At 37.0% G+C, this 102,684-nt stretch overlaps 1 protein-coding gene across 1 annotated transcript; it reads right to left on the reverse strand.

The window, feature by feature from the left end:
* Window positions 1–4,673: 4,673 nt before the first annotated feature.
* On the reverse strand, window positions 4,674–80,633 carry LOC150097305 (heparan sulfate glucosamine 3-O-sulfotransferase 6-like). Its single transcript, XM_090407520.1, has 2 exons — window positions 79,317–80,633; window positions 4,674–5,662 (listed from the first exon to the last, which is right to left on the reverse strand). The coding sequence occupies exons 1-2, from the start codon at window positions 79,895–79,897 to the stop codon at window positions 5,044–5,046; spliced, it is 1,200 nt and encodes a 399-aa protein (XP_090263646.1). The 5' UTR covers window positions 79,898–80,633; the 3' UTR covers window positions 4,674–5,043.
* Window positions 80,634–102,684: the final 22,051 nt, after the last annotated feature.

Below are 102,684 nucleotides of genomic sequence, written 5' to 3' on the forward strand. Positions count from 1 at the left end.
TCACGCGCGTATCCTGTTTATTTAGACATAACTTCGGCGCCCTCTTTTGCAAAGCAACAAACAAAAGGCAGGCAGGGAAGTGCACGAGCTGTTTACGGGCACAACAACGTGAGCGACATATTGATTCTTATCCTGTGGGTCAATGGCTTGGCGAACAGATAACATCTCATCTGTTAGCGATTTGTGTGTATGCATATCGGTGACGGTTGAGTGCTTTATAGCCTCACAGACGAAGGTTGGACGACGGAATGTCCGCGCACACGCCAAGGCACTAGTGGACTTAAAACCGCCTTCGACACTCCCTAAAGATTAAATAGAAAACGAAATCTGGGCAGTCTACCTTCGAGAAAAAAGTTGGAAATTCTCAGAGGAACTTACCGTGAAGGGTTTAAAATGGGGCGTGATAAGGTGCAAATAAAAACGCAGAAACACGATCTGTTTTATGTCTCAGTTATACAGTTTTTTTTTTTTTTTTTTTTTAATATATAGATATCCATATACGTAAGACAGCTGAACCTTTCAAGTTGGCCATCTTCAACTGTACTCGCAATAAGAGTCAGCTGATGTTCCCTTGGTTTAATAAAAGAATCTAAAAAAAAATTCTTGGCCTACTCACAATACTAATGTACTCAAGCTTACGAGGGGAGGGGGGGGAAAGAATTTTTTTCCTCAGGATTGAAAATGATGCAGCTGCGTGGTAACAAGTGTATAACACTTCGTGGGGAATAAGTATAATAAAGGTGTCAGCTACATCGTTCCACCTCAATTCCTTCATGGTGATTATCACAACTTCTCAGCACACCCTCCTACAACCTTCTGTGAGCGAGAATCACTTAAAAAATTAACAGAGGCAAATACACCGGTCCTGTAGAATTAGTCACTTCGGCAGACATTGAATTCAACATCTGTGGGTTTGAATTTCGATATTCGGATTTCGTAGACTTTATCCAATCAAGTCAATTTTGGTTTTCGTTGGATCATATTTTCGCTGCGGATGGATATAATTGAATAAAATGTAATGTTTTTGATCTCTACTAAAACTTCCCAAACATTTCAATTTTTGTATTCCATCTGATCAAAACACAATATTTTATTTCTACAGAACATAAGCTACCATTTGGTAATTTCTCAAATTTATCGATGAAACGGTCCGAATTAAATAAAATTCAAATAGCCTGGAAATTAGAGTCAAGATCTCGAATATTTAATTTAAATAAAATCGGTGGAAGAATAATAATGAATGATATATAATAATGAATGAATAAATAATAATAATACAAGAATGCAATTAGGAAACACAATTTTATGGAATCATTTGTATACTTTTTTTTTCGCCGCCCACTACCAGATCCAGACTTTTTTCCCACTTAGGAATAGGGGAAACAAGCTGGTGATTTTAGACAGATGATTGGGAAAGATTTATTTAGTGTTTTTAGACATTTTCAAAACTGCGTAGCGCTTTGAAAGAAAAACTTTGGCATGGGAATGAGAAGCTTAAAAACAAAGAATGGTCATTTTTAAATTGGTAGTGTGCTCACTAGAGAAAAAAGTGCCGAGTTTTGATTATGCGTATTGGTTGCCATGACAACCAAATTACAAATTACAGAAGTTAGGATTCCCTAATATGAAACGGTTTACAACAGTGGTTTTCAAACGCCTTTATTGTAAGCTGTGATCGAAAATAAACAACAATACTAACCATTGCTTTACGCCACCCTAGAAGTCGCTCCCCCCCCCTAGGGAAAGACGCATCCCCAAAGTTTGGAAACTGTTTTACATGAACTTGAAAGTGGACTGTAGGAGTCTTCACGTTACCACAGAGTTTTGCTACTAAATCTTGTATCATCACGTTTATGTTATTCTTCATAAATTCTGTAATTCAGAAACTAGTGAGTTTAGTAATTGTAATAGTAATCTATTACAATTACTAAACTTACAATATAAATTCTTCTTTTGGGACATTTATAGCTTTGAGATGCATCGTGCTGGTCTACAGAATTAAACGAAATGACACTCTGCAGATTGAAATTCTCAGATAGAAAAACAAGCCAATCAAAATTCGTTCTATTCCAATACTTAAACGCCACCTTTTTCTCAACTGATTTTTATTGTCCTTATAAGGACTTGAAGGGGCGAAGCAAGAATGCTTTTCATCTTCCCCGTTATCTGTAGAGGACAGTGTAGGGATAAGGTGTTATTGAGCTATTAAAGCTCTGATCATGGCAGGAGAGCACCAGCAATTGCCGAGCCTCAGTTAGAACTTCATTGGCTACAGCATTGCCATCCATTACCCCCCAAGGGCATCTCATGGTCGATTAACTCTTATTGTTTCAATCCGATTTTTATTTTATATATTTTTTTATATATTTTATATATAAAAATGTATACATTTCACCACTTATTTATAATAACTCTTTAGAAAAATAAAAGGTGTTTTATTATTTTCTTTTAAATAAACCTATATTTCATTTAAATTTTTGCATTTATTTCAATAGAAACAAAATATTTAATTTTAATTTTTTATATATTAAAAAATATAATTTAAATTATATTTTATTATATTAAAAAATATAATAAAATATAATTTAAAATATAAAAAATACGTTTTCATATATTTAAGTATATTATTAAATTAATAAGAATTTGACAAGCACGTTACTCTTTGCAATTTAAATTTCTCAGAAATACCATTATTAAAAAAAAATTCCACTACTACATGAGACATCTGTGTTATGTCGATGTTATTAAAAAAAAAAAAAAGGGCAAAAGTTATATGTAAAAAAGTTAGCTATACATTGAGGAATCAGGAATCAATATAATATCAGATAAGCAGATGTTTTGAAACCTAACTTAATCTTTCAAGTACTGAAAAAACAAGTGAACCAAGTACTACTCCGTCGTAGTGCTTAGCTCTCTTACTTCTTCAGTACTTGGCTTACTTTTTTTTTACATAGTTTTTAATGTTTATCACTTATATTTCAGACGAAGTATGCTTAATAGTTATAGTTGAGCAATAAAGGGTCAAAATGGATTTTAGAATAATACAACTCTTATAGAGGCTGCATTTTACTGTCTTTCATTAACTGGATTTAAACTTCAAATTTGTCATTTATAATATTCAAATCAGAACAGGAATTGTAGGATGTTGAATTGCAGTTCTTGTAATAAGAGTAGAACAGCCAGGGGATTTTTATTTTATTTTTTTAATCAAACCGAGTCAGTTAAAACAGGGGGAAAAAAAAGAAAAAAATCTTTCAGGTTAGTTACTTTTTTTTAAAAAAGAAATTGCATTTTTCAATGGAATTACCAAATTTATAAATTCATCAGCACTTATACATTTCAGAGATTATTTAAAGCAATGAGCTATGCATTTTAGATAATAAACTATTGAATCCTCGGGTTATTTGGAGTTTCTGTCTTATTCAAATGCCACTTTGCTTGAAGTGTCAACCGAAGCCGTGGTAAAAAAAGAAAAAAAAGAAAAAAAAGAAAATGAAACCTTACAAACGACCCTTATAAAAAGGGGCACGTTGAAATGTGTGGGAAAAGGGTGCAGCAATGTCTCTAACAAATCTTTTTTTTTTTTAAATGCAAGCCATCGGAGAAACTTTCTCATTGCAAGCGAAACGCGAAAGACATCCCATGTGGTGCTTCTATTGCTTAGTTAAATATACTCTCATCGCAGAGAGGACACGGTTTATCCACGCTTCAGCTGTCTTTGTTCCTTACGACATTTGGTAGACACTAATGGATTCTGAATGTTAAAGATCCTTTTTTAAATCTCTTAATCAAATTTAGATTTAAATAATAATAATGCGCAATTTGAGTGATCACATTATACAGAGGTCTATCGCACAAAACAACATATCAAACCGAACAAACAATTGCTTTTTTATAATAAAAAAATTCCATTGTCGGTTTACCATGTTTGTTACTATATGACTAGCTGTCACGCACTGATATGAAAAAAGATGGTCACTGTGGCATCGTGGGATTTGCGTTAAAGATCTTGGTTAATAGTTGAGTAAAGGTTTTTGCCTGCTTCTCTATTCCATGTCTCGTATTGGGGATATCCCATTTTCATAGAGCCATTTAAACTGCACGAGTGTCAGTTAATGACATGAGTGATCAATATGAACAACTTACGAACTTTAATTTAAGTGCCTTTTAAATCTGAGTGAGTTTGAATGACAGATTAAGTGAAAGAAACCCTTTCCATTGGCAATTCAATTCTAAGTGAGCAAGGCACTAGTTGTAATAAGGTCTGAATTTTTTTTCTAAATGAAATTTACGATATAAATTCGAAAGATCTTTTGGACTTCCACTGAAATTTCTTAAGTGTCGATGGAGTATTTCTATGGTGTACTGGGAGGAACCCATTTCGACATCCAACTCATTTTACTGAGCTGGTTGTCGTTATTGAGTATAAAACATAAAAACCCACTTTTTGGTTGTTCCCCAAGTGCCACTCGTATTGTCTGTGATACCCCAGTAATTATTTAATTCCAGTGATCATCCAATAAAAGATCAAACTTGAGTATTTTGTGTAATAAGATTTGTGTGTGTGTGTGTGTGTGTGTGTGTGTGTGTGTGTGTGTGTGTGTGTGTGTGTGTGTGTGTGTGTGTGTGTGTGTGTGTGTGTAATAATATAAACAGACAAAAACACAAACATCCCAACTGTTAAGCATCATTACATTTGAATCCAAAATCGATCTGTAACATATTATACAAGGAGATGAAACAAACTAAAAGGATCACCCAATGAGTTATCCATGAATATGAATGAATAAAATTACCAAGTTTAAAACGTCAAAAGCATTTAACGATAGGATAAAAGTAACAGAAAGGAATTATTTGCTATTTTTCATGTTCAGGTAAAACTCTTTGAGTGACCCTGGTATAAAAGTTTTACAGACTTTAACACTAAATAACCGTGTACCAACTTGGCAGGACTCATTATCTATTGCAACATTCACCCGTTCATTCCGTGGAAGCACTCCAAACAGTAAAAACAATTAAGTTTGTAGAAATTCAAACAGTTCTTCAAGGCCACCCAAAGTCTTGTCTTACAATCCAGTAGAATTTACGATTGAAAGGCCTGTAAAAGTCTCTTAGCCTTTCTATTGCAGATGGATGGATATGGGGGTGAGAACGACCCTTGGTTTTGCCAAGGCAGTGTGGAATCGAATACTCCTCCGACTTCCGTAGACAGGGGAATCCTTTAGTCTCGTTCAGGAAGAAATGTCTTTCGCTGATGACCCGTCTCAGTCCAAGAAATTCCTGTACTTTATCCACCTCGCCGACGGGGTCAGAGATCAACCTTTCTCCGCTGATGAAGTGGAATTGTTTGAGTGGAAAGTACCTCAGCCATCGTTCTAGATGCTTGGAATACACGCCAATCCTGATGGCACTCCACGATGTGTCTACTAATTCGGTTGAAGAATTGAGAAACGCCATTTCTTCAAACGATTGAGTGTCTTGGCGTTTGCTAGCAGCTTGGGTGTAGTCGGAAATGGCTCGAGTCACCGGGTCACGAACTACTACGAGAAGTTTGATATCTCGAGACATGTTGTATACTCTAGCGGGGACATCCGGAGTCACAAAGTAGCTGGGTGTTTTTTCCATGGTCAGTTGATTCCAAAGACTTGGAGGCATTTGTCTCCTGAAATGTAAAACAGAAGAAGAATGTACAGGTCATCTTTATCATGTAAAGGATATGTCATTTTTATTTATTTATTAAGAAAAACACTTTATTAGATATATTCAAATGTGAAATGAAAATTATAGCATACAAATAAAAGACACCACCAAAGTTCTGCACACTACAACTTCCGTTGAGTTTCATAATGAGAAACATCCGGGTTCTGGTCATACCATGTAAATGAAGCTTTTAAACTGAAAAACTAACCTATCAGAGATTGCAGAAACTAACACGTACGTCTCTTTTCAACAATAGCAAAAGAACAGCAACCGTGTTCCCAGTATTTGTATCCTACAGTGCTGACATCTTGCGGAGATAGAGAAACTTGAGTGATAAATTTCGTATAGACCAGAGACTAAGGTTCAGTGGAGAGCCGGTTTCGTCTTACTGTCAGTGGCGTAGCTAGGGGGTGCGGAGGGGGGGGGGGAGGTCCGCCCTGGGCAGCATTTTGAACCTGTTTGAACTTTTGCAGTTAGTTAATTCTAAAATACAGTCTCGAGAACTCAGTTCCAAATATTGTAATACTACTGCGAATTTTTCTCACAGTTACTGTAAGTGTTGTTAGTTGTAAGAGGAGTTTTTCTAAATAAAATTGATTAAGAATTACCTACATTACCATGAAATAGAATTCGCCAGTGTCATCGACGATTTTGCTAACAGAAAAGCAAGAAAAATAACGTTTTAAAATGTTGAACTTAAAGTTTTACTTCAAAAATAAACGTAGTGTTTTAATTTATTTCCCTATACATCGTTTTGACTTTTTGTAGTATTTTTGGTATGTATTGAGAGGGGCGGCAAAATCAGGGATCGCCCCGGGAGGCAAAAGCTCTAGCTACACCACTGTTTACTGTCGCTGGTAATAATACAATCAGTATTATTACCAGCGTGTCAACATTAAGAAATAAGTACAACTGGCGCCTGAATTAAAAAAAAAAAAAATCAAGAAAATAATTTATTGTGCTATAAATTTATTTTTTGTACACGCTTGGTACCTCTTCCTGAGGGTCCTGAGCATGTACAGAGTATCCATCTTTATATCAACAATAGTTAGGCCTAATCTCAGATCTCTTTGCATGCTTTGTGGAAGGAAATAACCTTGCTTGTGCCTCACTGTTATTGTTGAACGTGGTAGTTAGCGAAATATAATCATGTGAATTTCAATCATAATCTTTCCATTGTTACGTCATCACCCATTACATGACGCACACTTTGTTAGAATTATACGCAATAATTAAAAATAAACTTAGAAAGTTTTTTTTTTTTTTCAGCATTTTAATTGCATTTTAGTGGTTTCAACGTATATCAGTCATCAAGGCTCTTGTTTTCGTTATTTTTTTTTTCCTTTTTCACCTTTGACCCATCGGTGGCATCCGACCGTTTAATGACAGAGATGTTCATCAGAGTACGCCCTTAACAGTGGTCACCATCCATGCAGACTTCAGGGAGGTCGAGGGATACGGTTTCCCGTATGTAGGGAGGGCAAATTACAGACCGATCACTCAACAACATCTGGGAGTCGTTCTGATACTAAGGAAGCTTGGGAAAGGCGTCGTCAAGAGAACAGCGGGTACGGAGCTTACGTCATAGCACTTTCTCTCGTGGTCAGACAATATTTTATTCCTCTGCAGAATTTGGCACATCGTAGCGCTCGGGTCGCTGCGCCACCTGTCAAGAACAATGTACTTGATGGTGTTAACATTGATTTTCCATCTAAGTCTGGCAACACGTTTGAAGGGTAACTTTTGCAAGATCCATAAATCATTTGGCCAAGGGACATACGAAACGCTGATAGGAAAGGCAAATACACTAAACAACATTGAAAAATTGAGTTCTAGAACCGAAGTGCTCACAATATTTCCATATATTTCAGCACATGTCATGTAATACGGTCTTTTTTTTCCCTGAGCATTGTAACCATGGTGACAGCAAAAGAATTATCATGTGAATTTCTGTTCGAACCTCAGCATTGTGACGTCATGTTTGTTACTGTGGCGTATTGTTAGCAATTTAAATATGCTGATAGGGTAGTTCATCATGTGATTTTTAATTTAAGTTTCTCTAGTACTGGTAATAAGAGACCGTAGGGTGGATTATATTTCTCCTAAGTTTAACTCTTAATTTTTTTTTTTTTTTTTTTTTGAAGAGAAAGCTGTCTGAATGCATTCAACAGGATCACACGGACATGCCTGTCCCGTTTTTTTTTTCTTTTTTTTTCTCTCTCTCTCTCTCTGATGAATAGCGCGAGCGTATCGCCAGTCGGCAGAACACGTTTTTATAGGTAATGTTCCGCAACGAAGAGACGGAGTATTATCCATTTAAAGATCTAACAGCGTATAAATAACTTTCACAGCGACACCCTCCTCGTTGCTGGGGAAGGAATTCGTGATTGGACGAACACGCTCACTTGCTCCAAACTTTACGAATTGTTCTGATGGGAGGGAGGAGAAGGGATTAAATTCCACGAGGTTCTCACATATGTTTACATCGCCCAATGAAATATTTACATTGTAAAAACAGAATGTTTATACTGCAGAACAATATTGACGCCATAGAACACTCTGGTGCGTTTATTCTGCTCTGTTCAATACCCGCGAATGGAATTTTTACACTCAAGGCTAATTTTTGCAGTGGGGGGGGGGGGGGGCACATGCTATAGGAAAAAGTTTACCCGACATGGTTACAGATATTTACAAATGTTTAGCCTGAATGTTTACGAAACTTTAGCCTGATTGTTTACGAAATGTTTACAAAACAGAAATGCTTACACATATAGAAACAGAAGGTTAAACTGAAGAAAAATTCTTGAAAGAGAATTAACTTCGATCCAGTTTATTTTATAGGACAAAATATTAACTGCAGAACATCTTGCTATTCATCGCATAGGAGAGAATGTTTACATTATAGGATGGAAAAAGTGTTTACGCTACTTGATAAGTGTTTACAATTATGCTGTGTTGAAATAAATCCATTGTGTTTCAGACAACGCTAAATTGCATATACCTTAATAGCGTGTGGGGCTCTTCGAGCTCTGATAACACTTTTTCACCCTACCAGGCAGCGATAATAACATGTCAAGTATTCCGTACTACTCTTCCTTTAACATAACCACCAATGCATTCACACTGTTAGAAGCACTGGTCATTGGGGTGGCATCGGAAATCTGCGTAGTCAATCAAGTCCATGCACATCATTTTCCTTGAAACATGTGCGCAGTACTATAGCATAGTATGCAATGTTGTTTCGAAAGCTGTCTTGTTTTGTTGCACAAACCTGCGACAATACACGAAACATTGCTTTATCCAGAGTTGCATATCTATCGGCATTTATCCTTCCACACACTAAAACCAAAGGTCCGAGTTCTTACCAGTAGAAACAGCTCCGTTACCCCCACGGTGAACTTCGCAGTTAGGAGTTCGGGCCAAAGCGGTTCCTCGGGCATCTGCCACAACTATATTTGCCTATCTGACATGTAAAGGATGAACTGATTCATGATTCTCATCATGGACTTCCAGAGAGAGAGAGAGAGAGAGAGAGAAAGAGAGAGAGAGAATGTAACATGTTACTACAGTTGTGCTATAAGACGTTAATTTAGTTTGGGGACAAACAAAACCAAGAGTAATTAAACAGAAGTATTTAAAGATTTAAATTTTGCACATAAGACTAGACCCTAGGATACAAAGAATTTGCTATAAACCATTGCCTAAATCTAATAATTTATTATTATTATTTCACACCTCCAAGGAGGGCACCTGCTCTACAACTCCGTCTCCACCATTCAATCACCAACTGACCCCAACTACACTAACGCCATCTACCGCCGACCACTGCTCGTATTTCCACAGACAATCACAACCATCCATGCCCACGGTGGATTCGAACCAGCAGCCTTCTGGCTGGAGAGCGGATCCGCTAACCACTCAGTCAACCAAGCCGGCGGTAATTTATAAAATTACTTTGAACAGACTCCTCATTTCTGTGGACTTCATTTCTTAAATGATGAAAAGGCAGTATATTAAATATTCTGGGGGTTAAAGTAATCTTTTGTCCCTTGATGGTTTTTTTTTTTTTTTTTTTTTTTTTTTTCCAGTCTACGTGTGCATTCTTGGCTGATGTAGCTGTCTCTTGCATTTTCATTGGCTTCTAATATCTGCAGTTGATTTCGTGTGACGTAATCTCTTTTCAATATCAGAAACACATAAGTCACCGATTTGTCATCCTATGAGAATATGTTTTCAGAATTTGTGAGTTTCCCACGTGCTGGTGAATGCTGTTGAATGAAGAATATAAATGTAGGTGAATAAAATGTCGACGATGATGTTTTGCATCAAATAGATTAAGAATGTCTACAATACAAACAATGGTATTCCCAATATGCGGCAATTTGCTAAGCCTAAAAATACAAATACATGTTTATACTAAAACTGGCAGTTATTTAAAGCTTTTCGTAATAAATTTGGCATAAGACAAATTTATCGTTTGGAATAACTTTTAATGAACTCTATGTCAAAGGCAACGGACCTTCATTACATGACAGGGAGTTGTAATAGCAAGTGAATGAGGGGCCTCACTTGGCTCAGGTCATGTCTCGGGAATGTTATCGTGCATTGAGTGTCGGGAGTAGTTGGTGAATTAAGATCCGCCAATCTCTGATAGCCAGGGACCATTACTCGAGGGAAGATAAGGATGTGCCAAGAATGGGACTTTATTTTAATGTTGGTAGACCCACGTATGCACGCCATACATACACGTGTGGCGCAATAAGACGTGGGTTGCTGTGGGGGAGGAGATGATTCCATCATGAATCAAGGGAAGAAAGATACGGCTAGGGTTGTTCTTCTAACTCGGAAAAAAATAAGCATTAACGAGATGAAATTTGACTGTCAACAGCGAGATATCTTCAAGCTTTTATTTTTATTTCAATACAGCTGACAGGGTTTTCTTATGCCGCGCATTAATTTAAGTTGAAACAGCAAGAATAATGTCCTTATTTATTTCCATGGTGACTGCGTTCATTCTTGAAAAATGAAAGCGTTTCCTTAGTTGGAGTTTAATTGCCACAGAAAAATACGGAACTCATTGCCATCACTAGGATGGTGGGGGTGGAGAATTTAAAGCAATGTCTCATCTGTTTGTCGTTCTGTATCTCTTTGATACATTTTGATGTTATCAGCTTCTTCTGTAAAAATGGTCGACTTAGAATTTCTAATTAGCCGATCTTGGTGAAGTCATGGCTAAAACTTCACTATACCGCAGGCCGAGAAACTTGATTTCGAAAGTTGTTAGGAATGATTGAAGGAAACCATATGCTTTATATAAACGAGATTTTCCTCGGTGGAGTTTTATTATCAGAAGTAATGTCACTGCTGTTAAGAGCAACGTGCCAAAGCAGAGAGTACAGTGTTTTAAATCTTCAAGGCAAGAAGAACATACAGCTGCTGTGGTTCTAAACTATCAAATACAAATATATCAATCACAATCTTCGGCTGTGATTCCAAATATCCACATAAGAGAGCAACGTGCAAATATCATCAGAACTGTATTATATAATAAAGTCAGTCTAATGAGACTAGGGAAGATTTGCGGTGTGTGTTTGCGGTGTGTATATGTGTGATTTCTCATGTGTTTATTGATTGTAAAAGAGGCCTTGTTTCGAAATCTATTTATGCATTTTGTTTCTTTACAACGCCTTGGTACGACCGCACCTGGACTACTATGCTCATATTTGGTCTCATGGGTTCGGAGGGAATAGAGAAGTTGTGGAAAGGGTGAAAAGAAAAGCAACGTAGATGATTTATGAGGATAGATTGAGAGATAGATTGCTGTCACCAATAAACAGGAGAAAGAGCAGTAATATGACAGGTCTAATAAACTTCTGAATGGGTGTTATAAAATGTCGTCTGATGAATATTTTCGTTATAAGGAAGGTGTGGAGAAGACAGTCGTGGAAGTTAAGTTATGTACTATTAAGAAAGGAGAACTAGGTTTTTCGCTCACAGAACATAAATAAATGAGTGGAACAGTTTGCTTATTGAAGTGGCGAGGTCATCTAGTTTGAATGAGTTTAAGAAACGGTATGACAGCTAGTGTGGGTGATGTATGCCTCCCTCGATGAGTCGTTCACTCTCTGGAGGTCTCCGATTAATAACCATAAAAATAAGAGGAATTTTTAGGCCTTTTGAATGAATAGTAGGTTAGTTACTCTTGGACGGATGGTCTAAAATATTTAGAAGTATTAGACGTAGAATAAATTAAGATTATGAAAGCAAATTTTGTGAGGAAAAAATGAAGAGGAAATCCTCACTTTCATCTGAAACAAACTCGCCCAATTTCAACAGTCACATTGGCCTTTGACTTGATTTTAACTCAAGTCTTTCAAATGTGGTTCTTTCATCTGCATCATGAAGGTGTCACAGCTAATGACAGGAAAACCCTGGATCTGCTCATTATCATTTCTCCAAGACGCTCCTGTCAGTGGCAACTATCGATCACTAGAGTAGCTTGACGATAGGGACATTTGAAAACGACACTTCCAGTTACTGAAACTGCACAAGAAGGCGAAAGACAAAATAAGGTGTAAATAAGGACAGAATCCTTAAGTAGTTTTAATTTGTTTAATACAAAAAGTGTTTAAACAGTATCAAGCAGTCAATTGTCCTAATTCCTGATATGTGTACAGATATAAATAAATCACATCTTTATTGATAACGTGTTGTCCCATGTTTCTGTAATAATAGCTGGACAACTTTCTTAATATTGCTGCTGTGTTCCGATGTGTTATTCTTTTGTTTGGTAATCGTTGCTTTGTTTCATGGGGAGTTCTCATTGGAAAGTATTGTCCCATAGGGCATGCGCAGTATCATGAAAAGTAACTGCACATCGTTACTCGGTCAAAACACTCAGACAAATAAACTGTTCATCGAGCATTCTTCATATCCAAACACATCTGTTAGTTGGAGACGAGCGTGTAACATCCCATTGGCCAAAAAAACTTTTTGGCAAATGTGACTGTTGCGCAGGATGAAAAACTCATCTTCTTCGCTTCTTATACGTTTATGTCATAAAGTCTTTTTCTTTTCTTTTTTCATCCTGCACAACAGTCACATTGGCCAAAAAGTTTTTTTTTTCCATGTGTACAATATTCCTTCCCTCTTAATTGATAACCCTTTATGGCCATGATTTACCAACTGATTGTGTTCAGTGCATTATCTACAGTACTATCTGGACACAGTGTAGAAGCCGTATTGTTCTGTGAGGAAGTAATAATAGAAATTGTATATTTGTCTTGAAATGCGTGCTGAAAGTATTGGAATTATGCATTCCAATAACACTACTGGTTGGCTGAGTGGTTAGCGTATCCGAGTCTCCCTCCAAGAGGTTTCGGGTTCGAATCTGATAAGGGACATAGATGTGATTGTCTTATTAACTCTGTGGAAAGGGATATTGGAAGTCTCCCTCATAATTCTGTTTAACGGAAAATTATCTTAAATGAATTTTTTTCCCTGTTTTTCTATAGCTGGGTCGGTTTGGAGTTTCAAAACGATAATAAAAATGATAAAATTTATCATATAGAATCAGTATCAATTTTTTGTTCATCTTATTTGGATCATTTTGGACAAAATGACGTCTTCAAGTATAATTCTCAAAAACTGTTCTAGCTTTAACTGTTGAGATGATGAAAAGTGTCCCTAATATAAGAATGCTAATATGCAATGAATCTTTACTTTATACGATTGTCTGCAGTCATTTTCTTACTTGTTTATTTTCTCATCTGTATTCAGGTCGACATAGGTGATTCTGTAAGGAACCACATAATTAAAAGTAACTTAAAGCAATATCCGGATTAATGTCCAACCGAACTTGAAAGTTATATTAACCTTCTGGTGAATGGTATACAGTGTTAGCATTAGATTGATATAAGTTTATGCCGCATAAAGTCTTTTTTTTTTCTTTATAAGTTTTGTTTTTTGCTCAACGTCTTTCATTTCGTATGCTTGATGATGATGATGATTGTAGATAATTTTTTTTTTTAAATATATCTGTCCAAATAATTCCTTCATTATTTAAAGATGATTGTTAAGAGTTCCGCATCTCACTGGTTTTCTTGGTATGAGCAATGATCTACTCTTCTGTTCTCAGGAATGGCACTTAGAGATTGGTCTTTCATTGTGACGATAGATTCAAGTTTCAGCACCGGAAACAAGACGTTTGACAAATGAAGAGGACTTATATGCTGCATGTGGACAACATTTGGATATATAGTTAAAAACCGGCAACAAAAAAGATGTCTACAGGAAAAAAAAAAAAAAAAAACTCACGGTACTAAGTACAACAATTAGCATTTTATACGGAAGACATATTTTTCAGTCTACTGTCATAAATCAACACTTTCATGATTTCGCTTTAGCAAGATTTCATAAGATAGGTAACGTCAAGCATTTCTGACTTAACTACTTCAACACTTCAAGAATAAAGTGTACCAGAGAAGTCATAATTGAAGCGTGTCAAATATTTGCGATTTGACGAGTTAAAAAAAAGTCCCATTTTAATTACAAAGCTGAGCAGTTTATCAACACACAACAGTTAACTTGCTAGAGTCAGATTTTATGACTGAAAATTTTATAAAGACTTCGTGAAACAGTATATCAAGACTTCCTAACAGACCTCATGACTCAACTGTCTTTATGAATCATCTGAAAGTTTTAGGCTAACAATATGAAAATAAAAGCACTGGAAAAAGGTATTTAGGTGTAATTCAAGTCCCATATTTTCAAAGTTATATGCGCTATAGGAACCGATTCATCTGAAGAGAGAGACAAACAGAAAGACGCGCGCGCACATACACCCAAATACTTGGAACAGAACATATCTATTTGTCTAACAGACTGATAGATATAAGGTCAATTAATTAGAAGGGGTGGAAAGAGAGAAAGAACGAGAGAGAGAGAGCAAGGACATTTTTCTCGCAAGTGATTCCAGCCATCGGCACGTCAGATGTTGCTGTCAGGACGGCATGCGCCTCTTTAGCCCGAATCCCCCCCCCCCTCCTTGCCATCGTTCCGCCATCTGTACCCCATACATCACGTGTGCCTTCCTGCATCGTTTCTGTCAGAACCACGTTTAGTGCAGCGGCGAGTCAAATCTTAAGAAATTCCGACACTTACGGGCGACACAAACCACAAACACGGTCCTCCTCCAGGAACGCGCTCACGTGATGAAGACGTTGGAATAGTAGACAGCCGCCGTTCGACTCATAGCCGAGGGCCTGACGGGTGGGAGGGGTAATTAGGGTCGACACTACACGGTTTTACTCTTGCCAGGACATACGGCAGTCTCGCGCGGAAACAGGCTGTAAACTTGTACATGGTTTGGTGACAAGGAACAGCCGACCAAAGCCGTCCGCGAGGAGTAATTTATACGGCCTTACGATCCCGTCAGGGCATACATATGCTGTGTGTATGTCCCTTAAAACTGTCACTCCCTCGGAGTGCTGTTTGTCTTCTGTTACTCCCGATGCTGTTGGCGATAAACAACTCGATAGGGAGTGCTGTGAACATTGTTCAGGCCCGCTGTTTCCATACCTGGGCATGCGGGGAGAAGACAAGATTGTGCTTAATCTGATTGGCCTAGAGAGGGTCGGTTTCAGTTCTTGTTTTTATTAGTCGAAAAGAAATAATCATGTGCGAAGATTGGAGCCGATAAGAAGTTCAAAGAATTGAAAGAAAGATGGAGAGAAAGAGAGTGACGACACATTCAGAGACTTAAATATTATCATCCGTTTTTTTTCCTCCGTGGATGATTTCTGTACGACCATTGAATCAAAAGTATTCAATCTAACCAGGATGAAAATATGACAAAATATACTTCGCCATGTTCTACATCCAAGAAACGTTTGAAGTTATATATTTTCGAAAGAAAAAAAATCCACTAAATTACTAGCACACTTTACTTAGCAATATTTTGAAGCAATACGTCAGTTATTATACGTATATCTGTAGAGACATAGCAACCAGTGACAGCTAACTCAGATACGTAACCACATTAAATTAAGTTACGTCACCAAAGGTTTTCACATTCTCGACAACTTGAGTTTAGTGTCAAAACTAAGTGGGAGGAAAGTCCAAAGACTGCTTAGATCGCGCCACTTAAATTATTATCAGTAAATTAATGACAACAATTTGGGAAAAAAAAATGCATATAAAAATTCTTGAGAACTATCAACTTCTTGGGGGAAAAATTTATTACTAGAGTAATCATATTGAAAGTGTATGTCATTAATAACGTGAATTTCTGGATTGTTGCAGTTTCCCGATTATTCACTATGAAATCGTTTATTCAGTCAATGTGAGTGATTTTCGAAATACTGCCAGAATCGGCACTTTTCCACGGAAGGACGACATGTCAACTTATAGTGCAATACCGGAAACTCATTGTGAAGTGAAGCCTATGTAGTATAGGTTAGCGATGCACAATGGTTGAATTTAAAAAAAAAAAAAAAAAGAAAGAAAACCGTATCTCCACACGCATGTAAATCACCAAAGCCATCAATCAGAACTGCGTATAGAGTATAGATGGCAGCACTTGTACGATTTGTATTGTCATATTGTACAACGAGGCCCCATACAACTTCAACCTAAAAGCAAGGTATACGTCATGAATATAATCCATGGAAGCAAAGCTGTTGTCAGTCTGATGGTTACAGACGACATTACTGTCATTAGACTAGCTCTCATATGGCTGATAATAAGTCCTCTGAGTTGATTACGTTTATGTCTGAAGCAAGTTGAAACCGAAATTGGTCTACAGATTGAAAAAGGCTATAAGAATTTCGGTCTTTGCAAAGCATGTTCGTATTCTGGATATCGCAAAAGCTTCAATAAATAATTGGCAAGTGTAACTCAATTTAAATATTCCAGCCAGACTCGAATCCGTGACAAGAAATTCAACGTGGTATCCAATACGCTTAACGACAACCTTGTCACAAACATGAACACCCCTTTAGTCCCCACTCCCATTTTCCTGGCGCCCTATCCTTCACACAACGCAATATTTGATATTTAAAAAAATAAAATAAAATAAAAAAGGCTACCTGTTTGGCTTCTTGCCAGATTCTGCTAATTAAGGGAAACGAAGTGACATCACATGCATAATAATGGACAGCGATCTACTGGGGGAAAAAAAAAAGAAAAAAAAAAAAGACAAGACGTTCGTTCTCGTGTCGCTAATTAGAAAGAACGCCGGATGAGTGATGTTAAAATTATTAGCACCGTCCTTTTCATTATCTGCAATTACATGGCTGTAATTACCGGAGTCGACTACGGAAGTTTCGACGGAATACGGAGCTTGGATAGCGATGTTCTTCGCATCCGATGGAAGGAATGACTCTTCTCTCGCAGAACCTCCCTCTAGGAAATAATTAGCAGTTGCTAGCAGGGCGTATTTGGTAGCTTCACGGCCGATTTCAATTACTCTCTCTCGGATAATCTCAGATGATCTGCGGAAACGTGAACCCAGGGGGGGGGGGAGAGGATGGGAAAGCAACCCTTAGGGAATCTTAACTGAATTAAAAAAAAAAAAAAGAAGTTCGGTTCCACAAATCGTAAAAAGTTGTCAGTATATACCAAAGATGTCCTGCCTAAACACACTGACATACTCCATTTAAGACAATTTTATACACAGCGATAGCTTCTTGGCATCTCGTGGAGGTGACGCACCCATACGGAGTACAAGACAGGCTGCTCCACCCCGTGTTAAAATATATTGGCAAGGAAGCAGCAAGAATCGAACCGAGCAAGCTATGAGAAGAGTTCCATGGGTGGATGTTTTCATAATCAAAAGTCCTTGGTTGTCCCGATTTTCGACATGGGAGCCAGACGAAGGCATTGACCTACTTTTCATTATCTAGATCGGTGCCCACTGTCTCCAATATTCTCGTAGCTTCTTTTCTAGGAGGCAAAGAAGTTATATTACGTCCTACTTAATGACTCAGAGGTTCCTTAAAGGAGATGCGTTGGATTCATTACGATTATTCATGCTTGGATATTATTTAAGGTCACAGATGGTAGCACCAGCTGTGAAGTTGATTACGTTTTTTTTTTGCCAACATAATTAGTAATTACGGTAAGCATAGATAATAGGCAACTAAAATAAAACGATGGTTTGCGTCTGAACTCCATTGTATCCAAGATGAAGGGTGTCTTTCAGTAGGACTAATTAATACACGAATATCTCAATTAAAATTAAGAATTAATAAATTTAAATTTACTATGAATAATTTAAAATGAAAAATATTAAGGTGTCCGAATTCTAATTAATTAAAACGAAATGTTAAAGAAAGATAAAATATACTTGCGTAAATTAAAATAATAAAATAAAATAAAAAACAGATTGAAGAAAACCATCTGCAGGGTGTGATCGATCAAACTGTCAGGCAAGATTCAGTTCTGACCGTGACTGCTGATTTATTTACTTGCATTCTGTCTATTGAAAGCTTGTCAGGAAATCTGATGACTTGCTGGCCTTTTTTTTCTATCAGTAAGACGCCATTTTTTGTCCTTATCTGAATATTTGGCAGAGCCGAAGGGGAAAAAATATCAATCATTGGAAGTCTTTTATTGCCCTTTTTATATGCAATATCTCGTGGGCGTCATCTCCATGGCGCTTATTTACGTATGAATGAAAGTTTTTCTATTAAACCTGGGAAGGTATGAATAGCAGAAATTAGAACTCCAGAATTATCTATCCATAGCACTCATGGTATTAATGTGATAGGTTTACAACCTTTGGCGACAGTTGACTTATAAAATGGAAAATTGTTACAAGTTAAATAACTTGCAGCTAATAAAATATTATGAATACTTTTTTTTTTATTCATAATAAGTTTTGCAAGTCCACTAAAACTTAAAAAGTACAATTATGGGTCTAGGATGAGAATTACAGGTTGAGTTGCCATATTGTGATATCACGTGATAGAAATGTATCACCGCAGTGAATCATGGGTAAATAATTGAATGATTTTGAAAAGCGCATGTTGTGATGTAGAATGTCAATAACAGTTAAAAATTCTTTCCAATCAGTTCCCCCTCCCGGTATAATGTGACCATGACGTCACGCCAGAAGTGTATCATAGCAACGAATCACGAAGAAATCATTTCAGCAAAGTTTGGAAAAGTACGTGTGTCATGGAAAATGTCAATTGCAGTTGAAAGTTACTTTGCAGGCCTTCGTTTCTTATATTTTATTTTTTATTGCTAAGGTATGATAAGCTAATGACATTAAACGGAATAGCAAAAGTAAAAGCTGATCTGGTGAAGTTAGAGAGAAGGATCAATGAATGGGAGCTAAACAGTTTGCATTATTTAATGATGACGGATTGTATTAAATAGGAGAGAGAGAGAGAGATAATATGGAATGTAGTTATGTTTAACAGAACAAGTTTGAAGTTGAGTCATCTCCATTAAGATCAACATAATAAATGTCAAAGGATGGGATATTCACTCTGAATACAAGGAGACTAAGAATTTTTTTTTTTTTTTTCAATTCTATCCAAGTATTTGACGGTATATAGAATATTATATGAAGATAGAAAATTCAAGATGAACGCGCAATACGGCTGCATGCTAATATTGAACTTGGATGTAACAATGGCGAATGCCTTTATTTACATGATATTTACAAACCTTTATATCACGGTGGGATTCGCACCCTTAGTTTGTAGTATTTTTGTACGCAAAGAAATCTAAGGATTTAAGTGCTTTTTTATTGATCAAGAATCTATATGGAGGCTAGAGGTGGTGTTGGACAATTATTTGCAAATGACTGTACTTTCCTACGGAAAATATTAAGGAAATAAAGGATGTAAATATGACTGAAAAAAAGTCGATGACTGAAAGACAAATGCAGCGTCAAAAAAAAAGATTAAGAGCAAAGAAGAAAGAAAGAGCGCAAATAAATGGATTTAGTATGCATTTAAACAATAGTTTGGATTGGGTATGTCAGGGCAGAAGTAACTTTCTACGTATTGACCGAAAACCTTTCTCCAAGTCATACTCAGGAATTTTATTCTGAATATATAAGAAAATATAGACAGGAAAGCTTCTAAGAAACAAGTGCCTTAATGGAGAAAGAATTAAGGAAGTCAACAAGTTGGAGTTCGGTCAGAGACTTGTCTAACATCTAGAAAGATGGATTTTTCTCCAGGGAGCAAAGTTGAGGATTCTGGATGCAGCTGTTTTTTCAACAGCGACTTATGAATGTGAAACAAGGAACATAAAGAAGTCTGATAGAAAAAGGATAACTGCTTTTGAGATGGCTGTTGAGGATATCATTTACTGAAAGGGTCAAATGGATGGAGGCTAGAAACGATCGGCTGAGCTCTAAGGCACTTTAGCGATATTGACAGAAGAAAGTTGAAATACTTTGGACACAGTGAAAGAATGGACGGGGGACTTCTCAAAGCAGTAATAGAATATCCCATAATGCAAAGCACATCCCCTTTCAGGCGTGTATAATGCAATGCATAATGGGAAGAGCCACTACCCAGACCGGTTTCGACCTTTATTGAGGTCTCTTCAGTGGGAACCAGACCCGGGAGAGATACCAAGGTGGAAGTAACGTAGAAGTCATATATATCTCATATACAAGTAGACAAAAGGTGCTTGACCTTCTAAATAAAAATCTCCGGATGAGAGAAAGATGTAGAAAGTAAAAAGGTAAAAACTTTCTACATCTTTCTCTCATCCAGAGATTTTTTATTAAGAAGTTCAAGCGCCTTTTGTCTACTTGTATATGAGATATATATGACTTCTACGTTACTTCCACCTTGGTATCTCTCTCTCCCGGGTCTGGCTCCCACTGAAGAGACCTCAATAAAGGTCGAAACCGGTCTGGGTAATGGCTCTTCCCATTATGCATTGCATTATACACGCCTGAAAGGGGGTGTGCATTGCATTATGGGATACATACTTGCCTTTAATACAAAACATCATACATCCCCTTCTTGGAGATGTGTTTTGGCATTAAAGGTAAATATTAAGATTAGTGATCGGAGCTTGTTCCACCTTTACCACGAGTTTCCCTGGTCTTGCACTACCTGTGTGATCAGTTAGACTTGCATCAATTGCAGGCGCAAACTTGACTTTTAGTCTGTTTGCTTACTTGGGAAATGGAGTAAAACCAGGTTTAAAATTGCTTGGTATCTTTAACATATATATATATATATATATACATATATATATATATATATATATATATATATATATATATATATATATATATACTGTATATATTCCAAATGGGTCTGCTTTTAAGAAAAAATAAGCAAGCACGAATTAAGTGACTTCTCACTTTCTTTTTTTTTTTTTCGTTGTTGTTGGATTACAAGGTTCATAATAACATCGTATTAATGCACAAAGTAAGTATAAGCGAATTTTGAATTCTTGTTAACGTTCAAATCAAAAATAGAATTTTTTTTTTTTTTAGAATAGCCATAGAAAGTCCTTTAGTGTTTCATCCCCCCCATCAGACTGCATATGTGGTGTAGTAAAATCTTTGCCTATCCCACACGTATCGCTATATTACGTTTTCTTGTAATATATGTGATAATTCTTGTAATAGTCATATACAGCTGTAAAAATTTTAATTAATTTTTTTTTCCATCTCAGTACAAAACGTTTATTACGCAGTTCAATACTCTCTCTCTCTCTCTCTCTCTCTCTCTCTCCAGTTGAAGAATGCCTTTATTTTAAAGAAATCATGTGTAAATAAAAGCAGTTTTTATTTATTCACTTATTTTTAATTTTATATATACACTGTATATATAAATTGTCCATCCCCATACACTGCTGAATCAGGAGCACTTGCATTCTGTGTTCCGATTACAACACCACATATCGTTCATATCGTAATATTTTGTTAAAAATCTATTTTTTATAAAAAAGCAAATAGAAATAAAATTTATATTCAAAAAAATTAAAAAATATTGCCATTATTTTAAATAAAATGAATTAAATTTAAATTTTACTAATACACCTTTTATATTTTATCATAATTTTATAAGACATTAAACTTCTTGGAAATTGATGCTTAATGCCTGGTAGGTATTAGATTGATTTCAATCCAATACCCTTGGAGGGTAATGGATGGCAATGCTGTAGCTAATGAAGTTCAAACTGAGGCTCGGCTATTGCTGTTACCCTCCTGCCACGATCAGAGCTTTAATTGCTCAATTAATTGCTCAATAACACCTTATCCATACATTGTCCTCTACAGATAACGGGGAAGATGAAAAGCATTCTTGCTTCGCCCTTTAAGCCAGTCCTTATAAGGATAAGGCTTAATGCCCAAATGGGAACATTTTTTCCCATTTATCATGATTGTGATTTTTGCGTTCTGGGTGAGTGGTGGCGTTTACGATGTCGAAATATTTTATGCATGATTATGATGTTTTAAGAGACCGAATATGTAATAAAAGACCAGAGAGCGTATTATTGTTTATCATGGAAAATTTGGACTAACAAATCTGTGATACACTGAATTCGTATTCAGCACAAGATTTCGAAAGAGAGAGTGTGGTGCATAATAAGTATGTGATTATGATTATCCGAAGCATCTAAAGCTTATGAAGCTAGTGTATGCTGTCTGTTAATTGTGTGCGTGTTCGTTTTTTTTCGGAAAATTAAAAAGTTCTGGGAGGAAAAGCTCTTCTACCTCCGTATGAAACGGCTAATTCTCCACTTATATGTATTGTACATAACTTATTAGAGGTGATAAGATCTTCGATTTGACAATAACATCAGAGGAATTAACGATAGACCATAGTCGTTACTTGGACCTTCTCTATGCAAACTGGCCAGTACTAAGGAACGCCTTGCATAATCTAAGGTTTCTATTTATCCCTAGCAATAAATTTCTTAACCTGGATCAGCTGAAAGATATATATGTGTATAGACGTGTAAAATGAGCTAAGAATAAGAAAAACTAAATCATCAACGTAACCAGTTCATCTGCAATAGTTTTGCAATTCTGAATGTGCAGAAGAATTTAACAAGTATTTTGCATGTGCATATGAGCATCTTCAATGAAACTCGGAGCATGGGAATAGTTCCTTCTGACTGGATTTGCAAGAATTATTTCAATTCAAAAGATTGTTCATCACATTAAATGGATAATTACAGACCAGAGAATCTTTATTAATGTTATTGATAAAGTAATGAAAAAAAAGTAATATTAAGTCATCGTATTCAAGATTTGTTGAGCACGGTACACATTAGGACTTGCTTAATATAATTCATAAATGATTTAGATTCACATATTGATAGTAATTTTTTTCTCTTTGTTGATGTAAAGTTGAGTAATTGTTCTAATGACCTCATTTTATACAGGATGATCAAAGGCTATTGAAAAGAACGGACTCGAAAGTGAGATTTAAAATTCGATATGAACAAATGAAAACAGTTGATTCGGTAAGAACATAACAAATTGATATAAACTGACTAGATAAACCTCAGAAAAACTTGATAAATATGAATAAATGAATGTTTTGGCTGAAGAATTTGAATTAAGGAATAATATTTATAAGAAAACTAGTAAAGCTCAGTAGATTGAGCGATTAATTAAAAGAAGTTTCACTTGTATGAGAAAGTTTGTAATGATACCGTTATGAAAATTTTTACTCGGGACACTTCGGGAGTAGTGAGACCGTACCATGAAAATTATGAGAATCCGACGGCTTATTACAATCTGATGAATTCTTCTAACAGGTATGCTCTGTACTAGACAGAGCATACATAAAAAGATAGTGAAGAAAAGAATTAAAACAAATATACAAAGTTCATTTTTCGCTACTAGGTATAAACTGTATGGAGTGGCCTTCAGTAGTGGGCGAGTTTATGTAAGTTTAAAGCATTAGGTGTTCGTTGCACATAGATTTGAATTAGACTGATTTCGTGGTATTTAACATGTTAGCTAATTTTTAACATTAACCAATATTTAGATAAAATAAAACAAAATGAAGAAATAGAAATAGAATAGCTTAATATAAAAACGATACTAAATGAAAGCTTAGGAAAGACCAACAAATTCAATAATAATAATAATAAAATGAAGATATGGAATGATACAATCAAAGAAATAATCGAAATGAAAAAAGAAGCTTATCATAAATGGTTAAGCAGTAAACGATTAGATGATGAAATCTACCATATATATATATATAAAATGATAAGCCTTTTTTGTGTTACGTTTTTTGTCAAGTTATTTGAAACGTTTTGAAACTCAGGGGCTGCCCTGAGTGTCGAGTCTTCGAAAATTGAGTCATCAAAATTCAAGGAGAACCGGCCTACCAATCCGGAACACGGGGGGGGGGGCTTAGGCGCCAGGGGGAGGAGCCCCTAGTAGAATATAAAAGAATAAGAGCCATACTAAAAGAGAAGTGAGAAAAAGACAGAGAATCATGGAACAAATTTGTTTCTAATTTAGAATATTATTTATATAAAATGAGACCCAATGTATATAAGATTTTAAAACACTTAAATACAGATACTAAAGAAAGCATAAAATTAACACCGGATTAAAATTAGAAAAAATTTCTAAATTTCTATACAGAATTGTGGACAGATAAATATTTTAACAAAGATAATTGACAAACATTTAATGAAAATGAAAAGTAAATAACTAAAGAAGAATTAGAAATCAGCCTGAAAGAAATAAGAAACGGAAAATCACCTGGAGAAGATAAGCTAGGTTCAGAACTATATAAATATGCAGGAACAAGATTCAAAGAAAGACTCCTATTATTTTTAAATAAAATCTATTCAGCAGGTAACCCCCCAGTAGAATGGAAAAAAGCAATTGTGATTCCTATTTTTAAAAAAGGTAATAGAGGTGACCCTAAAAACTATAGAAGTATCAGTATACTAAATTCCTGTTATAAAATATATAGCAGAATTTTAAATAACAAACAAATAAAATATTCTGAAAACTTTATTTTAGAACTACAGAATGGATTTAGAAAGGGCCGATCATGTATGTAGACCCAGCCTTTTGCCTAAAATTAATCATAGAGGAAAGAAGAGAATACAATTTATAAAGACATATTACATTTATTGACTTTGAAAAAGCATTTGACAAAGTTAAAAGAAACATATTATTTAACATATTAAAAGAAAGACAAATACCAAATAATATCCTAAACGCTATCACAAGTATATATGAAAATAATGAAATACAAATAAGATTAAATCATGAGCTAAAATGGAATAAACATTTCCATCAAGGTATTAAACTTTCTTCTACTGTGAACTTAAGCACTCTCCTTTTTGCCGATGACCAAAGAATAATTACAAATTCTGAAGATAACTTACTGAAAGTTACTTTAAATCTAAATGAGATAGCCAAAGATTATAGAATGATAATATAAACAGGAAAATCAAAAATGATGACCTTTAAAGGACACGATCCAGTAAGAACTAAATAATAATAGATAACAAGATTTTAGAACAGGTTAATTCATTTAACTACCTAGGATGTATGATTACATATGAAAATGAAAAAGATATAAACCTAAAAAGTGCAAACAGGTGTAATTTTCTCTATATTTAAACCAAACCTAGTTCAAAAACAAACAGGACTAAAAGTATACAATGCATTAGCCCTACCAGTCTTAATGTATGGAAATGAAATCTGGAAAATTAAACAAATATACAAACAAAGATTAACAGCAGAAATGAAGTTTATGAGAAAAACTGCAAAGTATACTCTATTTGATCACAAAAGAAACGAAGAAAGTATGAAAGAATTAAACCAGGAATCAGTAATAGAAAAAAATAAATAAACATAAATGGATGGAAAACATTGAAAGAATGAAAACAGAAAGATTACCAAAATAGCCTTAAATTTCAAACCATTAGGAAAAAGAAAACCAGGACGTCCTGTTAAGAGATTCAACGATGACATCTAAGGCCGGAAAAGGCCACTCTAGGCCTAAATCCTTAATAGGCTTATTATTATATAATAAGCCTATTAAGGACAAAAATAAAGATAATAAAAAAGTGAGGATGAACGACAGAAAAAGACAAGCCGAGTGCATATATACAAGCCAACCCATATATTCGCTGTTGGTGAATTTCTTATCATCCATATCAGTGACTTACCCTGCTATTCTTGTTTTTAATTCCAGAATTGAGCTGGTTGGTCTCAGACTGTGGACGTGGAATTTTTATCCCACCTTCCCTCTCAAACATAAAATTTACCTTGAACACACTTCGTAGTAGTTACATTTAAACTTCCTCTGCGTGTTTATCCCGCTTCTAATGCAGGGTCCAGTATTACAATCGATGCGACTTTTGTTAGTACAACCCTCAAACGGCCTGCCGCTAGGGGAGGGGGGAGTATTTTTTTTACTGTCGCAGCATGTGTTCAAGGGGCCAGTTTGCCTGTTTTGAGGGAGAAAAAACCCTCTAATTCCGTATGGGACCGGTTAACTCACTTTTACTCGAAAAAAATCCTATAAAGGTTCCTTACGTCATGGACGGGAATCGAACCCAGGTCTTTCCTGGCCAAAGGACTTCCGTCTATACTGACTGCGCTACGGAGGCTCTAATAGTTACATTTATACGAATTCAAATATTTAGTACAGTTCGTGCCGCTGCTTCCCTCCCAGATTTTTTTAAGGTAGAAAAAATTCATTATAATGCCAGCCGAGTGGTTAGCGTATCCGCTCTTCAGCCAAAAGGCTGCGGGTTCGAATCCTACCGTGGGCATGGATGCTTGTGAATGTCTGTGGAAATACTAGTGGTGGTGGTCGGCAGTACATGACATTTGGTGTAGTTGCAGTTAGTTGGTGGATTGAGTGGTGGAGACAGAGAGCTGTAGAGCAGGTGTCCTCCCTCGATGAGTCTTTGGACTTCCTGGAGGTGTCAATAATAATAATTTCTTCGATCCATCGGTTGGTTCTACTTTGTATTCAACTACCGTTTGCCACTGATGACGGCCTGTAATTTTCGGACCGCAATATATGGCTTTTGAATAAATATTATTCACTTATTTCTTTGTATTTTCATGTGAACTGAAGAAACCATATAGCACAAGTATCTCTAAAAGAACTATTATCATGCAGCATATATATTTATCTATATATTCATATTTTCTGTTCAGTTAAAAGTGCCTTGAGTACATTCATGATCAATGCACTCAGCACTTTATGAAGTTGTTTCTTTACTTTCATTATTCATCATTTTGATAAATATACATATTAATTTTATAGTTTTCTTAATGCAATATTTATAACATAGTATAATCAAAAATATTATTATGAAATTATGAAGTTAATATAGTTAAATTATTTAGATAATAAAAAAAATCCATTTTGCTTAACGGTACACCTTTTAGTTTTTAACATAATATTATGTTACGTACTTATACAGACAGATTGGAGAATGGATCAATCGACCGTGAGATGCGGTGATTGATTGATTCAATCCAATATCCGTGGCGGGTAATGGATGGCAATGCTGTAGCCAATAAGTATTAACTGAGGCTCGGCTATTGCTGTTATCCTCCTGCCATGATCAGAGCTTTAAATGCTCAATAACACCTTATCCATACACTGTCCTCTACAGATAACGGGGAAGATGAAAAGCATTCTTGCTTAGCCCCTTTAAGCCAGTCCTTATAAGGACTAGTTAAGCCATTCTTTTTTAAGGACTAGAACTTAAAGAAAAGTTGGATAGAATGGCTCTTGGCTTTCTGTCTTGAGTACTGAGTCGTGCGCGATAGTGATGATCACCGCTCGGTCAGCTTTGGAATTGTGGTGTTTTTATTATATTATATCTTATGTGTCTTAAATTAAATATCATGTAATTTATGATTCAGTGCTCTTGCCAAAACAGTACAGAGTCCTGTAGTTAGCGTTTTTTTGTTTGTTTGTTTGTTTGTTTGTTGTAGATAAATACTTCACATTGATAGTCATGGAAAAACAGCTAAATGAGACAATATTCGAGGAGGTATATAAAGAATTTATAAGACTAGGTGAACTACAGACTTTGTAGGTAGAAGTGCGAGCACGCAAAAACCGAAGAACAACAGAGGAACCACACAATGACAACAGTGAAATGGAACAGGATTCTCAGGGTTCGGACACTGCTATTTCTCCCAAAGAAAAGGTGCCTCCGATCATCCTTAGAGAAAAGCAGAAGTGGGCAGCTTTAAGATCCACAATGTCCAATCTGCACATTGTTTTCATTAAGGCCAAAAACATGGATGAAGGCATAAAGATCCAGCCACCAATAGTGACAGATTATAGAAGGTTGAACCAAAGAACTGGACGACAGAGGCATCCAGTATCATACCTTTGCGCTCAGTTCCGAAAAAAAACTTAAAAGTGGTCCTTCGTGGTGTCTGTGAAGACATTGACACAGCAGAAATAGCTGCTGACCTGAATTATCAGGATCTGCCTCCAGTCAAGGTCAGCAGAATGTACAAAGCAGACAAGACTCCCATGCCATTAGTCCTAGTTGAGATTCATAAAATATACAAGGATATCTACAACTTAAAAACAGTTTGTGGTCTTCGTCACACCAGAACTACTCCGGAAAATATAATTTTCAGGGCAGTGCCACAGGTGCCAGAAGTTTGGCCATGCCCAGAATCTATGTAGAGCAAAACCAATACCTGCACAAAGCCGAGGACCACCTCGGCCAAATGTGCCAACTGCGGTGGCCCTCATCCTGCGAACTACAAAGGATGTACTCAGCATCCAAAGAACAGACGGATGGAGGCAGTCAATCAGCCCTCCTCCTACAGTATCAGAACAACAGAGCCCAGGTATTAAAACAGGAGACTCAGCGACCACAGTCGGAGACCTCCAAAAATAGAGACACCCAAAAGCAAACAAGAAGTTATGCCGATGTGACCCGTACAAATAGATCAATACTAGAACAAAATCAACCAACAGCACCTAAAAACCTAACAGCTGTTATTACGGCCTCACTAGCAAACATGCTACAAATTTCAGCCTATCAAACCCTACTGAAACCTCCACTAAAAGATTTCTTCGTGAAACTCAGGTCATCCTAACAGCTCTCATAAATGAATAGTAACAAACTCATTCCAGCATCTCTTCAGATAGTTGCTTGGAACGCAAATGGCCTCAAAAACAAAATTCTGGAACTCCGAGATTTCACATCTAGGTATCAACCAGATGTTATTTTAATCAGTGAAACTCATTTAGGACCATCATGCAATCCTACAATAAAGGGCTATCACCTATACAGAAATGACAGACTACTCTACAGAGTCGGCGGCACTGCCATCTTCATTAAAAACTACATTAAGCACCACTCTGTGAGCAATCCTTCAACCACTAACCTTGAGATCACAGGCGTGGAAGTAGTCACCAGCTCCACTGGCAAACTGAAAATCTACTCAGCTTACAACCCTCCCAAAAAATATCTACTTCACTCTGACCTAAATGCCATCTTATGCATCAGAGAGCCGACCATTATTGCCGGGGATCTGAATTCCAAGCATCCTGTGTGGAATTGTACAACCATAAACAAGAATGGTTGCATCCTTTACAATTACTTAGGATTAAGCAACGCTGTTGTGGCAGGCCCCACCGAAACAACTCATCTCAGTACTTTCGGCACAGCTGACATCCTGGATATAACTATCCTGCAGGATATCAAACTTCAGTACAGCATCATATCTATGGATGAACTATCATCCGATCATAATCCAATTCTACTACAGCTGGGAAATCAATAATACCTGTGTCCTCCTCCTCCTCACGCCTACATTGCATGGGAAAGACTGTCAGCAGTACTCAAGTAGAAACTGCAGTTACAAATCTCACACAACAAATTAATTCTGCTATAAAGGTAACTACCTCCTACAAATCTGCTCGCAACCCAGATCGTTTGCCTGAAGATATCATGAACTTGATCAGAGACAAAAACAGAGATAGGAAAAGATTCCATAACACGCGTGCACCACAAGATAAAACAGCTCTAAACAGGATAAATGGGGCAGTTAGAGATGCACTTAAAACTCATAGAAACCAAGTTTGGGATAAAAAGTTATCCTCTATCTCTCTTATTGATCACTCTCTCTGGGGGTTACTGAGAAACATCAGAAATAAAAACAGTTCCCTCCCCCCATAATCTCAAACCAGGGCTTAATTCACACAGATGTAGATAACGCAGAAGCCATGCTAAAGTCTCTTCTTGAAGAGCAGTGTAAACCCTCTTATAACAACTTAGATTTCAATCACATGTACAAAATCCACAGACAGGTCAGACACGCTTTAAATCTTCCATATACCAGCGCTGACCACATTGCACCCACATCACATGTTGAATAATATAATATTATCAAAAAACTTAAGAACAATAAAGCTCCTGGACCAGATGGCATCTCAAACAGGGTGATTAAGCTGCTGCCTCGGAAAGCTGTAGTGCACGTGACCAGTATAATAAATGCAATCTTAAGATTTCACTATTTTCCTTCCACCTGGAAACTGGCTAATGTAATTCCTATTCATAAGCCAGGCAAAGACCCACACTTACCGCAAAATTATCGTCCAGTCAGTCTTATCTCTAATCTGGGTAAGGTTGCGGAGAAGATCATTCTCTCACCATTTTCAGATCTATCCGCTCCAAACCTCAGTAAATGACCTAAACAGCCTCCCTAAAGAACAGTTTGGTTTTCGGCAACACCATAGCACTACTCAGGAAATCCACAGAATTGTGGAATACATCACCACCAGCTACAACTGGCGCCAGTGCACAGGAGCTGTTTCCCTAGACCTATCCAAAGCATTTGACAAAATCTGGCATTTTGGTCTCCTGCACAAACTTATCTCAGCCAGTACATCACTAAAAATGGTTCATCTAATCCCTTCATATCTTCAGAATAGATCAATGCAAGTGAAAATCAACAATTCTACATCGTCCCAGCGCCATATCTTTTGCTGGAGTGCCGCAGGAATCTCTACTGGCTCCATTGCTGTTTTCTGTATACATGTCAGACATCCCGCACAATCCGATGTCTTCCATTTTGGCCCTGTATGCGGACGATACGGTAATACTAACCAGATCTCTCAGACCCCATTTCATTACCAGAAATCTTCAAGAAAACTTTCTAAAACTGGAGGGCTGGTTCTCCAAGTGGAGACTGGAAGTCAAACCCCTGAAAAGCTCAGCCGTTCTTTTCTCGAAAAGGCCAATGTCTCCTGCAGGAGATATGCTACTATTCAATACTAAAATTCCCTGGCAGGCAGAAACAAATTACCTGGGTGTAATTCTCGACAAAAAGCTATCTTTCAACCAACACATCAAGTCTACGTGTGCAAAGGCATTTAAAGCCATAACTCAGATCTATCCGCTAATTAATAGAAATAGCAAGCTCAGCAACAGAATCAAATTGCAACTATACCAGATGACGATTCGTCCTATAATCACCTATGCACCTCTCCGGCCTGGGGTCACACCTTTAATGCTAACATTATCAAAATACAGCGAGTGCAGAACAAGTGCTTGAGAATGATTCTGAACACCCCGTGGTATGTTAAAAACAATCAACTCCACAGAGACACAAATATTCCCTATATTTTCTTTTTTCTACAATCCTTAGCATCCAAGTTTTTTTCCTCAAGACGTCCACACATCCCAACGATTTGGTTCAGGAAGCTGCAGCATACGATCCAACGGACATATTCAAATATAGAAAACCAAAAGCTATATTAGCCTCCTATATTGGCCCTATATGCGGACCATAATCTCCATGCCCATTCAGAGCGAGCAAATTGCTCATAAATTTTACTCTCACTGTTACCACAATAGATAGCGGGGGAATATGAAAAGCCTCTTGCTTCGTTCCTAAAGACATAAATATCAATTGTCAATAAGGAAACGTTTACACGCAGATCCACAGAGAAACAGGAACTCCAGACATCCATTCTCTCCTTCATGATCATGCGGAAAAGTTCTTCAGCAAGGCAGACTTTCATCCCAACCCATTAATTAGACAAGCTTCCATTTATAGGGAACATGACTATCACAAACATTAAGGACCCAAGGCAACCTGCTCTCAGCAGAACAGAGCTAACTCCATAGTTCACAAAGTGCGAGCATAAGGCTCACAATCCCGCCTACCCCATCAAGCTTCTCGACACAGACAAAGGGGAAAACCAAAAGCATTTTATGCTTCACCCAGCAAGCCAGTAACGTTGTTATTGTTAAGGAAAAGTTTGATTTTGTGTTTGTTGATTAATACCCTTGGAGGGTAATGGATGGCAATGCTGTACCAATGAAGTTTAACTGAGGCTCGGCTGTTGCTGTTACCCCCTGGGACGCAGAGATTCGAGAGATTGAGTACGCTCTCTTAAGGTTTTTGCATTAAGGGAGCAATTTGAGTCTCCGGGGAAAGTGTTCTCCAGCACGGCCCGCTCAGGAGCTCTGTCGGTGAATGCTTTTCTTCGGAATAAGAGCGGTTCTGCTCGATGGTGGAAGGCCATCACTGAGTGGAGCTAACGCTGAGATGGACGGTCTTTTGCCCACGATTGAGTGGCCTACGGATCGTCCGAATTTTTAGAGACGGCTTTACCTTAACATATATGGCAATGCTGTAGCCAATGAAGTTCTAACTGAGGCTGTGCTATTGCTGTTACCCTTCTGCCATGATCAGAGTTTTAATAGCTCAGTAACACCTTATCCTTACACCGTCCTCTACAGATAACGGGGAAGATGAAAAGCATTCTTGCTTCGACCCTTTAAGCCAGTCCTTATAAGGACTATAAGGATAAGAAAAAGTTATTTGTTGTGCTACCTGTAAGCAATATTTACAGTTTGTGTTCAATGCTATAAGTCGATGGGTCATTTAATCTTTCTTAATTTTGTGCTTACGAAAAGATTGTGCTTCAGATTACTTGTCATAGTTTGAAATAAAGGAAATGTTTGAGTTTAAAAAATAGTTTTTTAATATAAAATATATGAAAACCTATATACTTCCAATCAGTGCTTTTTTTCTGGCGGTACGCAGTACCGGCACCTTTTTTCTTAAGTTTTTAAAAATTTGGGATTTATTGACTGCAAAATGTATTATAAATATTTCGGTTGATGGTACTGTGTTAACGAATTGAATTTTCAGTTTTGATTACTCATAAGTTGGTACCCTGCTTTCCTGTTTCATAGGTTGGTATGCAACCGGAAACAGAAAGTTGTGTTCACTTCCGATTGCTCCCAATATCAGTTTATCAGTTCTATAATCACTCTGCAACAGACAGGTGTTCACGTGAGTTTTGAATTAATCTAAGTTAAATCAGTGCAATCATTGTTCAAAATGAGTAAAATAAGTAGTTACTTTATGCCAATGTGTAAACAAAGGAAGGCTGAAGAAGCAGAAATTGTTGAATCTACTTGTGATCCTGTAAAACAGAAAACTAGCACCGAAAATACACTTGGTGAAGAGGATCACGAAACCAAGACCGAAGATCTACGTGGTCAAAAGGAATCAGATTTTGATAATGATTGGCCCGAATGTTGGACACTTTTGCAGAAAAATGACTTAATGGCCTAGACATGGGATATATTCTTCATTCTGCAAATGCTTGCATTAACATTGTGAGCCACATCGCAAATGAAATGAGAAAAACATTAATAGACAATATAGTGAACTACAAGATAAAATATCGTTATTTATTGATGAATCGACAACTCTGTGTGTAACACATCAACATTGATTGTTATTGTTCGTGTAGTTCATGCTGAACTTTCGGCTCCTGTAAGTCTTTTCCTAGATTTGATCGAATTATCAGATGTATCTGCTAGAGGAATTCTAAACTCTTTAATTAGTCATCTTGAGTGTTTAGGATTATCAGAAGATTTCTTAAAGGCGTATTTACTGTCTGTAACTTGTGATGGTGCAGCTATGTTGTTTGGTGTGCGTAATGGTGTAAGGAGGCTAATGCAAGAGAAGTTTCCTAGTGTTATTTTCTGGCACTGTGCTAGCCATCGCCTTGAATTGTCTGTTAGTGTCACAGTGAACAATGTGGCAGGAGTGAATCGCTTTAAGAATATCATGGACAAACTTTATGTGACTTATCATGCTTCACCTAAGAATGCAAGGGAACAGGAATGTGTAGCGACTCTCAGAGCTTCAACTTCTTAAAATTGGCAGAATTTTAAGCACTCGCAGGGTTGCATCTAGCATTCGCACTGTTTCTGCAATGTAGCACGACTTTGAAGCCCTCGTCCATCACTTTCTGGAGGCAAAAGAAGCAAAAGATAGCAGAAGAAGCAAAACAGATCGCTTTCTTTATGAGGGCCTTTAAAAAAAATAACGTCTTGTAGTTTGTTCTTAATTTGGGCCTTATGTGTGATACTCTTCAAGAACTTAGTGAACTAAATCTAGATTTACAAGAGAGAAATATTGACTCGTACAAAGCAGACAGGAAGATAAAGATTACAGTTCAACTTTTTGAAGAAAGAATTGAAAATCCTGGTCCGTACTACAGTATTTCTCTTATCATGTCCTTCTGTAGATTATCTACAGATAATCTTCAGAAGGACATGAAGTTCAAAGGGAATCTTTGAACTTCATGCTCCACAAAAATTAAAGACACAGTCATGCAATAAGTTCATCTGCTTTCTATAAATGTCTGAAAGAAGCTGTTAGAAAGAGTCTACATGAAGGAGATGATGCTGATTTGTCTGAATGTGCTAAGATTTTAGATTCCAAGTTTTGACCAGAAAATCCTGGGAAGCATCTGACATTTGGTGAAGCTGAAATTAAAAAGTTATCACCAAATTTCGCTTAAATGAAAGAGAAGCAGTTCGTGGTTTCCGTGAATATCTTCAAGAAAATAAAGTCCCGGACATACTACTTCCTCTAAAGCACACTTTTAACCACAATTGCAATATCTCCCAGTGAATGTGAAAGGGGGTTTCTCTCAGATGAATCTTATAGTAACTTCATCTAGGTCATCTTTGCTTGTATGGACAACTTCTGCACTGATATTCATCAGGATAGTAGGACCTAATCTCACTCAGTTTAACCCTAGCAAATATGTGGATTCATGGCTACTCCGAGGTCGCTATTCTGCAGTTGATACCAAAAGCAAGAAGCGATCTAGAGACGATGAGGGTATATATCGGAGGACATGTTAAAAGTGTGGAATTTGCTGTAATAACATCTTCATGGAGTACCGGCACCTTTTTTTTCCAGAAAAAAAAAAAAGCACTGCTTCCAATTATTTGTAAACTATATTTTATTTTTCGGAATGTGGAAGTGCAAACATCACATAATCTCTAAATTTTGGAAGCCCATTCCCTATTGTGGGATTTACGTTGCGCCACAGATAAGAATTTGAATTTATCGTTTCGCATTATGATATCAGTCGAAGTCGAGAGATAAACGTAGGGTCGTAAAATACGAAGCAGCGCAATGATTTTCCCATGGCAAAAGAATTTCGCATCTCCAGAAAGCTACGGTGTCATTATGTTTCCTTGATCATAAGTGTTTAAGTAAGCGATTCTAAATTGGTAAAATAAATAAAAAAATAAAATAAAAGCAAATTTCTTCACGAAATTTAGGGTTTAAAATGAAGTAACTATTTGTTTTTAAAAAAAGTTATTTAATTTATTTCATTAGCAATTCATTTGATTAGCAATATGATTAGAAATTGAATCAAATATTACCCTAAAATATTTATCTTGTTTGAGAGTAGTTTACTTCAGGAAGTAGCGCAAAAGTTAAACCAACGTTTATTATGATATTTTTCATGTGCAAGGTGATGAAAATTTTACTTAAAAAAATAATAATAAAATAAAATTATATAAAATGAAAAAAAAATCCGTACTCTCTCAAAGCACTAATATCCTGATAGGTTTATAACCTTTGCGATGTGAAAGGATAAAAAAAAATTGTAAAAAAAAATCAGCTAACGCCTTTTTATTCCCGTATACGGGAAGTAGGCGAGGCCATTTAGCCCTATCTAACTTTTGGAGACTGAGTGGGCAGTTCAATATCCACTGGTACCAATCAGAGATAGATGGCCCAAGTCTATCACTAATTAAGCGGTACACAGTGAAGAGAGGCGTCTCAAATGTGCGGCCATCTCGTGGTCCCTAACCCTAACACAATATATTTAATGGATGATATAATGTGGGTTCTACGGTCGATTTCCTTGAGTTTACGGGACGAAAAACCCGAGTTACCAGGAGGAAAAACCTGCTTGCCCGTGCCAGAGATCGACTAAATTGGGAACCGGTCGAAAAAAGGCTTAGAAAAATTTCCTCTAGTCGCCGACTAGACTCGAAACCAAGTCTTCCTTCGTGCAGCCAAGCGCCGTGGTATGCAAACGTCACATCCACTGAGCTACACAGGCTCATTAAGAAATAAATAAAACTAAATAAATCATAAAATAAATAAAATAAAATAGTTACACAAAATCTTTCACGAACCATATTATGATGCTAAAGAGAAAAAAAAATCGAGTGCAAATAATAAACACGATGCTTTTTAGGTACTAAATGTTTGGTAGTCAAAAATATAATAAATATTTAGAAGTTCATTTTTTTTCCCCCTGAAACTCGCACTCGTCATTCTCAATTTGAAACAATTACATGTGAGTTAATTCCTTGTTTCGAAAACGGTTTTATGTCAGTCTTTATTAATACACGATTTAAATTTCAAAATTGCAATGAAATCAATTCAGTTGACAATTCATGAACATTGTAATGTTCTATGAAAATGCTGAAAATGAAAGGTTGATAAAAAATGGTTTGTCATTATGAAGCAAAATAACGAAAAACATAAAAACAGTGAACATAGTTTATATAAAAATTCACTCACAGAGGCTTTCTTGAATAGCTTTTAAAAAGGTTCAAATCAACTTATTTCAATATTATTAATTTCGTTTTATGCTAATAACATCGGCTAACTGTTTCAAAAAAATCGATCTTTAAGATAAAACTATATTTGAAACTGTTATGATGGATTAATTTACTCTGAGTAAATTTATTTAAAGGCAATATTGTAAGAAAAACTGAATAATTTTCATATACACCATTTATTAATTAAAATATTAACAAATAAATAAATTTCATAAAATTTTTCTTCGAAACGGTGAAAACCAATTTTGTATATTTAGCAATATCTGCTTTCATGAATAAACAAAATGTTTGGTAACCAACATAATTAGAAGATAAATGTTAAAGAGAGTACGGACAGAGAAATGGACCCATGGAGGTCAGTTACACGAGTTTCTATCAATGGTTGAACAGGTTTTTAATTGAAATTCTTCCCATGGTATGACGTCCGTTTAGTTACGCTGGAGCTAACCTTGGAATCAAGCGACAATTCACTGCCAATGATCTTTACATAAAAGCTGGAGATGCGCTTTTGTGCCACAGACGTCTGGCATGTGTGAAGTGACAACATAACAATGGCTACCTGTCCGATAGGTGTGCGGTGGGGTCACGCAGAGCGAGAAATCCCATTTTAACAACGACAACCGGTTCTACTGAATAAAATTTCGTTCTTTTCCTTTTGCAGGCATATTAGCACACTCGTAACATTGAAGGAAAAAAAAAACAGACCACGCTACTTCGCACTCCGTAACGAGAACTGCCTGAAGCGATAGGACAAAACCGAGAATGTCCATTCCTCAAAATCCGAAGAAATCTCAACATTATCCAACCGTTGTGTGTCAATGAGAAGCACGTGCTGATAACTGACAAGAATGGAAATTGTAATGTGGTTTGTTGTCCAGACGATCAGTGAGTTCCGATAGCAGGCGTCTGCAGTGTGTGTGTGTGTCAACAACGGTTCTGACACGGTTTCGATTGCAGCAAGAGCGTCTAAAGTTATGAGACCAATGCATTATCTGATTATTACGTACGTGTGTGTGTGTGTGCGCGAGCGCGCTCTTCTAGCCGGTTTGTTTTGAGAAGTGAAAAACTCACGACAGTATATAAGATCAACTAACTCACCTTCAGGTGAAAAACCTGTTATAAAAGTTCCTCTCGTCCTAGACGAGATCCAAACCCAAGTCTTTCCACTGGACCTAAAATCAGATGACTCAATGGAAATTCTCTATAACTGCAATATCGGGATCCAAAACAGTCTTCCATCAACAAACTAACATAAAAACACAGTATGTTAGCGTTGTGACTAAGAATTATATTTGGATAACGGACTGTTCGATGCAAGAATGAATTGGATTTCAGGAGTTCTCATGAATTCTGGGAATCCTAACTCCTGTAAATAAGCTTATAACTACATTTTCAAACTGAAAAATATTTATATCTCTATTATAATGAAATAAATGATAACATGAATTGTACGTTTAGTTTATGAATACAAAAAAAGTTATAGAAAACCCACCCACCCCCACTTTGAAGAGCGTTCAGAAAGTGTCGCCATATTTTCAGTTGAAAAAAAAAAAAAAAAAAAAAACTGGGTCGAATCCTGTCTTGTTGAATGCGAGGAGCCTTTTCTACCTACTTTTCAACTGAAGGTGGATTATCCATCTCATACGGAAATAAGATTTCGCTTCTAAAAACTTGGATATTTCGTTCCGCAAAGCAAGCAAATCGGCCGAAGAAGTCACGCAGCTAACAGACGTAAGTATACTGATCTCGTAGTTTAGTTATTCGGTCATATTTTAAATTAACCCATCTTAACTCTGATTCGGAGTGGATGGACTATTTTTTGACACGTTTATCCATTGCTGAGTTTGGAAATTAGAAAGGATTGGTAGGAGAGGAAAGAAGACTGTCCCAAGCTTCATAGTTCCTTGCTACATTACTAACTACAAATATGTGATACAGAAAAAAACTTAGGAATGTGGGAAGGAAAGAAAAGGGGAAAGAGTGATGGAAGAAAAGAGAGAATGAAAAACGAGAAAAGTTGATGAAAAAAAGAAAGAGCTAAAGGGAAAAAACAAGTTGTACTATATCATGTACACGCACGATCTCTCTCTCTCTCTCTCCTCTCTGTGCTGAGTACAAACTGACAAATACTGAAAAGGAATCGTTGATGGATTATTTCTTCCTTTATTTATGATCTAAACTTTTACGGTGTTATTCTTACAAGGTGGGGCTGCAGTGCTTGCGCCTAGCCCAAACCGGCAGTATTTTTAAGATGCTCCTAGCTTCTGTTAAACTGGACACACCTTCAGTGATTACTTGGACAACACTCGCCGAACTTTTTCTCCCAAATTAATTGACTGCCAAGGTTTTAGGGGAATACGCCGATCGCCATTAACAACCCATCGTTGGATTACCAGTAAGTATCCACAAGAGGCTCGGACAATAACTCAAAGAACACTTTTGTAAGACGACACCTTGACCAAAGTCGCTAATTTAAGTTTTTTTTTTTTTAAGTAAAAGAAAAGGATTGCTTGGACTTTCTAGTTAAGTGAAGCGAAGATTAAGTATTGGAATTTACATATCGCCAAAAGGTCGAGCTAACGCATACAAGACAGATTTGACTTAATACATTTGAGTCAAATCAGCAGATGACATCAATTACAAAATCGTATTAAAAATGAAGATAAACACCTGATTATTAACATTCAATAATCATGTGCAAGCAGAACTAATCTCAGGTGATATAGTGTCACTTAAACAGAATATAAGGTGCATCTGTAAACAGTCTGGAAAAAAAAAGTCAAGGTAAACCCAAGATTATGAGTTTATGCTATGATATAGGTTTATACATTAAAGAGCTGCAAAAGATGAAAATACATGAGGAGACCAACTTGGAAACTTGATAAATAATAATCTAGTTTGGAAGAGAGAGTTGATACGAAGCTAGTTAGGGAATACGAATTAGGTTGGACTAATAATACAAGTGCAGTACAAAATTATAATTATTATCTGTTTCATTATTATTATAAGAAATATCCGATTATATTCTACTTCCAGGAAATGTATTATCATACAATAAAAGAACCCTTAATGGTTTTTTATTCTTCAAAGGGAAATCTGTAGCTCCGATCTTTATCATCGGTAGTTGATTTCATAAATACCGATTTATAGTCTTATGTGCGCCGAAAATACGATACGAAACACACTCCATCTCGTGTTCATAATCCTAACTGGTATTATTTTATGAATAGTGAGTGTTCTATGGTTGATTTTTCTGAGTTGCGGGGTTAAAAACTGAAATTTCCACGAGAATAAATCTTAGATAGCCGAGTTATTTCTTTTCGCAGGGGGGGGGAGGGATTCCTCCAGTTAGCAACTATAATCGAACCTAGAACGACGTTCCATGTGTTGATTTAGGATTATGGTTATGCAAGTATACTTCTAAGAAATATCGTAAATATAGAAAGCTGCTCTTTGAACTTGGGAAGGCAGTCTACTTTATTGATGCGTAAGAAATTTTCTGATCATGTGGAAGAGTATTTAGATGAGTACTGCTAAAGAGTCACTGCATAGACTGGATGGAGAGGGGGGAGGACAGGGGTGATAACTTAATTTTTGGAAGGTACGATGTGTTAGCCACTTTTCACAAGAACCAATTCGAATGTTTAAATTCTCTTTGGTAACTCTCGACTCTTTATCGTCAAGTAGTGATGAGAAGTCTCATCAGTAGTGACTACTGTTTGATTGAAAAGACACGAGTTCAGTTACAGTCACATGAGAACCTTGATAAGGACGCTTCATATAAAACTGAACTAGCAGGCCTCATACAGAGATGGAGTTTCTACTCTGAGAGGCTTTCTGGTCGCTCATCTCATGTAACCTGAAATGAGGGTCAACGAGTACACCCATTTTACAGAAAGTAAATGGGCCGTCTTAGTTGCTTTTTCGTAATCTTAAACAGTCTGCGAGGCAGAACGATATTGGGGGGGTTCCTTGGTCTCATAGGTCCCAAACTTTTTTTCTTGTTTTTCCATTTGTGAAACTATATACTGATGAACTTCTTATTCACATGGATATACTTTAGGATAATTAGGTGACCTTAATGGATCACTGAAAACTATCTGCCTATAGTGTATCAGTACCGCATGTAAGCAAACGATTGGGTAGATAATCCGGGAATTTTTTCTATGACCGCACATGGAACTTTTCAAGCCTCTAAAAAGCAAGGCAGTGGTCTGCATTGGTTTCCCACCTCTTCATGAAATTCATCTAACCACTTAATAACAAAAATCCATGCCGCAGGCGGCGGTATTTACACCCATAGCCCGTAAGTGAAAAGCTAGGAAGTCATAATTTCGATCAAACAGGCGCAAATCTTTCATAAGTCTCTGTTATCAACAGATGACATTCTGAATTTTTCAGTCTCTTTCCCTTAGGATGTCAAGTAGTAATGTGATGTCATCTTTTAACATCTTGGAAACAGGGAGATAATCCCCAGTACAGATGAATTTTTTTCTTGTACGGTATCACCTACATGATCACGTTGACCAGTAATGTCGATTTTCCTAAATCGGGTTTTCATTGAAGAATTATTACTATTACCATCAGTAATAATTACAGCATTTAACTTTAAGATGGTTCAGAGGAACTTTATGGAAAATGATACTCGGCCTCAGTAGCTCAGTCAGTTTCGACGATTCCTTTTGGATTGAAAGACCTCAATTCGAATCCCATCTAGGATTCTAAGAACTTTTCAAAAGGTTTTTTTTTTTTTTATCCGAAATGTCAACTAATCGGTCTCATACGGAGGTGAACGGCTTTTTCTTCAAAAAAAAAAAAAAAATCAACTAACGCCTTTTTATTCCCGTATATACGGAAGTAGGCGAGGCCATTTAGCCCTATCTAACTTTTGGAGACTGAGTGGGCAGTTCAATCTCCACTGGTACCCAATCAGAGACAGATGGCCCAAGGCTATCACTAATTAAGTGGTACGCAGTGAAGAGAGACGGCTCAAATGTGCCGCCATCTCGTGGTCTCTAACCCTAACACAATATATTTAATGTCTGAAATAATGTGGGTTCTACGGTCGATTTTCTTGAGTTTACAGGACGAAAAACCCAAGTTTCCGGGAGGAAAAACCTGCTTGCCCGTGCCAGAGATCGACTAACTCGGGAACCGGTCGAAAAAAGGCTTAGAAAAATTTCCTCTAGTCGCCGACTAGACTCGAAACCAAGACTTCCTTCGCTTTTTCTTCAGGAAATTAATTTTTCATTTCGCAAAAAAAAAAAACAGGTAAATGCTAGAAGAACACGCACGCAAATTACAGACATAATACATTGGCTTCATAGCCCTAATTGCATCGGCCGTAAATCAAACCAGCCAACCTTCACTTAAGGGACGAGGGCACTACAACATATGACTTAACGATGCGGGCACAGAAACTACAACTGTGATGACACGTGACTGTGTGTGCGTGCGCACGTGCACCCCACAAAAGATTGAAAGGTCAACAGTATATTCAGTGGGCGTGCTAATAGTCTCATTATCCCGAAAGTCTGCTCTAGAAATCTAACTTTCGCAATACGTCTCAAGCTAATACTAAGTAGAGTGGGCGGTGATCAACACCCTCGCGACGAAAATCTACTTTACAGACACATTTGCAAACACTCATGCTACAATGAGATTAGAACTCACTGACTACAAGTGGAGAAAGGTGACGTGCTTCACTCGGTTATCTAGAGTAGTATAATTTAAATGACTAATTATATATTTGTAACTGCCAATTCTATAGTCATGTAGCAGAAGCGGGGGAAGCGATTTGTCCTTTGTATTCAAAGTCGGCCACAGTCGCAAGGATTGTCTTGAAAGAACTTAGAGAAGTTCGCTCAGAGTACTCTGTACTTTTACAAAAAAAAAGTGACAATCAATAATTATGTTATTTAATTTTTAATATATATATTTTCGATACACGCCTGTGTAGCTCAATGGATGTGACATTTGCACACCACGGCGCTTGGCTGCACGAAAGAAGACTTGGTTTCGATCTAGTAGGCGACTAGAGGAAATTTTTCTAAGCCTTTTTTCGACCGGTTCCCGAGTTAGTCGATCTCTGGCACAGGCAAGCGGGTTATTTCTCCCGGAAACTCGGGTTTTTCGTCCCGTAAACTCAAGAAAATCGACCGTAGAACCCGCATTATTTCAGACATTAAATACGAGTGTTAGGATTAGGGACCATGAGATGGCGGGACCTGTAGAGCCGTCTCTCTTCACTGCGTGCCGCTTAATTAGTGATAGCCTTGGGCCAGCTATCTCTGATTGGGTACCAGTGGAGATTGAACTGTCCACTCAGTCTCCAAAAAGTTTGATAGGGTTAAAAACGGCCTCGCCTACTCCCCTGTATATACGGGAATAAAAAGACGTTAGCTGATTTTTTTTTTTTTTTAATATTCTCGATACTTGATTATCCTAAATTAGAGACACTAACAAAATGATCCCAAATGGGTCCTGCATTTACTATTTCAGGGACTGATTTTGACAACCTCGATAGTACTCAGGAAACACCTGCGGTAACCTTATATACCCTAACCAAAGTTATTTAGAGTGTAAATTTTTGCTAATCGAACCTGTCCAGCTCCACAGTTCGAGAGGCTAAAAAGGTGAATCTTCAGAATAAAGAGGGTAATGTTTTAACTGACGTTACAGAGTTAGGTTTTGACAAATGAAGCACTCCACCCGCTTCCTCCAGATGCAAAATATCAGTTCTTTTCAAAATCTTTCATACGGAGATAAAAAGCAGAACACTGATATAGTTAGACAGACTGAATCCAACAGATACAGTTCAACCCAGAATATGCACAGCAGGGAATCTGATATGCCAAAGACACGTTATCTTTCTCTAGGCACGCTTGAGGGAATGATTACAAGTCACTGATATTTGAGAAAGGAAGGAAAAAATATTAAATAAAATGAGAAGTTTAAAGATTGTTTTCGTTCAGACCGTTAGGACTTTGAACCTAAGAAACCAAAATAGAAGAGAGTGATGAAACCTCATAATGTAATTTCTATAAAAATCTGTGAGGTAAATTACTTTCTAAGGTTTTTTCCCAAATGTAATCCTTTTTATCGCTATAAAATCCATTATTAGTATCAATATAAATGTGTGTGCGGATTAATATATTAGAAATTTCATTTTGCCCTTCTAAACGTCAGTTATTTATATCTATGATTTTATGTTTATATTTATATATATAAAACTATTCATGCGTTATTTTGCTTGCAATAATCACTTAAATGTCTGGAATTCTTATTAATTTTACAGACTCATAATTTTTCCAACTTTTTAAACTTAGTTTAGTAATCCACAGATGAGAAGGTAATAATGTAAATATTTTACGTATATATCTTAATTAATATATGTTTATAATTAACATATTTATTAATGATTTCATATAATTAATTTTTAAATTAAGATATATTTTTATATATTTTTGAACTAATTTTTAATATATTTGGAACGAATTAACATTTTGGTTGTCATGGAAACGGCTATGGTCGTCTGCGTTGGCCGTTCATATTACACAACAGGAAACGGATGTCCTGACAGTGCAAGTACAGGTGCTTTTTTGAAGTTAAAAAGTCCGATTTCATGGCATACGTGTTCGTTTGCTTTTGTTTGATTAAAACAAATTTTATTTTTGACTAAAATACTTAGTTATTTTGCTAAACTAACCTTTTTTTTTCATGTTTTTTATAAAGACAAACAAAAATGTCTACTCTTTTATAAAGAAGGTAAAATTTCCACTTTATATCACATTTCTATACGGAACGTCTGTAAAAGGTTTGTATTTTATATCCACGTTATATGTATAATTCCACACTTTTAGAAGAGCTAAAATTTATTACCGAATAATTATTTTTACTTTGTAATCATTACTAGTTTTGCGCTTACTTAGTTTGGAAGAAACATTTGGTTTAAAGAGGGTGGCAGGCAATTACTTAGTAGACACGTAGCGATACTATATTAAAAAATAATACAGACATTTGTCTTTCTTGACTCGAACTTTATATTTAGGATTTTAGTTAATAAAAAGAAACACAACTTTCTCTTAATCCTTCTCATTCACCCGCACTCTTTAGTCCTGTCAGCAGTGTCATTCGAAAAATGCCTTTCACACATCACAGCTATGAAAGGCAGAGAAAATGGATTAGAAGGAATTTCAACTGATACAATCAAGCGGTCGTGCACGCACTCGCACACACAGCGATCCGAGTCCTCCCACGAAATCCTAAATATTTCTCCAGGGAGACCTAAAACCAGAGCTGTGTGTTCGTATTTTTGGCTACAGTTGCCAACTTCTTTTTCTTCGTGCTACTGTCCGGCGCGCGCCTCAACCGTGTCGGACAGACGTCAAGCTTGTTCAAGTGCATAGCTCGTAGCAACTGGTGTGGAACGCTGTACTTCCTTGTAGCAAAAGAAACAAGCAAGTTAGACGAAGTTGGAAGGCGGCTAAAGAAAAAAAAAAAAAAAAAGTGGTGGGGGTGGGGGGAGAAGGTACGTCTTAGGGAAGGTAGACGAACTATAACATGGCTGCATCTCGTCTTCGGATAATTCAGTCGACGGTTAACCACAGATATCCCATTGGGAGAGATTAATTTTAGTCGAACGTGTTTGGGATTAAAAAAAAAAAAAAAAGAAGCGATCTCTTTTCTTAAAGGATTAGTTATTTCAGTATAAATGAACCTCAAAGGCTTTCATCTATTAATACACCTAAGCAGTGCGCTACTATTAATAAAGAACAAAATATCGTAGGGATAATGTCATTGAATATAGAGCTTGCTCCACCTTTGCCTCAATATTACATTTCATAAACATGATTCCAAAAGGGTATTTCTATTTATTTATTTTTTCTTTTGTTAGTGCTTCCACTGATATATACGATTTCACCTATACTGCAAGTATTCTAAATTTCACAGAACTAAGAAAAAAAATCGAAGTTCTCTTTCTAAGCTGGCCATTGCAAAACTAAGAAAAGTTGTAGAGTTCGAACAACCTCCCTTTGCTATCACCATCATATTTGTTAAATATTTGCCTACCTTCGACAGCCCCTTGCGACATTTATTGCTACCTACTAGTGAGCTGGAGCAAAGTAAGAAAAAAAAAGCTTCTCATAGAACAATAATTCAGAAAAGATATATTAAAACAAAGAGTATTTCGGAGTGATATCGGTTTAATACAGGTATCTGTGAATAATACAGAAATATATATTCAAGGTATTCGTCATTGCTCTCAAGCTATTTTTTCGTATTGACGATGGAGACTGTGAAACTTTTCCTTGGATTTCGAAAATGCATGATATTGATTGCAACACGTTTCTCGCATATCCCTCACCGTTTCGATTTATGTGTTGGTTATACATGTTAATAAAGAAATTGGCTGATTTTTTAACAAAACAGAAGTAAAAAAAGTTTCGATATTTTAATCCAATCTTTTGGTTTCTTGAGGCACTCTCAAGAAGAAGGTAATTGGAATAAGAACACAGAATATCAAAGCAATCATAAAAATACTTTGACTACTCCATCTGAGGTACAGTTATTAGTATCTGTGGTTGTTAATAATTCTTCGTTTAAATAATATTAATAACGGTTATTAATATTATTTAAACGAAGAATTAGAATCTTGAAGATGCTTGAAAGTATTTTTAAAATCCACAAAATCAAGAACTAAAAGTTCACCTTTGACCATGACCAGAAGTCGTAGTCAAAATGTTTGGATGCTTGTTGGCTGCAATGCAGTCTTGCTGGGACCACAAGACCTCATTTGGAGTACAGTTGGTAGCTATAAAGTGCTTTTGTCTCATTCTAGGATAAAATCGTTTTTTTATTTTATTTCGGAAACTCGGATTTTTCATTCGGATAAACGGACAGGCAAACCTACGAGAAAGAATCACAGTCTTAGATACCTTGGCCTAAGTTCCCAACAACTACAACATCGATTCATTTTAGTACCAGAAGAACAAAAGATTTTTTCAAAGGAAGGAGCTGGACTCATACAGATCTAGTAAATTTTTTTCTAACTCGAAGTGGAGCTTAACTCTACTTGAAATACGAGATAAAATATATATAATTACATGCGTGCCGTTGTTCTATAATTAACAGTTTAGTATTAGATCCAACTATATTCCATGCTTTTTTTTTTTTAATTTATATTTCATTTCTTAAATCCTGAGGAAGCTCTTAGATTTACGTGTCTGTGAACACATCAAGTCTGTCAATGTACCTTCTCCAACCTTAGTTTCTTGACGTTATAAACAACAACAATCATTGGTTGTACATTAAATCAAATATAATGGTTTATCATTTTCTGGATTATCGTGTCAATAATAAGCAAAAGTGTTGTATATTTTATTGCTACACTTTGCTGGGGAAGTCTTCTCAAAAAGGAGAGTTTGGCTCTTCTATAATGAGAAGCAGGCTACTTATGGACTTGTTTGCCCTGTTTGAAGAATGCGCACTCCATAACCGGATTATCCGTTTCGCAGATTACAAAAGAAAAAAAAATAATAAAAAACACTTCTTCCATCTAGACATAAATTCTCGTCATAAACAGGATTAAAACTTGGGTTTTTCAACCAGCTGATGCATGACGAACTCTCGCTGTCTGAAAGGCATCATAATATTCGATTAAATATGGACGAAGAGATTATACGAAAGTTAATAATTAATACCTTTGACGCTTAGTAGATGGAACCAAAGCAACAGTTTTTCGATCAAACCATATTGCTAGAAGCAAAACAGCAACATAGCATTCTTGAATATTTGATTACTATAAACAAAACAGGTCTATGAAGAGTTTCGTTTTGATATAGCTTCTTTAGGGGAGCTTTCCCCTGAAGCAGTTAAAAACGAAACGACGAATACAATAGTTTTTTTCAACTATATTGTCTAATACTATTCAGCAAAACTCACAGAACAGAATTCCCAGGTCTTGAGCATTCAAAGCCAAGTTCACATGACTTAGAGTAGCTACAGGCTATCAGAAGTATAATGAAAATGATCGGAATAATGGAGCCGCCGTAGCTCAGTCGGTATAGACGAAGTTTCTTGGTTAAAAAATAGATTTATTTATTTATTCTCATGGCGAAAAGAATACAATGCAGCTATAAGTTAATGTCTAGTCCAGAAAGCCAATCCAGGGCCTTATCCGTCACCTCGTGGATATCTTGGAGGTTACCATGAAATTGGCTCCTTGGGGCAATTTCAATATGGGTGATTGTTTGGGCTATGAGGGAACAGTCACAATAAGGGTGGTCTGACAGTTTCCATTTATGTACTAGGTAGCCACATCTGCCCTGCTTAGTTCTAATCCTGTTGACAGATGACCAAATCTTCCTAGGAAGAGTAAAAAGCAGCCTGCGGAGCACAGGGATCTTCAACCAGGAAGTCATTTTTTGGGAGATTGTTGGACCAGTGTTCTCTCCACGTGTCAGATGTTGATGTAAGATAGCTGAAGAGAGTTTGTCCATGAACCAGAAAGGATTTCTTGATTTTAGGCGAAGACTAGTTGGATATTTGAGATTCCGGTGCAGGGGCAGGGGTGGGTTGCTCATTAGTTTATTAAATTCTTTAATCGAGGCTTGTCTTCTCCGTATATTTGGTAGAGCAATGTTGGATAGGACAGGCAACCAGTGGAGAGGGAGTGCTCTCAGTGTCCCACTAATTGTGCGCATGGTAGAGTTTAGCTGGGTATCTGTAATGTTAGTATGCATACTTCTTTCCCAGATGGAGGCACAGTATTCTGCTGCAGAGAGTGCGAGGGTCAGTGCAGACGACCTTAGGACTTCTGCCCCACAACCTCAAGTTTTTTCCAGCAAGCCTTGAAATGATATTATTTCTCGTTTTAATTTTGTTGGACAGATTGGTGATGTGACTTTTAGAGGTTAGGCTTCTGTCCAGGTTCACTCCACGGTATTTCGGGTGAGGCTCATGTTCTATCATTTTGCCACAGAAGAGAGGTTGAGGTGTCGATTTGCCTCTGCGTTATTTAGGTGGAATGCTGTGGACACCGTTTTTGTTGGATTTGACTTCAGATACCACTGCTTGAAGTACTCTTCCAGGATGTTCTTTGTTCAAGGTTGTTTACAGATTGACAAAGGAGGTAGACTGGGAGAAGGATCGCTAGGGCATTGGCATACATGTATTTGCTTGAGCTAGTATGTGGTATGTCGGACGTGTAGATGTTGAAGAGTAAGGATGCTAACACAGTGCCCTGTGGGAGACCGATGTGGAGGAATACTGGCCTGCTCCTTTTCCCACCAATATGGATCCGGATCTTTCTGTTGGAGAGAATGGATTCGAACAGCTGGAAAGTTTTTTTTGCACCTCATAATGTTGCTAATTTTTGGAGGAGGCCCCTGATCCAGACTGTGTCATAAGCTGATGTTAGGTCGATGAAAGTGACTTCCGATCTAAGTTTCTTATGGAAACTGCTTCGCTATGGGTTGTCAGGGCCAGGACCTGGTCACAGTAACTTCTTCCCCGCCTGAAGCCAACTTGTTCACTTGGGAGTGTGCTTTCAATGAGTGGTGAAATTCTTTTAAGGAGAATTCTTTCAAAGAGCTTAAAGGTGGATCAAAACAAAAAGATAGATGGAATAGATAAATAGAAATGGAAACTCCGTTGTGAATTTTAAAGACATTAATCTGTATTTACTCAGAGATGTAAAAAAGTATAATCACACACTGCTAAAGTTGAATCTTACAATAATTGCAGACCGCCTGCCTGCTTGGTCAAACGAACTTATTGGTTAGAGAGAGAGAGAGAGAGAGAGAGAGAGAGAGAGAGAGAGAGAGAGGGGGGGTCTGTGCTCCGTAACTAACAAGGTTCAAATTCACATAAGAATATATGTTTGTGAATCTTTAAGATGATAAACGAATTCGTCGATGTGAGATTACCAACCTACTTACTGGAGATCTGAAACTGCTTGAAAAATCTTCATGTTGGTTTCTAAAGAAGGGTTCCGAATAACCAAACTCCCTTAGCCTACCAGAACTCTAATATTAATGTATTATAGGTTCATTAATCCTTCGCTAGTGAGATTCACATGAGAAATAGCATTAATGGGCACTGAATTCACTTATGAAAGATTCGTGAATCATTTCTATAGGCCTTCTTTTCTAGAGACAAAGCAATAAGATCATAATTCCGGAAGCGAAAGTGCGTAGTGGGAAAGTTTTATAAAGGATAACCATGCAGCTTCAATAGGATCAGATCTGTAGTAGCGACTCTCTTCTCTCACACACTTGATGCTTATTTTTTTTAAATTTATTTATGAGATTTTTAAACACACTAAATAGCAGTAAATGTTTCTAAGCGAGGAATCGCTGTCGACAACGCCCCCTTATTCGTTTCTGGGAGCCAATTTGGCTCCTCTCGAGTGATAGGCTCATCTCCAAGCATGCAGCGTCTCAATCTCACTACACCTTTATCTGCGTCTCGTATCGCGATGTCTTATCTACGTCAGTCACCGGGGCTGAGATCCCGACGATATTGAGACTGCAGGGCACGATCTTAACAGACACCACAGAGAGGATGGCCGTGTTATCAGTCAGGACCCTCAGATAACATCACCAAAACTACGCCCAGCAGGAAGTTGAAGACGAAATTCTAGAAGTAGCAAGTCTCGCTACAATAAATCTTAGAGACAATTTGTCGACATTGGGAACCGACCGGCATCTGGCAATGCTAACAGGTATGCACAAGGCCATTATGCGTTGAGAGATGATAAGGGGGGGAAAAGGAAGTTTGTGGGGTGGAGATTCTCTTGAATGAGAATGTTCGATGCTAATGGATTTGTCTGAGACATCTGAGATTTGTTTCTAGTAAAAAAAAAAAAAAAAAAAAATGTTTGCTTATGTGGAATATTTTCCACACTCTTACATATTCCATTAATAATGTTCCATGTGATTTTGCTGAATCACACGAAAGCAAAGCAGTGATTGTAAACGTGTGGTATAAAGAGAATAGCATTTCACTGATTATCACAAATCCTCCTTCCCTCCTGAACGTGATAGAATACGTGAGATGACTTGAAAAAACTAGTTAGGACAGCCAAAAACAGTCTTCTGCATTAGTGATATTTAATAATGGTTTAAACGTAGCAGTGGACAGCAAAATACCACTAACTTTATACTAGAAATGAATAAACTCTTTCGTGTAACTGAAATGGTAACGAAGCCACAAAGGCAGACACACGTCATAATTTCGATGAATAAAGTCCTTTCACCTCCCCCTATCTGTGTAAGTCTCATGACGTTTGGAAAAAGAATACATAACAGTGAAAGATTAGCAACACGACATGGCGACTGCTGTTCTCCCATTCTTTCGCCTAATACTTTTCAGAAACGCACCCAACGACCGCGTTAGTGAAAGAAGAGTTGAATTAAAAGAATGGTGCTCAATTTCAGAGAATAAAATGATGTTACTTTTATGCCTTTTTCTTAGCTGCATATAATTGTCCACAAAAGTGGGAATTCCCAAACGTTGTCCAGTATAGAATTAGAAACAAAGAAATCTTGGCTCATTCCTTCCAACGAACATTCTACAAATTTCAGACTTACACATTCCATTAATAATGTTCCATGTGATTTTGCTGAATCACATGAAAGCAAAGCAGTGATTGTAAACGTGTGGTATAAAGAGAATAGCATTTCACTGATTATCACAAATCCTCCTCCCCTCCTGAACGTGATAGAATACGTGAGATGACTTGAAAAAACTAGTTAGGACAGCCAAAAACAGTCTTCTGCATTAGTGATATTTAATAATGGTTTAAACGTAGCAGTGGACAGCAAAATACCACTAACTTTATACTAGAAATTAATAAACTCTTTCGTATAACTGAAATGGTAACGAAGCCACAAAGGCAGACACACGTCATAATTTCGATGAATAAAGTCCTTTCCCCTCCCCCTATCTGTGTAGGAGTCTCATGACGTCTGGAAAAAGAATACATAACAGTGAAAGATTAGCAACACGACATGGCGACTGCTGTTCTCCCATTCTTTCGCCTAATACTTTTCAGAAACGCACCCAACGACCGCGTTAGTGAAAGAAGAGTTGAATTAAAAGAATGGTGCTCAATTTCAGAGAATAAAATGATATTACTTTTATGCCTTTTTCTTAGCTGCATATAATTGTCCACAAAAGTGGGAATTCCCAAACGTTGTCCAGTATAGAATTAGAAACAAAGAAATCTTGGCTCATTCCTTCCAACGAACATTGTACAAATTTCAGAGTTGTCTGTAATACTTACGTTTGATCTTATCATTCAAGATCACGCTGGTCTTCGGTGACAAAGAAGAATGAAGGCGAAAATCGATTGTGAACGTGGAGATTGTTGGACTGTCTAAGTAGATTTCATTTTTGAAAGTGTCACAATTGAATGGCAAGTTTCTTAATTCATTTCTTATAAATGTAGAGATTAAACCTATTTTAATTAACTCCATATAAGAAGTAGCAGAGTCTAGAAAAATATTAGTGCTATTATTGTGTGTGTGTGTGTGTGCGCGCGCGCAGAGAGAAATAGATATTAACTGGATTACTCTCTCTTTGTTTGGGCAGAGTCTTTAGGGGTTTGAATTTTAGTGTAATTCCCCAAACAAATGTAAGAGTACACTTACGACTTGCATAGGGTTCTATCTATCTCTCCCATAGTCCTTAATGGACCGTTGGGTCACTCATGGCTAAGCCATGAATGTCTACTGGCGATGAATTAAGACAGATGGCGCCCATCTCCTCTTCTGTCTTCGTCTATATGTCCTATGGCTGTATCCTGTGTTCACAGGTCCGGTTTGCCTGCTTGCGGGATGAAAAACCCCAGGATAAACTGGGGAGAAAACCCTACTGTCCACGCCCAAGACCGGCTAACTTGGCTATGGCTGAGGAAAATCCTTCAGCTCCTCACGTCTCCGACGGGAATCGAACCTAGGACACTCCTTCCCCAGGCATATGGTTGCGAAGCGCACAGCCACTAGGCTAACCGCGCGGACTGCATAGTGTCAGCAGTTGTATAATTGAGAAATATTTTGAGCGGTAAACGTCATCAAGTGGAGGAGGCCAAGAAATTTGGCTCGCGGTGTAAGTAAGCCTAAGAAGAGAAATGTGACCTTGCCTGAGAGGTCGGAGTATTAACAAAAAGGTAAGGAAAAGTGACGTGCGATTTTTGTTGAGAGAAAGAAGAGACGTGTGAGTGGTAACATTGAAGTTCACGGGGTTATTCTACAGGAGAATGGCGAAGAGTTTAATCGCTTTCGGCATCCGAAAGGTGTTTGAAATAAAGAAAAGTAATGGAGTGTACGTCATCAGCAAAACTATGAAAAGAAGTCAAGACTGGTGAGAAAGTTGTTTATGTATAGGAAGGAGAAGGTATGATAAGCACAAACTCTTGTGATAAACCAAGCATTGCAGAGAAATCTCAAGAGAAGAAACTGCTCATCACGAAGATGATGATGATGAGTCTGTATTTTCACCCACTACAGGGTGAAGGCTCCTTCCATTGCGGGAGAATTGGGTCTACTTCTCCCATGGTGACCCAGTCCATCTTGGGAGGGTGTATACATATTTGTATGAAGATGAAAGACAATCACAAACATCCATTTCCTAAGAGGGATTCCAACCCGCAACCTCTTGGATGGAGAGCGGATACGCTAACCACTCTGCCAACGGCTATCATAATAGTTATTGAAAAAACCTTTAGAAGTAATAATCAGTGAAATTAACAGCTGGAAAACTCTACGAAATAACTTTTTGTACGTATTTCATAAAACTACTTTTCCCCCAATTACATTCCAGTATATTTATACTACTAGCCTGATCTTATCCTGTGATGAATGAGTGAGAATCTTTCTATTAAAATGAGTATACTTGTATCATTTTCTACTTTTCTGAAAAAGAATTATTTCGCATCCCGTTCGGATCGGTTAACTGCATTCTATGTAGATGCACCATTCCACCCTTCACTAAAGAAAGGGTGAGAATATTTTATATCACTGCAAAGGTAGGCAACCACTTTCAGGTGGACTCTAGCATTCACTTGATCCATCGATATTAGGGAGTCGTTATGCCAGGGAGCTATCCTTTCATAACCACAAGAATGCACTGTTGCCACTTTGCAGGATAAATCCATTGATCCATGCTGCTGTTCCTAGTTGACAGCGTGATTGAGCTGGAAGTGGAATTTGTTGGAACCAAGTAAATTTTTTCCGCTCCTAAAGTGTCCACCAACCTAATCTGTTTGCCTATTGTGACACTGTATGGTTGTTTTGTCCCTTTATTGGCTTTTCACACCAATAAAATCTCTCAACTGCCATTGGTTGGATTTTTGCTGAAATCAAACCATTATCAGCATGTAATACCGTCCTTCGCTAACGCTAAAGCATGACAAAACTTCCTGTGATATAACAAGTCCTCTGTTTACGCGACCCGATGTTTAGACATTTTGCGAATTTACTTTTAGGAAAATTCGAAAAAAATCTTGTCAAACGACTTGAGAAAGAACGAGATCCAGCCAATGAGTAACCGTCACTCAATGCCCCCGTAATCTGCCCGGCGTTTCACCTCTTTGTAGTTAGTCTCAGATTGAAGTACCGTCGAACTAAACGCTCATGTTTCGTTTGTTGCGATTTCAGCTTGTTAGTACAGTATTGCCTATGAATTTTGTTAATCAAGGTCTATTAATTGTGTGCATTTAATTGAGAATAACTATTATGAGTGAATTTTAATAGGTTATTAGTGTAAATTAATATTTAGTTTGATTGATGATGGCATTATTGTATGATGTTTGGTCATTGGTGCTTAATTACATTGATGTACTGTAATATATTTGATTAATATAGAGTAAATTTAATGGACTTATAATTACCTTTAAACCACGAAGCAAGTTCGCATATTATATATATATATATATATATATATATCAGATTTAATTTGAAATGACCAGATCAGTTATATTCAAGTCTTTCAACACGACAATTCCCGTATGCTATGATCAACCCTTCAAAATATGTCGAATCAAATGGAATTCTGTTTCCATCTTTATGTACTTCTAGTGCATAAAAGGGGAAAGAGAGAGATCAGTAGGCGAATATAAAAAGAAAGAATAAATCATCTAAAAAGGGACGATAGACCGACTTCCAGTAATTAGGTCAAATATTTCAAACACCGAAAGCTATCCCACTAATCACCAGTGAGCAAGGGCCCCCTGAGACCTTCACAGTATTTCATGAGTTGGCTCGCGAATGCTAGAAGTTGCTACTTTAGCCCTTCTGCTCAATATAACCGGTACAAACTGTACGTCAATTTATGGTAATTCCTGACATAACTAATATCTAACATTAATAAAAGGATCTGCGGAATGCGGGTGTGGTGTCTCGGAGGTAGGGCACGGAACACGCCTACCTTTCCGCTGGCGTTCACCATAAAATTGAGAATTCTGCTGGAATAAGTACGTACCAGCAAATCATACTTCTTATCTACGAGCCTGTCATATTTCAGGTTTATGTGGTACAGAGCGGGGTGACAACAGCTGTAATACAAGATTTAACACCGGGGGTAGTCAGTTGGGTATCGGAGTAACAGTAAATGGATGTGGTTACGTTAGACGAATACGAAGCCCGCTTAAAAAAATAAAATTAAAAAAAGTAGAGGGCACATTTTGGAACCGAGTTACCTGTGAAGACACACATACTCTCGCACGCATACACACATTTATTTGAGCTCTACAAGATGGAATATACAGTGACGGTATGCCTCAGCAATGTCGAAATAAGTTGAATAATGTATCTTTAGGGGGGTATCTTCTGCATATTGCTTTCTTCTCCCTGTTGACAACCTACCTTCTGTTTTGGCCCACTTCTAGGGAACATGTTCTGAAATCTTAAACGACCCAAGTACAAATGTAATCAATGACCACATTCAGAATATAGTTGAATGATGCCACCGCAGGAAAGACCTGGGTTCGATTCCAGTCAGTGATGATGTGTTTTATTTGGTCTCTTTAGACTACAGGTAGGGGCGCGCCGGCCATATGTGCAATGTGTGCGACGCACACAGGCGCCAGGATAGTAAAGGCGCCAAAGAGGAGGAAATACTTTAAAAAAAAACGTTTTTTTTAAAGTGATTTTTTTATTGAAGGGGGGGGGGGATAGGGGCGCCCACTAAAGTTTCGCACACAGGCGCCGGACATTACTGGCGCGCCCCTGACTAAAGGTGAGTTAGCCGGTCTCATAGGGAGGCAGGGTTTTTTCATCCGGAAACTCTAGTTTTTCGTCCTCAGAACAAGCCAACCGGCTCGTGAATACACGCATTTACAAAAAAAGGACACACCCGGAGGAGGCATAGAGATAACCACCTAATCCTCGATATGGTAGCAGTTAAACGTAAAAAAAATTCTCGACACTGCAAGGTAAAAGAGGAGGGAAAGAATAATAATAATAAGAAGAAGAAGAAGAAGAAGATATTGGTTCCAACTTAAATTGTACTAGTCTATATTTTTCATCCCATGAGGTGATCAACAGGACACATTCTGTCAAATAAGAATCATCAAATCTAAATACTAAAGAAAAAAATGGAATTGTCTGCAATTTAAAAGTAGCAATTTAGCTGAAATTATCGTTTTAAGTACCTCTGAAATAATCCCAGAAACAAAACAAGCAAATTATGGATAAAAATCCTAAGAAAAATAATATCCATCAAGAATACACATGTTTAATTTACATTTGAAATACTTTTTTAAGTGATTATACAAACTTCTCAACTCTCAAATACTGACTGGGAGTGACGATCAACTTGTAAGGAACAAAGATTTCATTTTATCCAAAAGACCATGATGCTGTTATGGTCGACATGGTTGCCATTTTGCGAACTGCTAATGATTCACACACGTGATTTTTATTATTTTATTTCTTGCAAATCAGCAACTTCATTAGTCTTTCTGCTTTCGTGGGAAAAAAAAATGGAAAAATTAGGAAAAAACAAGTACAGAAAGAAAGAAGTGAATAATAAGATACAAATAATAATAAAAAAATTTAACTCATTACAGAAATACGTTGGCAGTCCATAAAAAAGTCCAAGTTTTCTTTCTCATTTAAGAACTGCTTTGACTAGTTCTTTGCAAAAAGACATCATAAATTACGGATCTCTTTAGAATTATAACTGGCTTTAACGGTTTACCATTTTAAGCAAGGAGTGAAATATCTACTGTGCAAGGAAGAAACTAATTATCTCTCTTTTAAAAAGAAAGTACGATAACTGACACAGAAACTGTGGTTCCAAGTTTCGTTCTCCAGTATAGTTTCCATTATCATTTTTAAATGATGGATTTCACTTAGTATAAACAATTATTTTCTCTATTGTTTATCTATATACGAGAGGAGAATTATGGGAAGATTAAGAGGAAATTTATATCACTAGTACAAAATTGTTTAAAGATGGCAGATGAGTGCAATGATTTTCCCGTAATTAGACTAAGCATCACTGGTGTAATACTGACTATAGGCTTTAACCTATAGTCAGTATTACACATATCGTACTCCAGGCACGTTGCCCAGAGAGCTATGACCTCGGACGTAATGTACAATATATCAGACAGATTCCATTCTCCAAGAGACTAAACAGTAAAAGAGTTGATTTATTACTGCTAGATATTCTTAAACACTTTTATTATAATCTACTCTTACTACACACTCAGATAAAAGAGGCAAAGCACGTTCCAAGAAACACTTCCATTGCTCAAAGGAACGATATTTGACTCGGGGATCGCTTGGTACGTAACAACATCTGATAAGCAAGAAAATACTATTTGACAAGGCACTCAAGTCTTCTAAGGGTTGAAGAGTAGCGTTGTAAGTGCACTCACAGGGAGATTCTTTTTTCCTTTGCGTCTTTCCTTTCTTCAACAGCTGTGGTTCGGAGTTCAAATTATAGCCTTTGTTACAATAAGTTCTTTAAGTGAAGTTGTGATGATTTATTCGAATGTTTGTTTGGTTTACATTTTAACACCTTGTTAGATGGCGGTGAAGTTCTAGGCGATTAATCACAAATATTTGCTTTTATACGAAAACGGATAATAAATACGTCTTTGTTTTGAGCCGACCCACTAAAAATTGTAACATGTTTTCGCTTGTTAGCAACTTAATTGAATTTGAAGTCACTTAACGCACAACCAAATCGTTAATTTAAGGTCTGTTAAAGGACCAAAGTTTGTTTATTTGTATGGGCTTGTTGAAGGAGTTTCCATAAGTGGATCCCTGTGTTAGTAAATGGAAGTGTTAGGGTAAGTGTCGCTATAACGTCCCTTTTTGATCAAATAATGATGTATTTTTTTGAAACTCTTAAGAATGTATATTTTAAAATCAGCACTGTAGCTTTCTGAATAGCAATGATGCCTTTAGTACGGAAAGATTTGTGAGTGAATCTCGTCTAGGAGAAAAGCCTTCAGAGCGTTTAACTTGTTTATCCAGTGTTAGAAGGAAGTGATGGCGTTGTTCCTTTTTATGCATAAAATAAGCAAATTGACCAGAGAATGTTCCATCTACGAGATATATCAATGTTCGGAAGCTTCATTGCGCCCTATGAAACCAAGTTAGCAGACGAAATAGGTCATCAAATCGACAACACAGTAAAAGGAAAAGTGATGTGTGAAAACTCAAAACATTGTCAAAATTCCCATGATTAAATACATCAGGAATAAGCCCCTTCCCCATCAAAAGAAACATATTTGATCAAAAGGAAAGTTCTTTCTTTATCACAAGTGATTTTGGAAATAAAAGATGCAAAAACATGAACATTCTTCTACTATCAAGACTTGCCAACGTTCTCCAACGCATAGGTATACCAAACATGCATATCTAAATGCTGCTAATGCAGTTGCTTACTTTCATGTATAACCCTTGTCAAGATCTGTAAATCTTGAAACTGAATAATTGTTATAAACTTTTCAAGATGTCAACTCATATTTCCCCACACGCCATGACTTACAATGAACATCAAAGTAATAATTATTTTTGTGTAGTTTTTTAATGTATTAAATGGGATTTTCAGGTTAGTAAAACTACTAAAATTGTTTAATATTAACATTAAAAATTTATTTTTAAATTAACTGAGAAATCTTTAAAACATTGATTTATTTTAAAATTAATTGAGAGAATCCCAATTGAAAATATGGGAGCCACTCTCGTACTATTTTTCTTGCCGATTATCCGAGCCTGTAGATCCATTCTAATCATCTTTATGATTATCACTATCTGTCACTGAAAAGATAGAGAAGTGATACCACTTTTTTTTTTTTTTTGAGATATTCATACGCCCTCCCTACCCATCATCATGATCATCTTTATAATGACTGGCTAAGGAAGAGCAAACCCATAAGCGTTCCTTGATTCAAAATTACCATCCCGCCCCAGCGAATTTACAATTTCTGCAGGACATTCAACTCTCTCTCTCTCTCTTACTCTCTCTCACACACGGCATCAAGGATACGATGTAACAGTTATGAATAAAACATTGTACATTGTCCGTAGATCAGCCATGATAATCTCCGAGTGCTGTATAATTCTGCTGTTATAGGCTCTATAATTAGCAACCGAAGGTTTTCGGTGTTTTTTTTTTTTTTTTCAAGATTGCCCTAAACTGTTTATTTCCAGCTACTTGGGAAACGTATGTGGATACAGTCGTAGTGGCTTCCATAGCATACCATAACACACCTGTACTTTGTAGATGATTAGTGTAATTTGTGGGATCATTTTTTCCGACAGAGGGTGCCAGTGTTGAATACGTTCCTAAGATGGCTATTAGTAACCTGAGATAGATATTCAAATACAAGAGAGTGCCACTTGAAACGAATATCAGCACCACCTGGTGGTGGTTTTTTGGAGCCAACTATAAGTTATTTTAAGCGAGTATTCATTTTTTATATGATTTTTTTCTTTATTGTTCTTAAGAATTAAATAAAAAATCGCTACCAGGAAGAGAAGAAATTCTAGGGAGCCGTTTTAAAAACACAAGCACGTGTTGTCCTAAATTTGTCACTCAGGTTGTGCCTGTCATAGAGTGACCTTATCAAAGAGACGTCGGCAAAGTGATAGGGCGGACGGGGGCACTAGAAAATGTACCACCCTCAAGATGGCAACAGCACATAACGTCCGTTATCTCGTCTGTGTGTTATCGTGGACGTCAATTCGCTCTAGAACTTCGCACAGACCTGTCAGGTCGTTAAAACTTCAGCTCCCTCATCATCACCTGACCCTTCTTTATCCCCCCCCCAGCCCTCAAGTCTCCGAAAGGGGGGAGGAGAAACACGGGAAGTTCAAAGTTCAGTCCTACTTCAAGTGGAAAGACTGGAATGAGTAAAAGAGCAACAGAAAATGTCCTAAAGAGAAAGAAAGAAAAAGGGAATTGAAAGAAGTAGCCACTTTATACTCATGATCGGCTAATGATCTGATTTCTCCAAGAAAATGACCTTGTTTCTCTACGAGTCCAAGGACTGCACATTCAGTATCTTAATGACTGGCTTTGTGCACCGCGAGGGTGCTCATACGTTCGCCCCGTGGCTCGGCTAATAGGAAAATGGTGGTGTAATTGGTTGGTTTGTTACATGCGTCCTCAGGTAAGGTTACAGAGTGTAATGGCACTGCACGGCTAGGTGGGAGGTCTGCCGAGGCACGTGGAAGAGCGAAACGTCTGTCCGCACAAAGACGCCCGACATACCTGGAGGCAAAATCGTCTAACGAATTCGTCGTGCTACTCTTATTGATTCTATCGATTCTTTCCATAACTGATGGCTGAGGGATGTTGTTCTTCTGTGGCGGAAGACAAGGCAGTGAAGATGTCGTAACTCTAAGGGGAAAGAAAAAAAAACTTTCTTTAAATCTCTTTACTGCACACTCCTTCTGCTGAGCAGCAGAAAGAGGATGAAAAATAGAATCGTCTGGGTGTTAAAATCTTTTAATCTTGACGGATACATTTTTGTTTTTGACGTCCTTCTTAACATTACATATTTGATAGGAGGGATAAATAATATATAAAATATAAAATTTAATTTAGATAACAAAATGACAATAATACAATCTTCCTATAGATATATATATAGGATGTACCACGGGCGGAAACCACAGACGTCCGTTCATTGGTAAATACGTCATCTTGGCCTACATAATTGGCCTCCGTAACTATTTTCATGATCTTGCTCCATCTCGCAGGTCCTATTCATGTCACTGTTCCCACGATTCACTCTTAATTGCGTTGGCATTCAGGATGGAGGTAATCCAAGTTAACCAAATTAAATATTACCTGTACAATGATGTTTTATATTTTTCTATCGACCCCCTAACAATGTTATATCGACCACTTTGGCGACCAGTGGCGTAGATGAAAAGAAAATGAAGTCAGAAAAGTCCTTTTTAGTACTTCTAGGGTAATGGATGGTAATGCTGTAGCCAATGAAGTTTTAACTGAGGCTTGGCTATTGCCGTTACTCAGCTCTGACAAGAGCTTTTAGCTCAATAATACCCCATCCACACAGATTTTCTTCATTGAGATGAAGGGATAAAGAGTCAAGGACTCAGTCCATCTCCCAGTCCTTTTTTAGGACTATATTTGCGTAGAATTACCAGCAGGATGACCACCACTAGTACTTTTCTACTAAATCTAGTACTTTTTTATATACTTTCGTACTAAATCTAGTACTTTTTATAAATTTTTAGTGTTCTAGTACGTTGACCAACAGATCTAGTACTTTCTTCCTTTCGAATAACAATAACACCAACATGAGAGTTAGACATATGAGTTTAATATTTTTCTCTTCTCCCCCCTCCCCATATGTCATATTCATGATTTCTTTTTTTTCCTCTCCCTCACTGTTCGCTAATCTTCTCTGCCACCCACCCGATCCAATACTCATGCAATCTGACTGGCATTAGCTAATGAAAATATATTCTTCGCTATTCAAACACCTCTCGCGCGTTATAAGATCATTACAGCAATGAAAACAATTGGAAAAATTAAATATTTTAATATGAATAACCATCTTTTATTGATGCACAGCGTAATTTGGACCCCATTGAAAAGATAAATCCAGCCGACAATGGTCAGGTTTTAGACATAGAAAATGTATATTTAGGGGCGGTGTGGAGAGCTTGATAGAGAATGGCAACTATTGACGACTGTAGAAGTATTTGAAAAAAGGTCAAGTATTCATGTTTTTTTTTTTTTTTTTTTGAATAAAGCTTTTGAAATGAAAAATGCTGTAGGAGAACAAATGTTTCCTAATTTAACAACATTAGTTAAAGCTGTACTGTGCCTCCCTCATTCATCAGCAGCAACTGAAAGAATATTTTCAGCAGTGACAATAAATAAAAATAAAATAAGAAATCAACTACAATCTCCCTTGATGAATGGAGTCCTTTTGACAAAAGAAAAATTGAAACATTCATCAGCTACAGATTCTACTATTTCTGAAGAGTTAATTAATTTAGCAAAATCTGCTAAAAATAACGAATAAATACTTCCAGTGTTTTTCTTGTGAGTGGGAACCCCCGTATATATGTAAATAGCATAATAAATAACTGGAAATTTAATGTTACATTAATTTAAACGCTAAAGGGAGAGTTGTAGAGTAGGTGCCCTCCCTCGATGAGTCTGTGGACTCTCTGGAGGTGTCACCTAATTATAATAATAGGAATAATAAGAATAAAAATTATATGGCAAATCAATACACGTTAAGTGCTAGAGTTGCAATTGGGACTTCTGTTATGATGATTGACAATTGCAGCTCTCTTGGACTCATAGATGACTACAGTGAAGCGAGTTTTGACTTTTTTCTTTTTATATTTGTCACACATGTGTTAAATTAACGGTTTTACATTGAGTTCATCTATGATAATAAAGTTGTAATATCGTAAAATGCTCTAAATAGAATGAAACAAAAGCAAATAAAAATTTAGTACTTTTTTTTTTTCAGATTTAGTACCTTTTTTTCTTGCCTAAGTTGGTACGAAATATTTTTGCTGGGTGGTCACCCTGATTACCAGCATTTTTTGTGCGATTCCACGTATGTAATCTTTTAAGACTTTACCATAGTAGATTTATATTAATACTGTGGGTGGGTTAATGGATGAATCATAAATCCTACTCTAGTGATCCACCATGGAAGTTTTACAGACCACATAAAAGGGTTATGGCAATGAAATTTACCATCGAAAGATTTCTACAATCATCCATATCACAACAGAATTCCAATCCACAGCCTGTTTGGCTGGAGATCGGGTTGGTTGGTTGATTTGGATTGACGGCCGAAACAACTCAGTCTAATGTGACCACTGTATGTCTGTTAATTGCATGTGTGCTAATGGCTGCTTTATGGAATCAAAAACTCTGCCACGTCTGGTTAGAAATCGAGTAAGTTATCAACTGGAACATTCAGGTTGGCGAATTAATAATTCCTTAATCACAATAATAATTATGTAGAAGTAACCAATCCATTTTCCTATGCGTGTCAGGCTCAGTGAACATTCATGACCAAGTAACTGTCTTGTTTGAAATCTCAATGTTCTAATAGAACAGCTAATCCCTTTCTACAAGATAGATTGTGGCAAATTGCGTGTATTCTTGCAGCTGGTTTGTCTGTTTTTGTGGGATGAAAAACCTGAGTTTCCTGGATGAAAAGCTCGGAGGAAGTAATTAATACCCTGCTAATTTATTACAGCGATGTAGAAATATTTAGAGCCTCCGTACCTCACTTGGTATAGACGAGCCCCTTGGTTGGAAAGACCCTGATTTGAATCCCATCTATGACGTAACCAACCATTATCAGAGGTCTTTAAATCAATGATGAGTTAGTCGGTCTCATAGAGACCGACTAAGTTTTTTTTTTTCCCCTTAAACAGGCAAACCTTGAACACGGAGATCTACAGGCATAAATACTTGCCCTTAGGGGATGCAGCAAATAAATGACGTGTCAGCTGCACGAATTCGTCATGACCACCCTTATTCACATTTAATAATAATTTAACGCGTGTTTTACTTTCTGAGGGCATTTATTTCTTTGTCGAATGACATCCTGATCCTGACGCATGCGTAAATATTCAGTGAACATCAACTCTCCCAAGTGTCGCTGTTGCTTTATTATTTTGCTTCTTATTTTCGCAACGCAGCTACGAAAACAAAGTTATCTTTTCCTTTTGGATGGAAATTACCGGATTCGAATCGGGTGTACAGAGAAGGGATCTTTATAAATACTGCTCAGACAAACCGAACTGAACAGACACTATCAATACATAATATAAAAGCCTTGCGGACTTATTTGTTTCTGAAGTGCACAATATGTTCTACAATACCCTCCTCGTTGTCCTTATTCTAAACACGACCAAGTCTCACATAAAAATATATATCTTTTGTGGTTAAAAAGGTAAGATGAACAGTTTGGCTTCCTAAAATGTTACTATTTTACACTTATTTGTATTCGCTTGACAGCGATAGTGAACAATTTTTCATGGACGTCTAAGTTGCAATAACTCTCCTAACACTGCTGGACAGAGCCCAAGTCATTTCTAACACACACAGATCCCATGTGATGAGTTGGGTTACAGTTATAATCCATGATAACCTCCGTTAGGCGTAACTTCATTGCTACTTGTGAAACACGTAGTTTGGATACACATCTCTCAGCAAACACTCCAAACACGTTCACAATCTGGGGATTTAAACTCGTTTAGAAACTAGTGTATAATTTTGGTTGCTTCCAGTAACGTCGCATACCTAAATAAAAAAAAAAAAAAAAAAAAAAAAAAACACGTTAACTTTGAAATGTGTGTTACATTTAAGAATTGATTAAGCGGGGGTTAATAAGAAGCCACACCTGATGCGTGTAATCGCTGCAGTGCTCTAATCCGTATACTTTTCATTAAACCACATCCCTTTCACTACCGATCTGAGGCAGCTTTGAGATCCAACAGCATCCTTGAAGACAGTCGATTATCTCTCTGACTGACCGATGTTTTATTAAATCTGAAAAGCCGTCTGCTAACCCAGAGAAGCTTTTGATTTATCTATTTATTTTCGGTAATTAGACCTCCCAGAAGACATTCCGTCTTGGCCAAGGAGATATTTAGAAGCAATTAGCTGTCTTACCTGCTAGCTTGAAATTTCCTTCATCGATAACATAATAAGTGTCCACGCCCAACCTCTTACAACACCACACCTTACGCTGATAAAACATAATTACTCTTAGAAATAGGGGAAGCACTAATTACCCACATATGAGTCCCCACCCTGTACAAGGGACTGTCTACATGGCTTCTTATCGCAGCTTCCCCTGACACATGCCCGATTGTATGTTCGGATAGAAATCGCGTATCTTAAAGTGCTTTGAGTTTCGTGAGTGCTGCCGTGTTCTCACCTCCTTTATTTGGAGGACTTTCTGAATAAGGATTACGTTATAGACACGTGTGTGGGTAGTGGGGGTTCCTAGCGTTGATCATAGAACATCTAGGATTCTATTTTAATTAGTCCTTATAAGGACTGGCTTAAAGGGGCGAAGCAAGAATGCTTTTCATCTTCCCCCTTATCTGTAGAGGACAGTGTAGGGATAAGGTGTTATTGAGCTGTTAAAGCTCTGATCATGGCAGGAGGGTAACAGCAATAGCCGAGCCTCAGTTAGAACTTCATTGGCTACAGCATTGCCATTCATTACCCTCCACGGGTATTAATCACCGCATCTCACGGTCGATTGCAACCTTCAACTCACACCCGTCTATTTCATTTCAATTTTAATTAGTGATTGTTTCATAAAACTTTTATACAAGTTTTATAATTTAAATATTTTAGTATATACAAAATCTTGTATTTTAAAAAAAGTAATATGAAATATTTTATATGAAAGTTTTATTTTGAAACTATAAATTAGTGTCCGCCATGTTTTTCTATTATTTTTGCAGCGCAGTTTTCGAGTATAGTAGAATCTTATTTTTTTAACGACCATTACTTCGATTTTTCGTGCTAAACTATATGAATTACTTTGTGCCTGAAATATCATCATCATCATGCATGTCAAGGATTTAGGCCTAGCGTGGCCTGTTCCGGCCTTAAAAGTCATCTTTGAATCTTTTAAGAGGACGTCCTAGTTTTCTTTTTTCCTAATAGCTTTTTTTTTTTCCTAGTTCGTGCCTGAAATAAATAGTACAATACTTCAAGATGAGGCGAAAGTCTAATCCACATGAATGAATCTCCCGAATACTGGTGGGAAATTACTGCTGAAGTAACTAGGCTGTTGAGACCAGTAATTGCCGTCCTCCAGCCATTTAACCTATTCTGCGGGATAAAAAAAAAATAATAATACAATAAAAAATTCTTGAGGAAAAAACCCTGCCACCTCCATATGGAACTGGCTAACTCTTTAAGACAGAATTCGAATTCAAGTCATCCAGCTGAGAGATCGATGTCGCAAATGCAATATAAAGTCTCTCTCTCATATATATATATATATATATATATATATATCCACGCTTCTCCCCTAAACCTTGGCTTTGTTCTCTATTTATTTTATTTATTATTATTTTTTTAAACAAGTTTTTTTTTTTTTTTTTTTTTTCAGAAACAAAGACAAGCTTTCTCATGTTGTACAGGATGATTTAAATAGACTACCAGTATGGGAAAATGAAGAATAGATGTCAATTTAATATGGCAAAGTCTAAGGTTATACATTTTGAGGTGAAAAGACTATAGGAACTTAATGAATATAGGATTTGGGTATGTTGGTGGATATATATCCATGGAAGGTGAAATTCAGAGGGCATATTACAAAAGCGACTAAAACACAGATTTAGCTCACAGATTTATCTGATTATTGAAGAACACCCTGATATGCAGAGATATGAAGGTTGTTATCAGTGGCGGCTCGTGGCTTGAAATCGTGGGGTGCTGCAACTTTCGAAATATGCATACACACTCTAAGTACAGTGTATACGTGTTTGGATAAAATATCAAATTTATGGTAAAAATTAAAAAAAATTAAACATGAAAAAATATTGTTTATTATCGATAAAATTATACAGTTTAGTATAATTCAAAATTACTTAAAAATAAAATCCATTATCATAACCACAATAATGTTCTAACATAAATACTATAACAAATGTTATGTCTTTAATTGTAATGTCCAAATATTTAAAGAGACGGAGTAAACACGATAAACACTCTACTACTGGCGCAAACTGCATATAAACAACAGTGGAACTGCGCGACGGACAGTGCCGCATTACGCTGATAGCTCGCATCTCACTATGACGTGTATATGCTTGGGCGCGTAGCAATATGGCACTGTGGTAAACACAGTGCTGCTAGCGCCCTCCTAAGTGCTACAAGATGGATTTTTATTATTTTCCATACAAAATAAGAGAATTGTATAGGATCGTTGATGATAAAATTAAATATTACAAGCAAATATAAATAGATTAAGAAATATATTTATATATCGAGAAAAATTGGGGGGTGCTGCAGTTCCGTAGTGCCTATGTAAGAGCCGCCCCTGGTTGTTATTCCAGTGATGATCACATGAGAGCATCACGCACTCATGCGGGATGCTCCATAAGGGGAATATGATAGAGACATAAGTTATTTAGGGGATTTATAGCATATACGTGGATGAAATATTTCCATGCATGAATTATGTGAGAAAAACAGAGGTCATCCATGGAAATTGATTGTGAAAGTGTGGTTAGTAAGGGAATGAGTGGGATAGATTGCTGAAGTCAGTTTTGTGTCAGTGAATAATTTCAAGGCAGAATATTGTAAGGTATTGATAATTGATTACTGAATCAGAAATGAGTTTACGGACTCCATGGAACCGTCTGTATAATAATAATAAATTAATGTGATCAAAACAGTCACAGATTTTTATTGTACAGATTGCATATTTTTTCGTAAAATCTCCATAAAAAAAAAAAACTGCTATTTTCACTTAATTACCTCAGATGGCATTTCCAGCATTTTTTTTTTTTTTTGCATAATTTTTCATTAAATCAGTCAGAGGAAACTGGCAGTATGAAGATTATATATATTTCGCGTGTGCTCAGCAATACCTATTCACAAAATATTTTAATGGGAAGTTGAATTCCTATAAAAATTGGTTTGAGTATTTAAAAGATTAAATTAGTTTTAAAATATAAAGAAAAAGAACAAAAATACTACTTATGAATATCAAATTTATAATATTCTTTGATTACCATACATCAAGCCAAAATGCGTGTACTAAATACAGTTACAAAACATGATTGCCATTTTAAACAAGTACATTTTAAATTACGAATTCAAGTCTCTTCTTATTCACTTCATTAAATAAATTTTACTCATTACTGTGTGCAAACTTCATAACAGCTTTTTTACCTTCCCTAACTGCAAACTTCCCTAAATCACCAGGAAATATCAGTTTCGTAGCAGATTCAACATCTGTATCTTGCAGAGTCACTTTCTGTTGACTGCGCATCAACTGAGCAGCCTGAGTCGCAATCTTGTCAAGAAAGTCCATCTGCATACTGTTCAGAACTTTCATTGCATTACTTGAAATCGTGAGCTCTGGATACATAGATTTTAATACTTCACGAAGATATTTTGCGAACAATTGCTTACGTTTTTCTTTTGTGGTTCTTGTAGGTGGCATAATGAACCTTATTTTAAAATTATAAAATCAGTTATAATTGCCTAGTACGGATTGCTTACGTCCAACTGCTTTACTCAATGATATTTCGTTTATAAATGTTTCGAACAGAAAGTGTTAGTCTTCTGTAAAGAACAGACCACATTTAAAATCAATGATCACATTGATCTGCTGTTAACAGTCAGAAGTCGCGTATAGCATACCGCGTGAAAATTGTTGGTGGCGTTAGTAATATGTTCATTTCACAAAATATGAAATGTATTGTTGTAAACCACAACGCTACAAAATAACTCACTCGCAGGTCGCATTTATTTTTCTTTTATTTATTTTCCTAACTAATTGGCACGTTTGGTTGTCTTAGTGATATCGATAAACTAACCGTATAATAAACTTAAATGTACTGTTTATTATTTGTATTCATTAAGTTTATTCTTTTTTATTTATTTGCTTAGCTTAGTATTTATTATTTGTAAACTAATTCAATATTCTAATTCATTTTCAATAAATAATTTGAATCTATTTATTCAGATTAAAATATTTTTTATGTATTATTAATTTTATGCAGCCTGATTATTTCTCCTCCCTATTTATTCACATAATTCGAATGAGAAATTTTTAGTAGCACAAAAGTGATATAACCTGTTTACTTTCTTCCCCCCCACCCCTCATCATAGAACACAAAACTTATATGTGGATGTATAAACATACTAATCTTCTACACTTCAAGCAATCAACGATGCATCATCCTGATGCCGAATAATACTATGATTTAGTTCAACAATACCAAACCAAAAGTATTCTGGAAGGGGTGAGGGGGAGGATTTATGTTGAAACAACCCGGATTTCTCCGGCTTAAGAAACTTTTCAATTTTTTACATTACAACTTTCATATAACATATATTTAAAGTCACTTAAAATCTTATTATATAACGTTATAGATTCATTTCAAATAAGTACGTAGTAACAAATGGACCATACATGTATAAGTGAGCTGTTCTAGAAAGTCAGATTTAAAAATTTTAAATAATCTGGTATTTTGAGATCTTTATTAAGATTTGTCAAACACCTTCGATTTTGATTAAAATTAGAACTTAGGCGCACAGCAGTATCATGTATTTAATCATTTTTCAGGGTGCATTTCTCAGACGATGACCGCCTATTCGATTTGCTTTGTCTGATTCAAAGGAATGTATATAATAACATCTTAATCAAACACACGAACTTTTTATTACGTACATTAATACCCTTTTGTCCACACTCATACAGACAACAAAGTTATATGCTGCTGTTCAAGAAGAACATCAATAAGTCTTCGTTTTTCAGAGCTATAGCTCACATAGCGCTAACTGGGAGCCATGAAATGTACAACTCAAATAAATTGTTAATAAATGACATGATATATGCAAGAATACTATTGCACCGTTCTTCATTGAACGGACAGCAAGATTCACCAAGAATCGCAGCAGGTTATGGATAGAGTTGTGGGTAATTGTATTTGTATATCGCAGCAACATAGCGAGAAAAGTATAGAGGTATAATATATATATGTGTGTGTGTGTGTGTGTGTGTGTGTGGTGTGTTCTACACTTAGGATCGACGCATCGAAATAAAGTATTCGCACTTATCGGTCATTTTGATGATTGTCATCATCCTATCGAATCTATATTGCTAAGTACATTATAAAGTTAACTTAAAAACAGTTAAATTCCCTCTTTCGGAAAAGGAGACCCACATTAGCTCCACAGTGCGAAAATACTACATTTGTCGAACATAAGGAACATAAGAAAGTCTTTGAATATCTGCTTACTTTTACACATTATCTTATAATTACTTTTAGATACAATCAAATCATTCAAAATTATTATCAATATATAATGAATCTAAATCATAATGCATTTGAATTCAATATTATGTTTCTTGTGTGTTCAAGAGAGCTGCACTCCACCCTTCTTTTAATTTTTCTTTCAAGTGGGATAAATCAAAATATACCAAATATGAAAAAATAAACAAACAAACAAAAAAAAACCCTTTTATTTTCTTTCATTCCTTTTTGTTCTCTTGGACAGCTTTCGCCATCATCTGATTTTCATCGCTGATCATAAAAAATATTAATAAGCCGTTCTCTTTTCCGAAATTGTAGCTGAAACAGAGCAAATGTGTTATAAATTCTGCCCTCCTCCCCATCTCTGCGAGTGTTTTTTTTGGGGGGGAGGAATTACTATTTAAAATACATTATTGAAGCCAAATTATAAATTCTAGGCCAAAGAGTTTGTATGGAAAGTGGAGAAAAGCAAAACCAAGCAGACAAATAGCGAAAGACTATACACCTGTAATCTAAGAACAGATAAGACTAGTTTTGTTATACTTCGAATCATTTAGTTTGAAGAGAGGAGGATCCTTGTTCAAATGGAGTGACTGGAGAAATGATGTGACGTGGGAGTGGATGTATGGGTGTAATCGCTAAATACTAGCAGCCAGTCCCCTCGAACATCAAACCACCCACTTTTATTATTATTATTTATTTATTCAGTGGGTAAACCGGCTATAAACGGTGGCTGACTTTTATCTAAAAAAAAAAAAAAAATTAAAAATATTTCTGAAATTTGTTGGACCCAAATGACCATTCCGGTAATCTCCCACTATAATCCAGACGTCATATTGATTGATTGATTTACCAGTTCCTGTCATCTTCCCAAGATCCTTGAGAACAGAGAAAGCAACAAGACCTGGTAACCATAGCAACAACAATAATTATAAGAGAGAAAAATCAAGAGTTCAACTTTGACAAGTGTTTGTTTATGGAAACTGGTAGGAGTGATATCCTTGGGTTTCATCAGCCATTCCGACCAGGACTTGGCATATTATTAGACTGTCTGGAGGTTGCCGAATTATAATCATCCACCATCGATATCCAGATGTTGCCGGGCATACCTACACGGAATAACGAGGTACTTTGGATCGCTGTTCTTACCTATAAGCCTACGAGGTACAGCGAGAATTCCCCCATCAGAAATAGCTGCTTATTATTAGGCGTGGTCCAAGAAAGCAATTAAGTTATTCCGTGCTATTAATGAGTAGCCAGCCTACGAAAGATGAACTGTACATATAGATAAGTTCATAATCGTCAGACTCTTGACGCGAACTCCCTACCGTCGACATATGATGGGTATCATTTTTCCTGAACACGTCGGAGCCCTCCCTCCAGCTAGTCATTGGAAATAAGTGATCTGCATTTACAAAAGAAATTTTTATCAGCAAGAAATTCGGTTTATAATGAGTAAAAGTGGTTTGTAAATATGCAGCTGTTGATCTACTTTTTTTTTCTTTCTTTCTTTTTTTTTTTTTTTTTTTTAATTATAGCCGGTAGGAAACTGGAGCTAGAAGCAGAAAGGAGTGGGAAGTACCAGAATATAAGAGCTGATTATAGTACGTAGGAGGAAAGAAAAGAGAGATGGGGGGGAGGGAGTAGTGGCATACAAGCTCGGCATCCATGTGAAACAGGCAGTAATGTAGAGTGTTTTAAATACCAGACAGTTGACTTTTGACTGCCTTAAAAAAATCTCTCAGTAGAAATTGTTCTTATTCTCACTGCAGCATCGAATAATGGAAGCTCATTTCGACTAGTAACGCTCATAGTGAAAATTTAAACCTAGAATAGTCCAGACGTTATTTTTTTACACTAATAACTTACTCTTATTGAGTTTTATTTAATATTTCGTTTATATGAAACATGATACAATTTGCTGTACCACAGCAATCTACTATATAATTTGCAATCTACCATAACAACCAGTTGAACATTTTGCTAATTGTAGATTTCAAGTGAACCATGGTTACGTTGGTTGCTATGGTAATGAAATGTGCTCAAAGATTCAAAAACAAATAAAATATCTTTCATAGAAATATAAAAAAAAAGGATTTAAGCCGCGAGAGGTGATAAATCTCTCACACTAATATCGCGAGTGGTCTAATGGTTAGATAAAGAAGAACCCTGCTCTAGACACCAACGACTGTAATTTTCAAGTCAATTGTGACCTCTAATAAACAGATATAGCCCTCAATGATGAAAATTCTCTTAACACATTCAAGTTCCTTGCCACCTGGACTTCATCAGACTAACATTAATGTTAGTCTGATAATAAAAGACTGTCCGATACACTTAAATCACCTAAACAGTTTCCAGCTTGATTTAGTTTATAATTTAGACGGATAAATCTAATAATATAGTTTTTGTAAAATATATTTAATGTTTGAAGTATAGTTGCGGTATACTTCAGACACCATTTTATTTGTTGCATTAAAGTTTATAAAATTTCCAAGCAGGCTGTGAAGGCCAACATCGAAGCCATCCCCAGCCTATTTTACGGCTTTTTCAAAGAGAGAGATGTTCCCAGATTTGTTCTGTACTTATTTTTTTTATCCGTTTTTCCGTTTTTTTTTAAATGTTATACTGGTTTTATACAATTTTTATTTTCTTTTTATATTTATACCGTTTTCAATATAATCCCATAACCGTTATGATGGTTATGGGGTCATGTCTTATGCAGGCAGTACTTATACAGACTGTAACAAATAATTCACAACATTTAATTTTCAAGTAGTTTATTACTTTTTAATTATCATCGTGTCCTATTGGAAGCTGAATGCCTATTGTTTGCAATCAATTTATGTGGGCGCTGCTATTCTACATGATATTATTCCAAACTCGGAAAGTTTAATGTATTCCATTTGTGGAGTTAACTTTACCTTCTTTATATTGTTAAGAAAAAACAACAATAGGAATTAGAAACTAGCTCTTAAGTTATCCTTTAAACTAATATTAAGACTCATTCCTTCTTATTTTCCTTCTTTCAAATATCAGACAGTCATCCCATATATTTCCATGGCTGGTTTTAACTTGTCAACGTTGTCTGTCCCCTTAAGTAAAAATGCCCTGAATTCCAAGTGTAATTTTATGGTATCATTACTAGTCATTCCGGAGCCTTCATAAAAGCGAACATTAAACCGCTTTTGTTCATCGAGGACCATTAAACCTATCATCTGCATAATTAACACCCCTAAAGCAAAATAACTTGAAGCCAGTAAATTTCCTTCTAACTTAATTGGTCCAAACGAGTTTCAAGTACTTGTTTGTAGCTTTAATAGAGTTAAAGTGTTTGGCTGTGTAAAGACAACGTTGCTATTCCTAGCAAGATGAAATTGGAAGCGTTTTTTTTTTTATTTTATTTTTATTTTTTTTAACGAACAAACGGCAAGTCAAATGCTGTGACCAAAGGATCGTCCTAGCAGGGAACGACACCACAAAATACCAGCTGAGTGTTTACAGATGGCGGAAGACTGACGGGCCATCCATCATATCATCTGGCATTGCCTCCGGCTTTCGTGGACACAGCCGGACAGCAAAAGTCATTAGTGACGTCATCGATAAACACACCAGATGGTGGATTTTACAAATTCGCACCGGATTAGCTTGGTCATGTGATAGGATAAGAAGAAACGTGAAGATCGAGTCAGCTTGCACTGTTCTTTAAAAGAAAAAAAAATAAAGAATTTCTTTCTTTTTTTTTTTTTGTGTTGCTGAACGTCTTAGTGTTCTAAGTCATCAAATATTGTCGCATCTGTCAGCTGTTTCTTCAGGGAGAGGATTACGAAACTTCCTTCATTTTTCTCCATAATATCACGAACGCTACTTAATTCCGTCATCTATCTGTTCTACTGTCACGAACGACACAATTCGATCATTAATTCCCATCGCGATGTTCCAGATATTGTCATCGGAATGAGGGAAAATCGGGTTATGTTGTCGCCTGTTCACTTCTGTCCGGTGACAAATTTTTGGTATGGTTGGCAAAGGCTAAGAGATAATGGCGTCGCTTTTTTTCCTTTTGTTTCATCTCCCTCCCTACTCAGAACTACTTAGTACTGTACAGAATACGTCAATGTCCACGTACCTGGTGAATGATCATCTCATTTTCATAAACAAAAACCAAAAAAAAATAAAAAATTCAATTAAAAAACTCACCTAAAAATACTTGTACTTACATGACTTGTATTTACATTTTTATATCCAATAATAGATGGCGCTATTTTTTTTCTGTATTTTTGTTTTCCAATTATAATTTATTGCTCGGTATAAAACATCACGCGCTCCACGTGTGCATTGTTGTTGAAATAAACTAGTCTATAAATATGTCACCGAGAATGAAACTTGCCTGTCGCGTTTTTTTTTTTTTTTTTCCCTGTTGTTTATCGTTGATTTCACGAACACGTGCCAACGTAGGCAATTCAAATTATAACGAGCTTAAAAAAAAAAAAAAAAAGGAGCAGAAAATGTCAAGTCAATTTCATGCCCGATTTAAGTGGTAACAGATGTCGTCTGCTTTGACGTTTCGTGCCTCCCAATATTGTGGTAGTTTCAAAAACGATAAGACTGATAGTTAAATGTTGCTATGGTTGTTTCATTTGGAATTTATTTTTGTACTGTTTGATTTATGAGAGTATTTAACTCCACTTTTATTTTTCTTGTTATCTCCAACAGGTTCGCTCTTTTTTTTTATTTATTTCTTTAGAAAATCATGGGCTAGTTGAGAATCAGTAATTTAAAATACTACATATATTCGACACCAAACTGCAATGTAGTTATCCTAAAAAATTCTCTCGACTGGCAGTAAAAAAATGATTATTTGATGAGACTCATTTCATTTGATACTCCTGCTTAGCTATTCTCATGAGTGCATTTCAATTCAAATGAATAACACCCCTCAAATATACGTCACTGACGGCGAGCCCTTCCTGATTTAGGGGTGTGGTATTCGCCTCTACTTCTAATGATGTCTCCTCCCCTCGAAGGCGTGACAGTAACGTCCCTTAGTGGGTAGATTAATATGAAACTTCATCGCTGCACATTCACAACCCCAAATTAAGTTAATTTGGCTGCTAGCTTCGATCTGCTTGGATTATTGAGAACTCTCCTCTTCAGTTCCTCCCTTGATGCCTCTCTTTCATGATGGTTCACACTTTATCTTTCTCTCATTCCTCCCATCTGTCTTTTACACACTATTTCTTCTCTTTTTCTGTAATCAAAATGTTTTTATCCATTAATCAAAATGAGATGCTTGGAGTTTTTTTTTTTTTTTTGAGAAGCGTAAGGTCAATAACATCACCTTGACGTGCTTCTGATGTGAATTTCAAAATCATTGCCCTTGCAATATTGTGGAATTGAATATTTCTACTAAAAGCTATTTGTGAATTCTAGAAGTTCTGCGTATACACACTAGAGGGAGTGATTCTAGTCGACTTCTGCCAATTTATTACATTACTTGGGTGATTTTTTTATGCAGATACATAAATCAATGAAAAGTTACTGTATTGGCTTCTGAAGACTGCTCGTGTCTTCGGCGAATAAAAAATCAACTTCCAATAGTGAAAAGTAGATATTCGAGAACAAAATAGTAAGTAAACTCTCAAAATAAATGTCTGTAAAATTTCTAGTTAAAGTAATCTTTACTTGAGCTGTGTTGTTGAGAGCTAGCTTGTTTGTTTTAAACAGACTTCAAGGTGGGGGAGGGGAGATGTACAAAGGCAAGAATTCATATTGCAACGGCAGTTATCAGTATACTGTTAATCACGTGCTCAGAAATAAAATTAGTTACATTACTTTATTATCAGACTCATTTTACTTTGTGTGTGTAGCCAAAACGTAGCTATACCAAAAATAAATATATAGATAAAAACAATATTTTATGTTTATTGTACGCAATAAATTAATTTTTTAAAAAAAGGCTGTCCACTTTTATCTAAGTAAATGAAAAAGATTTTTCTTGAAATTAGTAATTATTAGAGCATTTATAAATGCAATATAAAAGTTACAATACAATATATTAATTTATACATCGAAAAATAAATTTTTATGTAAACAATTCAAACATTCAGTGACTCATCAACAAATAGGTAAGACTGATGGGTCGAGATCTTCAAATTCTAAAATGGCGACCGTTTATGATATCATCTACGACTTCCTGCATTACAAGAAAATGGCAACAAGCTGAATACTGTACTCAAAAGTTAACCAAATATTTGTTTCAGAGTGGGATATCCGTGTTGTTGACTTGATGGAGACGAAGTGTTGGAATGTATTGTCCCATGAGGTGAATGCTAGAGTTATCACTACACTGCAGAGAGGTCAATACAAAGTATGGTGTGAAAATCCAACCTTCCGTCTGCCCAAAGAGTGAAACATGAGTCCATCGGTATAACAAGTGATGACGATGCATTTTGGTGGAGCGCTAATTTCTTTTATTTTCATTGCATTTTGGTGGAGAACAGCCAATGGATCATTTTTTGGACAATTTCCTTTATTTTCATTGTGAATGATGAATCTATTGCGAACATTGCGACGACGTTTCCATGCTTTATTCAAAAATAAACTTCCTTATTTGATGCAATCAGAACTACTGCTGTTTTGTGTCAACACAGAACCACTTGGACACAGCTATTTTGAGGGTCTAGGAGCCTTTATTTCCATCCTTATAGTCTTAACCGAACAAATGTTTTAAAAATCTATTTGAGCCACTGAAAAGTACTGTGCAAATGCTAACAATCCTCGAGAGAAGATGGGGTAAAATTATTGGGAAAGTGCGCATTACAAATGACTGCACCGATAGATAACATTTAAATTTAATTTTTGGCTTAGTATAGGATTGAATAGTTTCTACTCGCAGTTAATTAATTTCAGAGAATAAATAATTAATGTTTTACTACATTAGAGTTTTTTTATATTTATTTAAATTAAGAAGATGGTTATTTTACAATTTTTTGGCAATAAACGTTTAAGTAAATTTAGTTGACCATATTTGCTATCAGTCGGATAATAAGGAATATTTCGATAATAAAAAAAATCTTTAAAGCTTATTTAATATTACAGTACATAAAATAAATAAAAATTAAATATTAAAAACAAAAAGTTATTATAAACATATTACTAATGAATAAGAAAAAAATTTAATACTTTTAAAATTCAACAAAATATTTAGATTATGCTAATATACCATTTTATTTATTTTAATATTTATATAGAAAAAAGCTCTTAAAAAATAAAATTTACGCTTGTTAGAACTGAAGATATCAATTTGAATAATTTTCAGTGATAGTTCGGAAATTTTCACATACTAAATATCTGTATTTGAATTGGAATCTATGACGCAATAAGAATCTAAATAGAATAGATTTATACAGCGTAGGGGAAAATATAGAAAACGAAACAAAATGGAAAGAACAAGAAAGTTAAATCATCAAATCCCTACTGTGCAAACGGAATTATATTCAGACATAGATTTTGTGAGTTGTGCATCAAAAGAGCGATGCAAAGGAGAATGGATATAGCAATTGTGCATAATCTCTATGATCCGCACATTATTAAACCAGTTGTCAAACTAGGGGATATTAAACTCATTTCTTCATTCTTTACAAGATTGTGTCCTTTACACATATTCATGACTCATTAACCAAACTGAGTTGACGTACTATATAAAAATCGACAATGAAAATATTTAAATGAAAAAAAAAGTGCCAAAAATAAAGAAAAAAAAATGTACGTAATTTTCATATTGGAACTACAGAATAAGTAACACGCATCCTCTATCAAGAAATGATATAACATTTATGGGTTAGCACCGCTGAACAGAAATAAATTAAACATGGAAATAGTTACAAGAATAAACAAACAAAAATGCAGAATAGCAGTATCGATTTATTTTCCTTTGAAAAAAGTATTTTTTTCTCTGAGATATTTTATGCTAATTTCTTAAATAAAATTTAAATAAATATTATGTATTTTTGTAATAAATTTTTTTGTAAGTATTCTTTCTGATATATGAAATAAATTAAAAATAACTTAAACACCTTTTTGAAATTCCTATAATAGAAATATAAGAAAGCAAACGGATTATATTTTATTTCGTTGTGCAGGCTATGCTATGCGGTTATGAAAGTAAAACAAAGTAAAAAAAAAGTTTCATTTCGTTTTACGACGTTAATTAATTCTTAAAAAACTTAAGGTTTTTTTTTAATAGAAGTAAGTATTTAATAGAAGTAAGACTTGACTTACAAAAGAGAGATTATATAAAGCAAGGTTCTCATTACTCTTTCCCTTAAGTCCTAAACAAAAACAAGAATTTCAGGGGGGGGGTTCACTTTTGGCATTTTCCCGATTAATTAAATGTAAAAATTACACACCCTGTATCTTATCTAAATGAACAAATCAGTCCTGCATTAATCTGTTTTATCTTGAAGAAAGATTTTTTATATTTCTCATCCTCGTAGATATTTATACCTGGTGTAGTCATTAATATGTTAAAAATAATGTATAATCTGAAGTCATTTAAACAATACCACTATAGTGGACATTATTAGTTTGAATAGTATTCAGGTATGAAAATTAATACAATAGGACAGATTGGATATTTTTTACGTTTTAAGTACACTTCAAACTATTGTTGCTTTACGATTAATTCAGATAAGCAAAGACAATAATAATAAATTGCAAGTCACTGATAGAAACAGCTTTAGTCCGTGGATGGGAGTGATAAAAATCATGCATTTTCAAAATTCAGATATGGATAAAAAATTGGTGTTTTCTTCTGGTTTAAAAAACTTCACATTTTTTTTAAAGTTAAAAATCGAATTTAGGTATGCGTTTATTCATTTATATGTATGCTCTTACATTTTCTGTAGTTCGCATACGAAATAAAAATAAATATATTTCGTTTAACGTTTCAGAAGACGGAAAGAATTACAAAGGAAATTAAACGAAATTTTCCTGACGAAGGCTACAAGACAGATTTATGACTTGTACAGCGGCGAATCTTTTCCCTGCAAATATTGTTTATCTTCAAAGAAGTTTGCCATTCACATGCGCTTTGACGTCACGTTTTACTTTTCTGATTTCGTCTTTGATGTTAAACATTTTTTTTATTTATTTTACAATCAGAGAAACCTGAATCACCTATCTAATCGTAGTCAATAAGTCTTAATAAACAGAGCGTCTTACCTGTACCATCTCAACCCTTTGGTGTAATAGCGGTCGAAGAAATGCGGTTCCGGACCGGGTGCCCTGACATCGGGGTGTAGCCGTAAAATCTCCAGCAGAGCTCTGGTTCCGCCCTTCTTCACTCCGATGATCAACGCTTGAGGAAGTCTCCGCATCCACAAGTGGGACGAACTGTTTAGCATCGCCCCAGCAGTCCCATTACGGTGCGGGACGCTCGGTGTTCCGACGGACATCTCCGTGCCCAAAGTTTCGGGATCGTCGTAATGATAATCGACGAGATGTTGACCGTAAGTGTTTCTGGCAGCTCCGTGAGACGACAGTTTCCTGTTCACTTGACCCAGAAGAAGCCACTTGCGTAGTTCGTCGTTCAGAGGCGGCAGCGGGCGACCTCCGTAATCCCTCGGTGATCTAGGCGTGCCGGCGAGCCGACCTTTCACCCCGGAAGCCTGCCACCAGGTTGGACCGCCGCCACCCTCGCGGACGTCCACCAGAACGTAGCAAGCCAACAGACAGAGGCACGAGGTGGCGAGCAGGGTCCGACGAGCTGCCCACCGCCACGAGCTCCGACTGCCGAAGATCATCTCGGAAAGCTGGGACGACGAAGCACCCGCGAGACACACAGTCGACGGGTCAAAGTGGTCCGCATGTCGGAAGTCGTCTCCTCTCAACTTCGTTAAGCCTAATAACGCATCAAGGCCAAAGGGTTCCGTATTGTACGGTGACCGAGGTTTTTACCTCCTCCTTCAAGGAATGGTCTTGCAGGGGGGGGGGGGGAAGGAAAGAGTTCGGACCACGCCGAAGATTAGAAATCCGTCCGACAAACAAAGATGCTACCAACAAGAAAATCCTCCCGCTCAGCTGATGTCACGAGATCGATATCTGGATCCCGCGTGCGTGTGTGTTCGATTTCTTGACAGATGTTGGTCCGTAAATTGGCAGTTCGCTGTTACGGACTTATCTGTGGCACAGCTTCGGCTATCCCTCTCCTATCCCCCCCGCACCCAGCTGAGAACGAGAATGAATGATGCTTGCACGTAGCCGATAACCTCCACACACACTCCGATATGACTGGGGTTGTCGAAACTTTTGAAGGATTGCATTGGCAGAAGGAGAACGTTAAAACCTCCAAAGGGAATCACAGTCGAAACTTCATCCTCGTTTGAACATCATTGGGTTGTCTTGGCAACCGTCTGTCGGTTTCAAAGCGTGGTAGATGCCTTGCACTAGTTAATAGATATTAACTGAGGTCACGGCCTCTTCGCACATTTCTTATTATACTCGTGATCCCGAGCGAGCGAGTCGTACCCGCCTTTGCCGGTCGTGTAAGTTCTCCGAAGGCAACGAGTTGCTATATTAGTGTTTTGCGCATGCGTACAAAACACACTCCGACTCGAACGCTGCTCTGTTTACCGCTATTATTTGACCCGCGTGCTCGGAATTACAATGAGCAGCTCATGAACGCTTTTAAGATGTCAGCGGGGGAAAATAAATTGACTTCATAATTTTGAGCGGCTTATTTAATTTGTGCATCGGTAATTTATTACCGTATTTATGCAATAATTTAGAGCCGCGACTAATCAACGCTTCTCACACAGTCCCCCGAATAGGAACGAAACACGGGCGAACCCCTTTCTTTACTAGGTCCGCAATGTTCGTCTTAGGGAGGTGTGGTACGTTTTTAAGATGCAACAAAAGTTTGCATCGAGAAAGAAACGCATTTGGATTTAATGTGGCTATTAAATAGTCCCGTGGGAATACGAGATCAAAGACGGCGAATAAAACGATAGAAAGAAGGAGAAACAGATGCGATGAAATCATTTATTTCGTACGAGATTGAATGCTGTAAGCTCTTGAAGAACACAACACGTCGACTACAGAGACATCTATACTTCCTTTTCTTTGACAGGTGGCGTCTTGCTGACAGTCACAATGGTGTCGACGATATCTGCACTGTCAGCAGGGGCGGACACTCGGATGACACGTGCACATGAGCACCGTCGGAAACAGTGTACACAATGACAGGCGAAAGGCGACTGGCAAACAATCGCATGTCACACACACACACAACACTTGACATAGATACGACCGACTAATGTACTCTTTAGGAATGTTACGTCCCCCTCACAATAGAATGAAAGTCGGAAGAGATATTAAATGATGCCAGTCGAAGCAATTACAATTGTTTTGATCTTGAATTTTGTTATATTGTTGCCTTTAGTTTTAATTGTATCGATATTGTTGAATTCAGTGTTGATAGAGGTTTCAGTTGCAAGATGGTTTCGCACATGCGCATTACAGCATACGAGCCATTCCGAGTTGGGCAAATATATTTATATATATTTTGTAAATATATAATTATGTAGAGTTGATGGTGATAACTTATGATATTTATCTCATAAGTTATATACTAACTCAAAGGCTATTCTTACCCTTTACCATTAACAAAATACATAATTTGTTATTGGCATTTCGATGCACCTGCCATATTAGAATCCTTGTAATTGATGCGTACAGAGGGGCACCTTTGAGACCTATTAAGAGGTGAGGCAAGATTAAGGGCACGCCTTATATGAAAGGATCGCCAACGAAGTAAGGTCATATTTCAAATCGATAGAACTTAAGGTCGTGCCTAAACTTATTTAGCCCGCTAATAGAAACCTTAACAGCACTTTCCGCTGCCGTTAAGGTGAACCTTTGTAGGTTCGATTTGCAAAATATGTAACGCCTAACAAATTGCATTTATTTGTCCATCTGCATGAATATAACAATCCCACTTTATTAAAATTTGTTGAGGGTTTAAATGGAATTTTTACTATCAGACACTTCAAAATTACATGTATGATCGAAGGTTGTTAATTGTTCAGTTCGACTGGCTGTTTAGACTTTGGATATCCAAATTGTCTCAAATCATTTCGATACATTTGTTACTATGCAATGATAATTCTTTAAAAGAATTACGCAATTCTAGTGACAGTCCCTCTAGTGGCAAAAACACGAACTCCATAAATTACCGAAATTCTTATTCATACCTAGTCGACTCCTAGCTATTATCATTAATTTCAGGGAGAGATTTATAATTTGTGACATCGTGACAACAGAGCAGGGGTGTCTTCGAATTGGATAAACAGTGTTACGTCATTTATGGACGGGTGCCCTTTCTTCTTTAATGCTTTCTTGTTAATTCATACCCCTAAGTGAACTTTGACTGTATATAAAGTTTATAACTTCGCAATTAATACTGAACATTGTCAATTAGATTTAAAGCATTCTGCTAGTGACGCTTCATATTATTATAAGCAGCCTTTATGAGCCACCGTTAGAATACAGTATTTACGGGGGGGGGGGGGAGTTGTCCCAATCGGCAAACTCATGTTCGGTATAAAAACCGGGTTTTGTTCACAAAGGCATGTATGGAAAAGGAAGGGTTGGGTGATTTAAATTCTTTTACACCTAAAGTACCCTCCCATTTTCAAGAAGTCAGAAATCCTTGAAAGTGTCGACTCCCAAAGTGCCATAAAAAAAAATATAAAAAAAAAATCCTATAAGCAAGAATTCAAAAAGTGTGTCAGGCATTTGGCAATTTAGTAACACCGAAAGAAATAGGGGCGTGTACACAACATATAAATCTTCAAGGAACACTAAAGAAATTAGTCTCATTGATAGGAAAAATCACGCGATTAATGGCCTTTTTTAAAATTAACTCTATAAATGTAAGATTAAGACTTATAAGCCCAAGATGTGTTGCTTTCACTCTTCAGATTATGACGGACCTCTAGTACTAATGAGGGCAAGGGGTGACTGGGTAGAACCGAAATGTTTACAATTCTTTATCATCTACATATCGGTGATTTTGATCGCGCATGCGCATATCACAAATAGTCGAAAACCTCTACTGAGATGCTCTTTAATGAGAAATTGTGATTTTTTTTTTCTTTCCCCGTTCTTTCTTTAGCGAAGGGGGAATAAGCGGAGTAGACGATTTCTAGGAACTGTACTTATCGACAACTACAAGAAACCCTTCTTTCATGGGAAGTGAGATTGAAGACATCTTTCCTGTTATCTACTAATCCAAGGTGTGTGTTATTCTTGGCCCAGAATTCTCAGAACATCATTAGCTTGATCTTAATGAGTGCTACAGGTCATACCTCAGGAATTCCTCCCCTCCCTCCCCCCCCCTGTTGACTAGAACTGTGATCATAATGAACCTGTTACCAGATATGGCCATGCTGACTGATTTTTTTTAAATTTTATCTTTTCGAAATGAGAAAAAATTCTCTTCTGTAACTCGAGAGGCTTTTAATACCGATGTAAGCTCAATGAAGTCTGTTCTTTTAAGGAAATATCTTAAAACTAACAATATAATCGGAAGAGTTAAGCAACAGATAAGAATGTAAGTCTTTCATTATATCTCGGATGCTCTTCCAAACGAATTGTTTATTGTAATTTTCATTCTTTCATTGTTGTCCCACAATAATGGACAGATTTTCCATTGTTGCTTACAACAATGGAAAATCTCTTATTACGTACTAGGTAAATTGTACTTTTCTTAACAATTCAGATCTGCTCCCATTGATTTTGTTTGTTTTCTTTTTATTTTTCTGAACAAAATACTGCTTCAGAGAAATGTTTAAATACCACTGCTAATACTCGTGCATTAGAAAATTAATTTTATCCTAACTACATGTCTGATATGACTGTGGAGGCTGTTATTATTTTTATTAATGAGGGCGATGCTATCAGATACTCCGTGCTGGGATTTTAACCCAAGGCAACCGAGTTCGCTACCTAAAGAACACGCTTTGCATGTTTGTTTGTTTAGATCACTATCACCGTGATTATTATTATTATTAGAGTTGGGTAGTTCTTCAAACTTTCTCTTAATAAGGATGTGTGTTTGAATTTTTGAAGTCTTTTGTTATGGATTCGCGTAAGTTGACTTGATGTTTTATTTACACCCAACGGTATTACGTTATCATCTGCCAATTAGTTGACTGAGCCGCCATCTATAGGGTGATTTACTAACTCTAAATAATTGGGATTTAAATTGTTGGCACTATCAAACTAAATGTTATAGGAGCAACTGACTAAGAGCAATGTCAGTTCGCATTTATCACAATAAGTTATTTTAATTGCTTTATAAATATTTATAAGAGCTATGAATTTCTCTTGGGTATGATTCCCCTCATTTGTGTATGCATGCTATTTTTTTTTTTTTCCTGATGTAAAAGCTGCTGTAAAAGTATCTTATGCTAAACAGCAAACAACGGTTGGTAGTATTAGCAGGAAATAGTAGAGAAATCGGTAAGTGCTTAAGATCAATGCGCTGCATTATGGAAATGAGAGATATTTATAGGAATTGTTAGTTTCTATGACACTGAATGACAATGTAAACTGAATATATTATGTTAATTAAATCTATCGTGATTGCATCTCATTTTTTATGCATCCGGATATCCGTTAGTATAAGTCCAGCATTGTTGGCTTTAGGGTTTAATAACAAATTAATTAAAAATATTCAATTTACTAAAATTTTATTGAAAAAGCACCGTTTTTGTGAGGAGAAGAGCAGTAGCACTTATATTTGACAAGCGTATAAGACGCTGTTAGAGTTGTCCTCGATGTTTTTTTACTCCTTTTGGCGATTTTTTTCTCCCTTTAACACAATAATTTTCATTTTGTAATTTTACATACGAATTCGGTTCAGTAATATCACACTTATACGAGATTATTTAAAGAAATAATAAATCCTTCCCCAAAATGGCTGCCGATGATCACGTGAGTTATTTATTTATTTATTTATTTATTTTTGTGAATTATGAAATGCTCTGAAAGCTGTTTGCTTGTGAAAAGTAACTGGACCAACAAAAACAACAGAAAATCTTCTTAATAAAGTGATTTGGTATCGTATTGTTGGTTGGATTATGGACGAATCCACTTAGGCCAGTGGTTCCCAAACGTTTTCGGTTCTTGTTGAATTATCTTGTTGAATCACACACACACACACAAGGGGGCGCGCGCACACGCGCACACACTTTAAGGACGTATGACGCTGTTTGAATAATATTTCAAATAAATCTGTGCAGTGGCACACCTAGAGGCGGGTGGGAAGGGGGCCCTGGCCCCTCCAAAAATCTTTTCTTAATTAAAATTCATTTTTTTTTAAAAATTGATGTTTTTTTGTGTCTTCTATTTCTTTACTACTTATGAATTAGCGATCATTGCAGATGATTCTCAGTCATAGGTCGTATGCGATGCGTAGTGTGTATTCTCAAATCGTCTACTCAACTCGACCTGCTGAATAGACGATTTGAGCATACACACTACACTGAACCAGTAGCGCTGAGTGCGCTACTGGTTCAGTGGAGTCTGCTGTGTCGTGTCATTCATAGAATATAAATCCATTTATTTACTACAGAGCAGTTCTGTTCTATAGAGCATACACTTGAAACAGCTACATCAGCTCCTTTTAGTCGTTGCCACCAAGTGGACCAAGTAGATCTTCTGCTGGTTTTAGAGGAGAGTGAGATCCTCTTGGGTGTATTCATCTCGGTCTGAATGAGAAGCATTTAAAATATAAGTCGCTCATTTTAAATGCTTCCTTTAAATCCAAGAACGGCATTTAATTTTTTAAAAAATGTGAAGTGACCTTGTTTTGAAACGTGCATTTAGAATGCACGAGGTGATCATTTTTTTTTTAAACTTTTTAAAGTAGGGTTTGCAAGGTGGACAGGTGAGGGGGACTTTTCCACCCCTTCTAAGCAAGGGCATCGAAACGATTTTTAAATTGGGGATCAACAGAAGACGTGGCTAACACGAATACCCCTCGAGGGCAGATATTGGGCGCATGAAGTACGTGTTCAGTTATTGGTCATTTGCATTAAGAGCAAAATAATTACAAGAAGCTTATGAAGTTGGCAATCCGTAGTCGAAGCCTATGGGTTACTGTTTTTAGAAGGGGGGGGGCGGAGTTTAAGAGAGAAAAACCTGCCACCTCCTTTTGAGATGGGTTATTCTTATTGGAAGAAATCTGACCAGGTCTCTTACAAATTGAGCCTTGGTTCAAAAAACTCTAAATGAATTTTATTACGGGATTCGAACCCAGGCATACGGCACTGCCGCTATTCTTCTGACTTAAGTAAGTCGAGGAAAATACAGACAGAGAGTGAGAGAGACTGAGATTTAATGCAAGTATCGAGTTCTATTGTTATTGTGGCAAGTGTGCAAATAATCTGTTAACCTCGAGTGCTGTTATAAAACCAATTACTCCGCGTAGCACTCAATTCTGTTGGTTACCATGACAACCACTGCCCAAACATGTAACAGCTGTCACAAACACGGTAAGAATGCTCCTAAATATGGCATTTCCGAGTGCAAATTCAACCAGATACTTCCTGCTTATAATGCAACCCACTCGCCCACTTAGCACATTACGAGCACGTGCGTTGGGCCCACCGGGTCACCTACTACTAGTCTGTCTACGCTTTCCGAACCGTCTGCCATTTGGCCGGAAGCGGAATACATTAACTGAAGGCTTTATTGGCTAGGTGCCGATAACTTTATTTCCTTGCATTAGCATTAGGGTGGACGCAAATGCAAACTTTTTTTTTTATTAATATTACGCAGATGCACTCTTGAATTATATTAAAGATCGCTTGAGGCGCTACAAGCCTTCCTGTTGCTATGACGATCATAAACAATGCTTCGGTTATTGTAGATTTCGAATGTTCGATAGTTGCTAGACATCATGTGTATTTCATTATTGCACAAAAAGAATCAAATTATGTACATTTCTCTTGCTACTGTTTTATTTGTATTCAGCTCCAAATGAAATCAACAAATATAGTTTACGACACGAAAAGAAAGGTCACTTGTCGATTTTGATTTAGAGTACCAAATCAGCCTTCCTGCTGACCTCCATGCAAAGTTGGCTGGACAATGAGACAAAAGCCTATTTATTAGAACGATTAACATGTTCACCTTGACCAATGGACGTGCAAGCAATTGATAAAGATAATCGTGATGATGGTGACCAAGAATCACAGATGGGAGATCGAAAACAAACAAACCTCGTATTTGTTTGATTTACTTTTCGTAGAAATGAGGTCAACTGATCTGCAAGTAAAAGGAAGCATTATAACTTCGGTCTCATTCCTAAAATGTTTTCTGGGGGTGGGGAAAAGGGGAATGGACTCTCAGGGCCATTTCCTAGTAGATCACTATATCTTAAAAAATGTAGTCGTAAAAGTCCAAACTGTCTGGTATTTAATTCCCATGTCGTCGATAAAATTTTACCCCTAAGGTCAATAAAACTGCACCCCTATCTAGTCGATGTGTTGGTTACGTTTTATGGAAAATGATGTCCCGGTTTAGTAATCTCAATCCGTCCTTGAGAGTGTAATTGGGGGGGGGGGGTACATCTATCATGAAAACGAGAAGTTGATATTCCCACTAAACATACGAAGGGGAAAAAAAAAAAAAAAGATGACTTGCACACACAATATATCCCCAGTCAGTCTCCGCTATTACTGTCGCCACACCAACCTCGATCCACTGCTATCCCACAGCGCTACCTATCTACGTCGTCTTTGACACGTCTTAATGATAGGGTATGGCCGTCAGGTGGGGCAACTGGCGTTAGTAATCTGTAACTATCAGGCGTCTAGCACCTCCTTTCGGTTACCGCCCGAAGCGGCTGCTAGATAATCAGCAGTGGGCAGTCGGCCGGCAAACAACTCCCCTCCCCGGAACGCTACCACAAAGAGCTCCACTCCGTAATTACTGCTAATCGTTTCGATTGTGAAAACACTCCGATCACGCTAACCTACAAGACCCCCGGAATCCGAATAAACGGAGACAAAACACTTCTGTTTTAGGGGTTTGTGAAAAAATTGTTTTTGTATCACACTTACGAGAGGAAATGACCGAAATCAAAATTATGATGTTAATTGTTGATATATGCATCAAGGAAATTAGCAATTTCTTTCAGAAATTGCATTCAAATTATGTTAAAATTCTGTTTATATAACGAACTGTCTAAACTAACCGATATGTCAATTTATAAAAACAATCTAAGCCAGCCGAATGTGTTAATTTCAATGTCAATTTACAAAACAGTCTAAACCAGGGGTCGCCAAACTTCTTTGACCGTCGACCCCTTCAAGAGTTTCTTGACTTTTTATCAACCCCCTCTATTTTACTATTACGTAATTATAATAGGACAAGCAAAAAAAGACCCTCACGTGAGTTTTTAGATTGTTTATTTTATAGTTACAGTGTTTATCGTATGTATAATATGGTATACATTATTATATTGACTTAACGTCAAAGGGATACGTTTTTGTGTTTGACGTCATTCTTAACATTACATATTTGATAGGAGGGATAAATAATATGAAAAATATAAAATTTAATTTAGATAACAAAATAACAATAATACAATCTTCCTTATATATATATATATATATATATATATATATATATATATATATATATATGAAAATAAGACTTAAATAAAAGAGCCAATGGGCTTCACTTCGGTGATGTAACATTATTTAAATGAAGGGGATATTAAATCACGCATTCGGCATAAAACTCTTTGATTCCGATCTTTGAGTTTCTTATTCGGCTTTGAAATAATGTGGGATTTAATATCCCCTTCATTTAAATAATGAAAATAAGACTTTTATTAACTTAGTATACAATTTACTAACGTTATCAATGTGAAGGGTGTGCTTCGTGACTCTTGACAAGATTAGAAATGTTGGGTTCAAAATTAGTAAGTTTCAGCCTTAAATCGCCACGGAATTCTATATCTAGCTTATTTCTTTGTTTTGTTAAAATTAACATGGCTGAAACCAGCTTCAACCATGTACGCGCCGGCCGGCCGGGAACCACCGACATCCGTTTATTGGTAAATACGTCATTTTGGCCTACTTGATTGGCCTCCGTAACTATTTTCATGACCTTACTCCATCTAATAGGTTCTATTCATGTCACTGTTCCCACGATTCACTCGTTGTCATTCAGCATGGAGGTAATCTAAGTTAACCGAATTAAATATTACCCATACAATGATGTCTTATATTTTTCTATCGACCCCTGAACCCGAATCGACCCTTAACATTGTTATATCGACCACTGGTCTAAACCACCAGATGTTAATTTCAACGTTAATTTATAAAAACAGTCTAAGCCAACCGAATGTCAATTTACAAAACAGTCTAAACCAACAGATGTTAATTTCAACGTCAGTTTATAAAAACAGTCGAAACCAACAGATATGTCCTTTTCAACTGTTCACGAGTCACGTGGAAACTATCATCGGTTGCCATATGCAAGCACGTTTTGCCCATCGAGTAACAATGACTAAAGAATCGGGATTTGTTCAGCGTGAAAATTACAATTCGTCTCTCATACAGACATTTTTCTTCTGTCTATCATTTTATTTTTTTCTTTTACAGCATAAACTTAGTGTTTGTTTCACATGCCATGTTACCAATGCTGAGTCACTAATTTATTCAATATCCTTCTTCACCTACATACTGTTCAAATAAAGGGATGAGTTAGTATTTAAAAAAAAAAAAAACAGACAACATCTGAATCAAATTAGAAACCATTTCTGTTTAGGTAACCTGAGTGATGATTATCCTCCGGAAGAATGTTTCAAGTATATAGAACACTAACCGATGTTTTAAGATGCAGATTACATAACCTATAAAATAGCTATTCCAATTTTTATGGATTTTTATAAGTATTATTAATTAATTATATTTTTGCTAATATTATTAATATATTATTATTTAATTAATGGGCGATTCTTAGAAAACTTGATAGATAGGATTTTTATTATTCATTTTTTAACTTTTACCGCACTACTTGCATACTTGTTATATAATACCCTCTCATCCATCGCCCCTGACGGCAACAGGGTCATCGGGGAAGGTCACAAACACCACCCCAGTGATAATGAGTGTCAGCAGTTAATGAGGTCAAATTTCAATTTGTCAAGAGAAGGAAAACATGTAACAAACCGTAAATCCTGACGAAATTACGGCCTACTTATTAAGGCATCCTAGGTTTTTTGTTCAGCCCTGTATTATTAGGGATAATTTGAGGGTCGCACGTAGCCGCTTTGCCCACCGAAATTGTAATAAGGAAAGCTTTTTTGGGAAGAACAGCTCCCTCTAGTGTTGCTTTTCCTTATGACGAATACGAGAAGGTAGTGAAAAATTGTGGTAGCATTTTAGAAGGGGGAATTTACAGTCTTCGCCTGAGGGGGAATATAATCAAGGGGGGTATAATGAGACGTGGGGTGTAATAATCAAGTAGGGGTGTAATGCTGATTTTGAAGCATTTTCATTCTATTAATAAAAAAAGAGAGAAAGAACATTTAGACTTCGACATCGGACAAAAAAAAATTTATTCCCTTTTTTTTACTTATTATTTACTAATTACTTATTATTATTATTATTTTACTTATTATTTACTAATTAGTTATTTTAAAATTCAATAAAATTCTCATATGATGCAGATTGCAAAGATGAGAACAACATCCAAGTTTACCAGAATAGTTCACTGAACTTCTCCAATGTTTATAGTAAAGGCAGAGTTCTGTTAGTGGCAACCCCATAAACATGTCTAAGGCGCTCTCACTCTGGGATGCTGAGACAGAATGGGAATGCTAAGGTTTGACCATAAAAAAAAAAAAAACACCCCTCATATCTAATCTTTGGGCTGAAAAAATAACGCACAGCCCTTTATTTTATTACAAAGCATTTTTAGCTATATAACTTTTTTTTCATTGAAAATATGAAAGAATGGGGGAAAATCTGTTACATTTCTGATGGTCAGTTATGAGTATCCATTAACTGCATCGAGAAAATAAGAATACCACAGATAATCATAAACATCATAATCAAAAACGTCATGCGCACTCTAGACATTTCTTTTATTTTGCATTATCTGACCATTAATATGGTCCTGTTGACGCCAGAATTGAAATGACTCGATACATTTTAATACAGATATCATTCATTTGATTCGATCAGAATCTAAATCAACTGAACATATTCCAGTAGATATTCAATAAGTGTTGATAGATCGAACTATTTTGGCTAATTCTTCTACTAAAACGAAATCACGGTGTGTGCGTGTGTGTAGTCAAACGCTTGTACTCCCATTTCTTGAAGCTAGGTTACCACACGAATTATTATTATATAACAGATTATTGTGTTCCTAATAAAGTGGCTACCCAGTATATATGCACTCATCTTGGTCGTTTCCCGTAGAACCAACATACTGTATAGGAAACAATGGTTTAGAATGTCCATACAACTTTCCGTGTTCACGTCGCTATGGTTAGGGATCATACCTGAGACCAAGAGCAGCATCTTCAAGCCCCACCACTACGACACTTAACGATAATGATACACCTTGGCAAATAACGTTCTCCTAGAGGGCGTCATACACGTTCCTTTGATTGAAGCGAGTGTTGCGTGATTATTTGTTCTATACCACAAGACTTTTAATAGTTGACTATCCAGTCGTACAAACTCAATACTACGTAAGTCGAACCAGATTATTGATTAGGGAGAATGTTTGACTTTCACGAATAATCCTTCCAAAGAAATTTAAGCTATGGTATCCTGTATGTAATCTTCTAATCCAAACCCACACCGTCGCAGGAACCCTGACTGACGAAATCAAGTCCCCCTCATCTTCCATTGCGTGTTAAGCTCAATGGCCTTTTCCCGTCCATATAACGTGTCTACTTGGCAGCCTAATTAATCTGATAGAGCTGTTTATCCTATCAGTATATTGGGAATATCAATTGCGTGCGTTCTTCTAGCCGGTTGGCCTGTTTTGCGGAATAAAAAACCAGTCAAATTAAGTGGATATTGAAGCCAACATTATTTTAAATTTCAAAGCCGAATAGAGAAACTACAAGAGTTTCGTGCCGAATAGAGAAACTATAAAAGTTTCGGCTTATCCAAGCGTAAGCAAACCTTTCATGACAGGGGCCACTCGTAGTAAAGGTGGAGTAAGCTCTGATCACTATCCTTAGTATTTCCCATAATGTAAAACACATCTCCTAGCAGACATGTATGATGATATACATTATGGGAAGATCACTACCCAGACCGGTTTCGACTTTTGTTGAAGTCTCGTCAGTGAGAGCCAGACCCAGATGTAAATACTCAGGTTTAAGTGATGCAGAACTTATACTTTACCATACGAGTTGCACATATGGTAATCACTTCAACCTGAGTATTTACATCTGGGTCTGGCTCTCACTGACGAGACTTCAACAAAGGTCAAAACCGGTCTGGGTAGTGATCTTCCCATAATGTATATCATCATACATGTCTGCTAGGAGATGTGTTTTACATTATGGGAAATACTAAGGATAGTGATCAGAGCTTACTCCACCTTTACTACGAGTGGCCCCTGTCATGAAAGGTTTGCTCACGCTTGGATCCACCGAAACTTTTATAGTTTCTATATTCGGCACGAAACTCTTGTAGTTTCTCTATTCGGATTTGAAATAATGTTGGATTCAATATCCACTTAATTTGAATAATTTTGCATCGCCGAAGTGAAGCCTTTTGGCTCTCTTTTTTTCAATAAAAAACTAGTTTCCGCCAAGGAAGACCCTCCACCTCCGTATAAAACTGGCTAACTCACATTAAGTTCAAACATCCATATAAAGGTTCTTCGGTGTTTTATACGGGATTCGAACCCAGGGCTTTCCAATCAAAGTACTTCGACTACACCAACTGAGCTATGAAGGTTCCATTAAGTACATTGTGGGAGGAAAGCAGTGTTTTTTTTTTTTTTTTCCCCACATTTGACTTCCGTAGGCGCCGTGTGGTCACTACCGTACCTCACATGGTTTTGGCAATGATGTCTTCTGCTAGAATAAGTGGTAGGGTCGCAGATTCCCTTTCCACACACAAAGTTTGTAGGGCAATCACAACCATCCATGCCCACGGCGGGATTCGAACCCGCAGCCTCTTGGCTAGGAGCGGACACGCTAACCATTCGGCCAACCAGGCCGGCAAGCAGTGTTCACCACTAATTTTGGATGACGATTATGGATTATGGATGAAGTCATTAAAATATAGTGAAAGGAATGGCGAAAAAATTAAGCAGTGCTCACTACTAATTTTTCGCCATTCTTTTCACTGTATTTGAATGACGTCATCCATAACGAATCTCACTACAAAAAAAAGAATTTTTTAATTATATTTTTATAAGCTTTCTTAAACCATAGAGGTTGCTGCAAAAAAGGTCTGTACCGATGCACCAATTTCTACACTCCACAAGTTTTTTTTCGTCCCCCGAACAATTTCACGAGACAGACGACCGAAGCCTGGGGGACAAAATAGTTGATGTGTCCACGATGCCGATGGAGATAAATTTGACGTTCGAATGGACTGTTTGCCGCTTCCACGCACGTGCCATTAGCACGACACCGGACACAGATATCATTACCCCGTACATAATTACGCCAGACCGGAGGTCATTAGCGAGCCTACTCAGTCACGTGAATAATTGTTTAACAGCCCAAATTCAAGGCGTTGGTGATGGTTTTGGGGGAGGGGGGGGGGATGAAACAAGGGAGAAGCGGTGACCTTGTTCATTGTTTAGACAAGTGTGTGATGTGTCCCAGAAACCAACCGCAATTTACAGCGAGGAGGTCTGAAAGACAACGCGGTTGATGTGTCTTAGGTGGATGTTATTTTGTAAGGCTTGCGGTGTCAGCGCTTATATAATGGCTTTCTCGCACATTGGAGCGTTCTTAGCGAAACACCACCTTTCTCAGCTTCCGGTGTTGAACACTTGATAGTTCCCTTGCTTTCTAGTAACCGGAAAAGAGTTAGCTCTTCGTTTTCGTCTCTCTCTCTACGTTTAACCTCTCGGAGGATTAAGCCAGCAGATAGTTTTATTAACGCCATATGCTGCTTGGTGACACATGAGTTCAATTCAGCTTACATCAACGTAATCAAAATTATGACAGACTGCTTAATCCTATTTATGTAGTGTAGTGTAGTGTCTGTCTGTACTGTCTGTCAATGACGTCTGTTCTCGACTGGTTTGTCTATCTGTATATGAAATTTGCTTGAAAAACCTTTATAGAGGTTCCTCGCATTTATTACATGCCAGATCTTTCTAATGTTTATTAATATTCAAGTGTAATCACTCAATTATTATTAAACCGTTTATGATTATAGTATTTATTATTATTTTCTGTTAAGTTTTTATAAAAATATTGTGTAAAACATCATAACTGTTAACACACCGTTAGCAGCACACTTGGCATTATGTCCTTATAAGGACTGGCTTAAAGGGGCGAAGCAAGAATGCTTTTCATCTTCCCCGTTATCTGTAGAGGACAGTGTAAGGATAAGGTGTTATTGTGCTGTATAAAGCTCTGATCATGGCAGGAGGGTAACAGCAATAGCCAAGCCTCAGTTAGGACTTCATTGGCTACTGTATAAGTAAAGCCATCTCTAAAAATAAGGACGATCCCTAGACCACTCAATAGTGGCCGAAAGCTCGTCCAGCTCAGCGTTGGCTCCACTGAGTGACGGGTTCCCCACCACCGAGCAGAACCGCTCATATTCCAGGAAAAAGCATCCACCGACACAGCCCCTCAGCTGGTCATGCCGGAGTACACCCTCTCCGGAGACTCAAAATGCTCTCTCAGGCAAACCCCTTCACCGGGAGCAAACCTAAGACAGTGAAACTCAGCGTCTCAGGGGGGTAACAGCAACAGCCGAGCCTCAGTTAGAACTTCATTGGCTACAGCATTGCCATCCATTACCCTCCCAGGGAGAATGATCTATATCATTGGCACTATATGTCCTTATAAGGACTGGCTTAAAGGGGCGAAGCAAGAATGCTTTTCATCTTCCCCGTTATCTGTAGAGGACAGTGTAGGGATAGGTGTTATTGAGCTGTTAAAGCTCTGATCATGGCAGGAGGGTAACAGCAATAGCCGAGCCTCAGTTAGAACTTCATTGGCTACAGCATTGCCATCCATTACCCTCCAAGGGTATTAATCACCGCATCTCACGGGCGATTCTTTCTCTTCTCATCTTCTTTTCACATAAAAACACGTGTAATAACTAATTTAGATTTCTTTATTCAAAAATATGAAAGGCGTACTTTAATAAATGTAAATTAAACTCTAGAGTTTTTAAATTTCTAAAGATTTCTTAAAATTTCAGCGTACTATATATAAAATTTATATCATTTTAATATATATATATATTAAAATTCTCTAAAAAAGCCGTCTTTTCCCCTTTTTTTGATTGCTAAGTTTTTATTTTTTCCTTACTATCTGACGATCTGTCTTGTTCTATTTGCATACTGTTTCTATCACTCTCTCTCATTTCTCTTTATCTTATCATAGGAAACAGCTCGTGCTGCCATCTTGTATCAACAAGCAAAACTTCTGGTAACGTTACTTGTTGTTTCTGCGAATGGTATAAGCGACACATAGAGAAGACAGCAACTAAAACTCCAACACGTAATAATATTCTACGCCAATTCACATCATCTCGGTGGGGTGCATATCCACAAGTACTGCGCACCTCTGCACTGGCACTCTTCTTTTCGACAGCTAAGTATGCTAGCCCTGTTTGGGAAAGATCATCTCATGTCAAAATTATTGATAAGGTTCTTAATGAAACATGTCGGCACATTACCGGCTGGACTGCCTTAAGCCTACAAAAATTGACCAACAAAAATTGATCATCTATATTCACTGTCTGGTATTGCACCTCCTCACATCAGAAGGACTACACAGAGTAGATATGAGTAGAAACAACAACTAAATGATGAACGGCATCCTTTGTATGGACATGTTGCAGTAAATAGGAGGCTAAAACTCAAGGAAAAGTTTTATTCACTCAGTGGAACTGTTGGTTGATTCCATAAAAGCTACAAGGTCAACAATGTGGCAAGAACAATCTCCAGAGGCTCTGAACTTAAACGAATCTCTTCCTTCCGGCTTGCATCTTGACTGGCAAAGATGGAAGACATTGAATAGACGTCGTTCCAGAATGGGCAGATCAAAGCAGAATATGGACAGATGGGGTTACAGAGACAATGACAGCTGCTCATGTGGTGAAACACAAACCATGGATCATCTTCTGCAATGCTGTCTAATAGACATTAATAATATTTGTACCCGAGAAGATTTAATGCAGTGTAATGAAACAGCTTTAAAGTATATTAGTCACTGGATGAGTGAAATTGACATTTTATGTCTTTGCTTAATATTTTATGCAAGTGGCATTTTTGTCTTTTAATGTATGCTTTTAATCCCAATTTTTTTTATGTCCATTTCTTTAAATGTATGCGTTTAATCATTTATGTGTATGGGCTTACATTTTCTGTAGTTCGCACACGAAATAAATAAATAAGTGAATGGTATTGAACAATGCTTCACTGAGGTATTAAAAAAAAAAAAAATGCCGGTACCCATTCTTTGCTAGCAGGAAAAAAATTGAAAATTGACAATTTTATTTTGACATTTTTTTCCCTTCTTCCTATGGTTACTGTTCTATTGTCTGTAGAGAGCTTTTCTCACATCCACGACACCAACTTATTATCCACTTCGGTCTCCATTTTAATTTATGAACAAAATTTCGTCAAAGGCCTCTTAAAGTCCAGTATTAACATTCTGTATGATTGCATTTTTCCAGTTCGATTTTTCCTTCCATTCCTTTGATATTGCACTAAATTCAAGATTCAAAGTCGTCAAATTTACTACTAATTCCTTGGCATATACCTTTAAAACCAGTGTTGATATCCCATCCAATCATGCTCACGTTTTTACGGCGAAACTTTTGCGATGTTTAAAACCGATTATCCATGAAATGGAACTCTTATAGGTTTTCTAACATGTATGATCTTATGATCCTCTAATCTTACGATGCGTTGCCATCTGAATTCATCGGTTAAATGACGTCTTGCTGCCGTCACGAAATGTCTTGTGCTCACTCCAGACAGAAATGGAGAATCCCCTCTAAAACACCTGCTTTTATGATGCGAAACTTTGCAAGAATACAGGGGCGCTGTATGGTGTACCGAAATTTGTATACACCGCTGAGAGCACCACTTATTTGTAGATGATAACAAGATTCAGTGTCATTTTTGATATAAACTATCTGCCTTTCAGATGTTTTTTCCTTCCCCGGAGTTATCGTGATTTTTCTCTTTCTTTCATTCTTTTAGTATATAATAATTTTAATTAAGTAATACTTACTGAATACTGAAAAGCCAGTTTGCTGCTAACAAAAGGCTGTTTTTATAAGTGAAGGTTTACTCTCTTAGAGAAGAATCACATCTTAAAAAAAATTCTTATTCGTAGAAAATTTTTTTCACCCGGTTATAATTTAAATTAAAAATTCCAAGTAATTATAATTTTGTTTCATCCAAGTGTAAGTAAACAAAAGTTTGCGAGTGAAGTATCTTCACGACTAGGTTACTTGTATATAGAGGCTTAATGACTTCACTTCAGTTGCCTTAGTGTCTCATAACACAAAGTACACACCTTTTAAAAGGTATGTGTAAAAGCGCCTGCTGTAAAAGGTAGCTGTCGGCTACCTTTTATTGCTTTACAACGTTCAGAAAGGAGAGAACCACATTTAACATCACGGAAGGCGGCAACAACAACATGAATATCACTCCTAACATCCTGTAAGCCTTCCAGAGGCACTGCAATGAACTTTTCACATATGACGATACCTCTCTGGACTACTCCCTCTTGGAACATCGCGACCCTCCCTGAGCACATCCAAGCAGGGTTGGATCGTCCTTTTACCGTGGCCGAAATAACAATAACAAATAACAACCTTTAAGCAATGCCGAGCTAAGAAAGCACCTCAAGATAGAACTCTGTCCCCTAGTCCAGACGGACTGGGGGACAGAGTTCTATCTTGAGGCATGGAACTTTATACTCCCAGCTCTCTCGGAAACGTGCCAGGTGAGTTCGTGCAGTGCAATACGATTTTCATCCCTAACGCCAACAGGGATCCCTCCCTGATCAAGAACCGGTGGCTAATTAGTCTCTCACATAGACTACAATATCCTGACCCTAGTAATTAACAACAACTCAAAGTGGGATTAAATACGTCATTAAATGCACCCAAGTGTATGACATCCTAGGCCGATCGATAGAACTTAACCTATACTTCATCAGAGATCTGCTCCGTCTAGTATCCACCAAGAAACATCCAATGACATCTTTCAGTCGATCTGAACCGAGCGTTTGACAGCGTCCAACATTCATATTTGTTCCATATTCTTCAAGAAGTTGCGGTCAGCAGGGGCCTCCTTTCCATTCTCTCGGGACGCTACAAAAATGACCACACTCGTCTCCAAATCAGATACCTATCTGATCTCATTACCATCCATATGATCTCTTAGCCCCCCCCCCTCTTTTTGTTCTGGTCTTTGAGCCTTTTCTACAAGCGTCAACAACTCTCGTGCCGTTAGAGGAATGCCACTTTGGCTCATCACGAAGGGAATTCAAAATAGCAGCCTATGCGGATGACATGGTGGGCACCCTTAAGGCAACGATTCCATCAGGAATCCTCTTTAACTTCTTCGAGAGTTTCAAAGTGTCGGGACAAAAACCAAATCTCAACAAAACTCAGCTAAAGACATTTGGAGTTTGGGATCTAGTTAACATCCCACTGGGTCTCATTCCTAAGGAAGACCCCATTACCATCTTAGAGGTACCTTTACGGCGCAGCCTGAACGACGAAGACCATCTCGTCGCCAAGACGGTCGACACTCTCAAGGACTGTAAAATCGGACCTCTGGCACTTTCCTCCCAGGCTACAGTAATAAAGCCCATTGTGTCCTAGCATACCAATATTTCAACAACATAACAGACATCTCGGAACATCAAGAGAGCCGGCTCTACAGGAAACCCTTAACGTTCTTCTGGGGAAACTTACGTCGGGAAGTTGATACCAAGGTCCTTCGACTTCCAAGGAAGCAGGGGGGGGGGCTTCGACCTCCCAATTCTCAAGATACGTTACGTGAGTAATACCGCATTCCATCTGAACAGGTTACTGCAATCCAACCATCTTAGCAGTTATCTTGTTCGGTATTACTTGGTTTTCAAGCTTCCTCTTTTTGGTATTCCAGTTCATACAAGATCCAAGGCCGAATCTGTTCTAGAATACTACAACCAGCTTTGCCAGATTTTACAGCAACTCCGCTCTTCGGGTGTAGACATCAACAACATCCGGAACAGCATAAAATGGTACAACATCATCTTTGACCATCTTCGTACCGACGTTCCAGATTTAAGGACCGACAACAACATCCTCTTCTGTCACCTAGCAAGACACTGTGGCTACCCGAATAGAAAGGACCTGGCATGGAGGACAGCACACCACGGCCTTCCAGTGAACTTTACCATCTGCAGTTTCACAACATCAGGAACCCATTCTGTGACGTCTGCCAGAGTGTGGATGATATGGAGCATGATACCTACAAGTGCTCAGTCTCCCAAAACATCTGGAGGAAGCTGAGTGACATGCTCTGCACCCCACTCCCAAAGCTGGATTAAGTCATCTTCCTGCAGTTCCTACCACCAACAAACAAACAACAGACAGAGGCTAATATTCGCAATATGCGAGATCAAATATCACATCTGGAAGGTGAGGAAAACACGTTCAAACAACATTAATCCTCCGAAGTGGACAGATATCTCTCGGATCGTGCTCTACTGTTTCTCCGGAGCTACACGACGTTTCCTGATGATCCAGAAAGAGACTCTACGTGAGCAGAAATTCAAGAACATCTGGTGCACTGCTCTCATCCTATGCACTCTAAGAGAAGGAGTCCTTAAGTTTAGACTCCTTTTATTATAAGATCACTAATAGCATGTAACATCTGGTGTCTATCTATTCCAGGTTCTGGTTCTACGTCTTCCACGGGGGATAACTTGGATGCGAACCCGGTCAGCGAAGCCAACTCTAGGCGGTCGACCCGGATCGGGTTGATCACCAGGGCGCCGGTTACCCTCTGTGGTCGTGGTCGTCCAGCAGACCTGTGGGGGCCGAGTGTGAAAGAGTCAAACATCTGATAGCACAGAGCTAGATAGATGAGAACTATATCCCCCCCCTCCTTGACGTTCCTATTTCCTTGTTCCTTATCATTCCTATTTCTCCCTCTCCTTTTCTCTTCCCATGCCTTCCGATTCTCCTCCCCCACTCTAATTTCTAGAGGCTCTCTTGCCTCTTTTACGAGTATTTAACAGGCCGACGACGAGATTCCTTTATTCTTTCACAGAACTGACGGAGTTTGAATGAGGTGTTGTGATAGGATGCCATGTTGCAGGCCTATCTGTTTGGAAATTTGTTGACGAAATTGAGACACCCTATTTCAACAATCACTGATGGAAGTGCAGCGAGTCAAGTGAAAGTACTATCCGCAGTTGACGACCCACCACACTCAACGAAGTGACCGTAGAGTGCTACCAAAAATAATATGTAAAAACTGCCATTCGCTGGCTGACACAATGAACGCGAAGTTTCGGGTATCGTCAAGAAAACGAATCTGCACAAAAACATTGAGAACCGAGGCGTACAACATGGGTTTCCATGGTAGGACTGCAATGTGCAAGTCCCCAGATTACCCGAACCAACATGCAGCATCGTCTTCAGTGTTGCAAAGAGCGTTATAGCGGATGTAGAAGCTTGGAAAGCTATGTTATGGAGAGACGAACATGCTATCCCCCATCTACCGAGCAGATGGACGGGTGTGGATGTGGCGAATGCCCGGTGAACGTCTCTTACCAGAATGCCTAAACCCACCTATGAAATTCATAGGTGGCAGTGTGATAGTATGGTCCTGTTTTTCCTGGTTAGACCTCGGACTTCTGTTTGTGGTGCCAAGAACATTGAACTCTGACAGGTATTTGAACATTCTGGACAATGCAATGCTTCCAGCTTTGTGGTGCTTCTATGGAACTGGCCGTTGTCTATTTGAGTAAGACAATGCACCATGTCATAACGTTGCTGCTGTAACTGCGTGGTTTGTGGACATGAACGTAAACACATTGGCTGGCCTCCACAGAGCCCTGATCTCAACTCTATTGAACATCTATGGGATGAACTAGAGCGTCGGAAGTGGTCAAGGGACTTCTTCCCTACAACAGTGCAGGACCTCATTACATGCCTACAGGAAGAATAGTGCAAAATCCCCATTGATCTATATCTTACGCTGTAGTCATCGTAGCGAAAGGAGGTCCCATGTGTTATTAAGGTGGGCGCCATGGCTGTTTGTTCTTCACATTATGGTGTCCGTTGACTTCTTACCAAGCAGTGTAGTTGATATTGACGTACTGATCTACTGTTATTAATAGTTAAGATATACTGGTTTTTTTAAATAAAATTAGAGATTTCATCTTGGAGGGAGGAGGGATCGATTCCATTTATACTTTGTATTGATCTGAGCTAATCATCAAGTTAAAATTCTTCAGTCCCAATATATCGCACGTGTTAAAATTACATATTTATTTTTTGAGACGAAAACTTTAATAGTTAGAAGAGAAACCATTTCCAAATTAAAGATGCCAAGAAATTTTATTCTTGGTTTCATCCTTTATCCAAGTGTAAGCAAACAAAGTTTGCTCGTATATAGAGGCTAATGACGTCACATCAATTGCTTTAGTATCCCATCATGCAAAGCACATCTCCTTACGGACATGTATAATGTTATGCATTATAGGAAGGGCCACTACACTACCTTTATTGACGTCTCATGTGTGTTTGGACTTTGGATATCGCCCCACTAGTGGGGCGTTAGGACGTTAACATTGACAGACCCAGAGGTGATACGGAGGTTAAAGTACTGCAGGTCATATTTTTATCTATTCTGGGTCTGGGTAGTGGCCCTTCCCATAATACATAGCATTATACATGTCCGCAAGGAGATGTGCTTTGCATTATGGGATACTAAGGCAAGTGATGTAAAGTTGCCCCAGTCCTGATATTACTTTAGGCGCAAACTTTGTTTGCTTACACTTGGATAAAGGATTAAACCAAGAATATAATTTCTTAGAATCTTTAATTTATAGTACAAACAAGTGGAACAACTTCCAGAAACCACTTTTGTCACTTTTACTCTGAAAAATCATTTCCATTCGTGGTCGAAATATCTTAGCCCGAGTATCCCATCCATTTCCACATTACAACATTCACAAAGGCAATTATATTTCCTATGTAAAGTTATTCTGTTTTGGTTAAACATCATTCCAATATTTGATTACGTACTTTTTTTCTCTATCCAGAGGTGATAATGTCACAGAATGGCATAACAGCCGGAAATGAAATAT

Source organism: Typopeltis vanoorti, chromosome 17 (genome assembly GCF_054136105.1).
Source record: "Typopeltis vanoorti isolate ZY-2024b chromosome 17, IOZ_Tvanoo_1.0, whole genome shotgun sequence".
In the NCBI taxonomy this organism is placed as follows: Eukaryota; Metazoa; Arthropoda; class Arachnida; order Uropygi; family Thelyphonidae; genus Typopeltis; species Typopeltis vanoorti.

Coding starts and splice junctions, on each gene's coding strand:
- LOC150097305 (XM_090407520.1), bottom strand. CDS start 79,897: ATGATCTTCGGCAGTCGGAGCTCGTGGCGGTGGGCAGCTCGTCGGACC. Junction 5,663..79,316: donor AAAGGGTTGAGATGGTACAG/GTAAGACGCTCT, acceptor TTTACATTTCAG/GAGACAAATGCCTCCAAGTC.